The 144179-nt window shown below is 38.1% G+C and overlaps 9 protein-coding genes and 1 pseudogene across 14 annotated transcripts in view; 5 read left to right on the forward strand and 5 right to left on the reverse strand.

Annotated features, from left to right (window-relative positions):
* LOC131773146 (leucine-rich repeat-containing protein 49) overlaps positions 1–11900 on the reverse strand; it is a 12039-nt gene extending 139 nt beyond the window's left edge. The window contains exons 1-19 of the mRNA XM_059089126.2: positions 11683–11900; positions 11489–11563; positions 10955–11102; positions 10036–10308; positions 9346–9451; positions 8866–9069; positions 8476–8542; positions 7664–7807; positions 7360–7421; positions 6811–6958; positions 6162–6245; positions 6022–6086; positions 5400–5480; positions 4707–4926; positions 3905–4090; positions 2317–2426; positions 1246–1299; positions 1083–1158; positions 1–288 (exon numbers count right to left, since the gene is read on the reverse strand). The exon at positions 1–288 is cut by the window's left edge and continues 139 nt beyond it. Coding sequence (XP_058945109.1) covers positions 88–288; positions 1083–1158; positions 1246–1299; positions 2317–2426; positions 3905–4090; positions 4707–4926; positions 5400–5480; positions 6022–6086; positions 6162–6245; positions 6811–6958; positions 7360–7421; positions 7664–7807; positions 8476–8542; positions 8866–9069; positions 9346–9451; positions 10036–10308; positions 10955–11102; positions 11489–11563; positions 11683–11736 — 2358 coding nt within the window. The 5' untranslated portion in view covers positions 11737–11900 and the 3' untranslated portion in view covers positions 1–87. The remainder of the gene's footprint in view (positions 289–1082; positions 1159–1245; positions 1300–2316; positions 2427–3904; positions 4091–4706; positions 4927–5399; positions 5481–6021; positions 6087–6161; positions 6246–6810; positions 6959–7359; positions 7422–7663; positions 7808–8475; positions 8543–8865; positions 9070–9345; positions 9452–10035; positions 10309–10954; positions 11103–11488; positions 11564–11682) is intronic.
* Positions 11901–21417: 9517 nt separating this feature from the next.
* Positions 21418–27771, forward strand: LOC131773147 (tetraspanin-36-like). The gene is made up of 7 exons (XM_059089127.2): positions 21418–21539; positions 22115–22306; positions 22832–22906; positions 25274–25372; positions 26288–26416; positions 26926–27009; positions 27528–27771. Exons 1-7 carry the CDS (start codon positions 21492–21494, stop codon positions 27609–27611), a joined length of 711 nt encoding a protein of 236 aa, XP_058945110.2. The 5' UTR covers positions 21418–21491; the 3' UTR covers positions 27612–27771.
* A 16034-nt stretch (positions 27772–43805) lies between these two features.
* Positions 43806–58264, forward strand: LOC131773097 (synergin gamma). 2 transcript variants are annotated; one of them, XM_059089068.2, is made up of 13 exons: positions 43806–44087; positions 44740–44837; positions 45519–45978; positions 46074–46334; positions 48482–49093; positions 49480–49775; positions 50746–50835; positions 51090–51434; positions 52486–53775; positions 54944–55094; positions 55944–56000; positions 56434–56525; positions 57494–58264. In XM_059089068.2, the coding sequence occupies exons 1-13, from the start codon at positions 44027–44029 to the stop codon at positions 57728–57730; spliced, it is 4050 nt and encodes a 1349-aa protein (XP_058945051.1). In that variant the 5' UTR covers positions 43806–44026; the 3' UTR covers positions 57731–58264. The 2 variants fall into 2 exon arrangements, 1 of the variants encoding a protein (XP_058945051.1); XR_010717315.1 differs by lacking the exons at positions 55944–56000; positions 56434–56525; positions 57494–58264 and adding an exon at positions 54462–54528 and having other exon boundaries at positions 54944–55068.
* Positions 58265–58768: 504 nt separating this feature from the next.
* Positions 58769–60415, reverse strand: LOC131773100 (centromere protein W). 2 transcript variants are annotated; one of them, XM_059089072.2, is made up of 4 exons: positions 60223–60415; positions 59837–59972; positions 59202–59315; positions 58769–59104 (listed from the first exon to the last, which is right to left on the reverse strand). In XM_059089072.2, exons 2-4 carry the CDS (start codon positions 59924–59926, stop codon positions 59078–59080), a joined length of 231 nt encoding a protein of 76 aa, XP_058945055.1. In that variant the 5' UTR covers positions 59927–59972; positions 60223–60415; the 3' UTR covers positions 58769–59077. The 2 variants fall into 2 exon arrangements, with proteins under 2 accessions (XP_058945055.1, XP_058945054.1); XM_059089071.2 differs by having other exon boundaries at positions 60219–60414.
* LOC131773099 (uncharacterized) lies at positions 59997–64582 on the forward strand. 2 transcript variants are annotated; one of them, XM_059089070.2, is made up of 8 exons: positions 59997–60123; positions 61023–61262; positions 61929–62004; positions 62151–62730; positions 62949–63021; positions 63558–63623; positions 63960–64031; positions 64387–64582. In XM_059089070.2, the coding sequence occupies exons 1-8, from the start codon at positions 60046–60048 to the stop codon at positions 64486–64488; spliced, it is 1287 nt and encodes a 428-aa protein (XP_058945053.2). In that variant the 5' UTR covers positions 59997–60045; the 3' UTR covers positions 64489–64582. The 2 variants fall into 2 exon arrangements, with proteins under 2 accessions (XP_058945053.2, XP_058945052.2); XM_059089069.2 differs by having other exon boundaries at positions 60027–60153.
* A 138-nt stretch (positions 64583–64720) lies between these two features.
* Positions 64721–77040, forward strand: LOC131773169 (mitochondrial-processing peptidase subunit alpha-like). The gene is made up of 11 exons (XM_059089160.2): positions 64721–65608; positions 66649–66728; positions 66814–66896; positions 67249–67351; positions 67863–67955; positions 68867–69136; positions 69856–70158; positions 70612–70677; positions 71243–71331; positions 71580–71635; positions 75649–77040. Exons 1-11 carry the CDS (start codon positions 65338–65340, stop codon positions 75822–75824), a joined length of 1590 nt encoding a protein of 529 aa, XP_058945143.2. The 5' UTR covers positions 64721–65337; the 3' UTR covers positions 75825–77040.
* Positions 77041–81097: 4057 nt separating this feature from the next.
* LOC131773167 (TBC1 domain family member 13) lies at positions 81098–92849 on the reverse strand. Its single transcript, XM_059089158.2, has 17 exons — positions 92807–92849; positions 92646–92719; positions 92498–92538; positions 90933–90994; positions 90413–90506; positions 88908–88990; positions 87956–88023; positions 86128–86222; positions 85609–85680; positions 84620–84679; positions 84162–84228; positions 83833–83931; positions 83636–83700; positions 82755–82833; positions 82346–82427; positions 82157–82214; positions 81098–81864 (listed from the first exon to the last, which is right to left on the reverse strand). Exons 1-17 carry the CDS (start codon positions 92821–92823, stop codon positions 81733–81735), a joined length of 1248 nt encoding a protein of 415 aa, XP_058945141.1. The 5' UTR covers positions 92824–92849; the 3' UTR covers positions 81098–81732.
* Positions 92850–92953: 104 nt separating this feature from the next.
* On the forward strand, positions 92954–99218 carry LOC131773168 (heterogeneous nuclear ribonucleoprotein A0-like). 3 transcript variants are annotated; one of them, XR_010717283.1, is made up of 3 exons: positions 92954–93931; positions 96922–97996; positions 98272–99218. XR_010717283.1 is itself a non-coding variant. In XM_059089159.2 (2 exons), exon 1 carries the CDS (start codon positions 93087–93089, stop codon positions 93924–93926), a length of 840 nt encoding a protein of 279 aa, XP_058945142.1. In that variant the 5' UTR covers positions 92955–93086; the 3' UTR covers positions 93927–93931; positions 94338–94646. The 3 variants fall into 3 exon arrangements, 1 of the variants encoding a protein (XP_058945142.1); XR_009339315.2 differs by having other exon boundaries at positions 96922–97052; XM_059089159.2 differs by lacking the exons at positions 96922–97996; positions 98272–99218 and adding an exon at positions 94338–94646 and having other exon boundaries at positions 92955–93931.
* Positions 99219–102990: 3772 nt separating this feature from the next.
* LOC131775082 (uncharacterized) lies at positions 102991–111199 on the reverse strand (annotated as a pseudogene).
* Positions 111200–116748: 5549 nt separating this feature from the next.
* On the reverse strand, positions 116749–117705 carry LOC136280373 (OTU domain-containing protein 5-A-like). The gene has a single exon (XM_066165378.1). It carries the CDS (start codon positions 117703–117705, stop codon positions 116749–116751), a length of 957 nt encoding a protein of 318 aa, XP_066021475.1.
* Between the last annotated feature and the right edge of the window lie 26474 nt (positions 117706–144179).

Consider the following 144179-nt stretch of genomic DNA (forward strand, 5'->3'; position numbering starts at 1 on the left):
TCTCATTTTGCCATATCAGAGTTAGTACCGCAGACAGGGCTCGTTAGGTGATGAATATTACTTTTCTTACACTTTTCTTCCTCAACGTCACTTGCTTTTCACTTCCTCAAAGCCGTTCTTCATAAAGTTGTCTAAATCATTTAAGTCTGTGAGAGCTCTTTCAACCATGTTACTTAACAACCCTGGCAATATCTCATTCAGTTTCTTTTTCTTTCGGTCAGTAAGTATGGCCGTGTGGGCTATCTCTTTCATATAATTCGCAGCAAATGAGCGCCTTTCCTCTGCTTCCTACCAAACGAAACAAGAAATATTTAGAAATGTCACCTCGTGTTAAGAAACAGCTTTCATCGTTGGGTGAACTATTTATTCAATTAAGTGGAATTTCTAGTCGAGTACGTTTAAACAAGATGAAAACATGTTAAGGGTAACCACAAAGGAAGCATGTTTAACGATATAAGGTGCGCAAATAAATGTACAAGAACTGCCCTTAAAGGAACTTTCGACGAGAGCTGGAGTCGACGAGACCCGCAGGCGACTGACTCAAGAGAGGTTTGACAATTACAGTTCAACTACCAGAAAAATGTATAAAGATCTTCATACTCCATACTCTGTTTCAGTAAAAATAAAGATCGTAAAGCTAACCTATTTCAAAACAACAAAAGATAAATAACGACAATGTGACGTCTATTGTGATCCACTACTGATCAGGCGCATTGCAACATTTTTCGTACAAGACCTCTTTTATGCATGATAAGCTGAATAGTACCGGCATTTTTTTGTTTTTTTGTTTTTTGTACAGGCGTCTATTCTCAAATAGACCGTGAGTAACAACAAATAAAAATGCCTGTATGATGTAGCTTATTACTTTAAGTTCTATACCAAGTCCTCGAATAAGCGCCCACGCGTATGATTGAACAGATCTTTTTGTTTTGTATCCCTCATATCCTTACTCAGCATTAAAACAAGAAATGGAGGAGGTGCCAATTGCAAAGAAGCTTGATTTGTTAGGCGGGAAAGCGCTTATTCTTAGAATTATAGTCGACGATATATGAAGTTTACTTAAAATTTGTATTTACATGTACCTGGCTATGAGTCTTCTGTGAATCAGCTGGCCAGTACTGCAGTCCTGCCCGGCTGACAGATTCGTTCGAAGGCGCCCTGTGTGATACAAAAAAGACGATAAAACGTAGTGTTTTGAGATGCTTAGTCTCATCATCCACAAATTATTGATGTAACTTTAATTACCGTTCGTGTTTTCCTTCAGTTTTCTTTTTATCTGCATCAAGCACTTGCTTCCGCCTGTAATAATCAAATTACTGAAGTAAATTAAATAAATAGTGAATGAAGAGCGAAAATGGAAAGAAAGAAAATTATGAAATTATTCACACAGGTATGACACCAAAAATGCAACCCGAAAAATAGTCAGGGTCCAGTTGCATGAAACTAGATTACAACCAGCTAAGTGAAGGACATTCAAAAACAATTATTTTCCATGGTAGTCATGTGCTGGTACCTTGTTCATACTTTTTTCAACAGCTTTCTTCAAATTTTTTTGTCACGCAAACAGTCGAAAATAGCGGAATTATGCATAGGCTCGATTTCCGCCGATCTCTCGTGTTCGGTCTTCCCTCCTCCCCAAGAAGTGGGTTCGAGAGGAGGAGCGCGGGCTCATATTCCCGAACAGCGGCGGGAAATCGAACCTAACTTGAGCACTGCTTGATGCGTTTCTGAACAATGTCAAAATTCTGAGGGTGAAAAAAGGCTGACTACGCGCTCCGCGGAAAGCGCTGGGTTTTGGGACATCCCATAGAGCGGCTGCAAGAGAGACAACAATTTAGCGTGACTAGTGAAATTTTCAACAAAACTGGTCATAACCGAGTAAAGGACAGATAGGGATGTGCAAACTGAAGGTAAACTAAAGAAGTGAACGCCAGGCTTTTTCATGAAATATGGGGGTTTCCTCTGAGAATATATACTATATTTTATAAAGATTTCCACTTTGCCATGTAGCTGTAAAAGTATATGTAATAGGTAGTCCAAATCTTGGATATTGCATGATCGCACCTCAAACCATGCAAACTGTAAACATATCATGATCCAAAAAGCACTTTTTCATATAGCATTAGCGTAACTTAGCTGTTAGAAAACCGTGCCAGAATTAAGGGAGCGTTTCACTGTGGGAGGCCCTCCTTTCTCCCAGGAAAATATTAGGGCGCATATCAACATTGCCCGCCAACAAATATGCAATCGGAATTCTTACTGTCAGCAAAGGTTCAAAAGCAACCGAATTGAAAAGAGTATTTTAAAAAAACTGACCTTGAATCTCCTAGCATGGTAAGAAGCCTGGATTGAGGCAACTGTGATGTAGTAATATGAGCCAAGGTCCCAAACAGTTTCTCGGCATTGACATTATCTTCAGCTGTCACCTGGCCAGGAGCGAGTAAACCAATTTGATAACAAGACAAAAGAGTACATATGTCAAGATTCGTTTGTATCGTACCCACCAGAAAGAACTTGAATCACAGAAAAAGTTCACACGCGTGTCCAAAAGCCTCAGACTAGTGAATGGGCTCAAAACAGTCTTTTATTTCTCTTTTTCACAAAGGCGAGCTCGAATCAAGAATCGTATCAAATTTCAACTTGCTGAAGCGGAGTGTGTTTTCCCAACCTTATCAACCACTGCTCTTATCGTACAGTATTACCTGATGGTTTTCATTGATTCACTTGATGTAAAGTATTAAAATAGTTTGTCTACATCGAACAGTTAGTTAGGATTTGAATTCTAAGTCCGAAGTTATTTGGATTTAAGCTCTAACGATCATGACAAGATTCCTGATTTTAACTGTCTTCTTTTATTTCCATAAATGGACATGCTTAGTTTGTTTCCTAACCTTAAGTTCTCATTTTGGTTTTAAGTACATTAAGCGTTAGGTACGTTGTTGTTCACTTGTGAGATTCTAGGAAAAGTGTTTGGGTTAGTGTTATGATAGACGTTTATTCTTCCAAGGTCAGTTGGCCCACATGCCCACTCATGTCCAAAGATAGTGTGTATAAAGCGTGTACTGTTGAGTTCGACGTCAATCAATTAGAATCGATCGAAGTAAATCAGAGTTAATCAGAGTCGGCCTTCAGCTTGGCCGAAACTTTCTATTAAAACTAATTTTACATCATCACTTCAGCATTGACCCTTTACACCCTAACATCAGAATGCATATTCTCCATATTTTTCTCTCTACGTTCCTTAAGTGCATGGAGAATTTGTTTATCAATCGAGAGATTCTTTCTTGGTGATCATTTCCTTTATTCTCGTAACCTTAATGTGTGATTCAGGGTTGATAGTGTAAGGAGAATTAGCTGCCAATAACTGTTACGGTATAATCTAACCGACAGAAAAACACTACAATCCCACAGAATCAACTACTTTATTAAAGAGCGATCAATATTCGCAACGAAGAGCGACTTCTAAAAGCAGTACAATACTCATCGCTAATAAACTTAATTAACCCCACTAAAGTCTATATCCTTGCTCACCACTGACACAATCTCACTGCTGCCTCCAAAGTTCCTTAAAATGAGCAATCTTCCGCAGTAACTCTCTCTCGGTATAGCTTTCAAAAGAGTCATCGCTCCAACAACAACCACTAACTCTACTACTACATAAGTGAGTCTTTACATATATTCACAAAGTGTTCTGAAACATTCCAGAAGCTTACATAAAAACTGTTTTATTAATATTACATAATAAATGCGTAACTTGATGAAATGTTCTAGAAAGTTCTACAGTATGCAAGTCAGCATGCCTCAGCAGTCTGGAGATTTCTAGAAGCTTATGTTTACAACAATTACTCATAACATCACTCATAGGGGTCAAAGGCTCACAAAGAATAAGCGAGAATCCACTAACCTCAATATCATTGATCTTTCTGAGAGAGAAGTGTGCCAAACGGAACAACACATAAGGTTTCCACAGAGTGAAGGATGTTATAGGATTTCCCTCAGTACTGATGGAGATGTGTTCAAGTCTTCTTAACAAAGATAAACAATTGATTTGCTGCAGACTTTTAATGTTAGTTTCTGTAAAAATAAGACCCTGCAAAGACGAAAGTAAGAAATAGCCAGTTGGGTAGAGACTTGGCTCTGTCTTGTGAGATACTCGCACATCATGTAGTGTGCAAACGTTCATTATTTTGTTACGACGACAAAAGTTCTACAGATTCCTGCAGAGTGTAGCACTCCTAAAAGGTAAACCACTCGTAGAGGTTTTATTCCAACAGGCGTCACGCGTTTTCGAACAAATCTCCACGACTTACAAAAGATTTCAAAAAGATGGTAACAAATCTTGCTCCATGTCTTGTAAAGTACTCCGATGATTAGTGTAAACACCTAAAAGATGTTGATTGTCTAATGCTTTTCTTTTCCTCATGTCCCGCACGATTCCACTACAAAGCAATGTCGGTCTTCTGTGGTCGTATTTTCAAAGAAACTTACATCATTTGCCAAGCAACGACTGAACAAATTGGTGAAGACAACTACAAGCACTGCTAAGTGTAAAAGAGGGCAGTTTGTTTATGCTACATCATATAAAAGTTAAATACAACAACTTCAAGAAGCTCTGGACTATTTCGATTCCTAACTTTGAAGTCTACCATTCCACTGGCAAATTTAATATTATATGGATCCGTTTAATCTTTCCTTGAAGTACTCACCACCAGGGAAGGAAAGCGGGCCCTGATCTTGTACAGCTGAGGAACGATGTTGTCAAAATCGATGAATTTAAAGGAGATCGCACTGACAGCTTGTACGGCCTGGCTGCCCCAGTGACGATCCAGCGCGTCTAGGGAGCCTGGGCCATACAAGAACAAAGTGTCACTATCCAGCTCGGCTAAGTGGCATATACTCAGAGGGGAGGGGACAGCATCTCTGGGCCTGGATAAAGCATAAAATATTTTGTTATTGTGTCAATACAGAAAAACTCTCTTTGAATATCACATTTGTCAATGGTATTTTCTTGATCAACACTGCCTCACGTTTCTCCGCCATAAACTCGCCTATAGTGACCCGTGCGGTATTCCATGGTATACATGAATTACTCGAAAGCGTTGCAATGTAGCATATCTTTTAAAAAAGGATAGAGTGGACAGAAATTTCGATCTCCCATTACTCAACCAACTTTGTCTTATGCTTTTTCCTGCTCCTGGGCTATAAGGAAGGCATTGAGTGATAACATTAGCCATGAAAACTTAAAAAATAAATGCAGTTCGTGTTCACCACCAAATACATGACATTCCTTCAAGATGTTATCAGGATCACGACCCAATCCGAAGAAAATAAAGTATGCGGCAATCACGATTCTGCGCCACTCAAACATATGCGTTAACAAAAGCTGTAACTTTACTTACTCTGAGGAATCAGGCAGCTCATTGTGAGAGGTCTGAGGCAAAATTTCTAAGTTATCCCTTGAGGGCAAAGAGTCTGGCTTACTATTATTAAAATAAAAACAGAATTTTGTTCATCACATGTTTTGTGTTTATGGAGATGGTATCCAAAATAATCATGGCTTATCCTTTAAAATTCAATAAGTAGCTGCACAAAGCTGAACCCTGTCAAACAGTCCTTGTCATCTTGTTACTGGTAATTTCGTTTCCATTTTATTGTAAGCTTAAAGTATTTCGTTAACTGAAAACTTCCAAATATCACCATTTTTAATTATTTCAAACCCAGATTTTCGAAATACAAATAGATTCTCCTGAAAGTCATGAAATCATGCTATCCTCAATATGCTGTTGAACATAGCACCACACAGACTGCATCATGGCCGTTCCTACCACTAAATATTTGAAGTCTGAGTTAGTTATTCACCTAGCGTTTAACGCTTGAAATATCAAGCCAACCAATCTGATCGACATTCAGTTTGTCCCGAGAAAAAGGCATATCGGACGAACTTTCTCCCAGAGTTAGATCACACGTACAGTGTACCATTTCAAGAATACAAATTTTCAGTGGGTAGCCTGCGGTACTTACATTTCCCTGGTGCGGGATACCTCCCACTGTCGCTGTGCATTGTTGATAGCAATACGACGCTTTTCCTGAAAAGAGACAACACAAACATAAATACAAACGTAAAAAATGTATTGCGCGCCAGTAGTTAACAGGTAACTTGCCTTCAGTACAGCTAATTTACTGATTTCCTTCTTTTTCTCTTCTTCTTTTCTTGCCATAACTGAGGCAATTCTCTTTTCCTCTTCCTGAGGGAAACAAAACCACATTTGCTAATTATTTCGTCGTATGTTCTTATACCTTCTGGATCATCCCTCTGGCAAGTGGAGTCATCCGACGCAGTTCAAGTATGTTACTCTCAGCCAAGCATCATGAATATGTTACTGGTCAAAAGCATTTAGTTATTGGCTTTCACTGCAACTAACCAGTCTACTAAACACATATATGATATATTTTTTTATACTTAACTATTATTTGCGGATGTGGAGGTAAATATCTTCTACTTTCACCGACACTGAAGTGATTAACTGTTTAGTATATACCGCATAGAAACCAGAAAAGCAGTTTGTTTGTACCAATATTCCGCAAAATGGTCGAAATCTTAACTCTCGACGTGCGATTTTGTCTCTTCAGCAGCTCGGAGTTGAAGAGCTGAAGAGTACTTTCTAATCACTTTTAAACAAAACCAATCGGCGTGTGTCGTGTATACTAATCCGGAATATCGCTTTCATGTTTTGTCTGTAAGTTACATGTACACCGGCATTGATAGCAAAGAACTGTATCTGTACAACAAGATATAAACACAACTCTTACTGATATTCTCTTCATGTCCAACTGCCGCAAGCTTGACAGATTTCTGAGAACACTCTGCTTGTAGTTAGAGTGAGTTGCAAAGGGATTTCCATCCAGGGATAACTCATTCAAAGACGTGGAGTTTGCCAAACACTGAATGTCATCAAAGCTAAATAATAATAATAATAATAATAATAATTATAATTATAATAATAAATGGTTGTAACAATTAAAATATATATAAAAATACATAAAATTAAAGTATAAATCAAGTAACCTAAGGAGCAGATACACAGTAAGTGTAAACTTCCCTCAACAAAAAACAAATGTCCATGAAAGAAACCTTTACTCTTCTTTTTATGGGGACAATTTGTCTTAGGAAAACTCATTCTAGCTATGCATTAACAAGGCCACTGGAACAACAAGAAATTTTACACTGAGTAAAAAAAACTGACTCATGCTATAACAACTGAGTGTTTTTTTTTATTGTTACACTGTTTGATCCAAAAGCAGCCACCTCCTAAAATGCTCATATTTTGCCCAGTGATCATGTGATGCAAGTGTTCATACCTTGTGATGCAATTAAAACTGAGAAATAATCTCTGAAGATTTGGCAGCAAATCTACGTCTTCCTAGAAATCAGTGAAACAAAGTGATGAATTTTCACTCGGTGTTTAAAAAAGCAGAAGAAAAACCTGTTTTTCCTTTGTATCATATTTATCAAAGATCAGACGGAGCCATGCATCAAGGCCAAGATATGTGTTCTTTAAAATCATGGGAGAAAAAAAAACACTATAAAAACATTGGAATTTAATTTACAGTGAAACCTTCATTAACAGACCATACAAAAAATTGTGGGTGTAAATATGCTCACCACAGTGCAGATTTTGTTCCTCCTCAAGTTAAGTTCAGCCAGAGCTCTCATTCCACTAACACTACTCACATGAACAATTTCATTTCCAGCCAAGTTAAGAACCCGCAGTTCAGTCAGATGACTAAGATTCTCAATCTTTACTATCTGCAAGTTCATGAAAAATAAATTTAAAGTAAAAAATTGATGAAGTTCTTGTTCTGTAAGCATATAAATTGAGTAGAGCAATAGTTAAGACTTCAAATGTGTGTACAGCCTGGAGTCACTAATTAACTTTGATCTTCAAACTGGCTTAGCAGTAGCCCTTTAATAGAAATTCACAGATTTACAACAAACAAGTGGGGTTTTAGGATTACAAATAGCTCTTTGATGACATAAAAGTTGTGAAAAGTAATTTTCAGATTTCAAGGTGTACTTTAGAACCTACAGTATACAATCCTCCAGACTGTGTTATATTCTTGAATTTGATTCCACAACTATACACTGCCAGACTTGTATGGAGACTTAACTTCACTTATTTCAAAAACTCCCTTTTGGTTTTCCAGCATTTGTGTTTTTTGGTTGTCATTGTTGTTATGTGCTTTTTTGTATGTTTTATTCATTCCACAGTTTTCAACCAATATTGCAATACTTTAGGTGCAGTACAACTGTAAATGAATTACCAATCTTAATTTCTAATCATAAATACTAATGGAAGAAAAAACTTCAAAAGAATTCTGTTATGATCAATGTGGTTCAATGACTCCACTTTAAGTTCCATGGTAAAAGTCTCCACAGTTGCCATTACATACATGCATTACTGGCATTACACCTACTTTGTTGCCATGCAGATCCAAAACATCAAGCTTTGTGAGAGAATCCAAATTACTGATATTCCTTATCCTGTTGTTTAAAATAATTGAAAAGTCAAGGGTCACTGGAAATATGCAATTTGCTATTTACTTGTCATGATTGTCAAGCTAAGTTAGAAAATCTTTATCACAAGCTTTTACTGGAAATACTACCACCTGATTTACTGTTATTAGAAAAGTGGTTGGAAATATATAATTATCAGCCATTCAAAAGGTACCTTTTAAATGTACATATACCAGATTTCATGACCTGTGTGCCAGACTTTTTTTTATGTAGCCACTAAAGGGTGCAACTTTCAAGTAGTTTCCCTTTGCAATATCATCACGACTGTACATGTTCCTATATTTACCAACCTGTTTTTGCCCAGCATGAGTACCCTGAGTGATCGCAGAGCAGAGAGACCTGAAATTTCTTCAATCTGATTATCATAGAAATCCAAGAAGATCAGTCTCTTAAGGTTTTCTAGATGAGAGACTCTACTAATTAGATTGTGTTGAAAGTTAAGAAGTCTCAGGTAGTCTTCACCTTCCAGAATTGGGCAAGTAGTCAACCTCCTCCTAGCAGGAAAAATTGTGAAAAATACATATATATTTTTAATCCAGGAAATACTATTTTGAGGTTTAAATAAAATTATATATTGTAGACTATCTTGCAAATACTGCATTCCCTATTAGACATTCCAACACACAGTTCACAGTTATTCTTGCTGACTTAAAAAAGTTTTCTGTAGTAATAAAGGGTTTCCAAAGGCTAATAGCTTGTGTGGATCAAGAAGTGTGAGTGCCCAGGGAAGTTGATTTATCACAATCTAATGATCACATACTAAACTGTACCTGTCAAGGTTGAGCCTGTCAGGATTTGCCTGCCTTTCCTCAGGAAGGCGATAAACAATAGGTACACCAGGAAATGAAGGTGACTCAGCAAATATAACCCTGTCCCCTAAATGGAAAAGAATCTGGTATAATAAATGTCACAATGTGGATACAATTTTTACATTCCTTATACTTTCAAAATTTTAAATAAACACTCCAAAAAAATAAATAGGCCTTCATCCTTTTTTAATTCAGCAAGCTTGATCAGTATTACAGAGAAAGTAAAATGTGTTCCCATACTTTGCTTTGACATTGAGTCCTAAATCCTCCTTTTCTTAATTTGATGGTAAATAACCTCTTGTCTAGTACAAAATCACATTCTCATTAGGAGAAGCTCTCAAGAGTGATGGTCACTGTAGTACACCGCAGTTATTAGTTAAAACCATTTATTCACAACCGTTACACACTAACTCTTAACCAAAAAGAACTCTCAGAATAAATTAAATACATGCTTTATATATACATGCAAATTCTTAGGTCCCAAGTGTATTACATCACTTGCATTCATTTCCACACATGGGCATCACTATACACTACATTCCCTGTAGCTAAATAGTTTCTGGTGATAGTGTAAGACACCTATCAAGTGCATTTTAATTAGACAGACATTTTAATAAATATATACTTTGTTTGCATATTTACAATTCTCACCTGGTAAAAACACTTGTGTTTTATTTCTGGATTGAGACTGTGATCCTGCGCTTAATGTTTGTCGTCCTTGTAGACTATCATCATATGTACCTTCCTGGGTCACTTTACTTTGACTTATGGCCATTGCTCCTGTTGTGGCAGTTGAATGGTCTGCAACATAGGCTGGTGCTGGCTGCAACACCTGACGCTGTACTTTATGAAGTTCTCTGAAAGATGTTGTAGCATAATGCTGTTTTGTGTCTTGCACTGGATCAACACTTGAATGAGAATACTCTGGAAAAAAAAAGTTTATTTATGAATAAGTATAAAAGGAAACACCATCCAAATGGAGCTGGGCCACATGACTAATACAATTGGTTTTCAGAGCACAAATAATCTGCATGTAAGGACCAGTATTGCTATACAATCTTGCTAAATTATACCAATCAAGTATTGAGTCTCCCTTTTAGTATAATTGCTGTACCCTAGGAACTGCAGAAGAATATTGCAAACATTATGGCCATGTATAGCCGTTATAAATACCTATATATAATAATAATAGCATATGCTGTTAGTTTTGGGTTGCCTGTGCTTATGCACATGTAACTGCATTCTTTAAGTCAATGTATTCAGCCACCATGTTCTGTTGGATTTTATCTTGGTAAGAGACTGGATGATCTAGGTCATGAATTTGACAAGGAAACATCATCTTATTGTCAAATCACTACTGTAGTTGGTTGACAGTATCCATTTATGATCATGCCTGGAGGAAGGCCCTCTAACCCTGCCAGAGCTCCAACCAAAGCAACCCAATTTGGAGACTTCTCTTGATATGTCTTTCAAACAACAGTAAATAAATATGCCATTTGACATGCTGTTATTATGTATATTTTTTCTCATAGTTAATGTACAATTTGATGGGGAAATTTGAATTACTTACGCAAAATAGATGAAGGACGTTCCATATCTTGGGGAGGTGACATGGTGTGCCGATACTTTGTTCCATTGTCAATCCTTGTATTTGATGCTGGTCTTGTTAAAGATCCAGACTCACGACTGTGAGGGTTTTGCTTCCACTCTGGGATTGCCTATGATTTTCAGGCATTGTGAAAAGACCATCACATGTGGTAATCTTATTTTCATTTGTAATCAACTTATCACCGTACCACAATTAACATGATGCAGTGATAAATGAAGAAAAACAGGCTATGAAAAATCTGAACAATGAAATTTTTTGTTCACTTGATAAAATGACAAGCACAGTTTTTTCTTACCAGGTCAATGACGAGATACTTTAGCGATCTTTAGGTGAAATAAAATAATCATACAACTTGGATCTTTTAAGGATATTTTACCGCAGTGTCTATAATTTTTTTAATGAAGATGTTTCCATATTGGCACAAATTTACCTTAACAATAAAATAACAAGATGCGTGAAGTAAAGCTTCCTAATGTGTGAGATATCTCTACTCACCTGCTTGCCAGGAGGTCTTTCAATAACTGGAGTTGCTTGAGCTTGCAAACTGTATTGCAAGCCGAAATTTGCACCCTGTTATGAATAGCGGAACAAGAAATATTGTAGTAAACATACAGAACTCAGGATTACGGAATATTTCCTTAATCATCACTCAGCATGCCATGTCTGCGATTGATATAAACTAAACTTACATCCCTAGCAACCACTCGTCCTGTCTTGGCGGCTCTACTTGGATGATGGTACATCTCCTCTAACGAAAGCAAACCAGATTTCCAGTACCGAGGTATTAGTTTGGTCAAACATTTTCTCTAGCCATTAGAATATTTATCTGATCCGAGCAACAATTCTAAGCTTTCAGGCTTGAAACCCTCAATAGCCTCGCAACTGTCGTTACCTCCGCCATATTGGATTTTTGGTAACTACCTAATGTAACTATCATAAGGTGGTTTGATCTAGTCTAGGGAAGACCCCACGTGACCTCATACGGGATTAGGCCTAAAATCCCCAATCTAGCTAAGTGTGGCAAAGGGTTCGACTTACATACATTCCGCGATTATTTCTCTGATGTGCAAGTAAGAATCCACTCTGTTCTGTGTTTCATTTTATCACCGATTTTTTTTCATTCAACTTCACATCAGACTTCATTGACAGATCAGAAATCGCAAACCAGATCCCAGACAGACTGAAGAGACATCTACGTAGCGGAGTGGATACATAGAGGACATTACACGATGGCGCGAAGTATCACGGATGAGCGCAGCGATCGAGTGAGATAATGTTGTTGCCACGAGAACATAAATTTCATATCTTTGAGCTAACGTGTAATTTTATTTTTACAATATGGACAATAAATATAGATGGTAGACATTGAAAAGCTGGCTCTAATACAATTACTGGGTACTAACACTAAGAGAAGGTACGCTTTTATTGGGGGGGGTGGGTGCTTTAGAAAATTTTTGCGAAAAAAGTCGTGGCCTTCCCACTTTCCAGAATGGATTAATGCATGACCCTTCACAAATACATACACAAAAACATCTGACCCTCCCCCCACCTTCTCCATGACAAAAAATAACCGGAAGTGAAAATAACTAACCTGAGGTGTTACTCACATAGCCGCGTCTGCGCACAAAGCAGTTAATTGCGCGGCGTGTGATTGCACGGTGAAAACTTGAAAATGGGAAAAGATGTACAAGGAATAGAAAGAGGGAAATGCGCTTGTGGTGAATGCGAGGATTTCATGAGGTCAGATGGAGCAACTTGTGGCAATTATGGCTGTTTGCCGACTCGCCATTCTAAATAGGATGCCCACTACTCCTCTGACTCTGTTGGCGGTACATCGGGTGCAGGAACAAGTGAAAGTGCAAGTCCAGAGAAGTGGAAAGATGAAGACCTGGGGTGGTTCCCGAACCCAAAGAGCGAATATACTGAATTCTCAAATAGTATTCTTCCAAAATTCTACCTGTACTTATGGACCACTTGTCCCTACAAGGAACGCTTTCGCCGCTGTTTCTGACTGAAAGAAAGCGCCAGTGGGAAGTTCGCGAGGCTTTGGAAACAATGAATCACAAGTTGACTTTTGTGACTTCTGATAATCCAGCGGCTGCCGGGAGATTTATGGAGGAAAAATTTTAGCGCAAAATGCCATGACGCTACCACGATTAAGAACAACATTAATGACCTTTCAAAGCTGAAGGTCAAAATCGATGAGCTGAATGCGAAAGTAACTGAAGATGATAATGCGCTGTTCGATTTAAAAGGGACGGGATATTAAATCTGGCCACAAATTTAGTCACGATGCGGATGAAGAATTTCTGGTTAAGCGATTGTTTGAGGAAAGTGAACTAGTCAGAGAGGACAGTGAGGCTATTAGAAAGTTTTCAGATAAATGCATTGTCCCCGGAAAGCTTGTGGCAGAGTATGCTGAGCACCTTGTTCATATAAAAATGCGCAAGGAGAAGAAGAAAGAGGAGACCGAAAGAGAGCGAATGGAACAGCTGAACCAGGAGTACAATGACATTGACTGGGTTGGACTGAACAACTCCGATAAGCTGTCGTCCTTTAGGGTGGACGAGCTATCCTTGTACTTTTCCCATCAGAAGATCACCTTTAAAGGGAAGAAATCTGAAAAGGTCACAATGATCAAATCACACATTGGCAGCTTGCTGTACGATTCAATGGGGTGTCAACAACCTCGGCAGCCCCCGCTAAGAAATGTGCAGCAACAAGTGACCTCATCACTTTCCGAGGTTGAAACTGACTCGCAAAGTGATGTAGTAGATCGAGTTGTCGGTTCAAGCCCGAGTAGCTTAAGTGACGAATCGTGACCGGAGACTGATTTTATACCAGAACCCCGCGCGAAAACATTACCGCCGTCAAAATATGGACGAAAGCGGGCACGGGTCGGGGTTATGGGTCATGGGGTCGGGGTCACGGGTCATGTTAGTTGGAGAAGATAGTTTTTGATTTAATATTTCGACACCTGTTAATAATTTAGATTAATCTTGACTGGTAGCTTTGCTTGTATATACAAGTTTAAGGTTTCTACACACTTTACGTGTTTGTTAACAAATAAGAGTCAACTAAGCGACATGGAGTCATTTTTTCCTCGCCAAAAAAACTGCGGCCCTCCCCCACTTTCGAATAAAACAGGTTTGACCCTCCCCAATTTGTAAAAAAAATTACTATTTATCCTCCCCTCTGAAGCCCCGTATTAACAGATCAACTCCAATATGGCCAACATACAATATTAGTGGGCGAGCGAAACAAGTTGGGGTAATTTAAAGGTTTGTTACGCTATCAAATGTTAAGGAAACTAGCTGCAGAATGCACCATGTTAAGCGAAAACCACCAAAGACTTTCGAATTGTCTTTTTTCGGCTTTATTTAATTACTCGGTTCTCCAAGACACAATTCTACTTTCATTCAATTTTACTTCATTCTTTGTAACTCTGGTTAATCTCTTAGCTTCTCGCTGGATACTTCTCAATGACTTCTGCTGCCAAACACTCACTTCAACTAAAGAACTCTGTCTGTACTTGTGCACGCTGTCTAAATTCTTTTCTCTACTCTTCACTAAGTAAGCTCTAAAGAACATGTTTATATATTCACTATTGATAGATACGAGGGAGCATGCCAGCTGGCTGACCTTGAGATATTAAAAATTTGTAGTTAGAACACTAAACCAAACAATTTCACGAGACTTTCGAACAACAAAACACTTAATCATAATGCTTCCGATCAACCGAATCAACCTTGCATAGTCGTTTTCGTTTTAGGGTTCGACGAACAAGATCAAAATTCCTTATTCTACGAAGTTCGACATAGCCACCGCATGAAAAAGATCTGTTAAGATCACATCCAATTATCTTTCATGAGTATTGTCATCACTATTATTATCATTTGAAATTTTTTTCTCATCATCTTCAGAAGTGGCCTTGGCAATTTTGAAATCAAGAATCACTGATGCTACTAGAGCTAGACGGGGAACCCCCGATTTCCTTCTTCTCCCCACCAAGGTATAAAAGCTTTCGCGAACCAAGCGGCAAAATCCCTGTCAACCAGATTAACACATATATCCAGCAAGCATTCACTTTTAACATTAAACATGCATCTGAACCATGAGAATATAAGCAGTTTATATTCTCTTCTTTAAACCGTGTAAGGGATGTAATTAAAAAAAAAAACATCAACACGGGTCACACTTTCCTAATTTAACTTCAAGGATTTTAATTTTTTTTCTCAATTTTTTAAACTTTTCATTTATTATTTTCATTTTCACGTCAACTTCGTGTGAGGAATTTTCTAAACGTAATTCATTTTTGATGAAAAATGTTAGGCTTCACTCATTAACTCCAACCGCACAAACGTTCAACTCTTCAACTGTTGATGAGGTTGGTGCTCACGTTCGTTTAAGTGACTCAGTTAGAACTGACAGGGGATTGATAGTCATTCATCGGCTCTCACTTATTCCTAATGTAAACTCACGTAATGCCTTGCTTGTGCAAAGAGATGATTAGCACATGATCTTACGATCGAGAAAGCATAGTAAAAATCCCTTTTCATGATAAGTTTCCACTGCCGTTCGTAGGATTCCTGGCCAATTTAAACTACTAAAATTAGAAGTGTTTGGGAACTGCTAAAATTAGAAGTTCTTGGGAACTACTAAAATTAGGAATGTTTCACTGAATGTTTGGGAATTGTTTAGGGCTGTTAGATTATCTTGAAATCCTTATGAGAGTCTTTTGAGCCTTAGTTTGCTACGTGCTGCAAGACCACACATTATTTCTACCTCTTAAGTGATGTGTCCTTGACCGTTGTAGTAGGACTTAACTCTCGGACGATGATCGTCATGGTTAGTGATGATTTGGTTTGTCCTTTGCCTTGCCTAGAGTCCTCAACGGGAATTTTTATTTAGGTTTTAGTTCTCGAAGATTGGTTGTTTTCCAAGTACTTTTTTGTTCATTTCGATGCCTTGTGAGATTGTTTTAGTTAGCGTTCTAAAAATATATGTTCTCTGCCATGGTCAGATTTACCGTAAGCTTAAACATACCTACTGATAGGGTTTTTAAGAGCGTGTACTTAGGGCTGAATTTTTTTAGAGAAGAAAGAGACAGTGCTTCAAAGAGTGAAATTAACTGTTCCTGATCAGACTCCTGGTGCCTCACGTTTGTTCGTGGTGTTTGAGCTAGTATACCTCAGCAGTCCAATATAGCCATTGGCTCCATCCAAGTCTCGTGACTTGCATGCTGAGCAAATTGCTCAAACTAAATATAACATACTAATAAGTCAACTACCTGTGCCCAGTCCGAACCTCTCAGTTATCGATGTCTGGATTCATATTAATTTAGTTTAATATTCGCAAAAAGAGTGAACAGTTCAGTTCCAGAGAAGGGTCTACCGACGGTATAACGCCTGCTTCCATAAATTAAGTGGAAAGTAAGTATTGAAGTCCCTCTGCCGGAATAAGATCTTACAGGTTGTGAAACAACAGCCACAGTAAAAGTATTATTTTTTGTAAAAAATTGGTTTGGCATGGCTTCGGTACGAATAGCAAAAAGATCCTGATCATGGTACTAAATCAGTAATTCTAGGAACTCCAGGGAGAAACAGCGAAAGCCTAGTGTTAGCCACTAGTATTAGGTTGACTGCAACATAGTTATTCGACTTTTTTGTCGACTTTACTGTTTTAACTGAGCTGTAAGATTCAGCGTAAGCAGTAACGTGTTTCTCTTCTACTTGTAAGAATTGTGAAACAGGAAAGGTTGATTGAATAACCTCCTATATGTGCCTTACTTGTCTGCTCTTTGAAGTCAAGCTTTAAGTTTGGCCTTGGCACCCTGACTGAAAACTGCTACAACAAATCAGTTTTCTGTTTCACTACTCGACCAGACGAAGCAAATTATGGGGCTGTTCTTAATATCTTGGTCTAACAGAGTAGGAAATCTCACTACATTTAGAAAGCACGGTTTCGTAATGGCCGCGGCGCGCGAGACTGGTAATTACTTAAACATGAAACCGAGGTCAGAAAGGCCACGCTTGAGGACAACACTGTTAACAAAGGTTGAATATTATCGGGTGTAATTAACGTCAAAAATAAATGTTTAATTATGATATCCACAATTTCAGTTATGACACTGAGATATGCAATTGTGCTATTCCAATGTGACGTCTTAATATGCTATTTGGTCCTCGTCTTATGATATTATGCTATAACATTTGACTATTTTGCTTTTGCAATGTGCTGATTTGTCACTCTACCTTGGAGTTCGGCTATTTTGCAATTGCATTCTAGTATTCTTCAATTTCGACATTGGAAAAAGCAGTTTTGCTGTTGTGATTTGTCATCTTCATAGCGTGCGTTTCATTATAGTGTTTTGTTAAGGTAACATGTAGTTCGGCATGACACTCAGAGACGAGTTTTGGACAAGATAAATTATTTCCCACCAAAATTATAATTATGTTAGTTTATTTCCTCTCTGTCGCCCTGTCTTGGTTGGAAACATGGCGGCTCTTCGTGAAAGAGCGGTGAATTTATAATTATTAGAAGAGGCGACCCGTCTTATTAGGGAACACGCATCCCAGGGTCCCGAGAATGGTTCTCCAAGGTACGGTGTAGTGAACGGACGGGAAACCAACGGACGAGTACTGGAAAATTTTCGAAATTTATTTCAGCCGTACACGGCTTGCGCAAGGTCAACCAGTTTCTCAAGCAGCAGTAGGCAGCAATCGGCGTCGTCAGCTCCGGCTACTAAATGAAAGAAACGGAACACGACAGTAGTGTTCTTCAAACGAGATACATGGACTCACGAATTATTTTGTCTAGCAGATAAGTACAATATTATTGTGTGATTAACATTGATGAAAATGAAATTTCCCTTAACATTTTCACTACTTGTGCAAACATTGTAGTGATATGAATGAGTGACAATCTGATATCAGCTCGACTACTATGTGTGTGGTAAAAAAAAACCGAGAGACCCGGGTAAAAAATTAATTTCCGACCGAGAACCCGTTAAGAAGAAATGCCTCCACGCGATAAGAGGAGACGAAGGAAAGCACTTCAAGGTAACTGAAAATACAAAGATATGCTCCCAACATTTCAGGAAAGGTGATATTACAAATGTCTCGTGGGCAAAAATGAATCAAGAGATGGAGTTGTCCCTTTATGTGTTTTCATGGATTCGAACATCGCCACGCAAAGGAAAGGAGCCGGCGGAAAGAAACTGCGAATTGACAGCTTCGAAAAGTGCATCTCGAAAATTTTTTACCCCAGCTGTTGTTCTTGAAGAATTATCAAACGAATCGTCAAACGAATTATCAAACGAAATGGTCCCAGATCTACCAGATTGTAGCTTAAAAGTCGAAGACGAAACACCAGGCTTACTTTAGAGAAATTATTGACAACAATAACAAGAAGATTCATAAACTTGAACAGGAAATTGAGGAACTTCAACGCCAATTGCAAGATACCCAGCGGTAACGTGGTGCTCTTAATAAAAGATTGTTTAACTTTGAAAACTGTAAGTCAAAAGATTCCAATGCTGCTCTTTATACTGGCTTTCAAAGCTGGGACACTTTAATGGCTGTTTTTGAGTATCTTGATCATTTCCTACTGGCAGTCAAAAACTGACAACAACACTGAGTCTGATTACAGTGAGGGCAGACTACTAAAAAAAAAGGGGAGAGCTAGGTCTTTAAGGTCCCTCGATGAATTTTTTTTAGTCATGTGCAGACTAAGGCAAGGATACCCAGAGGACCATCTAGCTCAATTATTTAATGTATCAGCATCCACAGCAAGTAGAATATTTATCACACGGGTCAATTTTATGTTCTTTAAGTTTGTACAAATAAACATTTGGCCCAGCAGAAAAGTAATCGATACAATGCCCGAATCTTTTAAGGGAAGGTACAAATCTACTAGAGGAGTGATTCCACCGGGAGAAATATCAACCAAACCTTTCAAGGTTGTGTGATTTTTGTAAGCACTGAAAAGTTCTCAATTCAACTGCAAGCTGCTTGGTATTTGACATCTAACCGCAGTACAGTCAATTATTTTTTTCTCAGTTCGTGAGCGGGCGTTTTTCTACAAATCCTGCAATCTGATTGGTTCCGAGAGCGGGCAGTATTCTCCCCATCCGGCCCGCTCGCAGCGGGCGGTATCCGATCCTTTGCGTGATGAGATTACAGCAGTGTTTCGAAGTTTTCTTGGAAGCCTTTTAAATCACCTTTTAATATCATTACGCAAATAAATATGTTTTGATGAAACCTCTCTCTTTCATTTCCTTTGCCCTTGTTTTCTCTACCATCTACTCGCTCATAAATTTTATGGAGAATCTTGCCGTAATTACAGCCCTTTATCATTCAGGTTCTTTTCGCGACCATTTGTTAAGTTTCAGAAAAAAATAAAAATGTTATTCACCAGCTAAGGTCGGTCCGTATTGGGTGAAACTGTGCCCGAGGTCTTGATCTGATTGATTCTACCATGGAAAAGAACTTGACAAAAAATAACTCAGGTCATGGTATACCATGAGGCTTTCATTTTAAAGTTCATCCGAGCCCAGTTTCTTGTATATGATTGTCCACTGGTGCTCAACCGTGGTCAAATGTATCACTTAAAATACTTATGTGACGCCGGCGCCAAAAAAGAAATCGAAGTAGCACATTTCCTCACTTGACATACGCACTTTTACTCGGTTTGACGAAATTTCGTCAAATCTGCCGTCTTCGTTACTGCATGTATGTAAGTGAGCGATTTAAGATCCTTCGGTTTATTTTATTTCCTCTTTGAAAATCAAACCTATGAACGAAACCTGGAGTATTTCGTCTCAGGGTGCAGCTATTTTGTTCACAATCCACCACCTTACGCATATACTCTCATGAGAGAATGTTACAAATGAAAGTACGCAGACTTTTGAGGATCGGATTTCACAGTCATTTTTTGAGATGGATTCTTAGGGGCTGTTTACATGGAGGTGGGGGACCACGGGTAGGTGAGGTAACCTGTATAACGTATTAAGTCAACGGTTATTCGCGAAACCAAACACCGCATAACGCAACGCGTGACGCTTTAATGAATAAATACATATGTGTCCAAGAATTAATCTCTCGTCTTTTTCGAGATGTGAGCTTGGGACGCCTCTGCTCAAACTCCTTAATTGCAAGTGCAACAGCACCCCAGCACCCCAGCACCCCAGCACCCCAGCACCCCAGCACCCCAGCACCCCAGCACCCCAGCACCCCAGCACCCCAGCACCCCAGCACCCCAGCACCCCAGCACCCCAGCACCCCAGCACCCCAGCACCCCAGCACCCCAGCACCCCAGCACCCCAGCACCCCAGCACCCCAGCACCCCAGCACCCCAGCACCCCAGCACCCCAGCACCCCAGCACCCCAGCACCCCAGCACCCCAGCACCCCAGCACCCCAGCACCCCAGCACCCCAGCACCCCAGCACCCCAGCACCCCAGCACCCCAGCACCCCAGCACCCCAGCACCCCAGCACCCCAGCACCCCAGCACCCCAGCACCCCAGCACCCCAGCACCCCAGCACCCCAGCACCCCAGCACCCCAGCACCCCAGCACCCCAGCACCCCAGCACCCCAGCACCCCCGCAACCCAGAGACCCAGGCCCCCAGCACCCCAGCACCCCACCCCAGCACCCCAGCACCCCAGCACCCCAGCACCCCAGCACCCCAGCACCCCAGCACCCCAGCACCCAGCCCCCCAGCACCCCAGCACCCCAGCACCCCAGCACCCCAGCACCCCAGCACCCCAGCACCCCAGCACCCCAGCACCCCAGCACCCCAGCACCCCAGCACCCCAGCACCCCAGCACCCCAGCACCCCAGCACCCCAGCACCCCAGCACCCCAGCACCCCAGCACCCCAGCACCCCAGCACCCCAGCACCCCAGCACCCCAGCACCCCAGCACCCCAGCACCCCAGCACCCCAGCACCCCAGCACCCCAGCACCCCAGCACCCCAGCACCCCAGCACCCCAGCACCCCAGCACCCCAGCACCCCAGCACCCCAGCACCCCAGCACCCCAGCACCCCAGCACCCCAGCACCCCAGCACCCCAGCACCCCAGCACCCCAGCACCCCAGCACCCCAGCACCCCAGCACCCCAGCACCCCAGCACCCCAGCACCCCAGCACCCCAGCACCCCAGCACCCCAGCACCCCGGGGTTGTAAGATTGCATGTAAACGCGTTTTATTTTTCGACCACGGCTGGGCGGGTTACCTCACCTACCTGGGGTCCCCCACCTCCATGTAAACAGGCCCTTACGGTAAGCAATCCTACCAAGACTACCAACTGTTTATATTTTAACATTCTTTTGAGGAAAGGAGCGAGAAAGCTCTGGGAACAAAATTGATTTCAGCGGGTGATGACGTTTTGAAATCCACTAGTTTCCATGCCTAATTTGCCTGTGTACTATTTGAGGCATCGACGTAGTGTGGTGAACCTGTGACGCGTTCGAAGGTTCTGTATTATCGTGATCAACGATGGAATGTGCGAGGGCTTTCTTGTTTTTTTTCAACTTTATTTACTTGGTGAGTACCCCGAGGAACAGCTTAAAGCAACTAAGCATAATTAAAACCTTCATGTTCGTTCACCGTTCGTGAGATTATTTAGACGTTCTTTCCAAATTGAATCGATACGAAGAAACATAAAGGGCTCCAATTTTTGCGATATGATTTTTCAGTGCTCGTACTTTTTCTGGACTGATTGACTGATGATTGACTAGTCAAAAAGTTCTTATAGATATAGCCTATCACAGACACTGAGACATAATTCCTATCTCAACGAGCCTTTAAAATTATTCGTAATTAGACGGCTGAATGCCTGACGCTAATTCCTATTTGCATGGAACCCGAGCGCCCAGTTGTATCTACTGTTTGTGTAATTGACCAAGCGTGAGATAAAGATGGATGGATATTAACCAAGTTCTTTTTTCCGGTGTTTAAATCTTGATTGGAAGTCGTAGAAAACAGCAAAAATGTTCTTGGAATAGTCATGGAGAGTCGTGGAATTTCATACTTAAATTAAAAGAGTACAAACCATGCGTGTAGACTTAGTTGATAATTAATGTACATGATTATTTCACCAACATTGTAATATTTTCTAGGGTGTATCTGGTGCTATCATTTTTGTAGCGGTATGGCTAATTAAAAAGTATGGCGACATTACAAAGATTACAACTGATGAGTACACTTTGGTACCATGTGGAATCCTAGTTGGAGTGGGTGTCCTGATCTTTATCACTGCCTTGTTTGGTTGCTGTGGAACATGCCGTGATAACAAATGCTGTCTGTCCACGGTAAAACCTTGATTAACTTAACATGTGATTGAACTGCATCTACAAGAAAACAAAATAATTATAGTAATAATTTTGATAATAAATATTCAATTTTGATGAAGGAAGATGCTAATTATGTGTAATGTGTGGAACATAGATTTGTAGATATGTACCATTGATTTTTGCCACAGTGCTTCAAACTTAATATCCAGATACCCACCAACTGAATTACAGAGAACTTTTTGCTGAGCAAGGCTATATATTAGCTTTATATCTGGCCAGCTTTCTGCATATTGCTAAGATCAGCAATGTCAAGAGCACTATACGTACTTCATAGAGGGTCTTTTGTTCCTGGCAGGGAATTTTAATTTGGGGCCTTCATCTGACAAGAAGTGTTTGATTTATTTTATAACTTATTTATTTGGAACTATTATGCAAAATCTAATAAGTTTATAAAAATTAAAATCCAATTTTAAGAAATTATTATATATAAGAGACACAAGGATGTTATGATATGCAGTGAGTGTATGATCTTTTACCTTGCAGTTTTTTGCACTACTTCTCATTGTGTTTGCATTGGAGATTACAGCAGGTGTCTTAGGATATATCGACAAGGATAAGGTACATTTTTTGATGTAAGGTCATGTTGTCTTTGGTAATAATAACATATGTATCCTTTATAAAACATACAATAGTATGAGGAGTCAGGTGAAACATTTATTGGTCTCAATGAAACTAAAGTTCCCCTATCTTATATCAAATACAGTGATCACTAAGTAAATCATTAGCTAGGAGATAATGAAAATTGTAGACTTAAGAAGTTGACATGGCAGGTTTCAGTAGTATGGATGATATCTGTTTACCCACAGTCTAACTCAATCAGGTCTGAGAGAAAAATATGAAACAACGTAATACATTCTTTAATTCCAACTGCTCTGTACATTTTATTTGATGGATTAACAAATAATATGCAGGGATATTTGGCAGGTTGTGAAGTATTTTGAGCAAGGAAAAATTAGAGCATTGAGTAAATTGTCTGCTCATATTAAATGTTGAACCATCCAAAAGGAATTCATTATTCCACTATTATTTCACTTTTTAATATTTTTATTGTAGTTGCAAAATACAGCCTTTGGCCCTATCTTTGCATTTTCTTAATAGAATAAGGAGTATGCAAAAGACAAATTTGAAACAACACAAACAAAACCATTAAAGTGTTCTTTATGATCAACTAAAACAAGATATGTTGTGCTGAAAAGTTCATTTCTTACAATTCAAACAAAAAACAAATCAAAGGACTCTTGGAGCTAGCTCATTAATGTTATGGCTTAAGTTTGCATTGATTCCTGGACTTGCTGAATTTAGGTACAGTTGAATTTGGTTTATGTGTACTTTCAAGACTTTTGGAATACATTTTCTTTTATTTTTGGGCAGTCACGAAAGCAATGCTTTGCTTTTCCCTATAAAAATTTATGAAAAACTTGCCAGTTCCTCTTGTATAGAAACAACAATATAGGGCACATATGTGAAAATCAGTGTGTGTACACCTCTGAATAGTGCATCTCATTTACATCTACATCTACATCTACATCTACTTTCATTTAGTTGGTAAATTCTGTATAGACATCACACCAACCAACTCGCGCGCAAAGTGAGAATACTATATGATGCCTTGAAATTATATTATGAGCAATTGTGTGACGCTTGGTAAGTTGTAAGATGAAATGTCATCATGTATAAGACGAAAAAACTGTATAAATTCTCAGTCTGCATTCTGTACCTGGTCTGCAGTCTGCAGTCTGCATTTTGTACCTATTCAGCATTTTGTACCTGGTCTGCAGTCTGCATTTTGTTTTGACCAGATTGGTATTGCTGTTTTTGTTTGAGCAAGCTTCAAGTCCAGACTGAAATATTGGGGCTCTAAAAAAATTTTTAGTGAGACTATCTTGGCTGCAATGATTGATGTGTGGACTGTATGATGAGGACCTCTTGAGAACCAGCACAATGATAGAGCAACGATTACTTTAGACCAACTGAAGATAAATGCAAATGTGAGGCTTAACAATATGGCTGCCTCTGATACCCTTCTGCGTGGTCATAGTGTGTGTTGAAATGAACCTGCTACAGATCCCTAGATGTGAACATTTCAGTTTCTTGATTCAAGTTGCATTTTTAGAAATTTGGAAATGGGATTTGAGGTTATGATTTTTATTAAACCATTTAAACATTTTATTTCTTTCCACACGAGTTTCTGAGCTTCATTGACATTAATTAAGGCTTTTACTAAGTGGGGAGGGGTAGCATGCAAGACTACTTCCGTTCATAGTCCACAGTGCAACTTTCATCCACGGAATACAACTTCTGTCCATGGTTAAGAACTTCCATCAACATCTGCTTCACCACAATACCTCATTCATTGCTTTCAGCATGAATGAGTGAAAAACACCAAAGCTTAGATTGCTAACCAAGGTGATTTATAGGGTAGTACCATATTTGGCGTTTTATCATAACTTAATTTGGTAAAACGACATAGTAGTGGAATGCTATTGTCCAATATTATGTGATATGATGGAGCAAATAATCTTTGTGTCTGATCAAACCAGGCTTTAAAAAATATTAACTTTAGAACAAGGGGAAAGAAGTCATCTTCCCATCTTTAGATTTGTCCACTGCACCCTAACCCTCAGCTGTAGTTTTTAATCCCCTCACTGTCTGATTTCAACCTTTACCCCCAGTGAGTACCTTCTCTCTTATATCTTCGCCCTTCACCCTTTCCTCTACCCTTAACCTATATTTTAGCAACATCACACCCTAAACTTTATCTTTGATTGAGTGGTTTCAAATTGAGTGTCAAGGTATGTTAGTTGTTTTCTTTCCTTGATAATATAACAAATAGAGAGGGGAAATACACATAACTGCTGTCTAGCTTTTAAGAGACTACTTATTAACAAGTAGGTGACATCCACTTTTTTTTGTTTCTGTCTTAAGGCTAGAAGCTTTGTGCAGGATGGTTTCCAGGATGCAATTGAGCATTATGATGATAAAGACACAACTTTAGATAAAGCTGTAGATGGACTCCAGAAAAATGTTAGTGTATTTACTTCATATAATCCAAGTAGAACTGAATCATATTATGGGGAGCTCTCATCCCAACAGAAAAACCCTTTATTGCTAGAATAAACAATTCAAAAAGTGAAAATTTACATGACATGCACTGTATAATGATTTGTAAATCTGTCTGAAAGCTCTTGCCTTATTAAAATCCATGTAGATAAAGCACCTAAATTTTGGTTTCTGCATACATCCATGCATGTCAGAAGGGTGTCCTGAATACAGATTCTTTTTCAATTCATATCATGGGAGAAATGAATTGGGAATCAGTTACAGGTTTCACTCAATTGACTGATCAAAATGTGAAACCAAAAACATTATGTATATGTGGACAGCAAAGAAATTATTATAAAATATCTAAGAAATATTTTTACTGACAGTGTTTTATCCTAAGGATCTCCCTGTACAGCTAGTAACTGGTCATTTCGCCAACGAGTTGTTTCACCAACGTCTCTGGTCAGTTTGCAAATGTGTAGAAGTCAGTTCACAAATGTTCAGAAGTCAGCTTGCAAATGTTATAAACATTTCACCTATGTCACTAAGCAGCCATGTTAATATTTCATCCCAAGGTGGCAGCATTTTTATCCCATGTCTGTATCACGCAAAGGCTGTGATAGAGCAAAATCAACTACAAGACTGTATAACTTAAGCTAGAGTTAGTTTTTATGCTCAAACGTTGACATCTCAAATCTACGAAGTGTGTGAACTGACTTCTACATAAATGTTTATAACATTTGCAAACTGACCTCTAAACGTTTGCAAACTGACTTCTACACATTTGCAAACTGACTAGAGACATTTGTGAAACAACTGTTGGCGGAGTGAGTCGTTGGTGAAACAACGGACATCTGTACAGCTATGTTAACAAAACTGAATATTTATGTTTTGCAGCTGAAATGTTGTGGCAATGAGAAACCTACTGATTGGTTTCCATATGCTTTGAAACATTATGGCCAATACCCTCATTCCTGCTGTCCTCCAGCAACATTGATTTGTACACAACTCAATGCATATGATAAGGTAAAAACCAGTAATAAACTCTTTCCTTCTTGCCCATCAACTGTCAAATTCTGGTCTCCATCTACCTTCCAGCAACCACCAAGGAAGTAAGATTTATACAACCCACATACCTCAGGATGGTAAAACTAGAGGAGTGACTTGTACTGCTATGGCTAACTCTTCCAGCCTTATTTACAAAATAAAAACTTACCACTGAATTCCATTAATAATCTTATATGCCCCCTGTGACTTATTCATTTCAAAGGCTTCCAGATGTGGGTTGTTAGGAGAAATTCTTTCTTGGCCACTTATGGGAATTAAAGGGTTAAGTATCTACTACCTACAAAGTAAAATGGAAACAGGAAACAGGTACAGGCTTTTGAGTTGAAAAGCTACCTAGCCTCTATGTATAACAACTACTATCATTTTGGTGATGTTGTTTAAGGGGGAATGGTAGTCAGGAGAGAACTGGGCTTCTTAGTGAGAAGGAATCTTATTAATCATTTATGGTATTTGTACATTGTATGTAGGGCTGCTTGAAAAAATTGACTGAGGAAGTTGAAGACAACCTTAGTTACATTATGGGGTCAGGTATTGGACTGGCTGTGCTTCAAGTAAGTACCAATTACATTGGCAGAAATACTGCCATTCAGAGTGAATATTTCATTGAGAATTAAAGAGTATGAGTTGTTTTGACTTTACCTGAAGTATGATTTGGATAGAATTTTACTTTGGTATATGATTATCTCTAAAAACAGGTTTTCTTATAGTTGGGAGAGAGTTTTTTTATCCCATGCAATATTCATATCCCCTTCCCTTCAAGGTACTTTTTTTTTTCGGCTGAACCACAACCTGAACCACAACCTAACTTGTCCTCTGGATGTAAAAGTGTTGTTTCACTTTTTCTTCCAAACCCTTGCAAATTATTTTTCTTGGGATTTCCAGTAACCTAGCTATGCATGATAGGATGAGATAAAATATACTTTTAGCATAAGTCTTGCTGACAGCATGAGGTGCTAACTCACTCTCATTTTGTTGTGTGATTTCTCACAGCTAGTTCTTTATTTTATATGGAGCAATTTATTCAATTTGAAGGTAGGAGACAACCTATAATCATCTCCTTTATCAACAGCTGCTGGGAATGATTGGAGCATGTTACTTGATGTGTAGTCAGCGGTCAGGATACCTTCGAATGGAGGGTGGATTGCGAGTCTGATCAGATGGATTCTCACAGCTCATTCTTTTGTTAGACTTAGAAAATGTAAAGCTGTTATGTTCTGTTTTGTTAATGTGGATCATGATGTGAAGGGTTGTTCTAGTCATGTCAGTGGTCTATTTGAATTCAGGAGAGAGATTATTAAATTTTTGGCCAAGTTCGCTGGGTGCTTCTGTTTTTGTGTCTGCTGCATTTATAATGCATGCAGACACTTAGATAAGCTGTAAAACGCGCGACCAGCTACTTCATATACGACAAGATCTCGGATTTACTCTTGACGTTTCAATGCGGATTCCATTTGGAGACACGATACATGAAGAATGCACGGAGGGGTAATACTTTCGGCCTGTAATACTTTCGGCCTGTAATACTTTCGGGTGCAAACTTCGTTCCTCAGGGGAATAATCTATCCAATCGGATACGAGGAAAGGACAAAGGAAAGAGGTCGTGGCGAACTACCGATTTCCGGGAAGACTCGGAACCAATCAAATCTGAGAAAAGGACAAAGTCAAATCCGTCAAACCATGTGCTTTCGTAAAACGTTTGGGTTGCATCGTATCGTCCTGATTTCGTTCGTCAAGCCAGGGTGTATTATTGCTTGCAAGGTGAGTGATCTTTTCGCTTTTCATATTTGTAATGGATTTCTTAAAAGGTGTTTTCTCATTTTGCCACAGCATTCGCACTGGGTGTCATTCCGGCCGAGTGAAAGGTTTTGAAAGATGCTTTGAATTTGTAAATCGACTGAAGCTTTCTCGGCGCCAACACGATCACCGCCCGGCCATTTTGCAAGTGCTCAGGACGCAAAATAAGCTTTATGAGCCCCATTTGGGGAATGCAAAGTCCCTTCGGGGAACAATTGAGCCCCATTTGGGGAATGAAAAGCCCGTTAAGGGAATTATTAAGTCTCACTTGGGGATTACAAAGCCCAATGCGGGATACAATATGCCCTGTTTACGAAATGGATTTGGCAGAAGATACATGTATTTCACTACACACGTGAAAACATCTATCACTAGACAAACATGTGCGAAAGCTGTGGTGATTTTATACAGAGGAGAGAAACCTAGAACTAGTATTCTTCATGATAATTACTATCTAAGCATCGCTATGAACAGATCTTTGCATACAGTTGTAAGGTATCAATGCTTTCAAAAATTGGAATCCTTCATCAAGATGAATCAAGCGCTCAATTGCTCCTTCACATTTCAACTGTCCAGCATTTGAAGATTTGCTATTTCCTTTGCACTTCCTAAGTGCAACTTGTGATTTTCTTAAGAGAATTTTCATTTGAAGCTTTTTTGTTTTGAAGAATATATTTTCAACACACATAGCAGCTCTCCTATCTGATCGTCTTAGTTCAGATTTACAAATGTCGCTATAATGAACATTAGCTAGTCTATCTTTATTCTCTGGTCGACTTTGACCAAGGAATATACCAGGATATGCTAACTCTTCAGAATATTGATCTCTGAATATACTTAAGGGTTTGTTTCCCTCTCCTGGTGCAACATTTAAAATACGTTGAGGCAGACTGTCTTCAAAATCAACAATGGTGTCAGTAACACCAGCAGGTGTTTCTGCTTCATCTTCAGTCCACTGATCATCATTATCATTACTGTCATTTCCATCTTGCTTATTGGAACCACTGCTCTTTTCTATTTCTTGTAATTGTTCACTTTGATTTTCAGTATTAGTATCATCTAATAAACAGTTTGCAGTATACTGCACTCCCCAACCTTCATTTAGTGTTATTCCTTCCTGTCTGTAGAGGCTGCTGTTGTTGATTGATTTATAATGAATAAGTAAACAAATAAAAAATTATAATTCACCTAGGTAAGTTTTTTTTTTTGGCATTTTGTTGTTATAGTTAAATTTGTAGTAGTTGTTGTCGTCTTTTGATGCAGTGCTCCCTATGTTATTAGAAATTTTGAAATACATTATATTGCTATGAAACAAACTCAAAAGGTTCTTTTTCACTTGCAGGCAATGGAAGAACAAAAAGAAGAGATTGTTGGTTTCTTACACAATGTGTCTCCAACTAAAAAAAGTAGCAAGACATCTTACTTTGACATGTCCATACAAACCACCGATGGCTTAGTAAGAGGAGTCTGCTTCTCCGGAAGTAAACAGGAACACTTTGATCATATGAGCAAAAAGAAATCTCCAATAAAACTTCGAAATTTTAGAATTGAAAGAGCAGGAGATGCAACCACAGTACTGATGAATAACAATGTACTGTTAGAGCCTACAAAAGAAATACCTTTTTCAAGAATTGAGTTGCCAAGTGCCAACAATATCCAATCAATTTCAGCTGCAAACACAAATCAAAGTATCACCATCACAAAAAAGCCAAACTTATTCAGATGTCATCAACAAAAAAAGTGAAGACAGAGGATGGTGAAAAAAAAAAGTTGTTTGCCTATCTTGTGGACCCACATGGAGCCATTAAGGTGACACTTTGGGAACAATTCTGTGGATCTCATTAATCCTGCTGATTATTTCTGTTGCGTTACATTTCTGATACATTTCATTTCAATTAAAAGACAAACACTTCAAAATACTTTTAAAAGTATATTCACCTATTAGTTACTTGAACACAACAATGTAAATATACTAACTTTGTTTTACCTATGTTTTGTTCCAAATTGATTGCATATTACCATTAAATGAAAAACATAATGATTTCCTAGGAATTATTACAACCAGAGACTTTTTCTTGCTTTGCAAAACTGCTACTGCGTTTGCATTACAGTTGTCTTGTGTTAAAAAAGACTTCAGATACTATTCAATTTTGTTAAAAACTATTGGCTGTTGTATTTCAATTCTTTGATTTAAATATTCTGCTACAAAATAAAAGAAACGTTCACTTTAATGTTAGAGTCTTTGCAGTACCATAACACAATAAAAGTTATTTAAACAGTGAAGATGTAATCACAATCATGATATTGATGATTGATATTGATGATCTCTTACCTCCAACTGGAGCATTGGACATTAACCACTTCAGTTCCCCATCTTTGTGATGCCTTGAGCATTCCATAGCACTGCCTTTCGGGAGATGTTTCTAGCCAGTTTAACAGTATTCAAAAAAATAGGCGCCTACAGCAGATTCCATTCCACCGTAGCAGACACAAGTACCCATTGGGTACCTATTTTTGTACATTGATGCGATAAATAGTATTTATTTCATACATACTGAGAGTGACATTGTGAAATATTATCTTGCTCGTGTCTCTGATTGGACGAACAATGTATTTTCACAGTCGTTTGCTTCTAGCCTTTGAAATGCGTTGGTCAGTAGGAAGAAATCTCAGTATGTATGAAATAAAAACTTTACATCGTGGAGTAATCTCTGTTTATAACTGGTGTTTTTGATATGTTTTAAGAAACAATCGTGGTCGTTTTATAATCTGCTATTATTAAAAATGGATGCAATCAGTTGTAATGGATAGAGCGCTCGGTTCATTTAAAATGCAGGTTCTGTTTGTTAATTAAAAATTGCTGGCTCACTTGGTTCTACCAGCAATTATTTATGTTCGTTTTCACCGAACCAGGTGTAGAACGGAACCAAAGATAGTTATATTAGCTTCTTTAGTAAGCTAAGAATCGCCATTCTACACCTATGGAAGGTAGTCTTGTGAATATGTGGATCAGCGTGGTAAGTACAAGAACATGGAGCGACCTAAAACCACCTAAAACCATCTACAACCACCTACAACCATCTACAACCACCTCAAAAATTTCAACAATGACCTACAATCACCTCAAAAACATCTACAGCCACTCGCAAACTATCTAAAACTATCTAAAAGAAGGCATAAATGTCTGGCTTATACTATTTTGCGAAACGAAACGAAACGAAGCGAAACGAAATCAGGTGAGATAGAACAAAACTAAAGGAATAATGCAGATATATTTTCTAACAAGGTAAAGAAAACTTTCCCAAGGAATTTGGAGTAATCGTTCATTCACAAGAAGGATTGTTATTCATTTCGCCAAATAGTAATTTTAGGAGCGTTACTATTTTGCGAAATAAACTATTTTCACCCTGCAGTGACTAACGTGACCTCTTCCATGTCATAAAAATACATTTAAACATTACAAATTAGTATATCAACGAAGATTTTGGCCTCCTCTTATTTCTTAAACCGTATTAAAATGTATTTCGCAAAATAGTAATTTTAGGAGAGTTACTATTTTGCGAAATGGACTATTTTCACCCTGCGGTGACAACGTGACCTCTTTCATGTCACGAAAATACATTTAAACATTACAAATTAGTATATCACCGAAGGTTTTGGCCTTTTCCTATATCTTAAACCGTATTAAAATATATTTCGCAAAATAGTAATTTTAGGAGAGTTACTATTTTGCGAAATGGACTCTTTTCACCCCTGCGGTGACAACGTGACCTCTTTCATGTCACGAAAATACATTTAAACATTACAAATTAGTATATCAACGAAGATTTTGGCTTCCTCTTATTTCTTAAACCGTATTAAAATATATTTCGCAAAATAGTAATTTTAGGAGAGTTACTATTTTGCGAAATGGACTATTTTCACCCCTGCGGCGACAGCGTGACCTCTTTCGTGTCACTGCTTGGTAGTGAAGAAGTACAGACCACAGCTAATTAAAACACTTACGTAAAAGGAAAGGCGAGACCTGTAAACCCAATCTGTCTCGAGTCAGTTTTCTCAGGCGGCATTTAAATCATTTATGGTACATTTTGCGAAACAGTAATACTTCCAAGATTACTACCTCGCGAAATATACTAAGAAGGTGAAGATAGCTTAGATCTTTTGAGATTTGATAGTGCTTTAAATTGAAACTTACCGAAAACCTATTGTACGACACGAGAATAGCAACATCGTTACCGCTGAGGGAAAATAGCCTAGCTATTCCACAAAACAATAATTTTTCTGACATTACTACTTTGCAAAATTAATCATATCTGGATAGTGAGAGAGGAGGTGACCGAACCCTCCGAGAATATACTATTTTGCGAAATACATTTTGAAACGGTTTAAGAAATAAGAGGAGGCCAAAATGTTCGGTCATATACTAATTTGTAAAGTTTAGATGTATTTTGTGACATGAAAGAGGTCACGTTGTCACCGCAGGGGTGAAAATAGTCCATTTCGCAAAAAAAAAACTCTCCTAAAATTACTATTTTGGGAAATATATTTTAATATGGTTTAAGAAATGAGAGGAGGCCAAAATCTTCGGTGATATACTAATTTGTAATGTTTGATGTGTTTTCGTGACATGAAAGAGGTCACGTTGTCACCGCAGGGTGAAAATAGTCCATTTCGCAAAATAGTAACTCTCCTAAAATTACTATTTTGCGAAATATATTTAAATACGGTTTAAGAAATAAGAGGAGGCCAAAATCTTTGGTGATATACTAATTTGTAATGTTTAAATGTATTTTCGTGACATGAAAGAGGTCACGTTGTCACCGCAGGGGTGGAAATAGTACATTACGCAAAATAGTAACTCTCTTAAAATTACTACGTTGCGAAATATATTTTAATACGGTTTAAGAAATAAGAGGAGGCCAAAATCTTCGTTGATATACTAATTTGTAATGTTTAAATGTATTTTTATGACATGGAAGAGGTCACGTTAGTCACCGTAGGGTGAAAATAGTCCATTTCGCAAAATAGTAACGCTCCTAAAATTACTATTTTGCGAAATGAATAACAATCCTTCTTATTAATGAACGATTACTCCAAATTCCCTGTGAAAGTTTTCTTTACCTTGTTAGAAAATATATCTGCATTATTCCTTTAGTTTTGTTCTATCTCACCTGATTTCGTTTCGCTTCGTTTCGTTTCGTTTCGCAAAATAGTGTAAGCCTAAATGTCTTAACTAAGGCAAAACGACATGTCACGTACATGAAATACGAGAATCGAACGAAACCTACACCTCCCCCTGAAATCTTACTCTCCCTAGTCCCATGTATAATCAACCATCTGACGAATTGAAATTATATTTTTTATTACCTCAGTAGTAAAAGACCTAAAGAACTTTACTAGCAGACGTTTTAGCTCACGTTTCATTTGATTACGTAATGGTCTAAGATAGTGTTTTTCTCCATTTATAATCTCAGCACTGGAAATGTAATTGGAGCAAAACGTGAGTCACTATTGCGTAAGTGGCATCACTCGTGCAACTGCATGCTGTATGAATACCAGCACGATGGCGTTCGTGCCAAAGGAAGATTCCAAATGTACACACAGTTCGCTTGAAATATTTCTTATGATCATTCTTACTCGTACTTTTTCTAGACGTGAGCCAAAACGTCAGCTGGTACCCAGGGTTGAAAAAGCTAAGTCAAGTCAGTCTTGACTACGAGTTTGTTATTTTACTTTATTATTTTTTGTAACTTGATAGTTTATTTTGTAAAGTTCTTTAGGTCTTTTACCACTGAGATAATAAAAAATATAATTGGCATGCTCTCGCATTTCATTTCGTGAGATGGTTGATTATACATGGGACCAGGGAGAGTAAGATTTCAGGGGGAGGTGGAGGTTTCGTTCGATTCTCGTATTTCATGTACGTGACATATTGTCGTTTCGCCTTAGTTAAGACATTTATGCCTTTTTTTAGATGGTTTTAGGTTTTAGATAGTTTGCGTGTTGTTGTAGATGTTTTTGAGTGGTTGTAGGTCGTTGTTGAAATTTTTGAGGTGGTTGTAGATGGTTGTAGGTGGTTTTAGGTGGTTATAGGTCGTTCCATGTTTTAGTACTTGCCGGTGTCCCAGCGTATTCGGACCCCCCTATATTTGGACCACCCGGTCCAAATCCGCTAGCGGATATGGACCCCCTCCGCGGATTTGGAGCCCCCAACAAAACTGAGTGAAAACATCATCCTTAACGTTCTAGTAAAAATGGATGATACTTTACGTTCCAGTGCGTACTAAAGTATGTTTTTAATTCAAAATATGCGTATCGTTAATGCATACGAACTGGCATTCCGTCGGATGTTTCTTTTGACCAAGGGAAAATGGGCAAGAATTTAGTTTAATGTCTGGAGAGGTCTCGTTTTTGAACCTTTTCCGCGATAGTCGAACACCGCTAGATTCAATAAGAGACAAACTTGTGACACCAACTTATTTTGTCATTGTTCAATGCCCGAGTGTTGGGACGACATGGTACAGTGCAAGTTGTGCGAGGAAAGGTTACACATGAGCTGCGGAGGGCGAGTGGCTCTGCATTGTCTGCAGATTGCCAGACTCTAGACGTCTTCGTAATTGTTAAGGTGTTAAGGTTATTATTTTAGAAAATCAGACTGAGTTATTTTTGTGACTGGACGCAATAGTCTCCACTATTGTTATGACGTTTCTTACCAATGTTGATTCGCATCAGAAGAAGCAAAAATTTATTGTAACAATTTCAATAGTTCGAATGCAGTAGTTTGTTCACATCTAATTCTTGCGTATACTGTGCGACTCGCTATAATGATGCGGTAGAACTGGAACGAAATGGCTGTTTTGTTTTGTTTTTTTTTTACCCTTATTGAGGAAATGTTGTGTTGACATTGAAAAGAACATCAACAAAAAAGCTTGCAAATAGAATTTGTTACCAAATATGATACAAAGGATGCTTAAAAGGAAAGTTTGGTAGGGGGGTCCAAATCTGCGAAGGGGGGTCCATATCCGCTAGCGGATTTGGACCAGGGGTCCAAATCCGCGGGGGGTCCAAATCCGCTGTGACACCGGATCAGCGTATGTCGAAAAGGTTGGATGGACTGATATGCCTGTGAAATCCACTCGTCCGACATTTTTTACGATCGTCGTTTATCGGTCAGACGTTCTTATCCTTGTTGCACATTACAATATTACGGTACTTGTTTTAAAGTTTTTGGTGCAGATGTTCTCTTTCTTACGTGCCAGACGGAGTTATTTGTCCGAAGATTAATCAACTTAGTGGCGATCTAATCGAAAAACAGTCAATCTAGGGTCAACCAGGGGTTGATAGCCTGTTCTCTGAAGCTTCTCCTAACGTATAGCCTTGCTTAACAATCACGTTCCATCCGAAGTTAGGATAAGTTGCTATATTAAGCACTGTCCAATAACACGAAACAAGAGACGAGACGAGCTTGGTGTGGTACTGCTCAAACTTTTTCCCAGCGACACAGGATCCGCGTCACTAAGACACCCCATGCGCACCACTAGTACGAAAAAGCAAGTCATCGTCTCGAGAAAATTGCCGCCGAAGATTCACTGTCCTTGGGTGTAGCTATCGCGATGATACCTGATCATGTGAAACTCGGCAATCGTACAAGGTCAGCTTATTGGCCCCGCATAGTTCATCATCGGATCGGTGCAAGCCTCATGACAGTAGTGATGCAACCTGCTAGCGCATCTCCCAACGTCGTTCCTTCGTGTAGTGAGGGTCCATGCATTGTTTGAAAAGTAGAAACATAATGCGCCCAAGCGAACCTTGAGATGAACTCGCACTCTCATACAGCAATTAAACAATGATGAATTAAAGTTCTTTGTTCTTACCTCAAAGAAACTAATGTAAAATTTAGGTGCATAAATTTATCCTATTGTAAATTTTTAGGCAAGAGAATGGGGTGGTAGAAATGTAAAATACCTAAATTAGGCCTCAAATATATAATATGGAATTAATTTTCAGGCGAAAACCCTTGTCAGACGACCCAGTTTCTAGTTGCCTACTTGGACAAGGCGGTGGGGCAGAGAGGGGGGAGTGGGTAGAAGGGGGAAGTTGTTCAAAATTCAACTTTATTGTGGCGAAGATTGCACTTAACGGTTTAGAGAAAAACAAACAAACAAAATAAAACAACAAAAAGATGTTATAGGTCTGGAAGAGAGGAGAAAGGAAAGGTTAAATAGCAGAAAAATGGCAAGCTAGAGGTATGTAGAGCCTGACGCCATACAGTACACAATCATGGAGGCAGTTAGTAACAATTACGCGGTATTCAAGACGTATCTAGCGACTAAGGGAACGGCCAGGTTTGAATTCTTGACCTTTTTCCACGTTCTGGGAATCTTAGTACCGCTACCTCCATTTTTATATTACTTTTGTATTTCTCAAAGAATAACACGCAACTTAAGTATCGCTATTCCAATCTCCTCACCGCAGGGTCGCTGGAACGAAAATTTACTACGGCGGACTTGAAAACCCAAATTTTCGGAGCTAAATATTTCCTTTTTCCTCGGAAAGAAACAGGTACAGACAGGACTAATGAGGGGATATAAACACTTTTTTTGACAAAGGAGAAATGAAATCATTATTTGGTATATACACCATGGCTGAATGCCATATAGACGACAAAATGGCTGACAATATATATGCTATAAGATTCATGTAAGACGTACCATATGTCCTAGTTAGCTTTATTCTTCCACGTTAACCCACATCTACCCTAAGTTAGCCATGTTCTACCACGTTAACCCACATCTACCCTAAGTTAGCCATGTTCTACCACGTTAACCCACATCTACCCTAAGTTAACCATGTTCTACTACGGTAACCCGTACAAAGGAGAAATGAAATCATTATTTAGTATATACACCATGGCTGAATGCCATATAGACGACAAAATGGCTGACAATATATATGCTATAAGATTCATGTAAGACGTACCATATGTCCTAGTTAGCTTTATTCTTCCACGTTAACCCACATCTACCCTAAGTTAGCCATGTTCTACCACGTTGACCAACATCTACCCTAAGTTAACCATGTTCTACCACGTTGACCCACATCTACCCAGAGTACATTTATACATTTAACTATCATCAACAAGAGTCTATTATCTCCTGCTTATTATCATTGCAATGACATCGATATGGCAACCTTCGTTACAGTAAACTTGACTTTGAAGTCCATAACAAAACTATATCTACATATGTAGACATCGCAACGGAAAATAAATAGAACTGTGCACTAATCAGGTTGGTCTGAAGTACGACTTGTTAATCACGAGTATGATTAGAGACAGAATTGGACGACACGAATTAGTCAAAACTATGACGAATTTGAGAAAGAGACTAGACATCACTAATGCATTTTTATACAAAAAAGAAACAACGGTTAACTCGACAGTTGACACTTGCCTGTGTAAGTGTACAATGCGTGTCATGTGTGCGTGCTGGTGTGTTATATTTACACGACAACAGCACGCGCACATGACGCGCATTGTACACTTACACAGGTAAGTATAAACTGTCGTCTTATACTGTCAAATTACAAGTATGACGGATACATTGTTCTATCGGTGCTCGATTATGTTCCAGAATTTTGTTAAAGTTATGACTAGTAATGGTAATAGGACTGGGTACAGTCTAATTCGGTCACCGGTAATTATACTAGTGATAACAAAATCGGACAATCGCGTAAACCAGCTAGGGACGTTATGAAAGCTCATTGTGATTTCAATTTGGCAATAAATTTACTTGCCTTATGTCAGCTCTCATAAAAAGTGTGTGTGTGTGTGCGTGTGTGGGTATTGACGAGACATATATTTTATTTGAAGTTGAACGTATGGTAAATAGGCAAATAGAGGGAATTATAGTGTCAAACTAAAATAATCCCGACAAATGTAGTCTGGTATATTACATTAGACTATTTCTAATAAACCGTCTATCGCAACAAACTGATATAAATTGCAAGGGAACCTAGCAAGGACGACTCAACCACCAGGATTCAATTATAACATTTCGTCGGTCGGCTTACATACCTGAAGTATAGATTTGGTAATAGTGGAAAGCGATGTATATGGGCGTGGTACTCAATGGACTATCAGGCACAAATGGAACGACAGGTGTAGAGCGACTTGAGGTAATGGTGATAATCGAAACTTTAAGGACGTTACAACACACTTTCATCACCAAATCTCCGATTTCACGATCGAACACACATTTCATTCTAAACTCATTAGCTCTTTCTGTAAACGTGGTTGTCGATTCCGCTACAAATCCCGATCGATCTGATATACAGTTCTGATTAGTAACGAAATTTCCTTTATACAGATATAAAAACAAAACAAAAACAAAAGAAAAGACAAAGAAAAGAAAAAAAAGTTCTGGCCGGCCAGTTCCGCATTATAGTAGTCACCCTTAGTTACATAGTTTTTGATATGAGCTCCCACTTTTAGTTGACCAATTTTGTGAGAGATGATCACTCCAAACCTTCTTCCAGTGCCTTCACTCAGAAATGATAACTGTAATAATAAAACCTTGCAATACTTTATTTAGAACCTTACTTTGTCCTGATATCAGGGGTGTTCCTCTCTTAAACAAACAAACCACACGAATGCTCGAAGTGGGATTTATCTTATCGTCAAGAACCCCATCACCCTTCCCGAGGTTTCTTAGCAAAACTTCTGCGAAATACACCTGAGTACGGTATCGTTTTCCCCTGGAGAAAGTAATTAATCAATTCTTTTTGTAACTGCGTTATTAATTGAATTTCTACTCCCTTATTTTCTAAATAACCTTTAATTCATAAAACTCAGGACAGATGATTACCTCATGAGTTTTTAAATTACTTGAAGATAAACGAGCAATCTTACACTGAAACGGGAGACGCAACGGACAGATAGGAGGTGAAGAAAAAAGGATTAAGTCTAAAGGAATTGCAACGATAAAGAGCAACTTAAAACTAACCAGGAAATTATATTCCCACATTTCTGATGACGGATCAAATAATGAACTGCATTTCGTTTTTGCTAGTTCTAAGAATATCTTGTTGACAATATCCCAAACGTTGCTTTTCAATACCATGCAATGATACTCTTGTTGCTGATAGTTAAATATATAGCTTGACTGTTTTCTAGCCACCTATAGAGCCACTTGAGAGAAGGCCGTCAAACCCTTAACACCCTGTTTCTTAAACAAAACTTTCTACGGTTCACGGTATCAAAAACCCTCTTTGCCTTTATAAATAAGAGGCCATTAATCATATCGTAATATATCAATATTGAAACCCTAATCAGTTGTCATGAGGGTGAAAGTGCAAAAACGTGCTTAACTCAGAGTATGTGCGGGTGAACAAACTTAAACGAGACTGACCTGAGTTAAGTGGGCCTAAACGTAAGAAAACAAGGTTAACTTCACGTATATGTCGGTCAACTAGAAAACACGAACTTAAAATGGGGTAGATTAGGGTAAACGTGATTAAAACGTGACTAACTCAGGGTAGATGGGAGATTATGAGGTAGAACGTGCATTCCTGAGAGAAGATGAGGGCGAACGTAGTAGAACGTGGGCTAACGTGGTAGAACATGGCTGACCTAGAGTACATGGGGATTAACGTGGTAGAACATGGCTAACTTAGGGTAGATGGGGGTGAACTTGGTAGAATATGGGCTAACGTGGTAGAACATGGCTGACTTAGGGTAGATGGGGGTTAACGTGGTACAACATGGTTAACTAAGGGTAGATGTGGGTTAACGTGGTACAACGTGGTTAACTTAGGATAGATAAGGGTTAACGTGGTACAACGTGGTTAACTAAGGGTAGATGGGGGTTAACATGGTACAACTTGGCTTACTTGGGGTAGATGTGGGTTAACGTGGTACAACGTGGTTAACTTGGGGTAAATGTAAGTTAACGTCGCACAACTTGGTTAAATTAGGGTAGATGTAGGTTAACGTGGTACAGCGTGGTTAACTTAGGGTAGATAAGGGTTAACGTGGTACAACGTGGTTAACTAAAGGTAGATGTGTGTTATCGTGGTTAACTTAGGATAGATAAGGGTTAACGTGGTACAACGTGGTTAATTAAGGGTAGATGAAGGTTAACGTGGTACAACATGGTTAACTAAGGGTTAATGTGGGTTAACGTGGTTAACTTAGGATAGATAAGGGTTAACGTGGTACAACGTGTTTAACTAAGGGTGGATGGGGGTTAACGTGGTAGAACTTGGCTTACTTGGGGTAGATGTGGGTTAACGTGGTACAACGTAGTTAACTAAGGGTAGATGTGGGTTAACGTGGTAGAACATGGTTAACTTGGGGTAGGTGTAGGTTAAGGTTGTACAACTTGGTTAAATTAAGGTAGAAGGGGGTTAACGTGATAGTACATGGTTAACTAAGGGTAGACATGGATCAACGTGGTAGAACATGGCTAACTGAGTAGATGTGGGTTAGCGTGGTACAACATGGCTCACTAAGGGTAGATGTGGGTAAATGTGGCAGAACATGGCTAACTTAGGGTAGATTTTGGCTAACGTGGTAGAACATGGTTAACTTAAGGTAAATATGGGTTAACGTGGTAGAACATGGTTAACTTATGGTAAATGTGGGTTAACGTGGTAGAACATGGCTAACTTAGGGAAGATGTGAGTTAACGAGGTAGAACATGGTTAACTTGGGGTAGATGTGGGTGAACGTGGTAGAACATGGCTAGCTTAGGGTAGACGTGGCTGAACGTGGTAGAACATGGCTAACTTAGGGTAGATGTGGGTTAACGTGGTACAACGTAGTTAACTTAGGGTAAATGTGGGTTAACGTGGTAGAACATGGCTAACTTAGGGAAGATGTGAGTTAACGTGGTAGAACATGGTTAACTTGGGGTAGAGGTGGGTGAACGTGGTAGAACATGGCTAACTTAGGGTAGATGTGGTATAACATGGTAGAACATGGTTAACTTAGGGTAGATGTTCGTCAACGTGGTAGAACATGGTTAACTTAGGGTAGATGTTCGTCAACGTGGTAGAACTTGGCTAACTTAGAGTAGATGTGGGTTAACGTGGTAGAACATGGTTTACTCTGGGTAGATGTGGGTCAACGAGGTAGAACATGGCTAACTTATGGTAAATGTGGGTTAACGTGGTAGAACTTGGCTTACTTGGAGTAGATGTGGGTTAACGTGGTAGAACATGGTAAACTTGGGGTAGATGTGGGTGAACGTGGTAGAACATGGTTAATTTAGGGTAGATGGTGGTCAAAATGGTAGAACTTGGCTAACTTAGAGTAGATGTGGGTTAACGTGGTAGAACATGGTTTACTCTGGGTAGATGTGGGTCAACGTGGTAGAACATGGCTAACTTATGGTGGTTGTGGGTTAACGTGGTAGAACTTGGCTTACTTGGAGTAGATGTGGGTTAACGTGGTAGAACATGGTTAACTTAGGTTAGATGTTGGTCAAAATGGTAGAACTTGGCTAACTTAGAGTAGATGTGGGTTAACGTGGTAGAACATGGTTAACGTAGGGTAGATGTTGGTCAACGTGGTAGAACTTGGCTAAGTTAGAGTAGATGTGGGTTAACGTGGTAGAACATGGTTAAGCTAGGGTAGATGTGGGTTAACGTAATAGAACATGGTTAACTTAGGGTAGATGTGGGTCAACGTGGAAGAACATGGTTAACTTATGGTAGACGTGGGTAAACGTGATAGAACATGGCTAACTTAGGGTAGATGTGGGTTAACGTGGTAGAACATGGTTAACTTATGGTAGAAGTGGGTTAACGTGGTAGAATATGGTAAACTTAGGGTAGATGTGGGTCAACGTGGTAGAACATGGTTAACTTAGGGTAGATGTGGGTCAACGTGGTACAACATGGTTAACTTAGGGTAGATGTGGGTCAACGTAGTAGAACATGGTTAACTTAGGGTAGATGTGGGTGAACGAGGTAGAACATGGTTAACTTTGGGTAGATGTGGGTTAACGTGGTAGAACATGGTTAACTTAGGGTAGATGTTGGTTAACGAGGCAGAACATGGCTAACTTAGGGTAGATGTGGGTTAACGTGGTACAACATGATTAACTTGGGATAGATGTGAGTCAACGTGGTAGAACATGGCTAACTTATGGTAGATGTGGGTTAACGAGGTAGGACATGGCTAACTTAGGGTAGATGTGGGTTAACGTGGTAGAACATCGCTAACTTAGGGTAGATCTCGGTCAACGTGGGAGAACATGGTTAACTTAGCGTAGATGTGGGTTAACGTGGTAGAACATGGCTAACTTATGGTAGATGTGGGTTAACGAGGCAGAACATGGCTAACTTAGGGTAGATGTGGGTTAACGTGGTACAACATGGTTAACTTTGGGTAGATGTGGGTCAACGTGGTAGAACATGGCTAACTTATGGTAGATGTGGGTTAACGAGGTAGGACATGGCTAACTTTGGGTAGATGTGGGTTAACGTGGTAGGACAAGGTTAACTTAGGGTAGATGTGGGTCAACGTGGTAGAACATGGTTAACTTATGGTAGATGTGGGTTAACGTGGTAGAACATGGTTAAATTAGGGTAGATGTGGGTGAACGTGGTAGAACATGGTTAACGTAGAGTAGATGTGGGTTAACGTGGTAGAACATGGCTAACTTATGGTAGATGTGGGTTAACGAGGCAGAACATGGCTAACTTAGGGTAGATGTGGGTCAACGTGGTAGAACACGGTTAACTTAGGGTACATGTGGGTGAACGAGGTAGAACATGGTTAACTTTGGGTAGATGTGGGTTAACGTGGTAGAACATGGTTAACTAATGGTAGATGTGGGTCAACGTGGTAGAACATGGTTAACGTAGGGTACATGTGGGTGAACGAGATAGAACATGGTTAACTTTGGGTAGATGTGGGTTAACGTGGTAGAACATGGTTAACTTAGGGTACATGTGGTAGAACATGGCTAACTTAGGGTGGATGTGGGTTAACATGGTAGAACATGGCTAACTTATTGTAGATGTGGGTCAACGTGGTAGAACATGGTTAACTTAGGGTACATGTGGGTTAACGAGGTAGAACATAGCTAACTTATGGTAGATGTGGGTTAACGAGGTAGAACATGGCTAACATAGGGTAGATGTGGGTTAACGTGGTACAACTTGGTTAACTAAGGGTAGATGTGGGTGACCGTGGTAGAACATGGTTAACTTAGGGTAGATGTGGGTAAATGTGGTAGAACATGGTTAACTAAGGGTAGATGAGGGTTAACGTGGTTGAACATGGTTAACTTAGGGTAGATGCTGCTCAAGGTGGTAGAACATGGCTCAGCTATGGTAGTCGTGGGTTACCGTGGTAGAACATGGTTAACTTAGGGTAGATGTGGATTAACGTGGTAGAACATGGCTAACTTAGGGTAGATGTGGGTTAACGTGGTAGAACATGGCTAACTTAGGGTAGATGTGGGTTAACGTGGAAGAATAAAGCTAACTAGGACATATTGTAAGTTTTACATGAAGCTTATAGCATATATATTGTCAGCCATTTTGTCGTCTATATGGCATTCAGCCATGGCGTATATTCCCTAAATTTAATTGTAGAAGCACTTTAAATTTCAAAGTGGTTCTGTTTGAATGTGGCATACACGACCTTCTCAGTGGAGTTCATTTATAGCGGATGACGTTTGATTCATCTGATTTTTCTTTCATAATTTGTTCTATTCCGTTAAACCTCCGGTGAAGATCTTTGTAACGAAGGCAGAGAATAAAATGGCTTTCAATAAATTTAACATTCCAGCTTCAGGGCAGATGACTCCATCGCAAAATCAAGGTAAGCAAGGCTCTCTCTTTTTGGGGATCCTGGATTGAGCAGGTGCTGATGTATCGAGACCTAACTCAGTCTTGGCGAAACGTTGTTACATAAGTTCATTTTGCAACCTTGCATTAAAGTTTTTGTAGTAATACTCGCCCTCAATGTTGATATATAGGCGATACATTTTAAGACCCAACTTATAGACCATTCCAAATTTCTCTCTCCCTTCTACGTCGATGCCCTGTCGTCTCACAGAAAAATAAAGTGCAATAACATGACAATGATAATCCAAGGTAGTCGATGCGGCAAGGTAACTTTTTTATTTACCTTGAAAAAGACCCTGTATACTGTGATGCATGGTCATGCAAACGGTGAGGTTGGTGCTGTGCGCCTGTATTGTTTGACTAAAGAGAGAGCACAAAAGATATATTCAGTGTTCTTCCTTATTTTAAGCATAACAGGTAAAATAAGTTTTCAAACCGGTAAAGGAATCCTTCTACCTGTTGAATTTTTAAGAATTCCAAGCAATTTCAAACGGTAATAAAGAGGTAGTACTGGCGGTAAATTTTACTGGTTACTGTCTGAAAAGGAGAACGCTATATATTGACACAAATTAATGTCGCTAGTCAGAGCTTTATGTTACCATCTAATCTCGCCATTGTCTTTCAAGGTAACTTCAGTCAAATACCAGCATCATTTCAACAGATGGGAGGTTTTCAACTCGGACAACCACATGGTGTTCAGGGTTTTGGTCCTCATCAAGGCCAGGTGAGATATCATAATTGTAAATATTTTAATACCTCCCCATTAAATTTATATTTGGTATCAGAAAAAACCCAGGATTGAGAATATTAAATTGTTTAAAAATCTAGACAAATTTTGTTCATTGAGTTTGAGCTTGTATTTATCTAGAGGCACACCTCTTGTACGTTTTATAAGCAAAGTTCTTTAGATGGCTTTGCCTTCAACACCTGCTGTTGAAGGATAGGATTTCGTGTACTTTAAGTCGATGTGCTTGATGTACACTCTGTATCCGTCAGTCTTCCAGTTGATAAGCTTACTTTTTTTCCAATCAGTATACCAGTTTTAAAGTAATTGATATCAGTTGATAGTGGCTTGTTGAGTATCAATAGTTAGTCACCTGTCATCCATTAGTCAGCCACTAGTCAGTAAATTGTTCACAACCATTGATGGTTGGCCAAAATCTAAATTGTTTGTCAATATCATGACCAAGACACAAGCTAGCCATCAGTGGGGTGACTTGGTTTACCAGTGGCTGACTATTAATGATTTTTAGCTGACCATCAGCCGATCATCATCGGCTCTTATCAACTAAACTTTTGATCATCTACCTGTCAATAAATGCTTTACTTATAGTATCTGTGATATCAAGGATGTAAAGTTTGATGTGACCAAGAGATTTTATGTGTTGTTCTCAATTGTTTTTAGAGGTTTGCTAGTCCTCTTCCTGGATATCAGATAGGGTTACCCATGGGATCTCAAATGAGTCAACAAATGGGTCCTCAAATGAACTCACATGTGAGGTCTCAAATGGAACCTCAAATGGTAAATGTACCTCAGAGTGGTCTTCAAATTGGAGGATTTCCATCAAATGTGCAGCTGGGTCACCAGTTTCCAAAGCAGCAACAAATGAGGATGGATCAGCAAAGAAAACAAGCTGAAGAAAATGCTAAGAAACAAGAGGAGCTAATCAAGAAAAAGCAATTTGAGGCTCAACAACGCAAACGTCAGCAGTCTTTCACTGCCAAAAAATTGTCAAACCCAGATGCTTTAAACAGCTTGTTTGGTAAAAACAAAAATAGTGGAAATTCGTCAATTGCTGATTTAATTGGGCCCCTTGGCAAGGAGTCAGAATCCAAGTTACAAGCAAAAAAAGCATCCAGCATATGTAAGTATTGTTATGCTTTTAAAACTCATTTCTAGTGAAACAATATCAAAGATTTAATTTGTTATAACTGTGCTATATACTATCCATGTTAATAGTTTCCCGGCCTGGTGGCATTGCCACAAGTCAGTCTTCAGATCCCACTCAAGGCCAGTGGGGTTCAGGATTTATGACTTCAGGACATTTGAATCCCCAAGCGGGTCTGGTAAGCGGAGTGACATCTAATAAGCAACCTGATGACATGGATGACTTTGGGGACTTTTCACAAGGGCCATCTTTTCCAGCCCAAAGTGGTGGTGGTGGTGATGCAGATTTCAGTGACTTTCAGGGAGCAGCTCAAGTAATGGCACAGGGTGGAGGTTTGTTATTTATTACTGTTTGGATTTTTTATTTTATTTTATTCACTTCAATTTTTTTTTACTTTTTTCTCATATATCATTGTTAAATTTCTTGTTAACTCTTTAATTCCCAAGATCTGATTAATTCTCCCCTTTAGCTGCTACACATTTCCTCATAAATAAGTTACAAGAATGTGGTGTTAGATCAAGATAACAATTTTTACCTGATGAGTTTGTATATTCTCATAACCTGTTTGCTGGATAGTGTTTAGATATTATAGGAAGAAGTTACATATTAATCTCTTCTGGGAGTTAAAGGGTTAAATAACTTTATGGCTTGTAAATAGAATAAGAAAGGTGGTAAGTTTTTTTGATGTGAACTTTGTAATGGGCCTTGCTTACCACAGAGTATGGCTCAGTGGTGGAACATCAGAGCACGGAATCCAAAGGTCTGAAGTTTGATCCTTGTCCCAATTTTTTTTGTCCCATGCTTGTGACAAGACTTAAAAAAAAAACTGTCTCTAACTTTATTTTGTATCTACCTTTATTTAAAAGTGTGAGGTCAAGGATTTGATTGTTCTTTATTATGTTGTGGTAAAAAGTTTTACTGATGAAATTTATTTTATTTGTGACATGATACATAACATTAGTATTTCCTTCTTAAAAGGGAAGCATGCTCCAGAAACTATACAATGTATAATTGGATAACTGTTAGCATTTTTAACTCGTGAATTGCGCGCATGCACAAGAGTGAGTTATAGATACGATGTGGGGAATGGCATTCGCTCGCTCGCTCGCTCGCTCGATTGGTCAATTCCTGTAAACTTTTTTTAGATTTTAGGCTTTTGAGTGCATTTGATAGTTTTTGGCGAGCAATAAACAGACGAAATGGTGACCTTTGTTGCTAAGAATAGTGGTGGGGTGAAAAAGAAGCCAATGATAATCTTAAAAGAGTTTTTTTTTTTCGTTTAAGTTTCAACTAGCGGCGCCAGCGACTGGCAGGCATGCAAGGATTCACACTGAAATAACAGAACAACCTTCGTTTTTCATAAAATTGTAATTTACAATCCTTGAACTTGAAAACAATCCGAAGATTCGTTGAAAATATCACTTACTGCGAAGCGCTCGGAGTTTACAGATGTTCAAAAGCTTTTTCTGTTATAGCGTGAGATTGAGGACAAAATTGATCATACGTTTCATCGCGTGTGTTTTTCCTGTGTGAAACAACAAAAGATGCCGGCGACTGACGAAATAACAAGTTAACACGAAAATCAAATAAAACCTAAACAAACAATTTTAGCTACCGATTTTCAGTGGATTTTTAAAGAACAATTTTCTTTTAAGTTTCAAGACAATTTGAAGATTCAACATACATACAACGTACTAAAATGCGAAAGTTACACACCATAAAATTGATAAATAGGCCTGAAATGAAATTCTATCTTGTTATTGATTATACGTTGCCTAGCACGTGACTTAAATCTACCCAGACAGAGATCCGAAATGACGGTGGCAGGCTTGGCTTAGTTATATCACTCAAACCTCGTTCCCGTTTGTCTCATTTGATAAAGAGGGAATCGTTAATGTTTTCATTAAGACAGTATTGCCTTGATTTTCTAATATTTACAACGAAAGACAGTAAATTTCACTTTTCACCCACATTTACTTCCAACCTTTTCTTTTGAAACAAAAATGATAGACGTTAAAAACACATGACATCATCCACCTTGTCAAATGTAATAGCATGATCATTTCAATTGTAATGCCTTCTTATCCCAACGTTACTTTGTTTCTTTGCTACATTAGCGAACACTGAACTACTGCTCGTACTCTAGATATGGCAATCAACCACAAAATTCCCTAAACCAGATAACATTAAACATAATCTAAAAAAACCTTGTGTCAATTCACGAGTTTGCTCACAGAGCACTTTGATTGGACTCTAATGAGAAACCTTATCTTTCAATATGGTCTTAAAATGTTTAGAAATTCAACTAGGGTTGCTTCCTTTTTTAATTGCTCAGCGACCTGTTCACTTTTCTGTGTCCCGGCAAAGTCTCACCTCTCTTCTCTCAGTCCTGTTTCCTCTGAAAAACATGAATTTGTAATCCCAGACAAGGCTCACAACCAGAATTAATAACCTTGTTTCCAACTCACTAAACCTACAGGTAGTTCCTTTCATGCTATGGGTTCAGGTGCACCAGCCTCTCCTAATGTTGGTGGCAACATGAATGTGTTTTCTCAAACTCAGTTATTCCATGGTACTATTGGAGAACCATCCAGGAACATTTTTGCCACCAGTTCTGCAAATCAAATTCAGCACAACAGTTTTCCACCTACACAAAATATGTCGGCAACTTTATCTTTGCATGGAGTGCAAACAACAGGTGTCTGTGCTCCAACTGCAACCTCATGGGTTGGACCTTCTGATGTTGCTCAAGGGAGCCAGGTGCCTCTTTTTGTGGGAGATTCCAGTCACAGAAGCAGAAGCATACACATTGTATCTACCCAAGGAGGTCATATAACCCAGCTTGTGGGGACTAGTGCATCAGAGATGGTTTCCGATGTTGCCAAGAATACACCAAGTGGAGGAACAATGCCACTAACAGACACACATCATAAGCAAATTGGCATTGGAAATCAGCAAGGCACAACCTTCCCAATAAGCAAATTAGCCCCAGATAATGTTTATCCATCACCTACTATTGGCCATTATGGAGGTGAAACTGGTGGAGAGTCTAACTTGCAACAACATTCAACAGAATCTACCCAGGAAACAGGTCAGAATGTAAGCTCTCTTACAGAGCTAAAAATATGATGCTATTATCCTAGAATAATGAAATTCTATTATCAGGGTGTAGTCCCAACACAATTTTGTCATTCATGAAGGGTAACCATAGAACTGAGGAAATGATATGGACCTGAAAGAGAATGTTGTCACTGACAATTTTGGAAAGTAGTCTCATATTAGGAAATGATGTATTGTTCAGTAATATTTTCAAACATAATTCTCTAAAAGTAAGGTATTCAACATTTTCAATCAAGCCACAAAGTTGACAAACTTAGTAGATCATTAGCACTATTATGACTAGGGAGGTCTTGAAACTTAAAAAAAATGCTGTTTAAAGTATTTTCAAGTGATGTTTTATTTTTATGTATCTTTCAGATACTGAAGCTGAAGACACAACTGAAAGGAAACTAGAGCTGTTGTATGGTGTAAGTCTTCCTGAGTGGTGTGTTCATGGTACAGACCTTCCAGGAATTTATAAAGAGATAGCAGAGAGAACAAGCAATCCATGTGATGATCTTATTGACACTAGTGGTTTGTTTCCCATCCTCATGGCTTCTGATCTTCCTCGTGACCAGCTTGGTCATATTTGGAACCAGGCTAATAGAGCAGTTCCGGGTCAGCTTAACATGTTGGAACTGAGAATTGTGTTAGGATTGGTTGCTCTGGGTCAGGTAGATGTTCATTTATTTTCAGTGTCATTACATAATTAACTCTTTGTTCTCCTACATATGTATTAGATACATGTGGATTGGCATAGATAGTTTACAGATATTTGAAATTTCCTATATATCTGTCAAATATTTGCAAACATCTTTGCAGATATTCTGCAGGTATGAATTAAAAACCATTACAGAGAATATGCAGTACTGCAACAGATATGTGACAGATAGGTTTATTTGTAGCTGTCTGTTTGGCATAGTAAAATCATTCAGAGGGGTAAGGGTGTGACTAAATTATGTCAAAGTTTCAACTGTTTTACAAATTGAAATAAGTTTATAAGTTTTATCCAATGGGATTTCTTCTCTATTTACTTTGTTTGATTGGGTATGAGCAGATTGTCAGGAAAACCTTTTATAAGTGTGGTTAGGTTTTATCAGCTATCATTGTCTTTTAGATGTTAAATGGTTGGGCAACAGTCATGTGTGGCCCTAGAGTTTGCAGAGTTTGCAGAGTTTTCATGACACACTGATGTCATATTTCACATTCTTTGCTCACATAATGTATCACTTACATAACAGTACATTAGCTTGCAATGCCAAACATAATCTGCTTACAGTTCAATATATTGTCTACCAGCAAACATCAGTAATAGTGTGTTATACTTCATTTACCATTAACAATCATGATTCTCAGACTGTCTGAATTTGCTCACTTACTTAGTCTTCAGTTGAATCAAGCAATCAACTCCACACTTTATATCAGGCCGTGCATTTATCTACCCAAATGTGTTGGGTCACTTAATTTGCATTACTTTACTTTACTTTACTTTACCTGCACAATACATTACCTGACCTATGTCAATGTGGCCAAAACATAGGAAATGAGTAAAAGACTGGTTAGCACTTCTATTGTTGTTATAGTGTATTACCTTTTTACATTATTACTTTTTTTTATCTTGGTATCCTTTGTGAAAAATTATAGGCTGGTTTAAAAACAGAACGGCTTACTCTTGAGAAGTTGGGAACTTGTAAGGCTGCTCCTATTCCATCCATTCCTGAGGATGTGTTGCAGGTACAGGTGTATGTCTTACTGCATTGTGTGTACTAGTTAAACATTATCACAATCAGGTGGTACGTTTTTAATTCAAATAGCAGTTGACAGGAATAGTGAGTTAGACCAAACTGAGTTCTCAAATTCACAACTTACAGCTTTTTGCTGGTGGTATTGTGGAAAGGCTTTGTAATTTTATATTAGTCTGAAATAGCAGGACAATGAGTTATGTGAAACAGTTTAACAAGTTTATTTCATTTTATTACATCTACTAGAATAAAGGGCGAGGCTGGAGTTTCTCAGAGTCGTTACATGAAGAGTCCAAAGATAGGGGATCTTTAGAGGAAAATGTATCAATGGGACATCTTAGTGGTGCCTCCAGCAATCAGACCATTGACCCAAATGACAGGTATAGTGTATTTAGGGCTGTTTCTCAACCTGATGTGAGCAACATTGCAGCATCACCTTCAGTGGAGTCCAATGAAAGATTTGGGGTATTTCAATCCTCTGAACAACCTGCTGTTAATGCTCAGCTACAAAGTGGCGGAGTACCTCTATTTCAAGCTGGTTTTGGGTGGAACAAAAAAGAAGATGGCAATACTAATGAACACTTTCCTAAGGTAATTTAGTATTATCAACTGAGTTGATAACTTAAATTGGCCACCATAAAGAGTTAAAAGCTGATGTTTTGAGCATTAGCCCTTTGTCAGAGTGATGGTAGGTAACTGTGGGTTGTGTGAGTGTTTATATGCAGAAAATGGAGCTATGCTATAGATGGAAATATGGTGACAAGCAAACAAGAGTATATTGGTTTAATGGAAAGTACTTGTTGATACCATGGGGACTAAGAGTGCCAATTTGAAATATATTAAATTTTTGTTCTAGAGTTGTATGGCTTTCCAAACTGCCAAGATGTTGGAAAAGGCCACAAACTGCCATATGCTGCTTAGAATCATTAGATTGTCTAGCAACTGGTTTAGATGCATCCATGTTATTTCTTTCTATGTCGCAAAGGTGTTCTTGGAATTGGTCACCTTAAGTCGTCTTCCTGTTTCACCAATGTATAACTTTTTGCAATAAGTACAAGTTATGCAGTGGACAATATTGGTGAAGGTACACGTGAACTGATCAGTGATCTTAACGGATCTCTTGGGTCCTGACATTTTCTCTACATTATGAATGAAAATTCAAGTTTTGCATTGTGCATTTCAAAGTTCCTCATTGGTCATTAATGTGAAATAAAAAAAGTTGCTTAATATGTTGTTGTGATGTTTGAAATTAGTGGAGACTGCAAAAAGATAGTACTAGTCTCTGAATCATTTTGAATTAATTTAAAGTTTTTAAAAATGATACATTTAACTGCGTGGTTGTAAGGGTGAAATGTCTGAGTGAATGGAATGTAATCAATAATTCCCTTCTCAACCATTTGTAGTGCTGATTTTCAATCAATTTGTTGAGTGTGGTGGTGGCCTGCTTGAACAACAGAAACAGAATAGCCATGTTTTGTGAAAACTGGCACATTGCCTCTGATTTTTCCTAAGGAAGCTGATAAACCTTCATGGTACTTTCTTTGGAAATAACAAGCATATCCCATATCCCATACCTTTAACCTTAGGTGTGATCAACCAAACCATGTTTGAACATGTGTACCTCTTTCAATTTCATCCATAGGAGGATGAGTTTGGTGATTTCCAAGGCCAGACTTACCAGAATAAAAGTCTACAACAGGATGACTTGGGAAATTTCAAGAGCAAGGCAACTTTATTTAGCATGACAACTGAGGTGAACAAAAACTCCAGCCAAATAAAAGATAATGATTTTGGTAGTTTCCAGACAGGAAGTAGTCAGACAAGTCTAGGTTTCAATGATCCTCCTATGCTTACTTCAAAGTCCTCAGAGGAGGATTTTGGTGAGTTCCAGACTGGGAAGCAATCTGAGACTTTTCATGCTGCTCCTTTGCAAGAGTCAAAAAAACAAGACCAGCTGCAAACCACTGTACAAGAATTTGAAAATTTCAAAGGGAGTGGAAACCTTGACAACAAGATTAAGACATGTGAAGTAAAGGAAGTTGAATTACCTCCCAGAGCAGCTCTCAGTAACTCTTCTGAGTTTGCAATAAGCAATGGTGACAACAACCTGGTGGGAATGGATGACTTTGGTAACTTTCAGCATAGTCCAGGACCGATTTCTAACAAAAGTGGTGTAAGTTCTAGTTCTCATGGTACTGAAAAGCTTGCTTCAGCCCTGGAAAAGTTTAAACTCTCCAGTCATTCTCCGCCATCTGGTTTTGGAGGTGTTGAAAGTCAAAGCTTGCCAAGATTTGAAGATGGAGGAAGAAAATTAACTGAAAGAAAAGAACAGGTTGATAATACCAAGCAGGAGTCCAAAGGAAACCAGAGCAGCTTTGTAGGTTTTCCAATGTTGGTCAGTGACCCTCCTCAAACCACTTGTTTGACTAAGAAAACTGAGGACAAATATGGTGCCATTAGAGATGCTGATTTTAGCTCTGGAGATGGAATTTTCAATGTTCAGCAGACGGCAGTGATGGAAGGTACATTGGATGATGATGGATTTGCTGATTTTGGAGGCTTTGAGGTAGCTGACCAATTTAAGTCTGGGAACAACAGTGACTTTGGGGAATTTAAATCTACAGATGCTTTACAGAGTCAGTCCTTTGGTGTGTTTGGAAATGCTCAACTGGATCCACAGCCTACAACAGCTTCTGTTGAAAATCATAATAATGATTTTGGTAGTTTTAACTCATTTGGCAAGACAAATCTGGCTAAACCTGCACCTGGAAAAGATGATCATGATGAATTTGGAGCATTTGGGTCATTTGTTACAGGTCCATCAAATGCTAGCAGCAGCAGACCACGTTCCTCTTCTAATAGTGACTCACTCATTAACTCAGTGTCATTGGAGCCTACAGAACGTTACAAGGTCCTTTCACATGATTCTGGGGTATGTTACATAGATTTTGCTTTGTTGTTTTGAAATCAGCTGATTGTTACCGTATTTATTCGCCTATAAGCCGAGCGATTTTTCCAACAAATTAAACTGAGAACAGGTAAATTCTCGCCAAGGTAGGGGGTTCGGCTCATAGCCGAGTATTTTCGCCAAAAAAAATTTACGGGTGCTTAACAAGATTCGAAATTTGACAACATGAAAAACTGGCCAATCAGAAGCGGTCATTCCCACGGTTTGTGTAAACATTGCAACACGATCTGACAGATATCAGCTGATCGAAGCTTCTCATTGTTTTAAAGAAACGAAAGACTTACCTTGACTCCTCTGCTCTGAAAACCAGTCCAGTATTGTTTGATCCAATTCAGGATACTTTGGCGAAAAGCAGCCCATCGTCTTTCGCTTTGCTGACATTTTAAGCTCACCATTAAACAGGTTCGCTTGATCTTTTCGCCAGCGACGCACCATCGATTCACTGATTCCGTAATCTCTAGCGATCTAGAATGATCTATGTTTATTCATAACCTACTTTTTGGTTGCATGTTTTCCGAGAGGGAAGCTCCTTTTGTTTTCGGTTTATGTTAATTTATCTCAGTTAACGACACGCGTGGAGTACTTTGCAATTATTAGGTCTCGGCTTATAGCCGAATGTTTTGTGTTTATTTTTTATTTCAATGCAACAGCTGCTGACATGAAAAAGTTTAGGGTCTCGGCTTATAGCCGAGATCGGCTTATAGGCGAATAAATACGGTAAGTACTTTCTTCAGTATAGTTAAATAATTTTTTTTGGTTGTTCAGTTGAGTGTCTTTTTCTCTGACATGGCAAGGAGAGGTCTCAATTTCCTTTAGACATCTTTGATTTGTTTGATTTAACCATAACACTTGAAGGTGGGTCTTGAGCTGGTAAACTGAGTTGTTCTGAGCACATCATTACTAATTTTTTTCACTTTTAAATGGTACCAAAGAGGTATCAACTTTAATCCTCTGCTTTCTCTTTTCATTTGAGGCTGAAGAGATGCATTTGTATGTAAAAGTCAATAATAAGTATACCAAGATACATTCAAAACATCTGATTTTCATCTCTAGCTGAAAATATGATAAATTAGTTTATTGGCATAGTGATTGTTTAAGGCTAAGGGAAAATTGATGGATAATTTTTGTTCAGGATGTGGATCAACATGCAAATGCATGGAGCCGTTGTCTTAACAGCTGCCTTTTAACATTGGCAACCGCTACATTGTCAATTCAGAAAATGGTTGAGCAATCTGTGAAGGAGGAGGTCCTGGGGTCCAAAGAAGGAGCCACATATTTTTCAGGTATTTTTGGTGGTGTAACTTTGGATGGTGGAGAAGATATGGGTAAAAATATTTTGGCAAAGGATATGTGTTTATCAAGTGGTATACATGAAGTGCAAACTTGATTGGAGAAAGAAAGGAGGTAGAGGGACTTGAAATGAGTGAAGATAGAAGATTTTGTAGCATAATTATTTTCAAACATTATCAAATCTCATGTAGATTCAAAGAAAGTAGTTTGTGTTTCAAACTTGAGTAGAACTATTCAAACTTGTAGGACTTATTAGAGAAACATAATTGTGTTAATAACAGATTGCTTAAATCTGATAGGTTCCTAGCAACCCTTATTTGCAGGTTAATGAGCTGTTGCAGGACCAGCTGACTTTCTGATTTGGCCTGTTCAATTACAAACAAGTTGTGGACAGTTCAAAAGAGTAAATGTTACCACCAATTTAGATATAACAACCCAGTCAGTGCCAACCAATTAAAATTAAGAACAAATCATGAGTGACAGCAGTCTTATGCTTTAGCTAGAAACAAAAATGATTCAAATAATGATGTGTTACTGAGAAAAATGGGAAAAATTTTCAATTGCAAAAGTGTACAATGTGAGAAATGTAATTTTAAATGGATGCTATAAGGATTGTATGGTCAATAAATTTGTTGTTGACACAATTAATGAGTAATGCAACTTCATGTGTACATTTCAAGGGTACCTATGCAAATAATTGTAAATCAGTCTCAAGCTCCTTGTTCAGCCAGTTTGAGGTTACTAGCTCAATTACTCTCCAAATTGTCCAATCAGTCCTTTTCCACTTATTAGTAATTGAAGATACAGCATTTCTCACTAGTGATGTTTTGTTACTCTTGTAGCCATAGTTGAAATTTACAGAGTTACACTAAGGATAAATGCATCAGTAACCAAATCAGGTAGCTCTTTTGACTTTCTTCAGATCTTTGTAAGAATTATTATGCTTGTTTAGTATAAAAAAAGAGATTTGTGTATATGAAAATAAAATAAAAACAGAAAAATGATAAGTAAAATGAAATTATGAGGATTAATATATGTCCAGACAACTTTGTGATTAGGATGTTATGTATGAAATACTACTGAAACAAAAGTTTACCATGTTATGTTTAGAGTGGTGAAATGAGATTGCTAGAAATTAACAGTGCTTGTCGAGGCAACTTCTCATGAATGTGGAAACAAAGTGTCAGCTAAAGCTGCAATTAATATCTGAGGAGGAATTAGTTATTGGTAGAAGTTATTAAGTTGTGACAATGGGGCATTGTTTGATACTTATTTTTCTTTTCTCAAACAAGTTGCTGTTCACTGAATATTTAATGCCTTGTCTTTCCACAGCACCAAATAACACAAAGCTGAAAGATATCCACCAGGAGATTGAGAGCACATGGAAAAACATTGCAAACTTCCTTTCTGGTTCCACCCTTTCAGTAAGCAGCTTTTTTTTTGGTAGTTATTGGCAAACTTTGTATCCATAAACAAATGCTTAAGAGTGGATTTTATACTACAACAAAACTTTTTAAAATTTCACTAGCTGCACAACTAAAATTAATTAGGGCTTACTAAAAATGCTGGCCACAGAGAAACAAAAGGGGGTCCAAATTGTTAATTATAAATATTAATACAGCTAGAACCTCATGACACAGCCCTGTAACCACCTATGGTTCTGTTACCAACCATTGTTCTACTTTCCAGCTTAAAAATTTTATTTGACAGCATTATTTACTCTAGTCATCATTGTCATTAGGTCCATAAATGGCATTCTGATGACCAAGCGCAAGCTGGTTTTGAGCTAAATAAGCTATATATGTTAGGCAGACAGTTATGTAGGTAACCAGAAGGGTTATCCATGGTATCTAGACAATTACCTAGGTTAACTAGATGGCTGTTTATGGGAACCAGACAGTTATTGTTAGTAACCAGACAAATATAGTGTATTGGCAACCAAAACAGTCATCTTGGGTAACCAGAGAGTTATCCATGAAAACCAGACAGTTATATCAGGTGAAGAGACAGTAATATCATATTTGGTAACAAGAAATATATCTTGGTAACCAGACAGTTCCATTAGTAACCTGGCTGTTAACCATGGTAACCACACATTTATCAAAGATAACCAAACAGTCATCTCAGGTAACTAAAATATTATCTATGGTAACCAGATATTTATCTCAGGTAACCAGATAGTTATCTAAGGTAATGGAACAGTTATCTTTGGTAGTCAGACAGTTGTAGATGGTAACTAGAATGACTTGCATGACTAGTTAGCTCATGGATACTACAGATTTGAAGACATACTTAGTTCTCTATCAAATCTCATTTTATTATTAGTTATGACATAAAGCCTCTCTTTGCATTCATTATCTAACAATGTTTTACTTGTTTTCTGTAATGATAGCCACCAAGGAGTAGTTTAGATTTCTCAACCCATCATGTCTCAGTTAGTGAAGATGGACGTTCAGCTTGTGGAATTTGTCTTTTGAATGTTGACAAGGGTTCACAAGATTCATCCAAACACAGTGATGGGAAACTCACATATGGAGGCAGACAGTACCATTGCACATGTGCAAACTTTTGGTGTAATAGAGTGGATTCTGTTCTTCCTGCTCTGTTGCCAATTAACAGTTTAATATAACCAGTTGTTTTTACTGGCCATGAATGACATCAATGTCCAGCATCAATACACAATCTTGATACTGTAATGTTACAGCTATAGACTTGAGAAATACATTGTAAGAATTAGAAAGTAAAATAAATTTCTGCAAAAGTGCACAAACCTTCAAAAGTTAACCCAACAATCCATCTGTTGGGAAGAATAACTGTTTGTAATTTAAGAACATTCAGGTTTAAAGTAAAAAATGGTAGAAGGCTGACTGACAAATTAAACAGAATGGAATAGTAAAACATGTATTTTAGATAAATAAGATTGATGAAGAATACTAAAGTATCATCCATCAGTATTTTAATCATAATTTATTGGAAAGATATAGTGAATATACTTGTTAGGTTGTGAGGTTTTGGTAACTAGAATTCCAATCCAGACTTTTCATTGGATCGAAGAATCCTCTTTTTGCATTAAATATGGTTAGCTTGTTGTTATCAAAAAGTTCATAATTATTTGAAGTGAATAATGATTACGATAGTAATAAAGTACTCTTGACTCTCACAACATTTTTGCTTCTGATGTGGATTACAATGCTTCAGCTGCATACTGCAAGTATTCAGATGAGACAGTGGACTGGTTAGGGTCACCTTATGAAGTTTGATCTACCTTAATGAGTGACTGGTTCTCAACAGAAAGGCAGATTGTGATTGTGCCATTTGCTTCTGCCCCTGGTGGGTCTTCTGGTCTCACCTATATAAACTTTCCCACATAAATCAAGTCTTTAGGCAGGTCAACACCAGCTTTTAGGTAAACTGAGTGTAATCAATGTGCTGTTACGCACTTGAAAAAGGGCTTACAACCTTTTGATGAAGGTAGCAGCAAGGTTGTGTGGACAGACCTCTTACACATGGTAAAACCCCAAATGAAAATTAAGATATTAAGTCATATTTTGGGAGCTAAGCAGACCTTAGAGGATACTTTGTTCACATGACATAGTAGGATATGATAACAAACCATTCATTATGGTGCACAGATACCATGGATTAGACTCAAAAGAGAGTACACATCTTAAATAAACAGCTTTATTAATTAATCTCCCATTTAAACCTTTTAAAATCATGCAACGTAAATTGTAAGACACTTTGTAAGGTGCTTTCTGCTAAGCCAAAAGGCTCAAAATTTTGTATAATTTACTTGTGGATAGTTAGCATGGAGAACAAAAACCAATTTTATGACTCCCAAACTTAACAAGAAAACATGCCATCTGTGACTTTTGATAGAGATTCAAAATGTTCATAGTATCATCATAATAATTGATGCATGAAGACTTTTCTTGTAATCTTCCTCTGAATTAAGGTTGATGGTTACAAATCACCTTCATCCTTTGCAACTCTTCAACACATTCTGTAAATTAAGAAAGGTTGATAAATGAGACTAAAATAAGGTTATAAAGTTTGTGAGATTCCAAATTACGGTTTGGCATTACTTTTTGGGTACTGACCTTAAACACAGTATTCACATGATTACTTTTTAAGGTCCTCTCTCCTTCCTCCAGCGCCTTGATACTTGCTTCTGCTGCAAGGCGTTTGAGGAACAGTATGTAGTCTAGAAAAATCTGCGAGAAGAAATTGGTCACACCATTAAGTTAGACTCTGGAACTTACTAACGTACTATTCAAAGTTAATAATTTCAATCAATTTTATGATTTAGTTATTTACATCAATGCTTCCCTCGACGGGCCTAGATTTCTCACAACTGTTTCCACATAATGTCAAACACCATAGTAAGCGGTCACTCTGTGTTAAGCGGTCGGCTCTCAAAGTCCCAAAATTTTTACCCCATAATTACTGTAATTTTCATCTTTATTTAGCAGTCACCTTTATTAAGCGGCTATGGTCATCCCTGACTGAATCCCACGGCCTTTGAGTATTGCCCTTTTTGTATTATCAGTAACTTAGATAGCATACAAGAAAGAAATTATTATTTTTTTTAGCTCGATGAAAGTAAGAGAACTTATGATATTAGCTTAAACAAAAAGTCAAAAGTAACTCAGTCGATGAGAAGTTGCTTTGCGGGAAAACAAATGATAAAAAGTTTCAGATTCCACACTTGATGAGAGAACTGATCTTATCTCACCAAAATGTCAGCATTCCGTGACAGCCTTGCTTTCTTCTGATATTTCTTAATGATTGATTTCTGTCTGACCCTTGGAAATGTTCTTTCCATCTTGGCTCACGTTGAGGATGTGATCATGAATTTCGTCTTTCCCTCCCTGCAAGAAGTGAGCCAGCGATCATCTGAATACTGTTCGTGTAATACTCAAGAATGAGTCCGTCGGTAAGGACATGATGAGGGACGCAGGGTTTGATTTCGACGACGAAATCTTTGGAGCAACAACTTGTAGGGAAATCAGGATTGAACAGGTATACGAACCAAAGCAGTGCGATTCCGAGGTGTGTACACAGTAACTCAGGAGTGATACTGACGGTTATTACGGACAAAGTAGAAAACGTTTTACTTACGTGACCGGCATTCATGTACAGTGTAATTGTTTCTTGAACCATTCGGATATTTAATGTATTAGATGCTTCTCTCGTAACAATGGTTTGCACCTATTCTATAGTGTCGTCGATCTGCCACTGCGTAAAAGCAAATCGTTACTAAACCATTGGGACCATCGTACCATGTTAGATCTTCACTATGCAAATCTGTAGGTTGCTAATTCCAATTCTGACTCTTCCCTATGTTTTTGAGTACAAGCAACATTCTATTACAAAAGCTGCAGTCTGATTTGTGACTACTTTTCACCTCTAAGCAGCCAATTTTAACTTACTGCAGCCAATGCGAAACGAACGTTCGACCATTTTGTGGTATATCAACAGAGATAACCCGCCTTTTTAGGTTTCTGCGTGGTATACACTAAAACGGTTGTTCAACTCAGTGTCACTTCACTGATAAAAACCCTCTTTATCTCCAGAGATCTGATTATTAATTCTTCCCTCTAGCTGCTACCATTTCCATGTAAATTAGTTAGGAGAATCGATGTTAGATTAACAAAACAACTTCTACCTGCAAAGTTTGAGTATTCTCTTTGCCTGTTTGCCAGATAATATATGGACAATTTAAGGAGAAGTTACATGTTAGTCACCTCTGGGAGTTAAAGTATTGATTTTTAATGTTTTAGGGATGAGTGATGTAAATATTTTGCTCTAAAAATTTGACAGGCTGTGTGGGAGAAATTCAAAATGCATTTTTGTAGCACTGCCCTCTGATTTGTTATGAGTAAATGCAATGATTTTCTTTTGGATGTTCCTTATTGTAGTGGTTTATGAAGTTCCATGTGAAGGATGAAACAGAGAGACAGATTATAAAGAAGTACCAGGGGGATTTGTTTTTTCAGAAGCATCAGTATTCTGAAGCTCTCTCCGTGTATCAAGAGTCTCTGCAGTGTTTGACATCAAATAATACAGTTCTAGAATGGGAGTTAACAGAGTCTATGGCTTTGTGCTTACTGAAACAAGATAAGCCTGATGATGCCTTATCTCTTGTCAGGGGGATGATGGTGAGTTTAGTTTTGCTTCTGATTAAAGGAAAATTTTAATTAATCAGACCATGTTAAATAAGGATTATGCAGTTAGTAAAAAGTACTATTCATTAGCTAAGAATTGTCATTAGTACATAAGGTAAGTAAATGAGTACCAGTAAGAGGCTAACAAGTTTTATGAACCTAGTTCATGGCAGTTGTTGATAGTTTATGGAAAGCGTGATATGTACTTGCACAGCTTGCTTGCTTGTTTCTTTGGTGTTTTGCTTTTTTTTTTATCAATGCCATCTCTTGCTTCTGGCAGTCATGTTTTCAGAGCTTTCTCTGCTTTTTATTTATTCTTCTTCCTTCATTTGAGCATGTTCAAACTGTGTGATAGTTGATTACAGGTGATAAAAGTGTGAGAAATGTGTTTCATTTGTTAGTTAGAGTTGTCAACATTTATCAGGCTGCTTCATCAAAGTGTTAGGTGAAGAGTATCTGTGTCTGCAGGAAAAGTTAAGCACATGAGAATGAAAAAGGAAACAGTCTTTTTATAAGTCTATTTTCCTAGTTGTGCTCTTTATCTCAGAGATTCTTTTTTAGAGGCCGGAGTTAATTTGATTTGTAAAAGTTTTCCCAAATCAAAATTATTATAATTGTAACATACTGCTAAACAATTTTTCTATTACGACTCCCAAACAGCATGTCAACCAAGAAAATGAATCATCATACTGGTATTTACTGTACCAAATTTATAGAGCCATGGGAAATATTGAAGGTACTGGCTAAAGATTTTGAGCTACATCTGAATATGTCTAAAGAAAAGTGCTTGTAAATTAGCTGGACAGTTTTCCTTTAATTTTCAATGTTACATTCAGTAGAATTGCAGTCTGCAATACCATTTATTTGCTTTTCATTTGGTAGGCGAAATAGAAACTCTTCAAAGATGTGCAACCCTTCACTCCTGGAATGCTCAGTTTTGGTTCTCTTTAGCTCTGGCATATGAAAAGGCATCTGTTAGCTGCAGTAACCTGTGTCAGGATGAAGATGTAACAAAAGTTGAAAGGGAAAGAATTTCTTTTAAGAAGCACAATCCGGCTATAGAGAACTGCACAAAAAGGCATTTAAATGGAGAAAGTCAGTCTCAAGAAGGGTGTTGTATGTATACAACAAAATGTCCGTGTCTTTCAACTAAAAAACAGATACAAAGTTTGACACAAACAGAACCTTACTGCCTGGATGAAGAAAAGATAAGAAATCACTCGGCAAATGTGGATACTGGAGAGCAGGACTCCTCTGTTACTCAGTCAGATAAAAAAACAGAACTTCAAGATCAATCTATTTCATGTCTGTGCAAAGGATGTTCAGATTCACTTGCAGATGGTAGTGATCTCTATTTGTTTTCAAGCAACAAAAAATATCTGCTGGAAGAATGTGAATGTACCAGGAAAAGATTAAAGTGGAGGAATCATGCTCTTTCATTTGGCTCTCTTGTTAAAACTAGGTAACATCATGGTTCGTCTTACTTGTCCATTCATTCTATATAATTATTGCAAAATAGTTAACAAGAATATTCTGCTGAATTTTGCCAAAAATTAGGCTCTTCAAAAATAAGTTCTATGTGAGGTTTATCAGTTGATACATTAATTGTAAACACGAGAGATTGAAGATGTTCTTTAAATCTTGATAACATTGAAGATGTACATTTTTCTGTCTATTTAGGTTCTTCCTTGAAAAATCTATAGAGTCATCTTCATCATTTGCAAAGGAAAAAAGTAGCATTCTTCTCAGAGAGGTTAACTGTAACTTTTATTACACAAATATGAAAATTCTAAACTGGTCAAAAAATCTGTTAGATGGCTTCCAGTAGACTGACTGCTGCTATTAAGCAGAGAATAATGATATTGTTAACTCTTTAACCCTGAAGACAAAATTTCTCATTACAATATCAAGCAGACAAGGGATGAGAATAATGAAAATATCAACTAAGAGATTATTAGTTGATTAAATACCAGATTCTCTGAATCAATATCACAAGAATGAAATGATATACAGTGAGGAGAATTGCTAAGACAATTATTGGTCGGAGTGAAAGGGTTCATTTATCAGAGTTTTTAGAAGGTCATTTTTATGAGTTGCAAAGTGTGGTGGTTATTTTGTGTGTGGTACAAGAGGTCTGTGATAGGTCATCATTATAATTGATAATGATTGACAATAACTAGTATAGAAAAACATTTACCAGTATATTAGTAAGTCTTTGAGCTTTGAATTATTCAGTTTCTCAGAGCATGACCATCGAAGTATGTTCTTACATGATATTATTATTACCAGGTGAATAGCAGGATTGCAGGTCATGCAGAATGTGGTTGTGCCCACCTGATTGAAAAAGTCTTGGAGGTAAAGTGGAACCTCTAAATATCATCACTGTCAGGGCACAATAACATGCAGGGTTGTAAAAATGGGTTGGTTAAATTAATTTCTTAATTTGGTAATGGCACAATTTACATTAGTTGTATTAGTAAGGTAGCCATCCTTTGAAAGTAATTAAAGGAAGGTAGAAACAGTCATGTAATCTAATCAATAACAAATGACATTTTTGCACAAATTGAACATGTAAATTTATTGGTGTCTTTAATGTCCTTGATCAGATCAAGAAGCCACTTTACTATTTTGCCATGCAATAAGTTGATTAATTATTTATAACTCATTTTTGTTTTGTTTCAATTTAATCAGATGTTGTACAGTTCTGTTGCTGCAAGTGGACAAACACAATTAGACCAGGAAGAGAGTGAAACAAAACTAAAGGTGGAAGTTTTGTCTTTGTATTTTGAAATTTTTTTGTATATGAGGAACTCTTAAAAAAAGTAAAAAAGATTTTAGAACTTAACATTTGTTTAAGACCTCTAAATTGCATTTAACTTTTGAATTCAGCTCCAGAATGAAAGATTCTCTGAATCTTTCCTGTACTAAGCTTCAATTTGGGTTGTGAGTATTAGGTTTAACAGGGGAAATTAAATTTCTATTCCATCTTGATGAGCACTACTTTGAAATAGTAGGCTGGAGGGTTTTTAAAGTGTTCTTTTGACCTGGGTTAATTCATTTCTCAAACTCTAAACAACTGTCTCATTAACAGCCAGTATTTTTTTTGTGTTGTTTTTAGGAGAGCAGATCAGAAACAATGTCCACAGAAAGTGTCACAAATTCCTATGTGTTTGAACAAAAGTGGTTCAGTGACTTACTCTCCTACATGGATGCAATTTAACACTCTCATTCTATGAAATGTCTTCAGACATTTTAAGTGAATTGTATACTATATAAATAAATTGAAATAAAACAATTATTGATTCAAAATGAAAGGTAATGTTATGCTGTTTTTGTAAGCCAGAATTTTGAATAATCTTATGTATGTTATAGAAACTGGCAATGCATCAGGGCTGTTGTCAATGAGGATTGCCTTCATTTTATTCTAAGAGATAAAGGTGTAAGTCATGTTCAGATCAGAAGGGACAACTCATGTTAATTCAATTTTGGCTACATTGGCTAATCCATCCCCACCAGCCTTTACTTGTTGACAAGTTTGGTGGCTCACCCGTTCATCAATGTATTACAACAGTTTCTTTAGGAACTCATAGCTTTCGTAAATATGAACAGAATAATGCTTATACCCTGCTCAATCAAGTCCTTTAAGAAGTGCTCAACAAACCAATGATCTTGTCTCTACAGGAATTATTTTTACTGCTTGTTTCTTCTGAGAGGTACAATTAAGCCTTGCAGTGGAACCCTTAAAGAAGCAAAACTGTTTTGTTTTAAAAATAATCTCAGTTTCAATCCACCATACAGAGAAAAATATGGGGGAAATTTTACTGAAAACTTTTTTTCCCTCAGTTATGGACATGTAGAGCTTTTTCTTTTGTATTCTTCTATCGAGATGCCCCATCATGACCTTTGTCTGACTAGGTCAACTGAGAGTGAACCCTTGCCCTACTTATTTGCATTGCAGCCCTACGTTTCTCTATCAAGAGGACACTAGGAGTTGAGGTAAATGAAGGACAAATCTCTTTGTTATTTCAGCTGCTGTAAATTGTTAAGCCCGCAATGCTAAGAAGAGAAGATGGCTGGACGAAGTCTCGTGCCAATATTCCAAGATTGTACATCATTTCATAGATTAAATGGAACCTTCAGATATGCAGTACGAACGAGACTTTTCAGTAACGGAACGATCCCTCCACTTAACGAGCCTTTACCCAATCTGCCAGCCTCTGGCATGGTTGGGAGAGCAGACTGGCAAAACCGGCACGATCACGTAACACACGTTACTACTCTGGAAAATGGCATCAGAGTTGCATCAGAAGACTCTTTTGGACAATTTTCCACAGTAGGTGGTAAGTTTAGAATAAATGTATAGAAAACGATGTCTTCGGAAAAATCTTTAGATTGATGAGAGTGCGATTTTCTTTCTTAACATGTGTGTGTACGATTTGACAATGTACATATGCATTATATACATATGACAATCACGCACGTGCAATCAGGATCTAAAATGCTCCGACTGTCAGGCGTGCAACTAGTGTAGCTTCAGCGCGAGACTGACCGAACGTGGGAGAGAATGATTGAAATTAAGAAGAAATAAGGAAACCTCATCTCCAGTGACTCTTTCTTCTTCCATCGAAACTTACCCAATTTGTAGCTAGGCACGTCTTCATCAAAGTCTTTAGCACTGGAGTTCCTTTTCTGAAGAATTCTTTCCTCTCATTTGTAGTAATTGACATTAAATGATAATTAATATTTTATTACTTGTTCTGACATGTGCTTTGTTGAGAATGTCTGTCCTCTCCCATCAGTAAATAGTTATCTAAAATTTCATTACTGGGAATAATTCACAATCAAAGCCCCTGAGGAAACTTAATGAATAGGGTCATTAAAAGTACTTTTATTGGTAGTGAGTTAACTTTAGATCAAAATTAGATAGGCCATTATTTTATGGAGCCAAGTTAAAAAAATAAAACTTGTCCTGATGTATAACAGAACAAAAAAAGTTTGAAAACCCACAGTCCAAATGATTAGCCCGCTAGACTCAGGATCAAGAAATTTGAGTTTGAGCCCTCCAGGCAAAGGTCTCTCCAGATAATTTGGATGAGATGCTTTTTCTCTCACAGTGCTTGTGATACAAATGGAAATTGCTAAGCCATCAGGTAATGTGACATACTGTTGGGGGCAAGCTGTCGTAGACAAGCTTGAAATCAAGGAGAAGAGTCTCATTATTCATTTCATACTTTGGAAACAAAGTAAGAATAAAATCCTGCAGGTTTTAATTATTATGATCATGCTACCATATTCTAAATGATTAGTTGTTTTTTAACTACCAACCTTATCAAGATTATCACGGTACACCTTTCCTGGTTTATTTCTTTTCTGTTTTCAGTTGTTATTGATGCAGGTTCAAGATATGAGGTTGATTACCCTGCTGGTTTATCACACTTGTTGGAGAAACTGGCTTTTCAGGTAAAAAGCTACATGCTTGTTTCCTTCTTTCCTAGATCACAACCCTTAAAGTCAGTGACATGTGCTTCTCTTTCCTGTTGTATAGAGCACAGTGGAATTTCAGAATAATGATGATTTCACACAAGAGTTAGAGAAGTTTGGAGGCATGGCAGACTGCTCCTCATTCAGGTAATCAAGATGTTTTTAAAGACTTGTAACTCTAGCCATGATTAGCAAAAATGAAGTGTGCTTTCCATTTAAAAAAGTGATAATGATTACAGGATATATCAATAAACCTCTTCATTCTATATTTTAATGACCAAGATTCTTGAGCCCTGCTAAAGGTTCCTATAGTAAAGTAAAATGAGTAGATGGCCTGATTTTTAGTAACTTTATATAATTATGTCTTTTTTGTGATATTCATGGCAAAGGAATCTTCTTATAAATGGAAAATCTTCCTTTCTATTTCAATTGAAAAATGTAAAATTTGTGAGAAATTATTTCTCACTTTTAATTTTTTTCCAAATCCTTATGTCAACAGGGATGCCATTATTTATGGAGCATCTTGCTTTACAAGTGGCCTGCCCACAGTAATGAAGGTTCTTTCTGAGGGTGTACTTCAGCCCAGACTTACAGACCAAGAGGTGATGATTATTGACTATTATACACAAAGGACTGTTGAGTTTGATTATTAGTATTTGGATGTCTAATTCCATGTCTACTGTTCAGTGTATTGAATATCTGTTTAGCTTCAAGACAAGTTTTGCTATTTGTACAGTACTCATTTAGCTGTAATCCAGGCATGGTAGTGTGAAAGTGGCCTGATACACCCACTAGAATTTTAGCAATACAGATTTGAACACCAGGTGCATAGGAAGTCATAGCTCAATCTTTTGTTCAAAGACTTAGACAAGACTAAATTGAATTTTTTTGCCAAGTAAAGTACACATGCTATCGTGAAATATGTCTAATATACTTCCTTAAATAAACTCAGTCAAGAGCAGAAACTTTTTTTTCAGTCTCCAAGAAGTTAAGCTAGGAAATCTGACAATACCAAACAGTTTGTGCAAGCAGAGTGACACTTTTGATGTATTTAGTCCATGTTTTATTGTTCAAATAGTACACTTCGTTACATGTTCTTTCCAATACTTGTAGATTGAAGAGCAAAAGATGGTAGTCCAATTTGAACTTGAGAACATAGAAATGAGACCTGATCCAGAACCTGTCCTCACAGACATGATTCACGCTGTAGGTTGAATTGAAATATTTCCTTACTGGTGTTACTGTATGTTAATAAATTAAATGTTCAACTACTTAGCTGTACAGTATTTTGTGGGTCATCTTGAGTTATAAAAAAAAGATTGATCATGCATTCTTTTAGTAAAATGATAAGAATGAAATTCAGTTGAAAATGAATATACTCAATCAAATAAATTTTGTGAACAACACTATTAAACAGGATATGGAATAGTATCCTAAAAGAATTTTGTGAGTTCAAGAAAGTGCCTTTCATACCTAACTAGGATAATTAACCTTTTTAAATTCTTGAAAATGTTAAGATAGATATTGATTTGCATTTCATTGAAATTTCCTGAGAATTTTTAAATTTTATTTAGCTGTGGTCTGTTTTTCCATTTCTTACATATTTGTTGTGTTACTTATTTACATTTCTAAATTTTACTTATTCATTATATTTGTTCCTTTTTGTAAATTTGATTTCTTCTCATGTCTTACAAGCTTGGTAATTTAGTTGTGTTGTTTAGGTTGGGTGGCCTGCCTAAAATAGCTCAGCTAACTGCAGGCTGCTCAGGACAGAATGTTAATTTATAGTGATGAAAGTTAATGTTGTCATTTTTTCATACTATTATTAAACATTGCAAAGTAATGGGAGAGGAGTTACCGACATTCACTTCTTCAGAAAACAAAATTTAGTGTTTCTAGAACATTGCTCCATTCCATTGCCAAAGCGAATGGTGATGATTATAATAGATGGCATCTGTCACAATATTAATGTTTGGTGGAGCTTGCAAGTGAAGTGACTGGTACCATTTTGAATACACACATGCTTGTGTGACAAAAAATTTTTTGGAGTTAATTGGCAAGTTTTAGTTCTCTTGAACCTATTACTTGTTTTTGTTTGCTTTTATCTCCCTGTTTAGGCAGCCTTCCGTGATAACACACTAGGCCTACCTAAGTTGTGTCCACCAGAGAACATAGGAAAGTTCAACTCTTCAATTTTGCAAGACTACTTAAGAACATACTATCAGCCATCCAGAATGGTTATTGCAGGAGTTAATGTGGACCACCAACATCTAATAGACTTGACAAATGAATACTTCTTTAAGAAACCACCTGTGTGGCATAAAGGAGGAGAGAAATCTGCAAGTCCTGACCGATCTATTGCTCAGTACACTGGAGGCTTTATTAAGGTGCACTTAACATTTTTATACTTTCCTCAAGGTGCTCCCAACCTTCTTGTTTACTAGAGAAAAAGAGAGAGAAAGTGCTTCATGTTAGAAAGGGAGGGAGTGTTTGTGTCAAAAAGGTTTAGATGTCCAGGATTAAAATTGGCATATTGCAAATTTACAGTACCATGGACATATTTGGATTATAGCGGAGCTTGCAGAGCGTAGCCCCATAATTATACAAAATAGTAGTAACCCATCAAGCCGAAAAAATTTGGATGTACAACTGTATGACTGTACAAGGTGCTACTTTTAACATGCATGGTCAAATGTACCACAGGCATGCTAACGCCATGGCTCTGTCCGGTGGTCCAGTGGTAAGTGCACTGGGCTCCAAGTCAGACTACCCAGGCTCTAGTCCCGGCCAGGGCAAGGTGTTGTGCCCTTGAGACGTGCGGGGAAAAAAAATGCGAGCTCTGCTTTTAGGCTTGGCTAAATCTATATATTATATCTGGAAGCATTGGTTACCCAAGGTTCCCAGTGTATTTGTGAGTTTAGGCAAAGACAGTGAAAAAGTTAATTGTTTGATACTCTGGATGAAATATTAGTGGTTCATTTCAAGGCCTAGTTTACATTTGATTTGATGTTAGTGTAATAGGTTTTGAGCAAAGAGCTATATTTTGCTGTGTTGATTGTTTTAAGACTGACTAATCCAGTAACTAATAATCACTTTTGTTTTGTAGGACCACAGAGCTGAGCCCAGGATAAATCCTGGCCCCACCCCTCTGCCAGAACTAGCCCACCTCTCCATTGGATTGGAAACATGTCACTATGATGACCCTGACTTCTTTGCATTCACTGTTCTGAACACCATGATGGGTGGAGGAGGATCATTTTCAGCAGGAGGTCCTGGCAAGGGCATGTACTCTCGCCTTTACTTGAATGTCCTAAACAGATATCACTGGATTTATGCTGCCACAGCATACCACCACAGCTATGCAGACAGTGGTTTATTTTGTATCCATGGAAGTTCTCACCCTAGTCAGGCAAGGACAGTTTTTGTGCTCCAAATTATTTTTTTTAAGTCTTTATTTGTTATAGTGGTTGTTTTCTTTGTGAAACTGTGAATGGAGGGAGATAAAACTTCTAGGTGTTCAGTTTTGTTGTAGCTGAGTTTGTCATGTTTTCATATATCATCATAGTTTTCTATTTTGTACCAAGAAATGCCTCGTTTTGTGCACTTTATTCATCATCATCTTTGCCAGCTTGTTCGAGGTTCCTACCTGGAAACTTGGATGTGATTCAACCCAGCGGGGAGTCCTCATACTCTTCTTTAGCCCATCTCTTTTGAGTAGAAACACCAAAGGTTCTACAAGGTGTAGATGTATATTAAATGATACATTCCCTACTCCAGATTCCTTGTTTTATTTTTACTCAAACTAATATTTTTGTGTCACAGCACATTATGATAATTTTTTTAAACTGATTTCTCTCTTTAGTTGCGGGACCTCACTCAGGTGCTTGTCAAGGAATACTTTAATCTCGTCAGTGGTTCTGTGAATGAGGTGTGTTTCCTAAAATAGAAGTGAATTTTTCATAATCAATAAGCATTCCATATTTGCATACTTCTTTTTCTAGTTAAAGGGAACCCTAGTGTGGTGAAGCCCATGTTCTTATTACATGGTGCATTATGGGAGTGGTTGGTGATAATTCTCTTGCAATTACAGAGGCACTTTGGAAATAGAGTATCATGAAGTATGGAACTTAAAGAGTTTTACACTCAAGGGGGTATAGTGGTCATAAACTACTTAAAGCCGTGGATATTACATGTATACCAATTAACCTCTTGCTACATCTCTTAGTTACTATGTGCGTCATAACTGGTCAATTTAGCAGGTTGTATTTCACGATCCTTAGAAGTCCGTAACTGACGATACGGACCTCGAAATCACTTCGTAATTTATGCTCTTTAGGTGAACAGTTTTGCAACAGCGATTATATTTTTATCAGATGACTTATGTTATATTTTATTGGGAAAAAAATGCGTCCTATTAACCCATGCATTGCAAAGTGATTCTTCAAGCTGTTCTCTGGCAGAAGGGCTACAACCATATCATGTATTTTTTGCAGGTTGAAGTAGCGAGAGCCAAGAAGCAACTCCAGTCTATGTTGATGATGAATCTAGAATCAAGAGTTATTGTATTTGAAGATATAGGAAGGTAAAATTGTACTTAATTGTTATTTAAACTTTGGTTGCGAGTGGCGTTCTGGTGTTGTGGTTTTTTTTTTTTCGCTGTTTTCTTTCTTTTGTTCCGAGACAGAGATCACTGTGAAGCGAAGAATTGTTTAGCTAATATTGTTTGCTTTCTCCACAGAATTTCGTGTTTCAGTGACAATGAATTTCGTTAAGCGGGGTTTGTGAAGTGATTACCATTTTAGAAGAAGTAATATAGTTTTTTTTTTCTAGACAAGTTCTCGGACTTAATAAAAGGAAGTCTGCTCAAGAATTATTTCAAAGCATTGGTAAGACTTAGTTGTGATTTATTTCATGTATTGCTGAATTTTCAATGCTAATTCTTCTTTATTACAATTTTTCGATGAGGTATCCCTATATCCCCATGATTCCGTTGAGAGCGGCAACTTGCGGCGGAGCATTAGAATACAAATCAGTATGTGAAGTTTTACATGCAGGCCAGTCATATTCTTCCTTTACAGTTATCTGCCCAAAATAATTTCATACTATTAATTTAACTGCAGAAACCAAAATTGAAACCTATTTTTCCCTAATGAAAGATCGAATTTCGTTGGTTTTCAAGTGTTTATAACCAAGTGGGCTCGTCGAGTAGCTATCTATCTGGACTTTGCCCTTTGCATGTGGAATACGTGATAAAATCCAGGCCGTTTACAAGGACCTGACATGATAGGCAAAGTCTAAGGTTGCTATAAAAAGTGAGTTTAATTGGTAGAAAATGTTAAAGCACATGAAGAGTGCAAGAAAAATTGGTTTAAAGCGGAATTTTAGTCAATATGAACTTAATTCAGTGGTGTAAGAGTATTTCGTATAGTTTAGGTTGTTTATTGGAAAACGTTACATACAGTGCAACGTCTAAGCAAGAGTAAAAAGTATGAACCTAACTATTAAAGGTTTTTGTCAACGATGCTAACCGCCAAAATGTCCTATAACTTATTTATTGTCCAACTGCTTTAATTTATATGCATTTCTGACTCAAAAGTCGGGCAAGAAGCGAGCAAACAGAGTTGCGGTTTTTGACGGGTGTTACGCAACGCGCGCGTCGTATTACAGTACAAAACTAGACCCTGTGAGCAGGGTAACTGGGATACCTGGATGGTACTGGATCCTTGGAATCAATTGTATCGTTAATACGGGTATCGGACTAGTATACTGAAATAGTGAACTCAAGTCTGGCCAAGGGCATACACCAATTTCAAAACATAGGCATGCTATGCATGCAAGAGTTATTTTTTGTAGGGTGGGTGTATTACTTGAAACATTGTAAGTGGTCTACATTCTTACAAAAGGAAAGAAGAGTATTAACGCGGAAAAGAACGAAAATGTCGAATTACCTCACACACAGGTATTTTGTGGTAGATTGTGTGTTGTGCGAATAAATGTAACCAAAAATAAACTGTATTGGTGCCACGGATACCTGTTAGTACAAAATGTAGACAGCAGACTGCAGACCGGATACAAAATATAGACTGCAGACTGCAGAGTGGGTATAAAATGCAGACTGAGAATCTGAAGAGTTTTTACGTCTGGTATATAATAACATGTCATCTCACAGCTTACCGAGCGTCACGCAATCGCTTTTCTGCGATCAGCTTTCACAATTATTTGCACTATTGTGGAAAATTCCTGGCCCATTTCTTGATGAAAATCGATTGCAATATTATTTCAAACCTTCAATATAGTCTTCTTACTTTGCGCGCGAGTTGGTTGGTGTGATGTCTGTACAGATTTTACCAACGTAATAAAAGTAGATGACGTGAATAACAGTGATGGTAAAGCAAGCTTAAAACGGCAGAAATCGCTAGAAAATACAACGGATACACAGGGTATGAGTAAGTTTTATTGATTTTACGAGAAAAATGTTCATATTTCGAAATATATATCGTTGTAAATCGAACATACTTCGTTCTCTATACTATTCCTAATAACGTGCAGTTCCTGTCGTAACTTAACACCGAGTCACACAACGCGTGACGCGTTCATGAATTAATCGTTGGCTTTTTCTCGAGACGTGAGCTTGGGCCGCCTGTGACAAGACAATTGCGTAAACAATATTTAACATAATAAAATTATACACAAAAAAACACAGGGTTTTGAATCACATATTTATTAAAAAAGAATATCCATACAACTACAATGAAAACAAACATAAGATTCACCTTTCTGATCTTGAAATTAATACCATTCGTACTGTTATCGTAGCTACGTTCCTTGCCATCAAGTGAATCCAACATGTCGTCTTTCTTCACAAGCAGTTTGCATCCATTATAGTTATGCTCTTTAGTCTCACGGTAGTAGTGTTGTTCAATAGATTGCATAGAGTATATGCAGTTTGGTTTCAGATTTCAGATTTTGCTTTTTACAACAAGTGAACGTCTTTCAACTAAGACATTGGCATACTTAGCATACAAGGCATTCAAGGCTTTCAAGCGTTCGCGACTCAATCCGTTCCAAAATTACCGCTCAATAACATCTTTCAGTGTGGATTAGCCGCGATTAATACGACTTGTTTATGCGTCTGTAAGTATTTTGCGCGTTTGCGCCATAATGCTCCAGGAGACCGCAATCCAAATACATTAAAATACAAAATGACCGACCAAAGAGTTTTATAAGCAAAATCTCGTGATTCGTCATGTGACCCGGCCCTGTCCTTGCATGACAACGTCAATCATCATCAAGATAACACGCGTGATCAGCATGTGAACACCTTCATTGGATCACAGTTAGTTGTCATGGTGTTGAGGGATAACACGCGTGATCAGCATGTGAACACCTTCATTGGATCACAGTTAGTTGTCGTGGTGTTGAGGGATAACACGCGTGATCAGCATGTGAACACCTCATTGGATCACAGTTAGTTGTCATGGTGTTGAGGTGTTGAGGGCCCAATGACCACTGGGTACTATTGCGCAATTTTTCCACTTTGTGGCGGAGGAAAAAAAAAAAAAAAAAAAAAAAAAAGACGACAAAAAAACAAAGGCATTTTATGACTGGGCTACCACAGGTATCCCAGTAATAACTAACTGTCCAGATAGCCATACAATATCGCGGGATGTTTGATAACTAACTGTCAAAATAGCTATAGAAAATCGCGGGATGAAGCTAGGTTTTTCGTTTGTCTCACGATGTAGTCACGTGTGATGTAGATCGCGACGTTTCGACTGTATACTACTAGTCTTCTTCTGGCGATAAGGTTGACTGGTCATGTGTGATCTTATAAAGCATGATACTCTGCTGTGATTAGTTGTTTTTTCAACAGCTCTGATTGGTGCATTTCGATCCTTGTTGTGATTTGCTCCCTCGGCGGTCCGCTGTCGCACGGCTTCTTATTGATGTGTTTTTTGATCGTTGACATCCACGCTTCTGGAATTTCTATTCCACCATCACTGTTAATGTTGACAGGGTGAAGTCTTATAGGAATTGCTTCTTTGACCCTGTGTTTGTAGTAACAAAGGTCACGATCAATCGCATTCATAGGATTCCATGTGAATGAGGCAAGGTGTACAACGGAGAGACTGGAAGACCTATGCAAGACAGAATTAAGGAGCACGATCGAGACATCCGACTCGCCCGTACCGAGACCTCCGCCGTTTCAGGGCATGCCCACAACACTAGACACGAGCCACTCTGGAACGAAGTAAAGTTTATTGATCTTGACCCTTTTTACTACACACGCAGGGTCAAAGAGCCAATTCATATAAGACTTCACCCTGAAAACATCAACAGGGATAGTGGAATAGAAATTCCAGAGGCGTGGATCCCCACGATCAAAAAACACAACAACAGGAGAGCTACCTTACCGCTCTCCCAACATCTTCCAAATTTTCCCCAGCACTAGCCCTTAGTTCTCTAATATTTCAGCCCACTTGAGATCAGTTCGTTCGTGGTCTTGTTACATCTTTAGGTAGTAAGGTGATCCTATGTTCATCACAATGTCAGTGTGTATAATGAATAGGAAGTAAATCCAATTTTGGGTAATCCAATTTTTGGTGACCTTTGGTGTCTTAACAACTTTGCGGGTTCAGTTCCAAGCTGGGTTCAGTGAGCAGTGTGCTCACTCCATTTAGAGGGAGTACACGCGTTAGTTGTGTCATGGTGTAGAAACCTCGAGGAATCGCAGACAGTCTTGAAAAGCCTGTTGGCTTTACATCTTCAAGAAGACATACATTGTACATTTATTTTTACAAATGTGTATCTTTCTATTGAAAGTGGATGAAATAGCTCTGTCTATTTCCGTTATTCCCACGCCATGATTAAAGAGTACCTTTCTCCTTTTTTTCTGCAGAAAACGTTTCAGTCGACGATATTAAGCGCGTTAGTTCCCGGATGCTAGCGACTAAACCTTCCGTCGCTGCACTTGGTAACCTGGCCAATCTTCCTAAATTCGAAGACATTAAACGTGCCTTTACAAACGGCGGCCATTTCAGCGGAGCGTCACGCTTCTTCCGGTTTAGGAACTAATGGTGTCATCACTTCGTTCAGATTATGACCTCAACTCTCTACATTCTTCGACCACTCAACAATCCGTAAATATTTTGAGGCGGTTTCAAGCACATAGAAGGAAATATTTCAGCCTCCTTCAGAGTTGCGCAGACTGAATAGCAAATAGAATGGAAAAGAACTTCTTTTTACCCTACTCTATGCCAGTATCAGCACACAGTCTTATCGTTGTGTCGCTTTATTGTAATGAATTTATTTGATAACGCATTAACTATTTCTGCTCGCGCGCCATTGGTCTAAAGGCTCGGAAATATCCGGTGATGTTCCGCAATTTCACACCTTAAGATTAAATTCTAGACCCAAAACTGTCATTTTTATCATATTATTGTAACTTTTTATGTCTTTGTTATTATTATTATTGTTATTATTATTGTCACAAAGAAGAGACAGACTTCTTATTTCACAGAGTCGTTTACAGTAAAAGTTTTTCTAGTGAGCTGCCTGTAAGTACTTTGTCCCAAGCGCTGCAAAAAATTTTGCCTCCATTTGGTAGGAGATTATCTCGCCAAACAGAGGCTTTTGTTGACATGAAGTATGATGTGTAACATACCACCCATAGTACTGCCCTCACTTGCCCCATTTATGATACAACATCGTGCCATGAAGAGTTTTTATTCGGGTTTGTTGGAACCCGAAACAATGTATAGTCAATTGCCAACACAACAAATGAGAGAGTAAAAATTTAAGGGAAAACTAATGATATCAGCTAAGATTGCATTTTTACACCTGATTGATTGACTGTGGGAAACCTGTTGTTGTAGACCAGTCAGAGAGCGTTGCAACCATTCACGCTGAACGAAGTTTATGTAACTTACAGTCAAACAAAGAAGGAGATGTACGTCTCCAACTTTTATGGCTTCGTAGTTTATGAATTGCGTTTCGATATGAAGATGTTAGTGTACTGGTCTCGATTGCTGGAAGGGTGGACTACGCTATCCACTGAGTAAATCTCCACTCGGTGGAAAGCGAAATAAGTTTTGTTAACACTTATCCGCTGAACAGCGTTATCAGCCCTTTGATCAACTGGACCTTGGTATATTTTATCTAAAGGTAAAGCGGTCTAACGTTGTCCTTTTTGTTCTTCAACTTCAAAATGTCCAAATGTATGTTTGACATAGTCAGTGTTTGTACAAGATTTTTCAGTCGATGGTCCTCTTAATAAATCTTTATTTCTGTGTGGTTTGTGCTGCTTTCTCGTTCGGTCCACCCCTGCTTCCTCTTGGAGAGAGAACATGTCAGGTAGCTAATTGCTAAAGAACGGTAGTAAGCGTTATGTGAATGAAAGTGATCCTCGCAGTGATGTGCACTACTTAGGCAGTAGTGAAAATAAGGCCTGAAAAAAATTCAGGCCTGTACGGGATTTGTACCCATGACCTCTGCGATACCGGGGCAGCGCTCTACCAACTGAGCCAACAAGCCAAGTGGGAGCTGGTCATGATGGTGGTTCTAAATAAACCCGTGAAGTGATGAATAGACGGTTAAGAAGTAAGCGTTATGTCGGCTTGAACCAATCTATTCAAAGTTAAGGTAGTTTGGTAAACTCGGCCGTTCATCATAAAACTTGAGTAAGATTCTCACCAGCCATACTTTGCTGTTTGCTTCTTCTGATGTAAGAATCCTGCGGTAAGGGATAGTCGCCTTCACGAGTGGAAGTGCGTTAAAGTATTTAAAATATGCCTTTCATCTACACTGGTAGGCGGAGTCTGGGCGAATTGTGCTTGGCTAAGGGTCTGTTCCGCATTCGAAAGCTCTAATTGGATTTCATTTGCTTTAGAAAAAGGAAAGTTAAATTACTCGTCACTATGTTAAACTTTAACACCTTTGATCCAACCTAAGATCATTTCAAAACTAACTTTACGGCAGTAAAAGGTATTTACGTTAGAAGTGACCAGTGTCGTTTAGCAAACGCTGGGAAATGTTACCTTTGGCGCCGATTTAAAATTCCTCAGGGTTGCCCATAACCAAGTTTGGAAATAGTGAATTAATTGAAAAAGAAAAGTTAAGAGGGGGAACTCGTGTTCTCTTCGTGTTCCTAAAATTTTGCTTATAACTTTATCTGAATGGTACTAGTAATGGTTCTTGTAGTGTGAAAAAACGAATATATTTCGCCGAAGCACTTTTGTTGTTTACTGGGGTGACCTGCAGTAGATCTTCATTGATGGTCACCCGTTGAAATCTCTTGGCGCGGATAGTAAATTTATTTAACTGCCAAATGCAATTGGCCAAGCGTTGAATAAACTCTGTTGGAAAATCAAAACATGACAAACCTCCAGAATTTTTATGATTACTCGCACTCTCAGGTTAGTGTGATTTGTGGTGATCAAATGAGGTAAAAAAACAAATTTAGGTTTTTTATAGTCCCATTTTAAGTGAAGAACGATTATTAGAAAGGTACGGACGGAAATTAGTTCATTTTATGTTTGTCATAATATTCAAAGCATGTGACTTCAAACGCCTCCATAAACAGCCCGATACCCCGACAAATTTTTATTTTTTAAAAGCATTATAAATTATGAATATCACTCCATAGTCCCTCAACCGACGGAATATCAGTTGTCACTTCTGAGGAGATTATCTTAAATGTTTTGACACATTTTCGAAAAACTGTAACATTTGAGCAGACTAGAGCATCTTACGGTAAGCCCAGTGTCAGAAGTCGAACACCGAACATAAAGAGGAGAAAAAAAATATTCTCTTGTTTGAGTCGTCGATACTTGGTGGTTCATCTTGCAAAGCGAGATCATATTCTACGAGAAGAATGTTGTCAAGTACAAGCTTCGAAAGAGCAATGATGCTGGCGGTATTTTCTCTTTTCGTACTGTGTGTGACATTTGTTATCAGGAAAGAGTTGCACGAGGAAGGCTCCTTTGAATACCAAGACACAGCACGGGCCAAGAAGGAAATAGACCAATCCTATGAGCTACTGATTGCAAGTTCCGAGCAGGATGATACAAGACGCGAGGTCAAGGATAAGGACTTCAACGCCACCCTGACCAGATAATATCACCGTTCAGTACCACTGGTCACTCTTTCGAAGACTCCGTGAGTGAGAAGGAGATATGTCTGATAGCCAATTCAGAAACGGAAGATTTTCTCGGTTGCTATCCAGAAACAAGTAGAGGAAAAAGGCATTGGATATACGCTAATTACTCTTGATTAGTCTGATTAATTGTTCCAAAGCAAAATAACTGGTACTCTTTTATCTTAGCTTATTTCATGAGGCCATAAAAAGTGAAAAAAGCCCCAGGGATAATGTCCGGTTGGTTGAATTCTGTCTGTTCACAAATGTAGGGGAGTAGCAGGTGCGATCACAAGAAGAGTCCGACGAACAGTTTTACAACTTATGGAAAAGAGAAAACCACACAAAACAGTGAAAGATAAAAAGACAACGAGGAGAAAAAAAGCACCGCATATTCAAGCAGGCTTACGAGTCAACCTGCATACAAAATGGTAATTTAGTGTTAACAACTGGGTTGAAAACGTAAATTAGCCACCGTAAAGGGTAAAAAAGCTGACGTTTCGAGCGTTAGCCTTTCGTCAGACGAAGGGCTAACGCTCGAAACGTAAGCTTTTTTACCCTTTACGGTGGCTAATTTACGTTTTCAACCCAGTTGTTAACACTAAATTACCTGCTATACTCTCCCACCGACGCAGCACCACAGTTTCTTTAGAAACTTACCCCTTTATTCATCTGCATACAAAATGCCTCAAATTATAGGGTTAACCTTTTTCATGTGATCCATCGATTTGTTTAATTTGCTTTGCTTTAAATGATTGTGGTGATAGTTTTGCATATATTCACTTGGGGTGTAACAGTAGCACATCTTGTCTTCCGTTTGACCTATGCAGGCCACTGGCCTTCTAATGTATAATCAAAAGGAAACCGCGTATGCTTGATTCGTCGAATTTGCGACTCATTTCCAAGCCCAGATTTGTAATGCCCTTTGACGTTTTACGTTTTTCTGGTTTTGTCCTTTTTATTTTAAAACGAGTTAAGTGTGTAGTAAGAGCTTAAGAACTAGGTATGTCTACCAGGATAAATACGGTCACGTTTTGTGTTTAAAAAAAATTAATCTCTTTCTCACAAATTATCATGATAATATTTTTGTTGAATTGTTTCATTGAACAATCGAACTGTACAGAATGTAGTGTAGTAACTACCACCTGAACACTTTAACTTCCATGAATGACCAAAGAAGAAGTTTTCCTTACAATGTTGATACATTATTAAGTGACGGGAATACGGAAAAATGTGAATTAGGAAATAATTAGTTGATCCAATACCAAATTCTCGGAACTGACTTAATAAGAATTGTATGTCAGACAGTAAGGAGAATTACTGATGACACCTTGTGGTTGAAAGGGTTAAAGTGTTCTTTCATATTTAGACAATATTGAAGGATCAGGTGAAGAATGAAAGTTCTTGTGACTGATAAGGATGTTGGCATTAGAATTAGAGGGACATCAAGGATCCATGGAACAATCCTGATCACAAGCAGAGTGATTTACAACAAAATAACATTTTTTAATTTGTAATGTGCTTGGAAAAGTCCAAATCCTTTCTACCAACAACACATTTAAATAATTCTATGCGATGGAATGTCATAATATTAGTATTGTTGTACCAAAATACTAAGATTTGATTACAAATTGTACTAATCAATTCTGGACAATTATGATCATCATAATCCTGTTGTTAAAATCATATTGAAAAGTATTAGACTGATACTCAACTGCATCATACATGATAATCTCACCAAAACAACCCTATTTTAGAAAATAACAAATAAAAACAAAAACAAAAGGGATCAAAATAAAATGCTTGAAAGGATAGGTTCCCTAGCATGAAGTTAATGACAAGATAACTTTTACTTTCCTTCAAAGAAATGTTATCATATCCAAGGTACCAACAACCTCCCTCACCCCACCCCACCATCTTTAACAGATTTAACATGTACTTAGAATATCATTTTTGCTTGAGTGTAAAACAGAGTTGAAGCCAGTTCAAGGACTACTTATGTCAACCTTAGTGGCCCAAGATCTCTGAAAAATATGTAAGAACATATTAAAGTAAGTAACTACATATTCCCCACAGTGAATTCAAAAGGTGTAGATCATCATGCCACATGCCCACCCTTCACCCTCCCCAAGCTGTTCTCATATAAAAGGCATATTCACAACAACATTCTCTGATTGATTGATTGATTGTACATTCCACATACCTAACTGCAACCTAATTTTGGCATTTTGGTGCAGGGTTTTTTTTTTGTGGGATTTAAATGGGCAAATACAAAAAAGGCATTAGATTTTGTGACTCAAGGGTTCTCAACTCCTCTTAATTTTTCAAAATGTCAACTTTTGATGACTGCATAAAACATACTCTAAGGAATTTGTAAGAATCTAGCCATTCAGATGAAAATGATGGCTACATTTTCTTCTTTATATGCAAAATCTTTGCAAATTAATGTCACTTCACGACAGAATATACAAATAGAACTAACTTAATAACTTGTGTATTTGTTGATAGCTATCCTATATGTTTTTTTCTTATATTACATGCTGATCATTTTTATCTGTAATTTGAAGTCTATATGTGAGATTAAAATTTGCGGGTTTAAATTAAATTTCGGGATCATTTTGGTTTGCCAGTTTTAAATTTTGTGATTTTTTTTCAGTTGCAAAATTTGCAAAATTAAAAACCCACAAAATTATCAACAAGGTAATTGATTCCACTGATTTGACAACTGTAGGAAACCCTTGAAAAAAACCCACTGATGGACTGTATTTCAACATCTTAAAAAATCACAAATTAATTATTAAATGCTAATTTCTTCCAACACTTGACTGACATATTCAGAAGAAACAGTTGTCATCTCTTCTTAAACTGAAATCCACCCTTCTGTCTTTGCTGTGTTTGTGAAGGACTGGGTGGCGTAACTCTTGGACGTTTGAGATCCATTGCTTTGGAGAGTATTGTGTGAATGTCAATATCTGGATAATTCTTAAAACAAGTAAAAAAAAAAGTTTAAATTACTGCAAAGTGAAATTTAACCACTAGCATAAAGGTTGTCATGGTGATTCAACTGTGAGTCAAACTGTTAGACTCTGGACAATTAGTAATTAACACCACCAAAAGTTGATAACAGAGAACTTCTACCAGGAGACACAGTGCTATCTAATGAACACTGCAATATCAGAATTAATCTGGTGGTTAGCTTTGACGGTTGGTTAAAAGACAAGAACAGTGGAATTTATATTTTTTTGGTTATTTATTTATTAGTGTTTTTTAATACCTGCAGAAGTTTCATAGTTGTAGCAAAATCACCAGCCAGAAGTTGATCCCTTATCACCCTAAAAAAAGTATACAGTCATGTTAGTCCTACTCACTTCTTTTAAAATGCACTCAAGATAATGCACACAATTTACAAAAGTTATAGTAACATCATCTGTAAGAATTAACATTGTTTACTTAATTTACTCACATGTGCATTGCACAGCACACATAAATCAGGAAATCAAAACGTTTCTCGTCAGCAAAAAGAGAATCCCACACCCTGATGACATCTGTAATGCAGTTAAACAAAGTAACTTAATTTCAATTGATAATCAGCATATATTGGCACATTTCAGCATAACCTGTAAACAAGTTAAGTGAAAGACAATAAATGTTGAGGTTTCAGACTATTTTTTCTAACTTGAATGTCAAAGGTTACACTTCCTTTATGTGAATGACTAGTTCTGTCATGTTGCACAAGTCTTGTTCAATATATAACCACCAAAAATCCCCAAAATTCACAACCCACATATAGAGTTTACTTGAAGACACTTAGGGAGGTCTCCAGGAGGGAAAGTTCCTAGAAGCAAAAATTTGTTAGATTTTATTTCTTGTACCTGGGAGGGCAAATTCCTGAGATAACAGCAATGTTAACCACCTGAAACTGTAAAACTGTGGCCTCATCTGTTGCTCTTCCTGCAATAGATGTATACTTCATAAAAATCACTTAAACCTTCACTAACAGTGCCTTATAGAACATGGAAACCCCTAATCATGGTGGAAGTAGATCATTTCCAAATTTTCCTCCCACTTTCATTGTAAATGAACCTGTCTTCAGCAGACATCTCTATTGTGCTACGTTAAGTCTGTACTACCTCTAGAAAGTTTCACGAGGGATTTGAGTTTCATTTATAATCTAGCATGGTTTTATATTACATTGTTCACTTTTATTTGTTTACTGTTGTAATTAAGCATTACAATTCTAGTTGAACTAAATAGCAAGATGCAAAGAAAACATGTCAAGAAGTTTCACTGTATAGAAAATATTCTCAGAACAAAGAGGAGGAAAAGTTGAGGCAGTTTAACATTTCACTCCTAAATACAGTCCTGTCATTCATTATGATCTTGGTAGGGCCACCCTTAGTTCAGCAGACCCACATCCCAGTCTGCCAACTTCTGAGTGAGAGTAAATTTCAAGTTATCAAAAAGAATTTGTTCTTGAAATCACAACACTTGGAGGAAGTAAGTAATGGCTGAAAACACAAAGAAATGACATTTCCTACAAAAGCTGTTTCACTGCATTGTGAGTTTAAAAAAGAGGTGTGTTTGAAGGTCTATGCTTGAATATCCTATACTTTGAAACATAGAAACAGCAAAACATATTTTGTAACAAAGAAAGGTGCTAGTTTTAACATAACTAAAATATCCCCTATTTCATTTTTTATGTTAAAGAACTAACTCCTGTGATCAGTGGACAAATTTATTAAGTTATAATTACCAGGTATCTGTACAATATGATGTCTCTCTCTTTCAACATGCTTCGAACACTTTTCATCAAGTTTCCTGAAAGATGGCAGGAATATACACTTTCTCAATTTAAGATAAAATGGAGATAAATGGGAAAAAATCTCTGAAAATACTATTTCAGTATGGATAAATGCTTGTTGCCAACATGTAACAGGCTACTAAACTCACCTATACCACAAGCTGAATCATCCAGAGTCTTGATAAAGTTATCTCGAATCTCTGACATCAGATTCGTAAAGCAGAAGAATGCATCTGCTTCAACATTTTCTGTAAAATGAAAATGCAGAGACAAATAATCTATTAACAACAGTCAACGGCTTAATCATGATTTACTGGTACAGTCAGTAACACATGACTATGATGACATAAACTAATAAATCACTTTGACCATTTATTTTCAATCAACTAGTGCCATTAATTTTTGTATGTGGTGTATCTAGTATAAAGAAAAGAAGGTTGCCAAAAGATTGAAAGTCAAAAGTCAATTATTGACAAACCTTGCCATTCTGGGTTGGGATCAGAACAGAAAACATAGTACAGTGGTCCAATTATTTCATTCATACCCTGGGAAAAAGCATAATCCACAACAGCAAATAAACGTTACTTAATAAAAGAACAGGTCCTCATTGTACATTGGGAGTTAATTAATTCTCTAGCCTAATTTCAATGACCTGAACTCTTTCTTACTCAGGCATGAAGAATATTCTGCTCTTACTTCATTCTTTCCTCCTTATACCATATTTCTTTATGAAAACTCTGTTGTAAATAGCCAACTACTAGACTGTAATTGGTCAAAGATTACTTATAGTAGAAGTTGTCAATGAGTTCAGAGGCTTACATTGAACACCGTAAACACTGGGATATTTTTACTTCTCTAATCATTATCAGAAAGAAGCATGTGTTATCATTATGTTTTAATTAATATAGTGTCAAATGTTGTGAAACATTTTCTCACCTGAACATAACCCAACCCAGGATTAAGTTTTGCATAGACATATAATATTCTCTCTACAACCTGAAATTTATAACCATACACCATTAATATGATATCATAATACTTCACTTGAATTGATTTCATTAAACTGTAAATCCTTTTGTAAGAATTGTTGCACATGCAATTGCCCAGAAAAAAGAGCATGTGCTGAATATTGCCATAGAATGACCTATTTTATGAGACTCAAAAAAAAGTTATGATAGTAAGAATAATGGAACGCAAATTATTTCTTTCTCAGAAGGTGTTTTTGTCATGAGTTTAGGAAAAGAAAAATCTAACAAGTCACTGGTGAGCTAGCCAGGCTTAGTGCATTCTGCTGGGAAAGTTTACCCTTGCAAGTAAATTTAGAGAGATGGTAAATTTTGACCTTGGTTGTCAAATTAAGGTAGATGTTAAACTTTATTCCACAAGGCCAAGGCAAAGAAAAGACATTTTTTTGGCTCAGTTAGTGAGGCATCCTGCTTCAAAATTGGAAGGTTGGAGCTTCAAATCAATGCCGAAGACTGTGATTATGATTTTTTTCCTTGGAATCCTACTCAAGACAACTTTTAAAGGTTTTTATGCAATTTAATCAAACTAAATATATATCTTTTTTATCAGTAACCTTATTATAACTACCACACTTTTGGAGAACTTAAAACATAAAATTCAGCACAAACATGAAGAATACATAAAACTTAATTATCAAGTGCAGGCGTCCTACAGTTACACAGAGCAGAGTTTCGGTTGATCGACACCAACCTTTGAATCTCAACAATACAAAAAAATGGAGTCTTAAAAATACTTCATTGTGACATGTATGAAGAAGAACAGTTTGACTAAATTAAAAATGAAGTTCAGTGAAAATAACTCAAGAAACCATCCACAACTGTACATTTGAATGAGCCAAGTGAGCTGGCAATTATCAGTAACAATGTGGGAAACAGGCTTAAAGAAAAGAGCTCCCTTACCTCCCAATGTGCTTCTTCTCCATCTCCAAGAACAAAATATTCCTCTGGGGCTATTTTCCTTGGTGCAGATAACTTAAAACAAGAAAATATACCATCTTTGAAGCAATATTTCAATATAATTGTGGAATCAATATCTAAATTTATCTTAACTCAAAGTAGCAAATAGTTCCTGTGTTGTCATGCATCTGTTCAGTAAAAAATCATAATTACATGACATCAGAATGTGGCAAGAACAAAAAAAATCCACACAAGTTGCAGCAGACTCAAAAGATTACCGGAGGATGTAATTTGTTATTTTAGAAATGTAAACTATTTCAGAAGGGATAGTACAATCATATTGAATCCTCATTTATTAATTAAAAATAACTTCTTTGGTAGGCAATAAGAAATTGGTGGTGAAAGGATTATTTAAAAATTAAAGTACATGGCATCAAAGTTTAAATCTTATCACAGAAAATTATGAATTTTGAATGCTTATATCACCCATCAAGTAATAAAACCTGGCCTGTTTCTTCTTACGTTTTTGAGTCCACTTCTGTTGGTATTAACATGAGATGCCTCTAGATGGGTCCTCAAGACACGCTCCCTCAGGGTTTCAAAATCTCTGTCTTCTCCTAATTTATCAGGATATTATATATTGTTGATCAAATAGTATCTTTTACAAATAAAAGCAAATTTAAAGCGACTGAAATGTCCCAACCTATATCATTGTGTAGAAAGCAATTAATTAATTCTGGAAGTGCACAAATAAATTCAAAACTAAATTCTAGCAATAGTCTGTATAGATTATATTTCAGTCAATGTTGTATTAAAACATTTTTTTTTCATGTATTTCTTTGTTTTCTTCAACTGACTGTCAAATATGTGAATTTTCATATATCTAAAATCTTCATTCACTTGGATGTTTATTTGGACCCAATTTATTGACCAGCTCCCAGTTGGCTTGTTAGCTCAATTGGTAGAGCGCTGCACCGGTATCGCAGAGGTCATGGGTTCAAATCCCGTACGGGCCTGAAATTTTTTTCAGGTCCTATTTACCGTAATTTCCGGTCGATTACCCGCACGGCCGATTACCCGCACCGGCCGATTATTGCATACGGCGAAAAAAAAAGTCAACGGATTACCCGCACCGGTGGATAACCCGCACGTTGTTATTCAACTTTTTCGGTGGCGAAAACGTGACATTAAGGCGATACATTTCAGTCTTTCGATTCAGACATGTGCACAATTCTGTGTCAATATTAGCTTATACTTAATTGATTGATTATTGCTGCTGCTCTATTACCGATTTCATCGGCAAGAGTTATTACTCTAAGCTTATAATCAAACGTAAAACTGTGACGTGGGCGTTTCACAGCAGGCATTTTAACTTAATTGGTGACTCGTGGATACACTTATCGCGAATGATCGAGGTTTATAATTCTTATTCAGTCAGTTACCTTTTTATAGCATGTAGGAGCGTAATGAGCAATATCCATTGTTCATTTGTCGTTAAAATACTTTTTCAGCGCGAAATTAGTTAAGTTTCGCACCTATTATTTTCAACATTCTGGTGATGCATTTGGGATTTAAAATTACTGTCGGCAATTTCTCAAAAAAATCGATATCTCCTGTTCTACTGGGCCTAACAAGTCCCTTAAAACGGGAAAATTCTCTTTAGCTCAAGCTAGTGAAAACTGGAAATTTGTTACTGATGCGCCGGATATCCTTGGATTATTTTTGTCACCATCAAGGTTTTGTTTTCACGCGTGCCGATAAAAATTTGTTTGTCACGCAACTAATTATGCGTGAAATAAACTCGAATTGGCATCATGTTTTCGTGCCGCTTTGTGGCACTTTTGATACAATAAAATTCATTTGAGAGGTGGAAACGCAGGTAGGTGAGAAATTTTTTCAATTCAACTTCCAGAAGAATTTAAAATTGTCACATAACCCGCACCTCCCTATTACCCGCAGTGGCGCGGATTTAATGCAAAATCAACAGATTACCCGCGGGTAATCGACCGGAAATTACGGTACAACTACTCGTTTCAGTAGTGTTCTTAGCTGCGAGGATCTCCTTATTTCATGACTGTCAATAGCTTACACCTGGAGGTTTCAGTCCTTCTGACATCACAGCAGAACTGACCAATCAATTTTGAAAACCAGAATTCAACATTTGACCTAGAAAGTACTCTTCTATAGATATCAAGGACTTCTCTAAAATTACTCAATCATTTTTTGTTTGCTTTGTGCTGACAGCCTTCCTCTTATTGCCTTATGTTTGATTGTTTCTTTGTTTCTTTGCCCATGTTTTTAGAAATATGCTGGATTAAACCCTTTAAAGTTAAAAAAGGCTCTCTCTTACCAGTTGTGACTTTCTTGTTAGGATACTTTGTTGCTATTTGAAAAAAGGAAATATCTGGACACAGCCTTCTGTAACAACAGTGATGAAAAAAAAAATAAAGGGATCACTCAAAGAGTAAACAAACCAGTGTCCCTATCACCATAGCTGGTTTAAATGCAACTCACAAACTCCATCCCTATACTTACTTTCCCAGGAAAAAAAATCTGTCAACTGAGAACTTTTAAATCAATGCTGTGAGTATTGCATATTGTTATTAAAACAGTCAATTTGCCCTTTGGCTGACAATACTCAGAGCATTGTTACAGTTTAGCTCTAAGATGTTTTTCCCTTGTATTTTCACCAATTGTATCTCTAACAAGACATACTAGTAACATGACTGTAATCATTCAGTAATCAATGGATGGTTTATAAATGCTAACCAATTAATGTTTCACAAACATTTTAGACATTGATGAGTCACTAATATTATCAGTTAGATATTAGGATTGTTGAATGTTCTGAAATCTAGGAAAAATAAAATAAATCATTAACTTATTTGAACTAATCTCAGCAACAGAACTCCACTTCATGAACTGGTTCATTTGCAGCACTTTTGATTGCCCCTTCCTTACCTCATATCAATTTATTATAGTCATGCCTACCTCGACAAAAGGAGACACATATTTGCAGCAGAGCTCAACAAAGTTCACCTAATACCTTTATAAAGTGATAAATGCCATATGAGATTCAGGATGAACTAATTCATACCTTCTGGACCAGACTGGTTCAACATTACCCTCTACTTTGATAGAAGTTTCTGTTCCAATTAAAATGATTAATATATATACTATATTCTCCAAATTTATAGCACACCAGCCAATTGCAGATAATTTGAGCTTGAATTTCTTTACCAGTTAATCAAGACCTTGTTTTTTTTCTGATCAATTAATGCTTGAAAAAATTTTTAAAATACCTGCAATCCTTATCAATTTGCAATAGCACTTCATTGTCTTTAAAAAAGGCAAGCCACTGACTGTCAGGATTTGGATTCAAAGGCTACAAATTAAAACAAAAACATCCTCAATCATAACCATTACAATTTCCACAAATGTGAATGGTGCACTAACCCCTTAATTTTTCACTAATTAATTTGTAGAGTTGTAATGGGACAGTGTAATTGTAAAGTTGGCTGTAATCGGACAGTTGAAGCAGCCAACTTAGGCCACTCGGCTAAATCTGCCAATCACAGAACTGATCACAATAACCAAAGCAACAACCACTTATCTTCAGAAAAACTGGGGAATTTCCAAAATGGAGGAACTTTTAAATTTAGACATTGTTTCCCCTGGAGAAATTTGTTCAAAGGTTTTTTTTTCAGAAATTGTAATGGTTATGATTAGTTGGTCACAGGACTATGTCTCGTCCAATTCTGTCTGTTATCATACTCATGATTAACAAATTGGACTCCCACTTTGTGGTTTCCTGATTTTGTTAATCACTTGTAGAACTTAACACAGAATTAGATGGCACAAAGTCCTGTTTCCATTATTAACAAATGAAGTGAATAGTGTAAGTCAGTCAGCTGGTGTGCAAACATCTTGAATTGCACATTGAATGATCAACAAATCAGACAAGAAGTTTTTCTCAACCACATAAGGTGATCAATTCTGTGTATGTACTATGTGTGAGACTGGTAACAAGAAACATAGCAACCATGCAAGTCTCTTAAAAATGTCTCATTTTAAAACTGCTGGTGAATTTTTTCAAAACATGGATAAGTCTCCATTTTGAAAACTTTTTCAAGAGTTCCTCCTGAGTATATATCACAAAAAAGAGTCAGTGATCGGTTTTCCCAGCCATTTGATATTTCTGGGAAACCTGTGTCTGTGTGACTGACTGTCTGGATGACTGTGGAACAGCACTGTTCTGACTGTGGGGACTTAGATCTTGGAACTTAGCAAAAAATATGTATCATGTTCAGATCCACTCTGGACAGATATTATTGATAAAGCAAGTGATCAAATGAAAAAAAAACCCCAATTAATTTTCATGAATTTTACACAGAACTTGAACACACTGATCAGTGAGTTTTCAAGATAATAAGATTAAAATTTTCATGTTTCATCAAATGTGGCAGCATAAACACCATTATCATTATTATGCTCATTAGCAACAAAAGAGACATACACAATGTCAAACCAGAAGGAAAAACAACTAAAAAAATTCACTGAACTACAGAGCTCTAGTTCATATGCATGAGTGATTTAAATATGCTTAGGGAGAGGAACACAATTAAAAAAACTGTTGCATACACGTCCCTTTCCTAATCATGATCATTATGTTTTTCATCATCATCATGTTTTTTGAGGGGTGTGGGAGGGGAAGAGTTTTATAAAAGGCTTCTCCTTTACAGGGATAGTATGGTATAAAAAAAGGATTGTATTGCTTAAAGAATAAAATTTCAGCTAGGTCTCTTACATGATCAACATCAAATTCCTTGGAATCTTTTCCAGACTTAGTTCCTTTACATTGTTCAATGATAATTTCTTCAACAAACTGTTTGTAAGTGGATCTGAAAATAAAATTGTTTATCAGAATGAGCTAAAGGATTTGGGCCAGGTTATTCGAAAAACATGATTAACCTGACCCAGGGTTAGTGTAAATTTATTTAGTTTAAAAGCTTTGCAAGGGCATTTTTCTTTTATAATCTTTTTCTGTTAGTTTCTAATGTCATATTGAGATAAACCTCAACAAAATCTTAGATGTAGCTCTTGAACATGCTCTTCTACATGAGAAATTAGAGCCAAGTTTAACTTTAAATCCTAGATTACCAGTAGCCCCCTTTCCAACAACCTGACCCAGCTGTATAACAAACATGTAAGCAGATAGTCTGACAAGGACTTGACATATCTCAATCTAAGAAAAAGTACTTTATGCTACATTCCTGTCTATAGAGATTTCATTTATAATACTATTGGTAACAAAATAGCCAGCTAACCTCTGTCTTTTGAGTGTCTCAGGCCAGAGATCCTTTTCTGGAGGAAGGTAACCTAAAAGGAGCTTCAATGGTAAAACAAAACATTGAAATTTCAATTCATTTACTAAAGCATTTGATAAGCATATTTCACAATTAGTTGTCAGGCCAAAAAAATTCTAAGGTGCTGTAAAATTCTAATAGTAAAATTTCAACATGGCACAGGGGAAAAAAATCTCCAATCATCAGCCTGTCCCAGCTATCTATGCTTTGATCTTGGAAGAATGGAACATCAAAAGTACTTGTCCCACTGGAAAATAACAATTTAGGGGACAATTTTTTCAACTGAGTTCCGGGTTGCCCAGGCATCTCTTGATGTTGTAAACTAAACTGGTTTTCCACAATTCTCTGTTTCTTTTTGCTTTAAATTAAAGTCAAACACAAACATAATTACTATGTAGCTTAAGAGCACTGGAGAGTGTTACTTGTGATCACACTTCCATGTGAATCACCTAACAACTGCATGAAATAAACTCAGTTCACATGCTTCATTTCACTGTCAGTGTACTCATTTCACTGTCAGTGTACTCAATGTTAGCAAGTTTACTTGACCTACCAAATGTCAGCAGTAAAAGAGAATCTGAACCCCCAAAGATACAAAAACAGCAGTGAAAAAGTAAAAAGATATGAAGGTCGAACTCAGAAATTCTTGCTGCCATGGAAAAAGGACTTCCCTGCATTGAAATGTTCTGTGCTGTGTGCTGAAAATATCCAACAACAGCATAACTGGAGTTGGTCAATAACTTGTACTGTCCTTTTTGTATGTTATATATTCACAAATACTGACTTTTTTCACTTAGTTGAGAAGAAGAACGATAGAATTCAAAAGAATTCCTTTGAAATTTTTACATCACCTTAGAATGTAGCTTCTAAATATCCATCTCACATCTTATTATTACATTGCAATTATAACATCTCAAAGAAATGGAACATTGTCAAGTCTTATCGCACATGAAGCATTTGAAAGAATTGTGGTCTGTTTGTTGAAAATAGAGTTAAAATGTGCATGGTTTCACCTTTAAGAGGTGACACTCTCATCAGAGGTGAAAGTTAAAGTACTTAAAGGTGAATCAATCTTGGGACTTAGACAACTGCCCCTTAAAACAGGATGACTACTTAATATGGTGCCACTTATTGTAGCTTCAAGTAGGTTCAACTGTAACAAAGGAAAGTGCATTGCAAGCTATGAGTTCTTCAAAGTTGAACTCCCAGTATCCATCTTCCTTATGGCATGCTTCTTGGGTTCCTCTTCTCCACTTTTCAATTTCATGTCCAAGTTCAGTAACTCGTAATATACAGACCAATAAAAAGAAGGAAATAAATTAAGAGTAGTCTCCCTATAAAAACGTTATCTAACCCTAACCCTAACCCTAATGCAATAAGGCCATCGAAAAGCTGATGGTTGAGAATATGAATAATTTGTACTGCCAAAGGTTTCCAAGGTAATCCACAAATTGTTAGAATAGCTGATGAGTTGATCGAAGCCACGCAAATTTCGCGTGAGTCCATCATCAAACTTCACTGCTCACCTTCCAACACACTGATCGAATTCCAGATCCATCAGGAATTCCTGCAAAATAGAGATAGGAGATTGACACATCTAATCAGGATAAGTTACAGATAATGTGATGTGACCACAACACTCATCATGATAAATAGGAATTATTCACAACACACCGCTAAAGCAAAGTCTTCGGAGATGTTTAAGATCAATCTCTTTCGCAGCGAGAGCGGACTTGAACTCAGACAACCTTAAATGTGACAAAAATAAATGTCGCTCATTTAATCAACATGATTTTTTGGAAATGAAACAAACTTAGAAGAGATTCCGAAATCACCTCTGCTTGAACGCCATTTTGAATTTGAGCCCGCGAATATTTCGATAATAAAATGCCACTCAAGTTCATTCAAGTATCCAATCAAAGCCATTCTTAAGTTTATTAATCAGCCAATCAAAAAGAGAGCCATGTGAACACGTGCTACTCTTGAAGAAGAAGCGTGTCTCTCCCTTCCGCATCTCTCTCACACAACTTACTTCTTTTGAGAGTATCGATATACTATTTCCTGTATTAGCTCCTATAACAAGACATTAGCTCTTTCGAAAAGGGAAACGAAAACATGGCGAATGATCAGGCCAACGAAGATCCATTGAAGAAGGTGTTTGTTGGTGGTTTGGACAGGTCCACATCAGATGAAGCTTTAAAGACGTATTTTGAGTCTTACGGAGAAATGACAGACTGCGTGGTAATACGCGATGGAGGCAAGGCTTCTAGAGGATTCGGCTACGTGACTTTCGCCGAAAGAGAAAGCGTCTTAAAGGTCTTAGGAGAAAAACCCCATACGATCGATGGCAAAACCGTCGAAGTAAAGCGAGCTATTCCTAGAAATGAAGACAGCGCAACAGCTCATCATAGAACAAAGAAACTCTTTATTGGTGGATTGAAAGACGAGACGACCATGGAAGACATAAAGCAAGCCGTCGCCGAGTCAGCACGCGGAATTGCGCCAACCCTTGTGGACCTGATCATGAAGAAAGACGAGCCGAAAAAGCATCGTGGTTTCTGCTTCGTTGAATTTGAAGACGAGGATATAGTGGATGAACTTTGTTGCCTCAAAAGGATCACAATCTCCGGCAAACAAGTTGAAATCAAGAAAGCTCAACCTAAAGATGGTCAGGGGGCACGTTCGGGGGGTCGTGGTGGACGCGGAGGGGGTCGTGGATTTAGCCATCGTGATCGCAGTGGTGGTGGAGGTGGACAGTACACATACAATATGTATGGCGGTCATGGATACCAGCAATACTCTGATCCTAGTTATTACAGCGGCTATGATGGTTATGGATACGACAATGGTTACGGTAACATGGGTAACTACCAGCAAGCTCCTTCAAACTTTGGCTCACAGCACGGTGGATATGGAAGAGGCGGCGGTCCAAGACAACGGTACACACCATACTAGAAAAGGTAGGAACACTTTTTTTCTAATTTTCCCATGCTTGTGGTTTATTTTATGACATCTTTAGGTGAATGAATAGGATATTTTCTGAAAGCTAACAGTGAATAGCACACGGGGGTATGTTTTATTAGCAGAAATAATGTTAACTGCCTACGAGTGTGCACGAGTGGGATGAAAAAATCGTTTAAAAGTACTGTTAAAAGTATTCATGTGCCCATAACGCAGGAGCATTGGAAGGGAGTTCTACAGGTCCTCTTCTTGCTTAAGTTTATTTATTAAAAAGGTGACACCTTGCCTTGCGTGTCCTTTTATCACGCAGTCACGGGGGAAAAAAGCATAAAACTTCAGATATTGATAATTGGGCTAACCGTTGTTGTTCCAGTGAGTCTAAGCTTATTCTGTTTTGATACCTAGGTTTCGTTGCATTTGAAGTCTTAAGTCAACATAGCCAGACATAAGTTACATTAAGTCAGCCAGGACCTAGGCTACCAAGGATTCCCTGAAGAATTGCTGTTGCAGTCAATCTACCACTTAAGATGCAGTGTAGGCTTCCTCCTAATCACAGACCTCTTCGTGTAGACAGGACTCGACCAGTTGCAGTATTTTATTAGGAGTAGAATTTTATTACAAACTTACATTTTTAGATTAGTTTACATGTATACCCAAACCCTTGGCTGTTATTAAAGTTGGTTAGGTTAAGAATAAAGGTCTAAGTGCTATTCAGGAGTTGTTAGTTTTTTTTTTTTGCAAAAGACTTGAGGAGCTTGTTTTTATTTGTTTTTTATTTATCTACTTTTGTGTTACAGTCATGGTTAACCTTTCTCTAGGTTAGCTTTTCATGGGATATTTTCTGGAAAAAAATCAAACTTCTACAAACGAGTTACAGGAGGTAACAATGAGAAATTTTCTACCAAATGCCCCACTTACATCTGTGTATTTTTTGTTTCCATCTCTGGCTAAATAATTTTGCCAATTTTATGTTATTTAACGACTTGCTGCTTTTAATCCATTTATGTCCAGCTTGTTTCTTTCTGGTACTTTTGGGTTGGGTTAGTGTTGCTTGTTGAGGATAGCACTTTAATATAGAGAAAATGGTGACCAATCAAGCCCAGAATTTGGTTGCAATACCATGTTTGTACTTCTACACAAGAAACTATATTCACTATGTGTGATCACTTCCATTATGGGTGGAATATGTCAGGTATTAAACAAAGGTAGCACAAAGGTGACTATTGACCACTGCCAACATAGGAGGGTAGAAGAATAACTGGTTTTTGCATTCTATTTGGACTAAGATTAACATTCTGGAGGCCCTGCAAAAAATCTGAGGAATATTGTAAAAGTTAAACATGAACCACAATCATTGTTGAAAACTGTAAAGTATGGTGATTTTAAGTTCTTCTTTCACTCACAATTATACTGTTGAGCAGACTATTTTCTTGTATTAGGTAACAATGAAATGTGTTAGATCTCTTTCCAAAACCAAAATAGAGTGACACAATGTCTTGAAGAGTTGGAACTTCAAAAGGTGTAAAATATAAGTTCCAGAACGCTAAATTGTTTACCCTTGTTTTCAAAATCTAAGTGTTTATGGATGTTTGAGTGAATTTCCTTTTCCTAACTGAAAGTACAATTACAGCACTATATCTTATCAAAAATGTGTTCACATAACACCACAAACTAAAGTACAATACTCACAGAAATATTAATTAACCTGATCACTACGTACTTTCAGTAGTACAGGATATACAAAAAAATATATCACAATATAGTACTATTTCATTTTAGTACCCGATGCACATCATACAACTAACTCACAATTTTTTACTAAGTGTCCAGTTGGTAACAAGGAGAAACACCCTTTGTTAGGATAAATGATTTTAGCAAAATTTACCATCAACCTTTTTTTCTTTTGATTTGGCTTGCCACTTTCTAATGGTAAACTGCAACAGCAAGTTTATCACTTGTTCCTGTAATCAACTTTGTATGTTTACATATCTGTCACTCTGTTGTGTGCCCTGCCTACCAACAATATTCAGTTCTCCTCTCAAGCTAGCACCCTTTGGAAAATAAATATTAAGTTGGAAAAGAATGAAGTTCAGTACATTGGACAATGATAATTCCTTAGGGCTTGGGTTGTAATATAAAATTGGAGTGCTACTTGAAGCTGAATACATACAGCATGATACATTGCACTTGTATTTCAGTAGAATGTAAAGCTCCCCTAAACCAGTAAATTGTAAATTGTGCAAATTGTAGAAAATATTCATGATTGACAGGTATAAGAAATAAGGTCTTATTAAAAAATTTATTTGAAAGGTGTGTTATAAAACATTTACAAGTCGAAAGAGTTTATTTAAAACTTATGACCTTATTTGAATGAATGATTGTGTGAAAAGGCTTCTGAAATTCGTGAGTTGAATAACATGTAAAAAGTATTTTTTTGAGGTTGTATCGGTCTTGGTAGCTGTGAATTGATATGTAATAGTTAGCTTTTAGAGGATCCAATCATTTCTTGATGCACATTTCACACCACCATGGCACATCATCCTGATGGTTTGCAGAAGATCCATTGTAATATTTTACTCCACAGTCAAGCCAGTCCCATGAAGTATTTTTTTGTGGGGCACACTGCTTGCTTGTGATGGCAATCCTTATAGTGCTCTTCCAAAATGAAAACTTTTTCTGAGTGCCAACTTCAAATGTGATTTCCAAACCCCTTACCTTTGCCTGCTATAGCCAAACAGTTTTGGATGGGGCCTGGCTTTTTTTGTCTGTGGTAAGGAAACCTGTCCCCATAACTTCTAGCTTCAGCAGACTCTATCCCTTGTTTCCCAAGCCACTCAGTTATACGTAGGTTTTGTAGTTCATTTCACCCTCTTGAAGGTAAACTTAGTTTATAATCAACATTTACTGTAGCCTTATCTTTTTTCCCATCTTAAAATTTTGTTTGGTTTGTTTGTATTATTTTAATGTCTGTTTTTTTTCTCTCAACCAGTGTATCTCGTGGTGCTGTACTTAATTATCTGCATTGCACTGATGCAGCAACAAGGGGGAAGCAGAGTATGTTGTGTTTAAAATATGAATGCTACACTAGAAACAGCAATAGAGTGCAGACAACTCTGAGAGGTATGAAATGATAGCTATTTATTCCTATTACTTAACAATGCAGTGAATTTTTATATTTATTACATATTGTGTGATGATATGTCTAATTCATTATTTCAACACCACACTGACTTATCACCATGACCTAAATTGGTACATATCATAAACATCCATGTATAAGCTGCACTTTTTTTCACAAAATTGAAGCCAAAAATCAAGGGTGCGGCTTATCCATGAATACATCTGTGTTTGGAGTTCTCAAACACCTAATTAATATTCATAAAACTTCTTAAGATGCCAAGAAATAAACATAAAAGAAACTGAAAGCGTGTTGCTGTAGTTCATTGACTTTTTCATTAAGTGGTGGCTCCTAAGGGAGCTGTTTGTGTTTTTGAGTGTTTATCATCGAATCTTGCTCTCCAAGATTCTTTCAAGCGATTAATTTTCGCTTTACTCAAACAATTAATGTGGGAAGATGACTCCAATTCTGATCCATTTGCTGGCATAGATGAGGACGAGGATGTGGACTTACTTTACACCAATAGTTTCGAACAGTAACAAGCAAGAAATTGACCCAGAAAGCTATAAGAATCTCTTTGGAGATAGCGGTCGTGAGGACTTTTATGGCTTTTAATGATAAACACTGACTTTATCAGATGTTCACATGAAGAACAGTAGCATCTTTTATAAATAACCTGAAGTATTATAATATTAATTTATGAATTAGAAACTGAAATGATTGCATCAGTGTGCGTGCTTTCTGTTCATGCCCAGACGATGGCCAGGTCCTGGCCCAGACTCCTCCCAACATTTAAAGCTTGGCTACTAAGCACTTGTTTGTTTATAGTTTCTCGATGCTGAAGGAGTTTCAACTTTATGGCATGTTTCGAAGTGATATTCTTGAAAAATTTGGATCGAAAGAGCATTTTAAGTTAAAGATGGTGTAAATTCCAATGAAAAAGAAGGTACGGCAAATGAAATTTCGCTTTCTTTAGACTTGATAAATGTGAAAGATAGCCACAACTTCTATGTCGGTGTTTCGAAACCTTGATTATTTGTAGCAATACAACTCTACTGAAACTTCAAACTGTATTTTTTTAAATTTTTTTCCAAATTCTGCACTCCAAATCGGAGGTGTGGCTTGTCTATGGATGCAGCTTATACATGGACGTTTACGGTAGTTCAGAAATTAAATTCATCCAGTATTACCTGCAATTTTTGTACTATTTTTCTTCAACAGAATTCAACAAAGAAGATTACGAATTAAACCAGTGTAAAAACCTAGCCAACAAATGTCTGGGTAGGAGACATTGAAAAGTGAAAATGGAGTAGCTTGGGTCCTGGCACAATGTCCATCTCTGACAGAGAATTTTCACTGATGAATATCATTTACATTTACCCATTTAAGCTTTGGGAAAAATATATTAATTAATTATTAATTATATTCAAAAAGAAAGAAACAGCATGAGTGGTGTTCTTTATGTCTTCTTACAGAGTGCCCAATGGCAAGCCCAATCACCAACCACTCGCCCATTAATTTTCATGCAATTAAATTGGCCACTTTATATCACATGCAAAGTGACCAGACAGTTAGCAAGCAATAACCACTGTCTACATCAATATTTGCCCTCAGGTTATTTCTGTTGGAAAAGAAGCAAAAGGAACCCCAAGCATTTCACCTTTTCATCTTTATTACATGGAAGAAGGACAAACTCATTTTTTTGGTCTAGTGATAGTGACATTAAAAAGATGATCTCAAATGCTTCTCCAGAAAGTTCCAAAAAGTCAACAAAATTTGCTGTCAAGCAGAGTTTTAAAATTTGAGAGGAGGGTTATAATTCAATAGAGCCCCTTCTGGCTTGCTGCTGTGTCAGCTGATAAAGCCCTTGACTCAGAGATTTTCTCAAATTCTCGCATTTGCCCTCAAAGCTTTGTTTCTCAGCCAATTATTCTTATCTCTTAGTTAGGGACCCTATCAGCTGACGTACCACGCGCCAGAAGGGATAAATTTACTCAACAAACCTCGATTTCATGTGATTCCACTTGGCGAATTTTCTCTTGCAACATGTTCCTTGTCCAAAAAGTCAGGTAGTTCAGACAGTTTTGCCAACATTCTGTAATTTCTCAGTTTTCTGATTATTTCCAATTAGCTCAAACATTTTGATTAATAAAGGTATTCGATTTGAACTTATGTGGTTAGGACTGAACCAAGTTTCAAAGACAATCACCGAAGGAAACGCGACGAATGTCACTCGAGAGATCTTTTTGCTACTCCCAAACATTACGTCTGCAAATGACGCCTAGATCAATATCTGAGCGCGAATGGGCTTTCAAACCTGTCGCGATGTCACCTTTTCGCATACTTTCCCCGGTGATTCCTTTTCTGTCGACCTCTCCCTAGCGCATTGAAAGCCCAGGGGTAAAGTTGCAAGAAATCCTACAGTCCATTATACAAAGTTGTATTTTATTATTTCCTACAGTAGTTTAAAAACTTGAAATGACGATCGTACGGTGGCCCATAACTGTCACGGCGAAACAAAAAGGTCACAGCACCACAAACTTTACTCACGACAAAACAAAATTAACTCGCGGCAAAACAAAATGTACGGTGGCCCACAACTGTCACGGCACTACAAACTTTACTCACGGCAAAACTAAATTAGCTCATGGCAATACAAAGTAACTCACGGCAATATAAAATTAACTCACGGCAAAACAAAATTTACTCGCGGCAAAACAAAGAAAACGATTTGGTCAGCGGTTGGTCAGCGGTTGTTATTTGCATTTCAAATGGCACGTCGTGTAACAGTAAACAAACGAAATGGCGACCTTTGTCGCTAAGAATAGTAGTAGGGTGAACAAGAAACCAATGATAATCTTAAAACAGTTTATATTTATTCGTTTTAGTTTCAACTAGCGGCGCCAGCGACTGGCAGGCGTGCGAGGATTCACAATGAAATAAGAGAACAATCTTCGATTTTCGTAAAATTGTAATTTACAATCCTTGAACTTGAAAACAATCCGAAGATTCATTAAAATTATCACGTACTCCGAAGCGCTCAGAGTTTACAGGGGTTCAAAGGCTTTTTCAGTTATGGCGTGAGATTGGGGACAAAATCGATCATTACATTTCGTATCGTGTGTTTTTTCCGTGTGAAGCAACAAAAGGTGCCGGCGACTGACTGAAATGCAAATACGAACACTTTAAATTAAGAAACGTACCTCTACCACAGCTTTTACAAAAGTTTGCATCTTCGTTATTTCGCAAATAACAACCGCTGACCAATTCGTTTTCTTTGTTTTGCCGTGAGTAAATTTTGTTTTGCCGTGAGTTAATTTTGTTTCGCCGTGAGTTAATTTTGTTTTGCCGTGAGTAAAGTTTATAGTGCCGTGATTTTTTGTTTTGCCGTGACAGTTGTGGGCCACTGCAGGTTATGGGCCATCGTACTGTTCTATATTTTCATTTGCAGCAATATTTTTGTTCGCGGTCATAATTTTAATTTGCACGCGTGACCCTTCTGGGCCACCGTAGGCCACCGTCACCGGACGATCGTGCGATCAGCTCGAGCTGTTTCCAGTTCTCACACGATCAAAAATTTAGTAGATCACGTGGACTAAGGCCTGGTCGCTTAGCTAGAGAACTTATATTCCCACGGATTCGCGCCAATAACAGTCGAGATGTTTTCTGCTGTTGCAGTGTATAGCCTCGAATACCTTCGGAAACCTTGAACAGAGTGAAAGGGATCTAAACCGCTCTTTAATTCGTTCCCAGGAGAGGTTAGCATTTGATGAGTATCTGCAGTTGAGTGGTTCCGGGGAACCAACAAGGCTTGGGTAACTGAAATTGGATTTGACTGTACATAGATAGCTTGTAAATATGTAGCGCATGTTGTCTTCATACTTAGTTTAGCGATGATCGATTCATTTTACAGCCACTGTAGGGAGCACGAGCCAACGACGGAACTCACAAGTTGGTCAGGTAGTTGACCGTGCGATAGACATGATGCGGTACAACTGCCCCTCATTCAGCCGAAATGATTCGCCTTCATTCCGAACTAGATTATGCCGATCAACACCACATTCTGCTTTCCCCAAATACATTTACTGGCAGGGCCTTCGTCTTTTAGAAATACTCTCCCAAAAGCAGTTTGTAAAACGGTTGTCCTCCTGGAAAAGGCTCTGTCTTCAAAGAATACCCGTGGCCCATGATCAGATAATCTGTTTTGCTGGAGTCGGTTTCCTATCAGACGGCGACGAACAACCTTTTCGTGGCTCAATAGTGATTGAAATTACTGGCAAAATGTTACCAGGTGGCATCGAACTTGTTAAACTTCATAACGAGAAAGTCACCTCACCCCTCGTAACTGTTGGCTCTAAGTGGGACGTTAACCATGTCAAAACCTGTTTGGTTAAGGTCACGTGTATGTCTGGTAAGCAGGAAAAGTTAGAGGGCACAAGACCAAGACAAGCGCAGTGACAATCCCAATGGATCCAAAGCTCTCTCAGAGCAGCAAATAACCACCACTGGAGAGGTAGAGGCCAACCCCTTGAAGCCCAACAGTTTGAGTGATAGTTTTACAATAAGGTAATTACCCTACTTCAGTTTGCTAGTACAGCTTCAACATGAACATGTTATCTGTTTTCTGTGTTACATACATACATACTTTACTTGATAAAGCAGGTTGTAAAATAGCAGCAAAATGCTGATGTGGACCTGCTATATAACAGCATAAAAGTAAAAAAAATTATGTAAAAAGTAAATCTAAACCACAACGCAGACACAGGATTGGGCTTCTGGCAGTCTTTATTGCAAAGTGTTACTGACAAACATATAACCTTTATTGACTTATACAATTAAAATCCTTTAAAATACAATAGAAATCAACTAGGTAAACTCACCACAATGACACCAAAAAATAAAAGACAAAAAACTAAAACACTAGGCTGTTCAGGAAGTGGGTGGGTGGGCAAATAATTCCCTATAGATGCTATATATTAACTGCTTGGAATGCTGTAGCAATGCCTATCAAACAGTCCAGGAAAAGTAGTCAGTAATACCTAAGTACCCCAACGGTAACTGAATGGTTCTTAAAGTCTTATGACTATCAGCATATGAGAAAGTCATATTCATATGACTGTACAGTATTGCTTAAGCTTGAATAAACTAGAAGCCAGTCTCCACTCTCTTTGAATGCTCACATTGTAGTCTAGATTTATATTAATAACCAGTTATCAATATCCACATGAAAATTTTAAGATAGTATAACAATAATGATGATGAAAAATAAGAGAAAGAAATTTCAAACATTTTTATTTTATACTAATATCAAAAATATATAAAAGCATTTGTGTTGTTGGTCACTGTTGGTTGCTGTTGAATTGGTACCAAATGAAATTTGGTCAACAGTCTTTGATTAGGTTTGCTTTGAAAGATGGACAGCTTGCCACTGATTTCAACTGGGTTGATAGATAGTTCTAAACTAGTAGTAATCAAAGATTAATAAGTGCGTTAGAAGTTCAATGAATTTAGCTAAAATCATACAAAAACAGAGGAGGAAATTAGTTGAGAGATTAAATGAGAAAGACGAAGTATTTAAAGAGCAACATGAACAATAGCAACTTTAATAGTGAAACCCAAATATGTAACCAAAGATGTTTATCTACTTAGTTACAATGTAGTTTAGATACTGATTGTGGGAGACTAACTTTTGTAACAGTAACATGAATGATAGTAACTTGAATAGTTACAAGGGATTGGTTAGTTGCAAGGGAAAATGTAATAAAACATGTTAGTCTACTCAGTATCTTGAAAAACTGAAAATGATAGAGTAGATTTTATAACAACAACATGAGGCTATGATGAAGTTCAAAATGCTATGAAAATTAGATTTTTCCATGTCTAAACGTTTCGTGTCTGTGTGTCATAGCATTGTTTAACAATTTTTCTTAACTTAACAGTAACCTGGATGATACTAACTCGATTAGTCACAAGGTAAAATGCAATAATTAAAACATGTCAATCTACTCATTTACAATGTAGTTCAGATACTAAATGAGTGAGACTAATTTTTGTAACGGTAACATGAATAATAGTAAATTGAATAGTTTCAAGAAAGTTATGAAGTTGGTAATGCTATGAAACTTTTTGCAATGTTTAAAAGTTCTGGTGTTTGCATGTCATACCATAGTTTAACAAAAAAATTTTAATAGTAACATGAATAGTAACTTGAATAGTTGCATGGGATTGGTTAGTTGCAAGAGAAAATGTAAAAAAACATGTCAATCTACTCAGTATCTTGAAAAACTGAAAGAGATAGACTAAATTTTATAACAACAACTGGAACATGAAGCTGTGATGAAGTTCAAAATGCTATGAAACTTAGATTTTTTTCCATGTCTAAATATTTCGTGTTTGTGTGTCATAGCATTGTTTAACTATTTTTCTTATCTTAACAGTAACCAGGGCCGGGTTGTTCAAAGCGTGATTAAGCAAACCCAGGGTTAGCGTCAATTTTTATTCCAGTTAAATTAATAACCAAAAGAGATTTTCTTAAGGATTCTTGCTCTTTAGTTTTATTTTTCGATTTGACTTCATGTGCAGCTTATAATTAGCTTTTGAAATCTTTTTAAACAAAAGAGATCAAATCTTTGATTAAGCTTTAATCGTGGGTTAGCAGTAATCGTCTTTTGAACAACTGGGCCCTGGATGATACTAACTCGATTAGTCACAAGGTAAAATGCAATAATTAAAACATGAGAATCTACTCATTTACAATGTAGTTTAGATACTAAATGAGCGAGACTAATTTTTCTAACAGTAACATGAATAATAGTAAATGGAATAGTTTCAAGAAAGTTTAATATGAAATTCAAAAATTAAGTGCTATAAAAGTTTTTGCGATATCTAAAAGTTTTAGTGTTTGTATCTCATAGCATGAATTATTAGTAACTTAAATAGTTACTAGAGATTGGTTTGTTACAAAGGAAAATGCAACAAAACATGTTAAATGGCAATTTTTTCAATGTCCACAAGTTTTCGCGTTTGCGTGTCAAAGCATACTTTAACTGTGTCTAGGTTTAAGACAGCCTCTGTGATTTCCTCCTCTGTTGTTTCATTTGCAATTAAGTGACAAATTGAAAACAACTTTGGCACTGCTTCTTGATAAACCTGTAGCTGAAGCTTCTGCAGTGGTTGTTTGGAGTTTTGGATATGGATCTTGAGTGTCCACTTTACACTGCAGCTGGTTGCCTTTTGTGTTACTTTGCAGTTATCGCAGACTGCAATTTTTCCCTTGATTGTAACTTTTTTTGAACATGAACAACAACAGTTGTATTTGGTGACACTGCTTATTCCTAGTATTTCTCCAATGGTTTCTGTTGTTGTTGAGATGTCACTGACTTCGTAATGGTAATTGGTAATGTTTGTTTGAAGGGTTCAGCGTCCTTGATGGTGTATAAATTATCTTGTTTTGGAGATAGATAGACAGATAGATAGATAGATAGATAGACGTTTATTAAGAATACCTTAATAGCAGCTGGAAGCTGAATTACAAAGGTGTACAAATTATATAATAGAACTATACAATAAAATCAAACCTAAAAGGGAACTAATTTACATATGGGCCCATATACAATTGTAATAGATGTCAATTAAAATGTCTTGCGCTTGCTGGAATGAAAGTATCTCTGAACCGATTTGTTTTAAAGGAAACTCTAAATGGTCTGCGTCGTCGTAACTCCATAAGTTGATCTCGGTTGTCGAAAGGCAGTAAGTGGTACAAACAATCCAAGGGATTGGAGACGATGTTGTTAAAGAATTTTAAGCAAAGGTCTTCCCTCCGATCCCTTAGGGTTTTCAGCTCTGCCATCTGAAGCACTTCTCTATAATGATTATCGTAACCGTATATAATTTTCAAGGCTCTCTTTTGGACACGCTCTAAACTTAAGCTCAAATAATCGGGGAGACTATAATGGTAGACCTGACATCCATAAAGTAAGACGGATTGAATGCAAGCAACATAAAAATTCACTAATTCTGGTGATGGTACCTTAGCTCGCTTTAACTGAGTTAAAAAGTAAAGGCGCTTAGCGGCCTTTTTAATCATCTCAGTAACGTGAGTGTTCCACTTGAGGTTGTCTTGAAAATACACACCCAGTAATTTCACGACACTAACGGCGCTAACCTTAGAGCCATTAATTTCTATGAGATCGTAGGAAGGAGGGGAGCGCACGAAGGAAACTCTTAGCTCATTACATTTTTTCGGATGAAGTTGAAACGAGTTAAGTGTTGACCAGGTAGCTACTTCGTTTATCATAGACTGAGCATTGCTAGGACCACCCTTGCTTATGATTTCATACACTGTCGTGTCATCTACATATTTTATACAATCACTGGCTGATGGTACTTTCAAATCATTTATCATAACCAAGAATAGCCACGGTCCCAATTTTGTTCCCTGCGGTACTCCTGCTCGGACCGATCCCCACTCTGAGAGACAATCATGTGCAAGTTTGACCCTTTGTTTCCTATCTTTAAGAAAGGCTATTATCCAATTAATGATGTAAGGGTTGATATTGTAGGTCGAGAGTTTCGATAGCAAGAGGCTGTGATCTATCAGATCGAAGGCTTTTCTATAGTCCAACGCAAAGATCCGCACGGTGTTCCCTGTTCTGTCTGTTGCTTGCGCCCAATTGTGCATCAGGTTTATCAATGCATGCGCAGTGGAGGATCCTGGAATACACCCAAATTGATCGGGTTCCAGGCGTTTCAGAAGTGCTGGTTTCACATGTTCATGGACGACGTAGTGCTCGGCAATTTTGGACAACGTTGGTGTCAGTGAAATAGGTCTCAAATCTTTCGCCGCATCCTCAACTATCTTTGTTTTGGGAAGAGGGGTGATGTTTGCACATTTCCAAATGTCCGGTAAAGTCCCTTGACTAATCGAGGAATTGATGATACAACGAAGAGGTTGAGCGAGCTCAGGAGCGAAGTCACGCAAGACCCAGTTTGGGATATTATCTGGGCCCCCAGCTTTGGAGGAGCTGACCGTACTAAGGCATTTGAAGGTAGCTTCCAGTGAAATAATGGGAGTTTTAAAACCCTCAGTGCTCACAGTTTCGATATTATCTAAAAGTGGGTCAAACGAAGCTTGAGGTTCTAGCAGAGCTGTGTTGATTTCATTAGCCAAGATCTTAAGGTTGATTGAGGTAGCTGGTTTACTTGCTAGGAGCTGATTTGCGACACTTGTAGATGTTTTGTTCACTCCACATAACCGCCTACATTCGGACCACCACATTTTAGGATTGTTTTCGGTCAAAACGCTGACTTTAGTGTTGTAATAAGAGCGTTTGCAGAGCTTCCGTTCCCTGTTTACTTTGTTCCGGTAGTAGTGGAACAATGGTTTGTTGTCTTGGTAATATGCTCTTTGACGGTGTGCTATAAGTGCCTTGAGTTTGGGTGAAATCCATGGTGCGTCGTTTCGGTGGAACTTAACTCGCTTTTTGGGAAGGATAGAATCTAACCCTATGTGAATTAGGTCACTGAAGTGAGCATACTGTTCTTGGACGCTATCTATAGTGTCGATTAATGACCAGTCGACCCCCGTCATATAACGACCAAAAGCCTGTTTGGACTCAGCGTTAACAGCACGTGTAGTAACCGTTCTGTTTGCAGGAATATTGGCCTTCGATCTAATTTTTGGAAACAAACCAACAGTACAATGATCGGATAGTCCGAAGGGCGGGAATGGAGAAGGTTTCTCGTAGTGTTCTGTAAGATTAGTTAGCACTTTGTCGAGTGTACTATCCCCTCTTGTTGGAAAATGGACGACTTGCGTGAGGCGGAACTGCTTAATAACTGGTGAAACATTTGCCCTGTTCCAGTCGCCAGCGAGAATTATACCTGCGCCAGGGATATCACTCTCTATCCTAGAGAGAGAATCCATCATGTAATCAAGGAGGGGCTCATCTTTGGCAGGCGGTGGAGGATGGTATACTGTACCAATGATAAGGCAGCTATAACCCCGGGGCAATCGGTTGGGCGTGATTTTGGCCCACAAAACCTCAGGGCCCTCGGGGTCAGGAGACTCATAGTCCCGTAGAATTGAGAATTTGATGGAATCTTTTACATATAGAGCCACACCCCCATGTAGCTTGTGGGTCCTATCTTTGCGTATGATGTTGTAGCCACTAATGTCAACTACGCTGTCATCAATAGAATCTTTCAGCCATGTCTCCGTTATACAACAAAGATCAAACTCGTGGGTGTTCAAAAAAATACGAAGTTCGTCCTTTGGTGTGTTCAAGTATCTTTGATTCTGAGATACTTTCATTCTCAAGTTGTTGAAGAAATAGGTGGACTGTGGTGTGACGCTGTCAACATGCTCACCCCAGAAAATAACTTTTATGTAACCAGATGGATCAACTATATAGCCTTCCTGTTTTTTGACAGGAGAATCTTGGATGACTATAGTTTTGGTCGCACTTAGATGTGATATCTTTCCTTTTATTGACACTAGCTGTTGTGGTGCTACTTTTGACAAGGATGCAATTGATGTGACATCATCTTGTGCTTTGTATGGAAAATCAGCTGTTGTTGAAGTGATGGTTGTGTTCCTGTTTATTACTACATCACTTCGTCCATACTTATTGCTGATGTTAAAATTTGAAATTTTAACCGGTGATCTTTGTGCGGCCATTGCATCAAGAGTTTCCTTCTTTTCAGTTGCAAAGCATACACTGCCAATGAGATCTTTCTCTGTCTGAAGGTGGCAGTTAAAGTAGCTTGTTGGTCCAGATTTTTTTACTGGTGAGACATTATGCACAAAGCAAGTTATGTCTTGTTTTTCTGTAGGAGGAGGTAAAAAGATATTTAGATTAATGTAATAAATTTGGCATGGATGGGATTACTGCATAAGGTAGCTTGTGTTATTTGAAAAAAACATATGTGTAAATATTAGTCTCCTTGTTTCATGTACTGTAAATCCTCTATTAAGCCCACAGGGGGCTTATTGTTTTAAGGCGCATTGGGGGGGGGGGGGGGGCTAAATAGAAAGGAAGGGCTTAGTAGAAGGGGAAGTGTTAAAATTTAGCAAAACAGGAGCAGTTCACCACTCATTAATTACTGTAATTAAGATTATTTTTAGTACAAATAACAGTGATATTTTGGCCAAAGTTCGCCACCAACATGCAAGAGGTGTGGGAAAAATAAATTGTATCATATAACTACATGAGAACATTAAAGGGTGACAAAAGTGATAGGAAACAGTGTACATCTAATACCTAGATGTTCAAAATAATATGTTTTATTAATGAGAGCATATAGAGCAGGTAAGGTTATAAAATGATTTTAAAACAAGAAGCATTAGTTTAATAGAAGAAAGGAACGTATAACCATAATATTTAAGTATGACCGGGAGATACATACCTGAAGCCATATTAGATCTCTGTCTTGTCTGTTGAAAAAAAAAAAATAAGGATGTATACAGATGTTTTAGGAGGGTGTTTAAAATACCTTTAAACCCTAGTTAATACAACACTCTGAAACATTACATGGAACTTTGCTTTAAATGTAGTTGGAAAGTGAACTATTTATAACCATAAAAAAAAATCATTTATGTATGCATGTGTTGAAGGCCGTATAATCAATTTATTCTAATTAATCAATTTTGGGTGCTGTACTGTTGTGAGTGACTTTGTTCGCATCACTCAACTTGGGATCAATTTATATTTGCTAGATTATATAGCCTGCTTTCTTCTTCAAGTCTATATTTTAAATTAGTGGATTTCTTAAGACTCTTAAGTCTTTCAAAAGTCATTGGTTCAATAATACAAGATGAAAGTGTTTTCACTCTGCTTATAGCTACATATGAAATGCCTGCAGTAGTTTCAGTCTGACCAATGTCAATCCATGCTTTTGGCAGTGTTAACCCTTGGCTCTTGTGTATTGTGATTGCCCAAGCAAGTTTGAGAGGCAACTGTTGTCTCTCATGTAAACCATCTAGTGTCTGTGAGGTTATTGTTATTGGGCATATAGGCACACATCGTGGAATGCTATCACTGATAGATGTACCTCTATACTCATTAAATTTTACTATGATAGCGACAGGCAAGTCTGGTGGTTGCTGGTTGTTTGCATAAATGAAATCTTCAACCGTTCCAGTTGCACCGCTACAAAGTCCAACATCTATCCATAGGTTCATGGTAAGCATTACATGTGCACCTTTTGCAAGGAAATGGTCGGTTGTAAACCTGACATGTCATCTGAACTTGTTTTCTTAGCTATATCACTAGAGTGACGTGCAGTGATGCAGGCTATTGGCTGATGAAGTTCTGATAACTGTTCAAAGTTATAATTAGCAACTTCTTCATTGCTGAAATAGAGCCTAGTGGCATCTTGAAACTCATTCACGTTCAATGCTATGGAAGGCTGTCTTGCCAAAAGAAGTTTCCAATCTTGCTCATTAGAATCTCCTGTGCGAAGGCGTATGAGTAAATCTCTAAACTGAGCTTGCTGTTGATTTAAGCCTTGAACCCTCTGGTTTACTGACAGTTTTACAACATTGCCAAACATGTGATAAGCTAAATAGCCTTGTTCACCTGTAGAACTGGAGGGTTTCGAATGATATAATGGCTTATCTGCCACTGGAGGCAATTGAGCTGGGTCACCAACTAATATCATGGATTTACCACCAAATACTTCGTCATTTTTGCCTGTTGCTTGTCGGCAGCGTCTATCAATCCAGCCAAACAATGTTTGTCCTAGCATAGAGTATTCATCAATTAGGATATAACTGATATCTTTCAGCTTGGTTTGTAATGTGACAAGCCCTTGTCCTGTTAATTCTTTGTTATGTCTTGGGCCAACAGGCAATTTTAATAGTGAATGGATTGTACATCCGTTTATGTTAAATGAAGCTTTGCCAGTTGTGGCAGTCACTGCACAAGAGTGTTGGAGCAGGTTTCGGATGGCATTAATGAGGTAACTTTTCCCTGTACCGGCAACTCCAAGTATAATAAGAAGCAATGGATCTTTAGGGCAGGCTTGTTCAGAATGTGCTTTCACCATATTGTAGGCATGTCTTTGCATGTCACTGAATGTATTAACATCAATATTTTGTTGTTGCAAACCAAAGGTAGAATCCAAAGTATCTTTCTTAGTTTTTATCCAGGATGGCATTTCCTGTATTACGTGATTTGCATACTTAATCTTGTCATTTTGCCAGTCATAATCAGGCTGAGAGGTTTGTTGTGTTATATTATCTTGGTTAACAAAATACCCAGGTATGAGATCTGCTAAATCCATCCACTCTTCACGCTGTGGAAACTCTTCTGAAGAGTGCTCTATATTTGGTTCCTCTTCTGTGTTATTCTGTACACTTTGTAGTTTTTCATACCAGTCAGGAACATGCTCTTCAGCATATGGTGTTTGTAGAAATTCCTTCCATTTTGTGATGTATATTTCATCAGTGCCTTCCTGACAATCCCAGGCATTGTCTTGTGTAGTATGCCAAGGTTTGTGCTTAAGTAACTGATATTTGCAATAAAGTCCAAAATTTGGACCTTTTGAATTGGAAGAAAATACTGGAAGAACTCTGGGAATCATGTTATGAGGCTGAACTGTTAGTTTGTTGTTGACAAGTTTGTATTTTGTTGCAAAATGAATGAAATTAAGAGCCATTATATCTGGGATGGTTTGAATATATTTTTCCCTTTTAGCGTAAGTATCAAGCAATGAGTCATTGGTTACAGTATCTCCATCATTTGTTATAGTTTTGATTCTACGTGAACCATTTAGACTAATAGGTACCACATTAAATGATGAGCTGACAAGTTTCAGTGACATGAGATGATGCATAGTCTCTTGTGCAGAGAAGTCACGTTGGCCAAGTGACTTCATTATCACTTTTTTTTATCAATTTTGTAGGGTTGCTATTGTTGTTGCAATTACGGACAATAGAATTAAATGTAAGTTTCATTACAGGTGACTTTGGTTCACCTTTTGAAGCATATTTTGCAAGGTATTCAACACATGCATGATAATCAATGATCACTTGAATATCACAGTTTGCCCTCCAGCCTTGAAGCTGAAGTCGTTGGTGATTATTGAGTCTGCTATCATTCCTCTTTGTTATGATCTTTGCTTTGTATTGAGTGCTTAGATCTTTTGTATGAATGGGCTCAAACTCTAGTTTTGTATTAACACAAGGTTCAAATGGAAACTTAAATCTACATTTCAGTTCTGTTTCGTTTTGTTTCTTTCTAAGACAATAGTTTGTACTACAGCGAGTGTGCCTTTGTACAGTATTCAACAAATCAACATAATCTTGTTCAGAGTCTTGTAAACTTACAAGGTCCTTGTGACACTTTTGACAAGGATGAATAGAGGGCTTCACCCATGTGCCATTATCTGGTGGATCTGGATTATATGTAGACAATAACCAATCTACATACTGACAAACTACCTGGGAAGCCTTTTTCCCATCCACTATCTGTTGATTGAGTTCTAGTATATTGACTTGCTCAGCTGTATTAGTGGACATTTCAGCCAAATAGCCTTTTAGAGCTGTTTCTGAGAGTTTACATAAACCTGGATCATTTTTCAGCTTTGCTACACCATGACAATGTATACTACCTCTAGCTTGATATTCAAATCTGTACCAGTGCCACTCAGCATCTAGTGAATTGTATAACCAGTATTTAATAAAACTTTCTAAACGCTGTGTAAAGAACCAGTCTGTAATATGAGGATTGTTAATCACATTCTGCCGTTTGTTGTCAGTTGAATTATTACTGACTGAGTTGCCAAAAATTGCATGAAGTTCAGGCCAATGCATATCAGCAGAGGAGAATGTGAAAAAGAATGTTGGAGCTCCAGCATGGGCTATTATTGCTTTTAAATCTTCTTTAGCTTTGTGCCAATAAGCATTAGAACCAGTAATGTTACTAAGATAGCGTGATATCTTAGATATAAACATACTTGTGTTATTGCTAGTTGCCATTTGCCGCAGCTCCTCAGCAGTCAAATGAGCTTCTCAACAACAACAACAACAACCTTTATTTATGTGTCAAATCTAAAATAGCAGTTATACAACCACTAACTGGGGACACTAAATACTACCTAAAAATTTGAGAAATTTAAAAATAAAACAATATATATGTACAATTTAAAATCTAACCTAAGTCTTACATAAAAGGCAGTTTTCACATTTACTATCAGTCAATTTAGAAACAAGGTCTATTCTACGTATGTTACATTTAAAAGATGATATGGATGTCAGTTCTCTTACATTTCTTGGTACAATTGCCCATATTTTGGGTCCCATATATCTAAGCGAATGTTTTCCAAAAGTGACAGTATTAAATCTAGGTATACCAAAATCATTATTACGCAGTGTGTACCTAAGTTGTGGAATTTGAAAAAGGCTACATATGTAATTAGGAGATAAATTGTTCTTTACCTTATACATAAGAATGGCTATGTCCTGTAGTCTTCTGTTCTGCAGTGTACTTAGGTTAGCCATGTCTAATAATTTATCATAACTACTCCCCTTATCACAGTAAACTGCCCTAAGTGCCCTTTCTTGAATACGTTCCAATTTTCTAGTATCACTCGCCCTACAAAAATGCCAGACAAGATGGCTGTATGTTAAATACGGAAGAATGGCTGCCTTAAACAACTTCAGCTTGGTGTCTGTTGGTATCATATTCCTGAGCCTCATCAGGACTCCAACACGCTGGCTACTCCTCTTACAAATGTTAGCAATGTGTTCATCAAATTGAAGCCTATTGTCTATATATACCCCAAGAAGTTTTAAACACTTGGTAGATTTAACTTCATTGTCATCAATTATAATACTATCCATATCATTATTTTTATTCCCAAGTGTCATTGTCTGATACTTGTCATAGTTCCCTTTTAAGAAATTCGATCTATACCATCTGGAGGCTAATTCGGCACTTGCTATTAACTTATCATGCACCTCAGTAACATTACTGCCTGCAGCATGGAACTGGTGGTCGTCTGCATACATATTGATATTAGAATTAGAATTTACACTGTATGTCAGATCATTTTGGAACATGTTCCATATCAATGGTCCAAATGCGGAGCCCTGTGGACATCCCCTTGACCCCCTCTCCCACTCACTCACTGTGGATCCCAACTTCACCCTATTGTACCGATCAGTGAAGTAGGAGTCCAACAATTTTAGACTGTTCCCCCGAATACCATAAGCCTTTAATTTAGCAAGTGTGAGTGGATAGTAGAGGGAATCAAAGGCTTTACTCATGTCCGTAGAAAGAACACCTACCACTTTATGTTCATCTAAAGATATCTTCCAATTCTCTGTCATAGCCAGTAGAGCTGTTTCGCAGCTATGATTTTTCCTGTAGGCTGTCAGTTTATCACATAATTTATCATTGAAACTATAATTAAGCTGTTTACTAAGTAACTGTTCAAAAATCTTATTTATAGTAACTTGTACAGTTATGGGCCTATAGTTCTTTTTCTCATGGGGGTCCTCTTTCTTAAATACTGGTGTCCACTCTCCTTTCTTCCACACCGCAGGCCACTCACCCAATGTTATACATGAATTGTATAATGCTGTCAGAGGCCCTGATAGTTCTCTAGCACCCAGCTTAAATGCTTTGGGGGGGACACCATCCCAACCAGTACTCTTTCTGGGGTTAATACTTTCCAGTGCGGTCTCCACCTCAAGTATCTCCAGATTCCGAAACTGGAAGTCTTGATGGCCTATCATATTCTCTGTGATATTCCGAACACTTGAATGAGTCACAAAAGAAGAGTCAGTAATGCCTTCTGTGTCACCAATACCATCAGCAATGGTAGAAAAATAGTGACATAGATGATTTGCAATCTTACTTTGATCATGACTTATCGCTCCTTCAATGTTTAAGCTCAACTCATTAGTGGTACCCTTATTCCTCTTTTCACTCAAGAAGGGCATAAATGTTTTATAGAACTCACCAGGCTTACATTTCAATTTAGTAGTTTGATCTTTCCAATACTCCCTTATCGCCTTTCTCCTGAGTCTAGTGGCCTCGTTTCTTGCTTTACGTTTAGCCTCCCAATTCTCTCTGTTTTGCACCTTCAGATATTTCTTTGCTGCTCTTCTCTTAGCCCTAATGGCTTTTTTCCATTCGTTTGTCATATAAGGGACATCTTGAGTCCTCACTCTCATTTTCTTTTCCGGAAGATGCTCATCAACAATACTAGATAACAATGTTTCCAAAAAACTGGTCTTATCATCAGCAGTATCAAAAATTTCACCTACATGCCAGGGAGCCTGCATCAGTTCGTCCTTATACTTTTCTGCGTCAAGATGTTTAAATGATCTAAATTTAACAATCTTGCCTTTTTGAGGTTTTACCTTCTCATTCAAGAACCCATATACAAGTGCATGATCACTGATCTCTGGGTTATATACTCCACAGTCACCAAACAATTGTGGTTGGTTGGTGAGAATAACATCTATCAGACTGTGTGTAGTAATTGATCCTTGCATTTGTATCCTTGTAGGTGTGGTTATCATACAGTCAAATCCCTGTTCCACTTCAAGGTCAAGCAGTAGTTTACCCTCAGTGCTATCTGGCTTAAGCCTATTCAAATTCAAGTCACCAGTCATTATAACAGTTGAGTACTGCAATCCAGCCCAGTTGGAAATATGGCTCAGTTCTTCTTCTAGCAATAGTTGATAACTTCCAGTGACTTTCTTTGGTGGCCTATAGATAGCCACGACTATTGCATTTCTTGATTTAAGGCCAATCTCTAGTGCCAGAGGCTCGATTGTTTTGTATTTCCTTTCAATGGATATCCTCTTAGATTGTATCTTGGAAGAAACAAACATGAGAACTCCACCACCTCCTTTCTTCCTATCATTCCGGTGTAAATAATAACCCGGTATGAGAAACTGACAATCTGGGTACGATCCATCAATTTTTGTCTCACTTACAGCCATAATTTGCACAGTTGATTTGAGAATAATATCCTTCAATTCCTCAAATTTATTCTGGATACTGTTTATATTTAAATGACACACCAATAAATCCTTGCCATTCTTTTGTCTGGCAGTTTGAAGTGGGTCAATCATCAGTGTAGCGTCCTCCTGTTCCAAGTCAGTCTCCACTACCTCCTCCGAAATTGCCAACGATTCAGTAATATAATTGCTCACATCATAGAATGGTAGCTGTTCCATTAAATGTCTAGAAATACACATTGGGCAGATCCAAACTTGGTTTGCAAACTGCTGCATGCGTTTGTACTCGAAAGGCTTCACACCACCACATTTAATGTGGTACTCACTTGAACATGAAGCACAGCATAATACACGATGATTACGAGCGATAGATCTTAAGCATGTGCTGCATTTATCAGGCCCTGGATTTGGTGAAATATCGCCACTGACTGCTAACCTTTCCAGCTGAAAAGTCGACTCTGAGTTCGAATATCGCTTGACCCTTGCTGCAAAGTAAGCGGTTGATGGTTTGTAAAATCCAATATGGCGGATAGCCATGTGGCGACGAATGTCGAAGAATATCACCAAATTCACGTTAAATGAAGCGAGAGTCGGCCGAGTTTCGAAGCCATTAGATTCACTGATGACTCTGCCAGCGAAATATACATCTGGCCAGAGTAAATGTGTGCAAAATACGCCAAGAAAGTACAGACTTACTGGGACTATCAAAGACACAGCCGCCATTACGCGTTATTGAGAGTGAGTCCTGGGTTTTGTTTTAGGAACATGCCTGTCTGTTGCAGAATACGTTTTCTTTGTATCATATTCAATGCCCAGTAACCAAATCTGGGGTGAGTAGCAAAGCGATATACCCATTTGTCATTCTTGTTTTCTCCAAACTTTAAAAGGTGCTTTACTCTTTCTCCGAGTGGTATATCTCGGCGTAATGATGGGTTAGTAGGATCACCCTTACCATCTGGAAATAATGTTGGGAAAGCCATTGTTGCTAAATAGGGAGTTACATACTCGTTTAATGGTTCACTGCCAACTGTTGGCCAGGGCAAGTGATAAGAATCATTAGACAATTGTTGGCGCACAGCTTCTATTTCTTGCTGCTGACACTCTGGAATAGGCAGAAAACTACTCATTTCAGTACCCTCATTATAAACAATGTCATCTTCATTTTGAGGACCTAAGTCAGGTTCACATGTGGCATCCAAATCTATATTCTCTGTTTCAACCGAGAGAAGACCATGTGGAACACCATGTTCTGGTAAAGAATTTAAAGAATTTTGATTGATGGTTATGTCCTTGTAGTGTGAGTTATTATTAACAAGCCATTGTAGTGCATCAGCTACATTTTGCCTTCGCACTGTCACATCTTTAAAACTGTTCTCTTTACCTTTCATCTTAACAACAATAACAGATAGATCTTTTGGGTATCTAGGCAGAGAATGTGCTAGTTCAGCTATATCCTGAGGCAAATTGATACAGTGGCCTGAATAGCCCCTTTGTCCACCAGGTTTTATGTAAACTCGCATAACAGGAAGTGCATGTGCAATAAGCATTTCTTCTACTTGGGTTAACCCCTGCAGTTGTAAAGGTACTAATGATGGCACCATGTCATTTTCCTTAGAAAACTTTTTTGGTTGTTGTTTATCTCGTATGCACCTCTGACACTGGTAGTGATCAACCTTCCTTGGACTGGATTTCAATGGCCATGCTTTAAAACAGACAGTGCATTAGCAAACTGAATACTGATTGGACTTATGAAAATCGTTCATGTTATTTTGTGCATGTTTTTGTTCGTGAACTGGACCAGCAGAGCTCTCTTTTTGTCCTGCAGAAATTGTTTGAGACCTTTTATAACTGGCTCTCCTATTTGCAAGTCTCTCTTTTCGCTTTTCAACAGTTTCTTCAGACGTTCTTTTTCTATAAGAGTCTTTGTAACTTTTTAGTCTCTCTTTTTGCTTTTCAACAGTTTCTTCAGACACTCTTTTTCTATAAGTGTCTCTCTTATTTTTAAGTCTCTCTTTTCGCTTTTCAGCAGTTTCTTCAGACATTGTTTTTCTATAAGTGCCTCTCTTATCTTCAAGTCTGCTTGCCCTTTCATTAGCTGTTTCTGTATATTTGACTCTTTTCATGTAATTTCTGTGCTTAAGAAGTCTACCATGTCTGTTTTCATTGGTTTCTGATAATTTTCTCTTTATGCATGTGAGTTTGTTTTTATATCTACTGTTTTTGTTAGTCAATGTTGAAACATAATGCAACTCGTTAATATATCCAATAAATATTGTCTTTCGTCCATCCTGATCAGCAACAGGAGTTAAGATTGTACTTTCAGGTGAATTTATATTAGACTGTGTGATATGAATGACACAGTTGTATGCATTGGCCACAGCTTGCATTATGATGTTATCACACCATGTGCCTTGTTTTGACATTTGTTGAATATAGTTATTCCAGTGATCATTAGAAATGCTTTCAATATACAATTCTGGGTAACTCTGTAAATGGCCAATTCCAGCCATACGAATTTCAAGATGCAAGTCAGCAGTCCTATACAGTTGGTGTGAAACTGATTTAAAGAAACGATCTCCAAATCCACCTACATCATGTGGTATAAGTCCTATGAGACGAAGCCTTTCAGTTAAACAATCCCATGGTAAATCATGACTAACAGCATTCTCAGGAGACATACCTCCATTTAATTTTGAATTATCATTATGAGTTTGAGGAAAGCTTTTTCCACCAGAATTCATTAAATCTGCCACACGGATATGTGTTTGTCTACAGTTACATGTAGAATAGTTATCTGTTGTTGTAAATTTTCTTTTCTGTATGTTCATGTAAAAAACAAATTTACTATAATAATGATCATTGGTATACCAGAATTTCCAGGTGTTGTAATTTCTACATAAATTAGTGATAAAAGAACTGTCTGGAAGATGTTGTCTTACAAAAGACTTGATTCTATTCCTAGACTTCGTATTACTTAGTGCCTTTAGAATTATTTTAACAGGAACGCGAGATGGTTCCCTGTCCCTTTTCCTCTGACAATTCACTCTTTTCTTACGAACTTCAACATTTTCAGAAATAGTTACACTATGATTTTCAATTTTCTTAGAAGAATAACTTGTCAAAGCCTTATCATGATCTTGTGAACTACAATCACCACTTATCAGCCCGGTAACCATTTGACTTTTGTCACTTTTCATTTGGCGCAATGGCCATCGAGCAGAATGACTCGGTTTATTTGCTTTGTGACCACAACGGGTCATGACTCGGTTTGTTTGGTTTGTATTTGTGACCGCTATGGGTCAAAGCACAATGGCTTGGTAGATTTGCTTTGAGACAACTTTGTGTCAGAGTTATCGGTTGATTTGCTTTGTTGTTCGGCAAATTCGAGGACATCAATTCAAAGCAGGAGAGCAGCGAAGGTCTTCGGTTTGTTGTAGTTCGGACAACGCCGACATCGGGCTTTCTACATGCTCTTGGAGTACTAAAAAGTTTCCTGGTAAGGCTTTGACAAGTTGAAGCGATGAACTTTTTAAGAAACATCGCATGAAGTTTGAGAAAAATAAATGAACTTACCGAATAATCCAAAGATATCCACGGAGGCGACACGGACGCACGAGCAGCTTGCACTCGCTGGCCGGCTATTAGGCTTAAAATTCGTGCGCGCGCTTAATAATTATTCAAAATGGCGCAGATTTTGAACATCGCCCGTCCAAGTAACCAAAAATCTCGAATCTTCACGCCTGGCATGCACAGGTATCCCATCGACCACAGGATCCCCAAAGATTACGAAGCGTTCTCCTAACGTCGAACGCAACAATGCTAGCATGGTGAACAAAAGAATTATGAAGTAATTTAGAATTAGAGTGAAAAAGTTCAAACTTAAGGTTGTCCGACGGATTGTAGTTTGTTCTGTGTTTAGAGAATAATTTTGTGATACCAGTGGGTGTTTGTTTGTAGCAATGTAAGCTAGTCTTTTCTGTGTTTACCTGCAACAATTCAGCATTCCAAAGCAAAGCAGCATAAGTCACCTAAAATGGTACTTGAATTAATGTGTAGGTAAAAGATAAGGGCAGGTTGTATGAAGGCTGATCACTATCAACATCCTGTCCTAAATTCTGTAATGTAAAACCTGCATGATTTGCTGTGTTAAGCAAAATTCTATTATTAAGATAGCAAAATTGAAATTGAATAAACTGAAAAGAATCTGTAAATGGACTTCACACTTCAAACTAAATCAACACTTAGGCTGCTGTTATGCATACAATTATGTAAATGTGTATTAGTTTGAAGGATTCTTAATAGTTTTCACATTTTCTAATAAAAAGTATACTCAAGTTTCTGAAAGAAAGCTGAACTTGAGGTTTTTTTACATCAACAGGTGATTCACTAGCATCAAAATACATAGATTTACTGATAAAATTATGAGCAATTCACTCTGGAGGAAACAGACTACCTCACTCAAATTGAAAACCCTGTGCTTTTGAAACTCAATATTTTTAACTGTGACTATGATACTTGGGATCATCAGGGCATCTGAATGGAGCAATTCTTATTTTTCAGAGTCATTTCCCATGAGGCAATTGTTAACTATGTGCAAGGTAAATTTGTTGACAGTGGGTTTTCAAGAAGTTTAGGGTGTTTAATTAACCCCTTCACTGCCAGCCTCCATGTTATCCCCTGTGCTAAGCCTATTTTCCTCTTTTTGAGGTAAATTTGCCTCAAATCAAATGTAATTAACTCTCTAACAATAGAACCTAGCCCAAGAAAAGTATACATTTTCTGAAACTGCGCTAAAAATTTTATTTTGAGCTTGTATGATTATTGATTTTTGAAATTTGATACCTGATGATGTCATCTGAATATAAAATTAGCATAAATTAGCACTCTTTGTGCACTCCTCTCTGGCATCTCTTCTGAGGCTTTTGTTTAGAGGCTTTTACTGGAATGGGTGACACAAAGTGATGCTCAGTAAGTCGTATGATGTTCTCCTCCCTGGGAATCTCCATGTCAGCATCATTTCCATTTTCAAAGAGAAGTGCTGCAATCACTTCATGTTGAAATCTCAGGAATTATTTTTGATGACCACCCTTCTGATAAACAATGAAGATGTTGAACATGGAAAGCTGCATAAAGTGGATGGCCACCTTCTTGAACCACTTCAGTGTTTGCGAGGCACCTCATAGGGTTTTAGCAGCTGGTCAGTGCAGTCGATGCCACCCATGTATTTATTGTAGTCAGCAATACAGGTTGCTCATCTCTTCTCAATTGTGCACTCTTCACTTACTCTGGAAACCCCATCCTGTTGCTTCAGATTGTTCCACAAGCTAAAGTTCCTTGGTGGTGAAGGTACTTGTACAGTGGCAAGCTTGTGTACCAGTTGTCAGTGTACAAATGATATCCTTTCTACAGCAATGGTTGCATGAGGTCAATGACAACTCTCTCAGAAAGAGAAAGCTCTTGTGCTCTGGGGGCTACGTTTTCTTTCCACATATAAATCTTGAAAGAAAATGTGTAACCGCTATCCTTACACACAATGATTTCACACCAAATCTAGCTCTTTTTAGGGGAATGTATTGCTTGAATCCCAATCTCCCCTCTACAATAGCAGGGACTCTTCAATTGAAATATTATGGGCTGGAACATATACTTCCTGAAACTTCTTAAAGAGATGATCTGATAAAGGTTGCAGCTTGAACAGTTTATTAGGAGATGGATCATTAGGCGCAGGCATATTGGAGTTGTCACTGAATGTAGAAATTTCAGAAGCAACCGGAAAAGATTTCTGCCCATGATAGCGCTGAAAATGGGGGTACAAAACAATTGGTCCTTGGATCAATAAATGTCTATTGCAGGCTTATGAATAATCCTCATAAAAAAAACAAACCCAAGAAATTTTTTCATTTCTGTCCTGTCAGTTGAGGACCAATCATTTGCATGGGATCTTCTTCTAAGATTGCCCTCAGCTATAAATTCGTCTGCATAGCGATTAGTTTGTGCTACAAAACAAATGAGCAAGTCATCATTGATGAATAGGGCAAAGTATTCTTGTGGTTCAAACCCTACTGTCTGTACTTGTACACCGGAATTTCCTATGAATGGAATATCACGTGATGTTGTTCCATGGACCATTTGCCAAACAAGGGGAGCTTGTTTTTGCCTTGCTGGTCTTTGCCTTACACGGTTCACACGAGTCCTACCATCTCCTTCATCAGAAGCTTCATTGTCATTGCTTTCTGCAGAATCCTGAGCAATATTGTCTTAGATGAAGACTACTTTATCAGGTAACAGGTAATAAAGTTATGACGAACTGGAGTGTTGACTGTTTTTATTGTTTATTAATATTTAGTTAACTGAAACCCAGAATGATAATTAAGTTAAGAAGCAAATAGTTTCAAGACTCAACATTTGTTTCAATTTTTCCCGTAAATAATATAAAGCACTGATGAACATTAAAATTTACATCTGATTCTGTACAATTTCTCTGTTTTCGCATTGTTTTACAAATCAAATATCTGATCTTCAAACACCCTTTCAATTATTACGTAGTGAACATAACTGCTCTCTGGCACAGGAGAAGTGAACTAATCTAATGTGAGAGCATATTACTTAAAACACGGGTTCGTGTTGGACAAAAATCAACAACTTTGAAAGCTAAAGGTAGCTTAAGTGACAAATGTTTCTTTGCATATTAAACTTCAGTGTCGCTCATGCTGTCCCATGCACTGTCACTGTCTGAATCCGAGTCCTGGTCAGGCAAGAAGAAGGCCTTCTTTGCCTAGTGCACTTCCCTTTGCAGTTGTTCTTCAGCAAGTTTCAATTGCTCTGCATTCAATGGGGCAGCAGGAGAATAGCACTAGGTGCCTTGGTGAACCAAAACAGGTTTCAGGGTAGCTGCTAAGGGGGTATCTTTGTTGGTGGAGATAGGAGGCCTCTGTAGTCTGTGGTTTTTCTTTCGTAGCCAATTTGCAACTGCTGTCTTGACTACTTTTACTTCTGGCGTTGAAACAGCTGGGCCGTTGATTGACACATGTAGTAACGAGTTCAGCATGTCATTCTCCAGCCTGTTTCTCAGTCGCGTTTTGATTCTTTTAACTGCACCTGCACCCCTTTCTGGCTAGGTGTTGGTGATTGGTGCAGATAGGGCAACTTCTGCCAGCTCGACAAGGAGTGGATAGAAATATCCATACACAGATTTCATCTTATCAACTCGCTGCAAAGCCCACTCTAATGGGGTAGGGGCACTCTTTTCGTTGCTTCCTCACGCTGTTGATGGAGGGACGATACTTTTCCAAGCGTCTAGGTCAAACTTGAAGCAGGTTGCCAAGAATTTCATTGTCGTTGTCGGTGATGGTCAACTCTAGGCTACCCAATCGTCCTCCTGGCTTGATGTCTTCTTGTAGACAGAAGGCAGAACATTCCTTTGTTTTCCTCGTAAACTAGCCACCACAATCCAGAGGTTTTATCAAAACTAAGATCCTTGGTAGATACTCAGCTGTGTCTGAACTTGGCTTTCAAACGTTGGAGAGTGTCTGTTGGCGAGATTGTGCAGCAATCACTTGATTTACACAAATAGTGATTGTGCAATTTTGAGTTCTCATCAAATGTGGCAGTAATTTCACCTTTACCTTGTACATCTGCGATGGTAGGTGTAGCTATCGCTGTGGTCTGCTCTGTTCCACTGCATGTACTTGACGAGTGATCGTCAACAGGTGAAGAAGTGGCCGAACACGTGCTCTCGTTGATTTGCACAGATTCTGTAGCGGAGCTAATCGAGCTTCTCTCGGCAATGTCACTTGGTTCCTTAGAACTTAGCGTGTTCCTTTCGGCAGACTTAAAAAATTTCATGATACCAACGGCCTCAGAATCATTTTTCTTTTGGAAAAGCAATAATATTTCAACCGTCAGAGATACGCAATTTGGCTTTCATTAATTCGCATACATGAGTTACAAATACCGCTCGCCATTGAGCCTGCAAAATGGACAATGCGATCATCGCACTAAATGGAGTGTCTACAACCCTCTCAGTTCAGGTAAGACAGCAATGAAGGTGTAAACAAACGAAATAAATAAATAACAACCTTCTGACAACATTTAAAAACATTTTGGATAAAGAAGTAGTGCTTTACAGCCGGAAAAATCGCGTCCACAGTCGGGTAATTTTCCCGGCTTCCGGCTATTATCTGCATCCCTGAAGAGGCATGACAAGGACATATCTTATTTACTATTGTATAGGTCGAACTTGTGTATAAGTCGACCCTCATTTTTTAGTTCAATAATCTGATTTTTCATCATTTTTAGTCAAAGAAGTAAAATTCAGACAGATAGACATTTCTCAAAAGCTAATCGCATATTTCTAGGCATGTATTGAAAACACAGGGAATTAAAAAAACTGCAGAGCAAAATTATAACCGTGTGCTTTGAAGTTTAGTTTATTTATCTTGTTTATATCACCACGATTTAAGCACACACAAACACTTCGATTTATTGGCGAAGTATTTTACCATATTTTGTAAATCACATTGAAAATGAAACCTTCTTGCATTTAACTAAACTTTATCCTAATGCTGAGTTTGATAGTAGATTAAGTAAACCAAAGGAACGCCAAAATGCTTCGAAGGATTGCGTGTAACATGCAAGACTGCTCGAGACAACAGCATTTGCCAAGTTACTTAGCTACTGTAATCATTCAATGAAATCAAAAGTTCAGCACTGTGAACAACAGCAAAGCTGTAAGAAAAACTGTCTGCACTACAGTCTGAAGGCACAGTAGAAATCAGCTTCAGTAGCCTTGTGTTAAGCCACTAAAAATTTATTATTTCAAACTTTTTTGTAGATGAAGAATGCGCTGAAAAGTGACGTAACTTGAACACAATTTGAACTGGTTTTATAACCTCAGTTTTTCTAACTGACTGAGGGCAACTGTTCTGTTAATTCCTTGGATTGCTTGGGTCAGGTCTTTGTGTATGACTCATGTATTAGTCAAGGGTGATTTTTTGGGCTGATTTTCAGTCATAAAAGGTTGACTTATACACAAGTAAATACATTAGGCATCACTCAAGTAGAAGTAACAACATACTTAAAGTGAATATTTAACTCACTTTAATACAGTCAGTCATATGCAAGGTCTATATATCAGCTATACAATCTTGTTGCATTTCCTAAAGAAGTTTTCTACTAATGGATTGATGAGCCATGCTTAACAGTGATCAATTTAAATACTGTATAGGTCAGTGAGTCTGGGGATTTGCCAATCCATCAATGAGTGAGTCCTAGATCCCATTCATTATAAACTAGTGGTAGCTACTGCTAAGTTCCAATGAGAAGTTATCAATACAGTACATAGTTTGCAAAAGACATATCCAAGAAATAAAGTATGCACCATTTCAGGACCCAACTTTAATATTTTCATTTCAAACCATCAACAACAACAATTAACAATAGAAAAAATCTCTTACTTAGTTTGTATCTTGAACAACAATGTTGGGGTGTTATACAATAATATTCAATAAACTGAAACTAAACCTATGTTAGTCATCAATGGGAAATAAGAATAAAAATGCAAGAAATCGCAAATGCTTAAAATGCAAAGGAAAATTGATGTAGTTAAGAATTGTATCATCTGGAAATTGGAGAATGGTTTCGCACTTAGTGAATCAGAGAGTTAGAAAATTGAATGGTTAAATTAAAGTGCATGTACAATAGTGTATTCAGTGTAAACAAAATGTTAAAAAGGTTTAAGTTGACTTTCATGGGTAGGATGAAGTAATTGGAAGTACTATTCATAAGGGAAACTAGGTGTCATCAGAGGAGAATTGGCAGAATTGTTTAATTGGAAAAATCAGATAATTGTATTGAACTTAAAAAGAATAGGAATAATTTTAGAGTTAAAAGAATCATATAATCTGAATATTGTAGAATGGTTTTGAACTTGGAGAATCAGAAAATTGTAAAAATTGAGAGTGAAATTCATATTTTACAATTCTCCAAATTAGCCATAATTGCACTCTTCTGAAAACTCTAATGTTCATATTCTGTTGGGTTTTTTTTTTTACCATGGTCTGTGAATGTTCTTAACTTGAAGTTCAAAAATTGGCAATGAATTGAGCAGACCTTGGAGGTTACTGCTTGATACATCACACTAGTGATTGCATTTGTGCTATATGAAAATTTCACCAATTTTATAAGCACACACTATATTTAAAGTCCATGGTCCTAACCACTCTGCCACACCGCCTCTAGTTCTTAATTTGAACAGCTCAAAAAGAGGAAATTATATGAGCAGATCCAGTGAGTTGCTGTTTAGCTGTGATAAAATGGTTGCAGTGGTGTTTCATTCATGCATTATTCAGTTTTCACCAACTTTATTAACACAGGCATGTTAGTCTGAAGTATGTTGGGGCTGTTGAAATACAATCTGCTTTCAGTTTGAGTAAAGATGATACTATCTTCAGCCAATAGCTGCAAACCACTCAAAGTGATGGTCCTGATCAATGCTATGTTCTGTATCTTTTCTTGGGTATTTAAAGTGCAAGGAGAATTAAGATTCTGATCTAACAATGGGTATTTGTGGAAAAAAATTCCCTGAAAAAACCTGTTGGCTGTCTGTCAGCCAACTGTTTTAAAGTTTCCTCAAAATCTTATAAGCATCTTGATTCTGTTCTCTTTTGAGTGGTTGGCTTGTTGTTTGATTCCATGGTTGTACTAAGACAAGTAATATCAGGTGAACTTAGACTGATATAGTACCAAGTAGTACTAGTATATACACTGAAACACAATCCTACATTTCATGAAAAAATTACACCTTTGGATGTTGGGTTAAAAACCACATGGCAATGCTTCCAGGAAACAGGCAGAAAATATGCATGGTGTGACATATTACATGCCTTACATAACTATGGTGGGGTTATGCATACACTTCCCAAGAGGGTATAGAAGAGCTTGAGAGTAGCCCTCAAGTATACATTACCTAAGGGGGCATAAAAGACATCACAAATAATCCTCAAGTATACACTACCCAAGAGGGCACGAAAAATTGAATTCACACTAATTGATATTAGTAGACTGCTCTTTGTCTGGATTGTTTCCTTTGACCTATACTTAAAGTTGAGGCAGCCAAACTTCAAATCATTCTTTACTAGTTCCCAAATGTTGTTATCAAGCTTGGTTATTCTTGATTGATATCTTTGCGATTTCCTGTGATCATTCAACTTGAGGCATTTCCTGCCTTATCTGTCTGGTTGAGAGCAATTTAATATACCATATCAACAAAAAGATTATATTTTGAGACACTACAAATCCATCTACTGGAATTTTGCTGTCCAGTTAGTCTGGAGACAAAATGAACATTCAATGTGGTTTGGTTACCTGGTGTTGAAGGAACAGCCTTTGTTGAGACCTGCTGGCAGGACAGAATATATTGTAGACATCAGGGTATAGACAAAGCATTTCCTTCTTTGCAAAAGGCTTCTGCCTGATTCCACATTAACTTTTTGTTGGCACATACTAGTGCTTTTTGGGGTTGAGACGGGATCCTGCAACACCAGGAAGCTCAGCCAATTGATCAAAAACTTGAGATCATGCCAAGTGATTCTGATCCAAGATTTATTGTGTTTTTGGTAATTGAAACTCATATCATACTTGTAACAAACTTACATGTAGCTTACCATGATAGTATGAGTGGTTTTTGAAACAAAATGAGCTAGTTACCTTACATGTTCTTCTCTTATGTAATAGTTATGTCTACTGCAAAACATGATGGGAAAAAATTATAATCACTAAATAATCAGTTAGTATTTAAAGGTATTGTGGGAGTCTTAAAACATGACAGCCTTGAAGTGTGGATTTGCTGAGCAAAGGCACTGGATTTACTACAATGATTGGTTTTCATCTCTTCCAAGACACGGTAGTATCTTTCAATTATGCTAGTGATGCTGTGCTGACAGGATTGGTTGTTGTTTCTTCCTGTTCTTTGGGTGATGGAGACTCTGTGCTCTCTTCCTAGTCTCTCTGCACGTGCATGTAACATTGCATGTACCATGACAAATGCATGTATCAAGATGAATAGTGAGAACTTTTGAAACCTAGAAAGTAAGTGGTAACCTCAATTACTTTAAATTAATATTATGATATCAGGGTTTGCAAATTTTATTGATGAGTAGAGTCAGTGTGACTTCTACCTCCAAATTTTGGAGTAATTTTTTTGATATTTGAAGTCAATATCAATGAAAAAAGCAGTTATTTAATATTCATAAACAAGTTTCTAACACTATTACACTATCATAGTGTCTACTGACTTAGTGCATTGTATATTAAATTAATAAGGTAACAAACAACAACATGTGAAAATGCCAAAAACTAGCATTTCTGATGTTCAGAAAATTCAAGATGAATGGTACCTTATCTTCCTCTACATGCTTGCTGCTACCTGTGCACAGAGGTGTCAGCAAAGTCATCTAATTGGGAAGGGCTGTTTACTTCAATGCATGCAAGATGCTTAATAATGGCAATTCTCAGCTGGTTTTGAGTTTGATATTCTGTCAATTTTAGGTGCTGAATGCCCCCTCACAATCTGCATTAGTGACTGGAATACCCAAAGCTACTGCTGCAAGCCTAGCAAAGTTAGGATACAGATCTTGATGTTCAGTAATCAGAAGCTTAGAGATTTTTTGAAGGAAGAGATGCCTTTAGTTTAGTGTTATCAAATCGTGCAGTTGTTCCCATTCAAACCAAGTTGCTTGTTTATCAATAACAGCAGGGACTGGACCATTCCTGCCATTTGTTTTCTTTCCATAGCAGTCCAGCAGTACAAATGCAAACTGGCTAACATGCTCTGGAATATGAAACGCTGGTGGCCTTTCTGGCCATCAATGTTCATATGAATTTTAGGGTAATTTGTGAATTTCTGGTTTTTTTTTTTGTGCTATTACATTTGAGTTGAATGAGTAAAAGGCGGAGGGATGGTGGTGGACAGTTTAATACCTTAACGAACCATCTCTTTTTAAAGCTATTTTATTCAACAAGGACTACATCTAATACTTTACAATAATCGAGATCAACTGACTCCTAGCAAAATGAAACTAAAATCACTGTAATATATTCTTCTTTGCTGTTTAATGTGTTCTAAAAAGCCATGCTTAAGATTCCCAAAAATGGGTTCAACAAGTAACTTTCTATGTGGTTGTTGTTTGGCAAATTTCTGAACTATTGCATCATAATCGACTGATTTTTCACAATGAATACTCATTAAGCTAGGCCAGAGAGTCTCTTGGTTGTCATCATAGTCTGTAGGTAGCCCTTGACTAGGTTTAAAGTGCTGTTTGAGCATTATCAGCTGATGTTACTGGAATTTTACATGCAATTCGCAACAACAGGTGGATGTTGTCGGAATCAAAAGCCTGTAGATAGACAGAAAGTGTAATGAATAAAGCTGTCATTGGTCAACCTAAGAGAAATTTGAACCAAAAAAAATTGAGTTACTTCGAACCTGTAAGGTTCATCTGGTTTGTCCTTCATGGATTGCCATTTTCTCACCCAAATGATCATATTCAATGTCAAGAGTCTGTTGGCTTGGGGGATCTGACATATACATCTCACAGACTTCAGCTATGTCTACATCAAATGCTGCCCTACAGTACTATCAGTACATATGCTGTGTCACTAGCGTACCAACGTATTAGCGTACTAACTCCACTTTTCCGATGAATGAACTGCGTCGTTATGTACTAGCGTTCGATTAATGGACTGCATGTCACTAGCGTACCAACGTACTAGCGTACTAACTACACTTCTCGAACAAGCATGAATGACTTGTGTACCAACGTACAAGGGTTCGATTAAAGAACTGCATGTCTCGTGTGTACCAACGTACTAGTGTACTAACTTCGAGTCCACTTCTGCGACAACCATGACTGACCTGCGTCCTTGTGTGCAAGCGCTCGACCAAAGGACCGCATTTCACTAGCGTACCAACGTACTAGCGTACTAACTACACTTCTCGAACAAGCATGAATGACTTGCGTACCAACTTACTAGGGTTGATTAAAGGACTGCATGTCTCTTGTGTACCAACGTACTAGCGTAATAACATCACCTCGCGAATTATCACAAATGACTAGCGTAGTAACGTACTAGCGTTCTAACAGGACTGCATGTCACTAGCGTACTAACTACACTTCTCGAACAAGCATGAATGACTTACGTACCAACGTACTAGGGTCGATTAAAGGACTGCATGTCTCTTTTGAACCAACGTGCTGTAGTACTCGGTACGGACAACTCATCACGGCTTGTTTATTTCTTAGTACGTTAGTACTGTAGTACTCGGTACGGTCAACTCACCACGGCTTGTTTATTTCTTAGTACGTTAGCACTGTAGTACTCGGTACGGACAACTCATCACGGCTTGTTTATTTCTTAGTACGTTAGTACTGTAGTACTCGGTACGGACAACTCATAACGGCTTGTTTATTTCCTAATACGATAGTACTAGAGTACTCGGTACGGACAACTCATCACGGCTTGTTCTTCATTTGTTTAGTGCCTTAGTACGTTAGTACCTTTAGTACTCGGTACAGACTCACCGCGGCATGTTTATTTGCTTAGTACTGTAGTACTCGGTACTCATCACGGCTTGTTTATTTCCTTAGTTCGTTAGTACCGTAGTACTCGGTACGGACAACTCATAACAGCTTGTTTATTTCTTAGTACGTTAGTACTGTAGTACTCGGTACGGACAACTCATCACGGCTTGTTTATTTCCTTAGTTCGTTAGTACCATAGTACTCCGTATGGACAACTCATCACGGCTTGTTTATTTCTTAGTACGTTGGTACCTTAGTACTCGGTACGGACAACTCATCACGGCTTGTTTATTTCTTAGTACGTTAGTACTGTAGTACTCGGTACGGTCAACTCACCACGGCTTGTTTATTTCTTAGTAGGTTAGTACTGTAGTACTCGGTACGGTCAACTCATCACGGCTTGTTTATTTCTTAAACACACGGAAGAAAATTTTTGGTACGGCTCGGGTAAAAACGGTTCGCGTACCAAAAAAAAGTAGCACTGGTGCTTGTTTACACGTCCTTTTTTCTGCCGTGCTAAGCGGTTGGAATTAACTTCTTGGTTCGGGTAAAAGGCTCAAGATCTTGGCCAGCATTCGCAATTCTCGCTTCGTACACATGCGGCTTGCTAAGTAAGAACATCATGGCGGACGAAAAGTATCTTGAGTTTCTCCTGCTAAAAAGATCTAGCGTCTTTTCGAAAGGAATTACGAAGTCAAGCTTTTCGTCTTTATCTTTCCAGAAGAACAGAAAAAGAAGAAGAATATATAAATTGTTGATAATTGCATCTGTGCTAGCTTGTAATACTATAGAGCGAAGATTCTGGACATTGGCACGCACAGATCAATGGTTTCAGATCGTGGAAACCACATTCACAGACAAGGAGTGGTACGATAACTTTCGTGTTTCCAAAACAACATTTGATTACATTGTTTCACAGATTGAAGACGAAATTGGTCGTCAGGATACTTCAATGCGTAAAGCCATCTTCCCAAGGAAGAGAACAGCCATAACACTTTATTACATGAGCTCCACAGCGGAATACCGGACAATAGCAAACTTATTTGGGGTATCAAAGTCGTTTGATACCCCATGACGCAAGAGTGCTTTCTAATTCAGAAATTTATAATCGTGGATGTAACGGAGATCTTTTTGATCCCAATATCAAAGAAACAATACTCGGTATTGATATTGCTCCTGTTATTCTTGGCGACCCTGCTTACCCTCTCTTGGACTGGCTAATAAAAGCTTACCCAGAAAATCAAAACACACCCAACTGGCAGAGGCACTTTAATTATAGGCTTAGCAGAGCACGTATGACTGTAGAGGACACATTTGGTAGATGGAAAGGACGTTTTCGACGAGTTCATAAGCGTGTTGATATGGCTGTTGACTCCACATGTTACCTTGTGGTTGCTTCATGCATCCTTCATAACATCTGTGAATTAAAGAGGGATGCCTTTTTAGAAGAATGGCTCGAGGATATACAGAATGCTGTTGAACAGCCCGACATCATCCCATTGGCAATTATCGAAAGACAGACTGAAACAGATGCCGCCAACATTCGAGATGCCCTTGCACTATTCTTTAGGACACCAGAGGGCTGACATATTGGAAGGGGTGGTGAATAATTTCACAGTCACAAAACACTTTCACATTCATTACAGTTAGACAGTTGCTGCCATGGATCCTGAGTTTATCATATGAATTGTTGTATCAATGACATCTTGCACTTTTTTGTGGGAGGTTTTGTTTAATTTTGCAATCAAAAAGTTGTATCTCTGCTTGTGCGAGGTTTTAACATCAATTGAAAAAAAAAGTAATTAGTCTGTTGAGTTTCTCATGTAAATTATAAATAAACCAATGATGATCACAATAAAAACAGTTCAAACAGCAACTTTATTTGAAAGTGGTTTTCAGAGAAATATTAACAATGATAGTAACAAATTTGTTCCACAAGTGGTTCTTAAATTAACAATATAATAAATTTGTAACAGAAACTTGTTAGTCCTGATGAACATAACTTTTAACTTCTATTCCAGCTTCATATCAGTAAGATGTCAGCTTAAACAACGCCAAAATTTCTTACACTTAAAAAAGTCTTTAATTCTGGTTCTTACCCATGTTTTCTAAAACACAATGCATCAATAGTGTACAGAACAATATATTCCCTTGCTGATTTTAACCTTCTTTAAAATGACCAAATGATTTGGTCTCAAGGACAATAAACAGTCACGTAAAACTATTTCCGTATGAAAGATGTGAACCAGATGGTTACAAAACAGAGGGAAAAAAGCCTTTTCACAAATTGTCTCTTCACATCAACAACAACCAACGGCAACCTCTGAAAACTATAAGTCTTTACATTTCATAAAAGCTGCTCTCACTGCCACTGTGGACAGGGTTGCTTCCTTCATAGAAATCCATTCTTTGAAATGGATTTCTATTTTGGCTTAAAAGATTAACCAACATCAGCTCATGTTGTCGCTCCTCCCTGCGACGCTCATTCTCTAATTCTTTCAGCCGTATTTCGTGCACCAACATTTCTTTTTGGCGCATGTTCTCAAGCTTTACAAGCATGTCCATCTCCTGTTCAGCGGCAGTTTTGAAGCTCTCGGTAAACACTGCAAACGATTTCTCAAATCTGGTCATTTTGCCTTTCTTGACAACTTTGTTTTTTTTCGTATCAGTTTTCGCTTCCGCTTCCATCTCCAATTTGGGTTTTTTTGCCCCACTTAGTCTTTCCTCTCTTGCCCCACTGCTTCCCTCAACACTGCCTAGTTTGCCTTCACTACACAACCGAACACACTCAAAGGTTGAGGCATGGGCGCGTTGGTCAGCTAGGCCCAAGATATATTTTAATTGTGACAATGAGTTTACAACAAAGTGGATAAGAGATACATCAAGTAACGTCCTACATGCGCCAAAGCCGGACACGTAAACCCAAAAACCTCTTGTTAGGAAAATAGGGACCGTGTGCCCCCGACCAACTGCAGTGGCGCCACCTTTGGGGTTTTAAGGTTGATCTATAAACAATGAAGAGAATGAAGAAAACAAATCATATCAGGCTAATTACACAATAAAAATAAACCTTATGGGAAAGTGCTAGTGGCAAGGCTGACCGTAGAATGCCACAAGTATCTCAACGGTCTCTTCTTACAAACATACTACCCATGAGCCTTCGCGTACTATGCTCGCACCCAGTTTTCTGTTCCGTGTCGGCAAAATATTAATTTGTGTCAATACCGATTATCACAAATTACATTTTGAATTTGAGCTCAACTCTTCATTGTCAGCTTCATCACCAGATTCGACGTTGGTTTCGTCCTCAATGTTCCCTTCTGTTCCGCTATCCAAATCTTAACAGGGGAACAAAACAATTACGAACACAGAGAAGGTAAGGTAAACAGGGGAAGTACAAGAAAATTATGTGATTCCAAAGTTGCATTTAGTAAAAGTTTGTAAGACAGTAACATACTGAGCTACCACTTCTGTCAGCATTACAAATCAAAATCTTGTTAATTTTGGTAAATGATGATGTTACTTCAGGCTGTAGTGACTGGCGAACATCATGATGATGATGATGATGAAACAAACCTGTACTTTCAGCAGGTGCACTTGAATCAATAAGGCATGCAGGCGAAGATGTGTCCCTGTGACCACATGCTTGATCCATCTCATCAAAAAACTTCCATTTTTTCTGACGTTCAGTGCCACTTCTTTTTTGCCTATCGTGATGTTGTTTGTACTGCTGTCTCAGCTTTTTCCATTTGTTAATGATGGCATCTAAACTGATATTAATACCTACAAAACAAAGAGGCTAAGTTGCCAGGTATTCTACAACAAACACTTCTCTTCATCAAGGCTTGCATTATCTGACATACGAAATGGCGAGCGAAAATAACATCCAGTACCTTAACTAGCATCACGATGAAATTTGAAGAGTCCCTGTTACAAATGGAAAGTACTAATTTTGATCTAACTAGTTTTTCATTGAAAACCTTCCACATAAACCCCTGGGGCATAAACATCGATCAGCTTACCTTTCTTTTGCATCTGTACTTGAACAGTTTTGTAAGCGGCCCTTTTCTCCTTTGGAGTCTTCGCATTATCCAGACTAAACATAACTGTCTCTTCTTGCATTATTTGAATTAATTCCTTTACATTTTCCTCTTTCCATGTGTATCCACGCGATTTTTTGGGCGACTTTCCTTTGGAGTTTGCTTCCGCCATGTTGAAACGTGAAGTGAACTTTCTGCACATGCTCCCAACAAATGGTGCTGACTAATCGCATAAAGGCTCACTCGGAAAATGTTGGTTTGGCACGGCTTATCGTTTACACTACGCACTTTATCCGACCCGGGCTAGAGTTTTTGGAACGCGTACCAATTTTATCTGTGCTCGGACTACCTCGCGAGTAGGTCCGAGCACGGATAAAATTTTGGTTCGGGTGCCAGAAACATCGGTCGGCACGGATGAGGCATAGTTGTTTACACGACTAAATTCATCCATGCCGAACCAATGTTTCTGGTACGCGTACCAATTTTATCCGAGCCGTGCCAAAAATTTTCTGTCGTGTAAATCGGCCTTTAGTACGTTAGTACCTTAGTACTTGGTACGGACAACTTATCATGGCTTGTTTATTTCTTAGTACGTTAGTACTGTAGTACTCGGTACGGTCAACTCATCACGGCTTGTTTATTTCTTAGTACGTTAGTACTGTAGTACTCAGTACCGACACTAATCACGGCTTGTTCATTTCTTAGTACGTTAGTACTGTAGTACTTGGTACGGTCAACTCACCATGGCTTGTTTATTTCTTAGTACGTTAGTACTTTAGTACTCGGTATGGACAACTCATCACGGCTTGTTTATTTCCTTAGTTCGTTAGTACCGTAGTACTCGGTACGGGCAACTCATCACGGCTAGTTTATTTCTTAGTAAGTTAGTACCTTAGTACTCGGTACGGACAACTCATCACGGCTTGTTTATTTCTTAGTACGTTAGTACTGTAGTACTCGGTACGGACAACTCATCACGGCTTGTTTATTTCTTAGTACGTTAGTACTAGAGTACTCGGTACGGACAACTCATCACAGCTTGTTTTTCATTTGTTTAGTGCCTTAGTACGTTAGTACCTAAGTACTCGGTACAGACACTCACCACGGGTAACGTTTTCGGGCCTATAATGGGAAAGAATAATACAAGAATAAACAAGCAAAATAAATAAGTCTGATCAAACCAGCTTAATTCTTTTAGTACCTTAATCATCCGTACTAAGCAAAAAAACTAGGAAAAAATGATTCCTAATTTGGGCATGGTATAGTCTGCATTTGTGCATGCCACAGTGGTGCTTGGCACAAGGCCGAGCAATTCCATGGCACTCTTCTGAGTACACTCAAATCTGAAAAAAAAAATTGCTGTGATGAATAAGCCTGTTTATTCAATTTTGCATTATACCAGTAAATATATAAGGTTGAGTAACCAGTCAACCATTTGATAATTTATATAGATTACCTTAAAGACATTTCTTGTGTGATATGGTTAAGGAATGGAATTAACAGAATGCAGCAGTAATATTCCTCATGTTGTGAACTAATGGCAAGCTACATGCCTTTATGATAACGAAATAAGGACATGTAATTGCAATGTACATACAAGGCTTTTAGGTTTTTCTGGGAAATTAAGCCTTGTATGCGTCTATCTTGGGAGGACATGTTTAAGGCACCATTGTAACCTTGACCTTGGCAGTGGGAAATATCCAGGCCCCACTGGTCAAGTTTCCCTAGGATCAGTTGTGAGATCACCTCTCCAGTTATTCTTTCTGAAGACTGGAAACCTAAAAACTCAGTTTACATTACGGAATCGCGCCCATTGAAAAGCGTCGCCCGAGAAAAGTGGGGTACCCATGATGCTTTGCGGACGCAATGACCTAGGAATGAGGTTGCAAACGCTCACCACCAACTTCGGTCGCTTTAGATCTGAATTGACAAATTCCCAAACGGGAGTTGTAAAATTTCGCTTTGCGTCCGTTTAGAGACAATGGAGATACAATTGGAGCAATTAGCATTGTTTCAAAGTGACGAAATGCTCTCTTCGTCGGTAAAGAGCGAGGGCTGCGTTTGCATATCAAAAGAGCGTGAAGTGTTCATGCATAAGCTTATACTAACCACGCGATCGCGAGCAATCCTGTCCACGTTGGAGCTCTATCAAGGTGAGTGAATGTTTTTGATTTTAAATTTTTTCGACCATAAATGTTTACTACGAACATAAACGAAATTGCTTTCCTCGAAGAGAGATCGCTAAATGTGATCGCACCATCGGATTGTGTCATTTTAACCTAATGTAAATAAACATTCGGACTGCCGATGGTTTGTAGTTTTGCTTTTGGTTTTCCATACATTATTCTGTTAGTTTAGTTCTGATAATTTGAAGACCTCGCATTTTCGAAATTAGCTTTCCCTTAACTTATACTCCAAATACGACATTGCTTTTACGTTTACTGGACATAAATCTTAAGAAGTAAAGTTGCTGAAAAGCTGGTAAGTTTCTTTATTCTGCCTAGTTGTGTTTCCATCAAAGATATTTTGAAGCTTTTTGGTAATTTTTTTCCCACATTTATTTCCAGAAATACTTCTACGCAATGAACACCACAGATTTTGGTTGGCCCATGTCTTCTCCAGTTAAAACAGTTGGCTCAAAAATATTTCTGGATGCTCGTAAGGGACTTAGTCCTTTTGGCTATTTTAATGAGAAACAGTGCAAAAAAGGAGCATATAAACAAATAGAAGAAATGCTTAAACAATACGGGCTGACAGACAATGATATTTATCTGGACAGAAACTCCAGGAGTTTTATTTCAGCTGAAGCCCTTATTTTGATTGTAATTGCTGGGAACAAACTTAGAGACCCTGGCCAAAGTGCAGAACAATTTTCATGGGCTAATCTATGTTTGTTCTTTGCCCGAACTGTGGTAAATTCCACTTTTTCAAGAGAAATTGCTGCTGGAAGTGGAGCTGGATCTGTGACTACAAGCAAAACACAAAATGTGATGCTGGCAACAGAAACCTTTTGCACACAAGGCAGTTGCACTAATGTACCACAGCTTAAAGTGTTCACTGGCTGCATTAAGCCCCCAGAGTCAACATCAACTCTGGCTGGACGTTTAGCAAATGGACAATGAAATGGATAATGAAATTATCATGCGTGTTCTGTTTTGCTTTTTTGATTGGCAATGATGTTGCCATTTAAGGGAGAGGGTAAATGTTTTGTTCGGTTGGTCATGACTTTTATTGCATTTGGTGGCTTTTAAAAAAGCCGTTTGTGAGGCAAACTAAGATAATTTACCAATTGCTCATCAATCAGCAACAGTCAGCAGCAGTGTCTTGGCGGTAGCTGTGTTGGTGAAACGACCTGGTGGACTCTGCGAACTTAATCTTCACGAGGAGGGATCGCGATGGCAGGTCCAGGGAAAACTCTGCGAAGGTTGCGTAGAAGTAGCGGTCGTCTTGTTTAAGCTTAACGTCCCATTTTTCACCAAGCAGGGGATCGAGATCGTCGAGTCGATTCTTTGATTTCTCCACCTTGAAATTGTTTTCAACCGCTAACCCAAGTAATTCAAGATCGTGGCGGAGATCAGCTGGGCCCATTTTGATGACGAAGGTGCGAGCTGCCTTGGAAGACATTCCTCTGTAGATCTCGCAGCGGAGCTTGGCTGCCAAGTCGTACCGCCGAACTTGAAGCTGATAGGCGCGGTTGGCCATGTGTAGCTGCAGGGACTGGGACAACCGCAGGATGGCTCCTTGTCGGACTTCTAAGACCACTTTCTTTAACTGAGACGAAAGTTTAGTGTCCTGAAGTGTGTGTACCACGGATGCCGGGCAGGTCAACCTGAAGTTTGCTAGAGGAAGCAATGATTTCTTCGTTCCCGCACTCCACTGTAACGAGTTCTAGAAAAGGATCCACCACTCTGACCGCGGCCGGTTTTCTGATGCCTTCGATGCTGATGAAAACTTCGTCGCCTGGCAGCAACTTGTTGAAATTCACGCTGGGTCTCCAACGCTTTCTGGAGCGAACGTCAATCAGTGTACAGGGGCGAAGACAGTCGGCGCTGAGAACTGTGTCAAACTGTCGGCTCCAACCATCGAAGGTAACCTTGTACCTGTCGCCTTTTTGACTTAAGATGGTGCATATATACCATCGACCGTCATGAAGACCTTCGCATTTTTTTCCGATTTCATAAGCCATAGTTTACGTCGTCGTGTACACGCGATTAATGAGCGAGATAAATAAACGAACCAAGATTTCTACTTGTTTATCTGTCGCTATGGCTACCAAACAGCAATTGTAAAGGATCCCGGAACGAGGTTGCTCATTGGCTTGTTTTGGTCACGTGTGCAAACGAAGTGTTGCTATGGTAAAGCTGAGTTGGAAGTGAGCGTGCACCTACGTGGAGCGGGAATCTACAACGTATACTTAAGCTTTTCGAAAAGTAATTAGACTACCGACGTGTTATCTGAAACTGACGGCAATAACGGGCCAAAAAGGAAGGTAAAATTCCGCACAGCCCCACACTACATTATACGTACAGTTCTTGGATAGAGTGACAAAAACAATACTTTACCATTGGGAAAACAGATTTGTTTTACGATAGTATGGGGCAGTACGGAAATTTTACTAAAAGGAATATTTCTGTAATGTTTTGCTTTCTTGGCGAAATTGATGGTCGAACCTCGCAAATCTGCCGCATTTGAGTCTTAACACAAATTGAAAACCCGGCATTTGAAAGGTAATTTAATTTTACATCTGACCGATCTTTAAACAATATAACCTAATCAAGATAACGCCACTAATTACGTCTATTCTTCTTCGATGAAAAGCGCTACGTTTCGGTTGTCTGCACAAGAAACAATACTTTCGAACACTGCGTACACGGGGATTACATGATTGACAGTCGGATTGACAGGCATGCGTGAAGTTACGCATGCTCTCTTTCTCTTTTCTAGCTTATTTGCATTTTCCCGTGCGACGTTTTTCAATGGGCGCGATTCTGTAATGAGTTGTGAAGGAATCGTTTTAATATCTGCCATCAAGTGTTAAATCAACTGCCTTATTCTTACAAACCGTCCTTTTTAGTTTAAACACTCAAATGAGGCTACTTCTAAACAATGCCTATTGTTACATCCTTTTCCTTATTAAAAAAACAAATTAAACAAAGACAAACAAGGTAAACACACACAAAAAAGCAGAAACAGAAACAGACAAACAAACAACGCAAGTGAGTTCAACTGTTCAAAGTTTGTGGAACATAGAAAGCTTCGACACTGGTTACATCCCAGTAACATAATCCCTTAAATAAGGTGGCTTCTTAACAACTCTACATGATTGCATTGCTGCTTTGGTAGTATGACTGGATGTTTAGCATCTTCACTGATCGGTGAGCGTTGGAGGTGACCTCCTACACATATGAGACCTCTGGAAAGGATTGGGTCCAATTTGCATATGTGGCTTGATTTCTTCACACTCTTTATCTTCTGGGGTTTGTGGTTTCAGAGGCAGCATTCTGTAAAGACAGCAACTCATCATTGAAACAGCGACTTTGGACGACCTTGATGATTTCTCTTTTGGCTTCCACTAGCTCGTGGACCTTCAAGGCATCAATCTCCTGATCATGGTGGGACTGCAGCAGGTCTCCTTGCTTCTAATGACAGCATTTTGCAGCCGATTCCTGCATCGAAGTATCCACGCCATGAACCTCTTCAACAAGTACCATGACAAAAATCACTTGAAAACTTCTACAACGTCGTAATCTGGAGGACAAGTCGTGGTTGCAAATGTGGCAGCAACTTCTAAAGATTTCTGTTTGATCTCCTCGCTGATTGCAAACAGGCACATGGGGCCAATTTTCTTCGGACAGCCAAAGGAATTCTGGACCCTTTGTCCAGCAGTTACTTCTGATGATAGCCTCGGCAGATAAGCCCCTTGAGGCATTGTCAGCAGGGTTTGTCTTTGTTCCAATGTGATGCCATTGACTTGGGATGGATTGCTCATGGATAGCAGCAACTCGGTTAGCCACGAAGGTTTTGTACCTTCTTTCACTGTTAGCGATGTAGCCCAGGACAAAAGTGCTGTCTGTTCAGTAGAAGGAGTCGTTGATAGGGAGTTCTACCTCTTGGCGTATCATTCTGTCCAGTCTTGTGGAGAGTACAGCGGCAGACAGTTCCATTCTTGGGATGGTCACTGGCTTTAGAGGTGATAATTGGGATTTTCCCATAACAAACGAGCAGTGAACTTCGTGTTGGGCATTTACGAGCCTGAGGTAGGAAACAGCACCGTAGGCCACCTGAGAGGCATCAGAGAAGTGGTGAAGTTGGCAGGAAATGATATCACCAAAATTCGGAGGCTTGAGGCATCTGTCGATAGAGAATTGTTCCAGTCTAGGGAGTTCCTCCAACCAACTCTTCCAGCATATTAGGTCCTCTTCAGGGATTAAGTCGTCCCAACCAAGTTGCTTCTTGCAGAGGGTTTGAAGAAGAATCTTGGCAGAAAGATAGAAGGGAGCCACAAAGCTGAGTGGATTATAGATCAAGCTGATCACGGAGAGGATTCTTCTTCTGGTGGCAGGTTTATCTTTGGTAGCAATCTTAAAGCTAAACGTGTCTAAAGTCACGTGCCATTGTACCCCAAGGGCTCTCTCCATAAGGGTGTGGTCAAAGTCCAGATCTCTGATGGACGCTGCCCGATCCAACACAGGAACAGATTCAATGACCTTGCGCTTGTTTGAGAGCCACTTGGTTAGCCGGAAACCTCCTCGTTTCAAGAGTTGTGATAGCTCACTTGATAGATGGATAGCATCTTCTTCTCAATCAACGGATCTGAAGCAATCATCCACGTAGAAGTTTTGCTCGACCGTTCTTACAGCCTTGCTGCTGAAATCTGCTCGATTATCTGCTGCGGTTTTCTTCAAAGCAAAGTTGGCACAGCTATGGGAAGATACAGCCCCAAATAGATGCACGGTCATCATGTACTCTTCTGGCTCGGAACAGTCAAACACAACACGTACTTTTCCTGGTTTTGCTGGATGTTGGACAGCGTGATGGGGGAGATGCCATGTCTAGCCTTGTGCTTCAGCTGGCTGGGCTTTAGTTGCGTATCCCCTTTCAAGAGATCTTCCATGCAATCTTTATACTTGGACCTCAGCTCTGGGCCTCTTGATAGGTGCCGTTTTAGCAGCTTAAGGCAATGGTCGACAACTGACCTATTGTTCTCCAAACAAGGAGGGTCGTTCTTCCAGGGTAGGGCAAGCTGGTAGTGGCCATTCTCCAGGCTGATAGAGTCTCTCATTAACTCCATGGTGTGCTTATCGTTAGCTGACATCGATCTAGCTTCACTATATGCTGAGTCATTGAATTCCATGTTGCAGTAGCTCTGAAATTGTTCATTTAGCTGCAGGTTGGCCTTTGTGAAGTTAGCAGTGTGAGTGTTAGTGTTTGTAACCTTGCCTAGTGGACCATTAACCACCCAACCGAGGGTAGTTCTTGTAGCATAGGGTCCTCCATTCTGACTCGGAATAACCTGCTTGGGCTCGAGGATTACTGGAATGTCGCTGCCAATGAGCAAGCCAACATCCACATCAATATTGGGGATCTTCACTTCAGACAGATATCACCACCTTTCGACATCTTGTTGGTTCGCGACACTTTCAGTAGTGATAGGTAGGCTTGGTCTTGTGAACACGACTGGAACTTCGAAGATATTTTCCTCATCCAAGTCCAGTACTTCTAAACTAACAATCTGACAGTCGGTTTTGCTGTCCTCCTCCATAGTTGTTAACGACAACATGGTTCTCTTTCCGTTCAAGTTCAGTTCCTTTGCTAGCTTCTCTGAACAGAAAGATGCATTGGAGCCGTTGTCCAGAAATGCGTACATTTGAACCATCCGATTGGAGCCCTTTGCCTTTACTTTAACTGGCAAGATAGCGAGACTGGTTGCAGATGCTTGAATTTGTTCGTTGTGCGGACCTACAGCTTCATTTCTTCCATTGACAAAGCCATTGTGAACCCTCTGATTGTCCACTTGCTGTGTAGCCCCTGTAGCACTGGCTCCGCTGGCTCTGGAAGCGATATTAGGAGCTGGTCCATTATTCTTTGGATGCAAGAAGGAGGAGTATTTGGTGTGGACATGCAACCAGTGACGTGGCAGAAACTTTCTTTTGGACAAGAGTTCGAGAAGTGGCCAGGCACAAGGCAGTTATCGCAAATGTTCTTGGAGCAGACGAAATTAAATCTGTCTCTCAAAGACTTCTTCTTAAACTTGTCACAATGGGACAGCCAATGTTGGGCATTACAGAGAGGACATTTCTGGTTGCCATTAACTGGTGTATGGCTTTCTTGCTGTGAGCCTGCGTCAATGGCGAAGTTAGACACCTTAGGGGGTGACTTGTTTCTGAACTTTGTTCCCTTGGGAGGTACTGGGTTGTCCTTTGTAACATTTCCAAAGATGGCATGTATGGCAGCATGAGCCTTTGAGGTAACAAAATTATCTATGTCCTCTATTGTAATTTCCCGTTCTTCAGTTTTGGTAATTCTGTCAGCAACGTCACGCCACTTCAGTTTCAATCCATATGGCAGCCTGTTAACGAGCATTTTAGGGTATCTGGATTCTCCACTTTGCTAAGATAGCCAATCTCCTTTAGAGTATTCTTGCAGCCAGTGAGCAGAATCGAGAACCGCCGTAGTGCGGAGCTATCTTCTGCTTTAATGGGTGGTCTCTTTGTTAAATTGTTAACGTAGGCGGTAGCAATCTGGTAGCTTTGACCTTATCGTTTCTTGAGTTGACTCCTAGCTTCCTGATATCCTTTGTCAGGTTTCATAGATAAACAGCTGGACACTAACTCTTGTACTTCTCCAGATGTATATTGCACCAGCTAGTATAATCTTGCCCTATCACTGGCGGTTTTGCTTTCAATCACGTTTTGAAAGGCTCGTATGAATCCCCAGTACTCGATAGGGTCTCCACTAAATGTAGGCACCTCTGGCTGAGGGAGTGTCAGGGCAAGCGTGCTCTCTTGTTGTAGCTGAAGTAACTGTTGCATCACGGAATTCTGCTGGCTTTGAGTAGCTAAAAACCTTTTGAGAAATGTGTTGGGCAGGCCACGTTCCTTTTTAACAGGAAGCAAAGAAGACGGCTTATTAATTACTGGTTTTAGGTCATCGCATGGCCATCTGTTGGCGTTCAGATTGAGAGGTTTGCTAACTTTAGGAACTTCAGTAAAATTCTGAGGTCTGTTATCAGTGTTATCCAATGTCGGCTCGTTTTTTGGCAGTTGGCATTCTGATGAGCAGCTGTTTTGTGTGCTTTCAGAGTGTGTAGGCCGGTTGTCAGCTGGATCTAAAGATATAGGGGTTCCCACGGGATCTGCCTCTGCTTCTGCGTAGATTAACTCCTCAGCTTGTGCTTTTCCAATTTCTGTTTGGAGTTCCAAAGCTCTTCTTCGTTGCTGGATGCCTAGCTCTTCCTTTTGGAGGGCGTGGAAGCTTTCAAGGCTCGCAGCTTCGGCTTGTAAAACTGCTCGTTTAGCGGCGGCCTTCGTCCTAGTGGCTGAAATTGAACTCGCGCGAGAACTTGCTAGGGAACCAATCGACGAACTTTTTCCCAAGCAGCGAGATGACTTTGAAATGGCACGAGAACCAGTGTTGCTAATTGAATCCTCAGGATGTAATTCTTCTCGAGACTGTAGTGACCTTGTTTCAATAGCTGTTAATGAGATCCGGTTACTGACATCGCGTGCCAAATCTGTTCCTAAGAGAACTGCGGCGTCATAATAATCATTTGACTCTTTAATTTCGTTTTCGTCATGAAGGTGAGAATGATAAGCGGCATGGGCTTCCTTAAAGTCTTGTAAGAGTTGTTTGAATTCTTCAATTCTGTCCTTTACTAGATTGTAGTTAGGAATTACGGTCAACTTGCCGACGGTCCAACTCGCCAATGCCAACTCGCTGACGTATAAAATCAAGTAGAGATGTCGGCAAGTTGGTCCTCAATCCAATACAACTTATTAGAAGTTAAACATACAGAAAGTAAACAATATTTAGTAAAAAAACACTGGTGAACATTGGTGAACATCACCAATGACTATAACAGCTTAAGAAGTGAATGAGTTATTGTGCGACAACAACACTGTAAAGACTCATCATGTCAATCGCTCAGATTTTTAAAGAAAACTTGGCTTTCTAGACAAGATCTTTAGTAAAAAGCAATTCTTTTTATTTGCAACAAAGTTTATAAGGATCTCAATGTTTAAGCTTCTGTTTGATGTTTAATAAGTTATATTGGATTGAGGACCAACTCGCCAACGTCTCTACTCGATTTTATACGTCGGTGAGTTGGACTGTTGGGGAGTTGACTGGATATCATTGTTAGAATTCAGCATCAACCCTTTTATTTCGTTTTGGGCCTTAGTAAGAATTCCTTTTTTAGAACTTCTGCTCCTTTTAAGCTGTAGGAGTTTTTCGGATTGGAACTCCGTCCCAACCGAGAGTAAAATTTTCTACCCTGACTCTAGAATTAGTTGGAAGTGATTCACATTCACTATC

This window comes from Pocillopora verrucosa, chromosome 4 (assembly GCF_036669915.1).
Source record: "Pocillopora verrucosa isolate sample1 chromosome 4, ASM3666991v2, whole genome shotgun sequence".
NCBI lineage: Eukaryota > Metazoa > Cnidaria > Anthozoa > Scleractinia > Pocilloporidae > Pocillopora > Pocillopora verrucosa.

Coding starts and splice junctions, on each gene's coding strand:
- LOC131773147 (XM_059089127.2), top strand. CDS start 21,492: ATGGAATGTGCGAGGGCTTTCTTGTTTTTTTTCAACTTTATTTACTTG. Junction 21,540..22,114: donor TTTTCAACTTTATTTACTTG/GTGAGTACCCCG, acceptor AATATTTTCTAG/GGTGTATCTGGTGCTATCAT. Junction 26,417..26,925: donor AACTCAATGCATATGATAAG/GTAAAAACCAGT, acceptor CATTGTATGTAG/GGCTGCTTGAAAAAATTGAC.
- LOC131773097 (XM_059089068.2), top strand. CDS start 44,027: ATGGCTTTCAATAAATTTAACATTCCAGCTTCAGGGCAGATGACTCCA. Junction 55,095..55,943: donor AGGAGCCACATATTTTTCAG/GTATTTTTGGTG, acceptor TTACTCTTGTAG/CCATAGTTGAAATTTACAGA. Junction 56,526..57,493: donor TTTCTGGTTCCACCCTTTCA/GTAAGCAGCTTT, acceptor CTGTAATGATAG/CCACCAAGGAGTAGTTTAGA.
- LOC131773100 (XM_059089072.2), bottom strand. CDS start 59,926: ATGGAAAGAACATTTCCAAGGGTCAGACAGAAATCAATCATTAAGAAA. Junction 59,316..59,836: donor CACGGAATGCTGACATTTTG/GTGAGATAAGAT, acceptor TTCTTCTCGCAG/ATTTTTCTAGACTACATACT. Junction 59,105..59,201: donor ATGTGAATACTGTGTTTAAG/GTCAGTACCCAA, acceptor CTTAATTTACAG/AATGTGTTGAAGAGTTGCAA.
- LOC131773099 (XM_059089069.2), top strand. CDS start 60,046: ATGATGAGGGACGCAGGGTTTGATTTCGACGACGAAATCTTTGGAGCA. Junction 60,154..61,022: donor CAAAGCAGTGCGATTCCGAG/GTGTGTACACAG, acceptor TCCTTATTGTAG/TGGTTTATGAAGTTCCATGT. Junction 61,263..61,928: donor CTCTTGTCAGGGGGATGATG/GTGAGTTTAGTT, acceptor ACTCCCAAACAG/CATGTCAACCAAGAAAATGA.
- LOC131773169 (XM_059089160.2), top strand. CDS start 65,338: ATGGCTGGACGAAGTCTCGTGCCAATATTCCAAGATTGTACATCATTT. Junction 66,729..66,813: donor TGGAGAAACTGGCTTTTCAG/GTAAAAAGCTAC, acceptor CCTGTTGTATAG/AGCACAGTGGAATTTCAGAA. Junction 70,159..70,611: donor GAAGTTCTCACCCTAGTCAG/GCAAGGACAGTT, acceptor TTCTCTCTTTAG/TTGCGGGACCTCACTCAGGT.
- LOC131773167 (XM_059089158.2), bottom strand. Junction 92,539..92,645: donor CCGAAGACTTTGCTTTAGCG/GTGTGTTGTGAA, acceptor TCTATTTTGCAG/GAATTCCTGATGGATCTGGA. Junction 90,507..90,932: donor GAGACACTCAAAAGACAGAG/GTTAGCTGGCTA, acceptor TTTTATTTTCAG/ATCCACTTACAAACAGTTTG.
- LOC131773168 (XM_059089159.2), top strand. CDS start 93,087: ATGGCGAATGATCAGGCCAACGAAGATCCATTGAAGAAGGTGTTTGTT.
- LOC136280373 (XM_066165378.1), bottom strand. CDS start 117,705: ATGTCTCCTGAGAATGCTGTTAGTCATGATTTACCATGGGATTGTTTA.